Below are 144,179 nucleotides of genomic sequence, written 5' to 3'. Positions count from 1 at the left end.
TTGTTTCCATGTCTCACTGTTGTTTAAATTGGGCATTTCTATGATTATGAGTGAGGCTGAACTCTTCTATACTTGTAAGCCACTTGAGGATCCCATTCTGAATCTGCTACTCTTTGACCATTGCGTTCATATATGTGCCTTTTTCTTGTTGATTTGCAGGAGCATTTTGTATATTCTAGGTACTAATTCCACTCAAAAATTCTCCTATTGTTTCATTACCTAACAGTTTATGTTTCACGTTTAAGTCTCAAATTATCTAAAAGTTCCCCCTTTGTGTATGGTGTGAGGTAGAGATCCCACTTTATTTTTCTCTATAATATTAATCCATTTCCCAATATCACCTTCTTAAGAACCTGTCCTTTCTCCTTTAATTTGTCTTGCCACCTCTTTCATATATCAAGTTCTTAGATATTGGGTTGGCCAAAAAGTTTGTTCAGATTTTTCCATAAAATGTTACGGAAAAACCCAAACGAAAATTTTGGCTAACCCAATATATACACATATGCTTCTAAACTTTCTATTTCACTTCATTGTTGTAGTTGGTTATTCCTGCAACAGTGCTGTTTTTGTTACCATGTCTTGGCAGTATGTCTTCATATCAGCTAAGGAATTCCCCCTTATTGGCTCTTCTTTTTAAAAATTGACTTGGCTACACATGAGCTTTTAATAGTAGCCGCAAATTTGAGAGTCTGTCGACTTTATCAAAAAATAATGCTGAAATTGTCTTAATTGCATTTACTTTGTAAATTAATTTTAGAAGTTTTGACTCCATTACAATTTTAAAGCATGCCACTCGTGAACATAATGGCCCAGTCACATTTTCAGGAGTTTATCTATGTTTTTAAAAAAAGCTTTAAATTACTCTCTGTGGAGTTTTTGTGCATTCTTTGTTAAGCAAACTCTTAGAGATGTTATAGACTTATTACTATTGTGAAAGTTGTGTTATTTTCTGCTATATTTTCTAGCTTTTATCAGTGGTATAGAGGGACATGGAAACTGAATAGCTTCTGCTAACATTACTAACCTCTCTCATTAATTCCAACAGTTGGTGACTCTGTTTGAGTTGTTATGTAGATAGTCTTAGCATCCTCCCCAGGTCATCTGTACAAGAGGAGAGGCTGAAGTCCAGTCTCTAGTTGCCTCCTAGTGAGTTGAAGGAGGAGAGGGGACCATGACTCATGCTGCTGAGCCTCTGGTATTACATGTTGTTCTCAATCTCTTCCACTGGCCTCCTCACCAGGCAACACTGGCCTCTGTATTAATTTCCCAGGGTTGCCTCAACAAAGGACCACAGTGGGGTGGACGAAGCAACAGAAATTTATTGTCTCACAGTTCCAGAGGCTAGAAGTCCATGATCAAGGTATCAGCAGGGTTGGTTCCCTCTGAGACCTATGAGGGAGAATCTGTTCCATGCCTCTCCCTTAGCTTCTGGTGGTTTGCTGGCAATCTTTGATGGTTCTTGGCTTGTAGAAGCCTCACCCTCCTTGCTGCCTTCACCTTCACATGGCATTCTCCCTGTGTGTACCTGTACCCAATTTCTCCTCTTTATAAGGACACCCGCCATATAGGGTTAGGGGCCCACTCTGCTCCATCCATCCTAACTGTTAACTGATCCATCTTAACATTCACCCATCTTAACTAATTGAATCTGCAATGACCCTATTTCCAAATGAGGTCACATCCTGAGGTGCTAAGGGCTAGGACTTCAACATATGAATTTTAAGAGACATACTTCAGCCTTCAAGAACCTTCCTGGACCCCTGCTCTGAGTGCTACAATTTTATAATCTAATCGTCTCCTCCCCGATATGTAGAGGGGAATGAAAAGAAGGTTCGCCCTCACCTGTCATTTGCTTCCCACCCTTACTGCATGTGAGTGACATTCTCTGTGGTCTCCAGCCAGGGCTGAGCTTGTGCTACTGTGTTCCTGGTCCCCACTGGCAGAAAACAGAGAGGAGAGAAATGAACACAAGAGAGTGTCCTCCATCTCCAGTGACCACTCTCTCTATTTCAAGCTGTCGGTTTTCTTCCACATTGTGACCCAGCCACTGTTTTGTCTGTGGGAGTCGATCAGTTTTATTCACATTCTCAGACCCACCACCTTCTCTATTGCTTCATCCATTTCAAAGGATGCTTTCAAGGGAGAGAGACACAGTCTATGTTGATTTGCCATCTAGTCAGAATCATCCTTTGCCTGGAGATGGTCTCTGGTTACCTCAATATACAGCCCAGCCCAGCCATCAGTTCACCAGTTATTTCTGATTTAGGAAAGAAAAAAAAAGGAGCTTTCACAATTCTCACAATGGTAGCACATGGACAGGTAATTAAAGCTAAAACCAAAGTTTTAAAACATATCTTAAAGATTTTTGCTCAAGAAAGACTAAGCAGCTATAGAAAAAGTTAAGACATTGATAAATGATGGTTTTCCAGACACAGTTATTGTTGCAAATAAAAGGATGCTTGCAAGAGGCCACTGATACACTTGTTTTTCTTTTCAGCCTTTATTCAGTTGATACTTCATTGTTCCTCCTCCTCTTCTAATGCACTTTGCACAGCTGCTGTAATGGCAGGGGCCCTGGTGTAGGAGGCAAGATGCTCAGAGCCTTACCTTTGTCACTAACGGGCCACCTTGAGCGGGTCACAGGGCCTCAGTCTTCCTGTCCAGCAGGGGGTTGGATTGTTGAAGTTCTCACCAAATTTAACATGAAATAGTGTTTCCTTGTCATGGAGCGAAGATGAGTGTGCATTGTGTTTTTGTTAGCTTCTCTGGAAACTTAAAGGAGCTAATCTCCAAGAAATTTTGCTCTGATTTTCTCTCACATTTATGTAGCTCACAGAGAGATGAGATTACCTATTTGAAATGATTGAAATCAAGCTGGCTTTATATATCTGATGGAAACATGAGATTTATAAGCACACAATTCGGCCCTAATGTCTACGTTTCTACTTGGATAAAGAATGAACATGTTCTCAAAACATCTGAAAGAATGCAAGGAGAAGCAAGTGCTCTTTTGATTTAAAGAGTTGACTTCAAAAAATGAAGGGGTTACAGACTCACAGATACAGAGAACAAACTAATGGTCACCAGTGGGGAGAGGGAAGGGGGAGGGGCAAAACAGGGGTAGGGGATTAAGGGGTGCAAACTATTAGGTATAAAATTAGCTATAGGGATATATTATACAACCCAGGGAATATAACCAATATTTTATAATAACTATAAAGGGAGTATAAGCTTTAAAAATTGTGAATCACTACATTGTACACCTGTAACTTGTATAATACTGTACATCAACTATACTTCAAAAAAATGAAGGGGTGGTAAAAGGCCTCCAAAAACAGTTTCTATCTATGGCCTGAGAGCTCTGAGAAGCACCATTTTCTCTTCTCATGGAAAAAAGCAAAGCAAAACAAAAAAAAAAAACACGAAAAACAAAAACAAAATAAATAAAAACCATGCCTCAGGAAAGGGACACCAAGAACACTGGTCCTTTCTGAGAGATAGACCAACCGCCTACAATAAGGAAAGGATACATAGAAGGCTATTCAGCTCCCTTTCAATTTAGGAATCATGCTTGCCTGGTTGTTGTTGTGGTTGTTTTTAATAGACTTTAATCTTTAGAGAAATTTTAGTCTCACAGAAAAATCGAGCAGAAAGTACAGAGTTTCCATATGCCCCTTGTCCCTCCCCACAGCCGCCCCTGCTCTCAGCATCCCCCGCAGAGGGGCACATTTGTTACAATCCATGAACCTTCGCGGATACATCATTAACACCCAAAGTCTGTAGTTACATTAGGGTTCACTCTTTTTTTTAAATGTTGGATATTTCCCTATAGATTTTTAATTATTTATTTATTTATGTATTTATTTATGTATTTATTTATTTATTTTGTTGTACCAGGTCTTAGTTGCCACAGGCAGGCTCCTTAGTTGTGGCATGCAAACTCTTAGTTGCGGCATGCATGAGGGATCTAGTTCCCTGACCAGGGATCGAACCTGGGCCTCCTGCTTTGGAAGCACGGAGTCTTATCCACTGCGCCACCAGGGAAGTCCCAGGATTCACTCTTGATGCTGTAAGTTCTGTGGGTTTGGACACATGTATAATGACATGTATCTATCATTATAGTATCATACAGAATAGATTCACTGTCCTAAAATCCTCTGTGCTCTGCCTATTCATCCCTCCCTCCCGTCTAATGCTTGCATTTTTTTTAATCTCAGTGAACCTTTTGATTTTGCAATAATTTTGGATTTTCAGAAAAGTTGCAAAGATATTACAGAGTTCCTGTATACCCTTCAGCCAGTTTCACTCACTGGAAACACCTTACATTTTCATGGTACATTCGTCAAAACCAAGACATTGACGTTGGTACCTTGCTGTTAACTAAACTCCAGACTTTGTTTGATTTCATCATTTTTTCATTAATATCCTTTATTGTTCCCAGATCCAACTCAGGGTGCCATATTGCATTTAGTTGTCACATCTTCCTCGTCTCCTCTGGTCTGTGACAATTTCTCAGCCTTTCCTTGGTGGTCATGACCTTGAGAGTCTTGAAAAATTCAGATATCCTATAGAATATCCCATAACCTGAGGTTGGCTGGTGTTTTTTTCTCATGATTAGCCTGAGGTTATGGGGTTTTTGAACAAACATACAGATATGAATTACTCTTCTCATTACAACAAATAAAGGGGACATTCACATGACATCATATCACGTGACATGTTTTGGTTAAGTGTTTGCCAGGTTTCTCCACTGTAAAGTTGCTGTTATTCCCTTGCCTCGTGCTGTTCTTTACAAAGAGTCACTGAGTGTAGCCCACTCTCAATGGTGGGGGAGGTGGGAGGACAGTGTGTAGCAATTAAACTCTAACTCTGGAAGGGGGACCATCTACACATATTATTTGGAATTCTCCTTTCTTGCTTGCTCTTTTGATGTATATGTTTCATTCTGTTTTGTTTTGTTTTGTTGTTTTGTTTTGTCTTAGCCATATGCCAGTGATAATGAACAGTTGGCTCATACCAGCTTGGGAAAGCCTATTGTTACATTTTCAGGAACTTTGTAAGCTGGTTGACATACATTGACAGCCTACAATCAATATAGTGGGAGTATTTACACCACAGATATTGGCAAACACTACAAATCAAGACCCCGCCCCACCTGAGAGCTGGTTGTTAAACACCAACACACCCCTATTTGGTCTATGTGACAAATAAACATAAAATGCTCCCCCCAAAATGCAAGAGACAATAGTGATTAGATATCATTATGGGCCCTTTATTTCTTTGTTGATTGAAACAGAAAACAAAGTAGGAAGATGTCCTCACTCTGCCATCTCATCCCTACATCAGACACTACACCATTGTGTACAAAACGGCTCAGCTGTATATCTAGGCAACCCATCTGCTGTTTGCCCCCATCAATGAGTGAAATATACCACTCTTCAGAATTCCAGCTGAGAAGTTTTTAATACCTATTTTTCTTTATGTTATCCTGAATGCAAACATGAAGTTTCCGGTCAAGGCAATCATTATTATTTACTTAGAGCAATAACTGCGTCCATTCCCCGTGCCCCCATCCTTCCCCCTTCTGGGGTGATGCAATGAGAGCCTCACCAGCACAAACAAAGGGAGGTGCTCAACCACAGGGGAGGAAGCCTGAAAATATGAATCTGGGAGCGTATATGCATACTGCCCCCTACATTCCAGAGAGAGGGAGAGAAACCTGTCTCCTTAATGTATATGTATTTCCTTTGGGAACAGAAGGGGAAAGCGCCTGGATTTTTACCCTTTAGAATTTAAATAAATGTCTCCAGGGGATAGAGGAGACAAACTGGAGTTTATAAGCAAGGGTTTTATGCCCCTTTGAGATGTAAACACGTGGAGAGATAAGCCTCCTGAGGTCTCTGGTTTTGCAATCATCCTTTAACTTCCCAGGCTGTCTTCAGAGGGCTTCTAGGTATCAACCAAGGACCTAGATTTCTTTGCCCTGAAAGCCCTAGCCATGTAGAAACAAAAACATCTTCTGGTCTGTCCTACACCATCATCTGGAGAAGGAAGAGACAATACAGAGTCAAAAGTTTTATTTAACAAGGACTAAAAGAAGGACAAAATTCCTTGGCTGTTCTCAGTCTCTAGAGTCTTGAATTTTCTTTTGCTACTATCTAAAACACTAAAGTTATGGTTTCATCAAAAGAGGCAGCCCCAACTTATAGGAACCTAAAAATGAGCACATCAAGTTTTTGAGGTTGGCGTTTGGTCTCATGAAGAGACATAACTAACAAATTCTGCCTCTCCAAGAGAATAGTAAACAAACTCATCAGGCAGAGTTGGTGGCAGGTCTCTCACTGGCCACCCCAGGTGAGCTAGAAGCCTTCTGAGGACAGCAATTCTCAAATACAGCCTAACACTGACTGTATCTCCATCACCGGGACCCACGCAGACCTCCTGAATTGGAACCTCTGAGATTCTGGTACCCAGGAAGCCACATCTTTACAATGTTCCAGGTAATCCCAAAAAGCAAATAGATGCGTCCACTGCTCCAAGCTTCCTCTCAACTCAAAATGATACGGTTCTGAAAATGGTGTACAGCTCCACTGACAGCTGATACTCGGTTTTGCAGCAACTCAATATACACCAGTTACCAAAAGTAGCCTCTCCATGGGATGTAAACATGGAAACCTGAAACATCTGCTTTTCTACAATCATTGCCTTCGGTTATTCTGATTAGATTGTCCTCTGAAATCTTTTAGGGACATCTTGGACAGATTCCATAACTTTCTAGACATATTCAGTTATTTAAATTCTAAACCAGTTTCTAACTTCAAACACTATTTAAATCCTATCTCCTCTCTATGCCCTCCTCACCACCATCCAACTCAGGCGTAAGGGATGAGGACAGAAGTTGGGGGAATAGTCCACTCTTTCCTCACACCCCTGGAAGTGGGAGGAGGGATGTCATCAGCCCTAAACACAAGCTGCCTTCCCCTCCTTCTTTTTGGTCTTGCTCTTGCCAGGTGAGTCGAAAGTGAGGAAGAGAGACACTTTTGAAGGGAGTTGTGTCCAGGAGATGCCCAGCCCCCTTTCCGAGTGAGGGGTCCCCTTAGTGACCACTTGGTGAGCCCCTCTGTCCTGCTTCATCCTCTAACTTCTGTTTCCCTCACGTGGAGCCTGAAGAGCTGTGGGTATCACTTCTACAATCTCTGGGTCACCCCTGAAGAAATGCAGGCAGGGGTTCTTCTCCATCTTTTCTTCCCAAGTACTTGTCCTGCTGAAACAAAGGGCTCCAGCAAGGCTCCTGCCTTCAGGAATGTAGAAGCAAACAGCAGTTAACAGGATCTTTGATCATTTGTGCCTCTACACCACTCTCCACTCCACTCGGACAGCAGCACCAGGGTTCTGTTGCCCTCAGCAAGCTACCAGCAGGAGAGCAAGATGGCAATTTGCCCTTACTGAAGACATCTCCGATCCCTACACGAGGCTTTCCAGGAGCATTCCCTGGCTGGGATTCTGGAGAAGGGAAGTATCCCTCTCCTCCCTACAAGACCAACAGCCCTTGACTTAGGTGAAGGGGTGAAGCAAGGCTAATAGTGGTAAGGCCAGTTTTGCCCACCTCTACATAACCCCTGGCAGGAGTCGTCAAACCCCATCAATGGTTGGCAGCTCTCTTTAGAACGAGGTATATACTCTGTACCTCTTTGTCTTCAGCCTTGGGTCCTAGTCACCAACCATAGAGGGTAAAGAAAAACCCCAGTCAGTACTGCTACACAGTTACATCCCTCAAGAGGCTGACTGTAGGAAAGATGTCAAACCCCACTGTCTGTTCACAATTGCATTTCCCATGTTTAACAAGATGGCTGTGACACTGCCTGCCCTCAATAACTCTTGAATGAATCAATCAGTCAACCAATCAATTTAGTTCTATGTTGAGAACCAAATTAGAGACTAGATTCTGTCTTTTCCTTACGTTGGTACTTACAGATTTTGCAAGGAGGCAGTAGTCACCCCTCAACTAGAACTGATAACAATGATAAAAAAACAGGAACCCACCAAATGCTGGGTAGGGATTATGGTTTTAAATCCTTCAACAGACCTCTGAAGTAAGTTCTATTATCCTCATTTTATAAATGAGGAAACTGAGGCTTAGATATTTTAGTAAAATGCCCAAATACTCTCAGGATATACCTGGTTCTTAACCAAGATTTCTATCATTCTGCTTCTTTTCTTGACCAAGAACCTGCAGGTTTTAATTTTTGACTCTTCAAAGTAGGGATGACATCTAGGTGTGATTTCATGGGAGGACATTTAAATGGTAGTGGTTGCCTGAAGCACCGTGTCAAGAACAATACTGGGATCCCAGCACTATCGATTGATTATGTCTGCCATGCATATGCAAGGTGGAAGGCGGTGGGACACACGTACCAACCCCCATCCAGGCAACTGTTGATATTTTTTCCAGCCAAAGTTAGAAACTGGGAAAGTCTGTCTTTGGCATCCCCAGCATCCTTCCCTCTGCCACCTTATTTGCCTTCTCTTTCTTAGACTTGGTGTCCAGTCTTTCCCTCACTCCTGCTTTGATATGGATCACTTTTACTTGTCTGCAGTGACTCTCCCCATGTGCATTTGCATTTAATCTTTAGAACCATTGGCTGCTGTGCTGAGTACAAAGTGCACTGGACCTAGAATCAGATGACCTGAGTTTCCATCCTCTCTCACTGCTTACTACCTGTGTGATCCTGTAAAACTGACTTAATTTTACTCAGATGATCATGACTCCTGCCAGACCTACTTCTAGGGTTGCCTTGAGAATTAAATAAATTTAATTAACTAAAAGGGAATATAACTTCTTACAACTGGGACATGACCAAATTTGTCTGCTGTTGAAGGAGGTTCGGGACCTGGTTAGAAGCTGGAGGAGATAGTCTCCATGACAGGTACAGTTTCTCAGATGCTCTGCCACTATCCCGTGTGGGCAACATCAAGCAATTGAATCACAGTGGCTAAGATGGTGGGTTGGAATTTCAGCTCCACCATGTACAGCTGTCTGACTCTGAGAGGTCTGTGTCTCTTTTCCCTTTTCTAAAAAATGGAATAATGACAGTTTCTGTCAGGATTAAATGAGACACAATATAAAACTCTTAGAATAGTGCCTGATGCTAAGTGCTCTATAAGTGTTAGCTATTATTTTCTACCTAAGCTTCCTCTCTTCTCTAGTCTAACAATCTTCATCTTGGCTTGGAAAACCAGTTACTGACCAGGGAGAACTTCATGAGGGGTAGACACCTTGGAGAGGTGGATGCTCCCATGCCAGGTGCTTCTTGTGTCTAAAACCAGGTGCTGCACCTCCTCTCATGGTCGCTTCATGGAGAAATTCATAAAGGCAACTCCACGGCTATGGAACGAATGGCTATTGGGTTTGTCTTGTCTATTAATTTCCCCATAAGGCATTGCCATGAATTGTTAGGAGAGTCTGACCAGGATCAGTGATTAGGTGAAAGCATACACTTTGGAGGTCAGCAGGAGTTTGAATGGCTGTGTGACATTGCATAAGTTACTCAGCCTCTCTGGTACACTCTGGCAAACCCTCTTCTTTAGACAATCCAGTGTTTATTTTCATCTCCTCTTTTTTCATCTTTCATTGCAAAGGTTGGAAAGCTAAGTGCTCACTTTCCTAACTTTCCTTGCAGCTTGATGTAGCCACCTGAGAATGTTCTGGCATGTAAATAGAAGTCTTCTGGGGCTGGGAGGGTGGGGGCTTCTGGAGAATATTCTACTCCTCCAATTAAAAAAAAAAAAACAATGAACCTACCACCACCTCTTTCTCCTTCCTCTTGCCTTGAATGCAGCTATGGCAGCCATCTTGCACTCATGAGGAAAAGGACAAAAGAACTGCACAGATGCCATCCTGACACTGTTGAACTCTTGAGTCAATACCAAACTTACGAGAGGAAAACAAACCCCTATTAGTTTCATCAACAACAGGCAGTTTTTCAGAATTCTTTAGTTAAAAGCATTTCTACCTGAAACAATCAATTCCGTATCTATAAATGAGATTACTCGATTCATAAGGATATTGAAAGAATTAAACAAGATCCTGTATGTAAATCACTTTGAAGCTAACAGATGTTCAATAAATGTTAGACCCCAAAGACAAATTCTTTGCCTTCCCTCTCACTTCTTCCCCTGCCAATTTAGTGAATTACATCTTAGACAACAATTACATCAGCCACCATGGTTCTCCATTCTTCTTGTTGTTTCCCAGAAATAGTTCCAGCAACAAGAAATGGGATAGCAGAGTAGAGAAGAGTGTACACTTTGAGTCAATGAGATTTGGGTTCAAACCCGAGGTCTGCCACTTATTAGCTATATGACCTTGGGCAAGTTTTTCACCATTTCTGAGCCTTGGTTTCCTCATCTGTCACATGATATCAACATCACAGTATTGTGAGAATTATAAAAAGTAATTTGTTTCACATAGTGCCTGGCACATAGTGCCTGGTAAGAAGTGAGTATAGTTGATGGCTACTGCTGACTCTCACTAATCTGTTAAGTGTCAAGAAAGCTAGGACTGTGGCTGACTTTTTCTCCTTTGAACCTCAGGGCCTGGGAAAGACTAGGCATCCAATGTGAATTGGCCAAATAAATGAATAAATGAGACAAGATGCTGTAGGAAAGTAAGTCCCCTCCATCTTGCTTGTTGTTGTATCCCTATATCTAGGACTGTTCCCAGCAAACTGTGGGAAATGAATAAGTATTTGTTGAATGAATTATTGGCCTTTAATCAAAATGAGTCTCCAATTATATAATGGAGAGCACTGAAAATGAGATTCAACATAAGAAATTTCATTTTATGAACCTTTCAGAGATAACCTAGTTTATTAATCTGGATATACCCAACCTTGATGCCACCTCCATTTGCAAATTATATGTAAATTAAATGTGTGTATATCATTTCTTCCTTGTAATAAAGACATCCTGATGGTAAAAGTCATCTTAATAAGTCAAGCTACGTTTTCTCCCTCTTTTGGCTTAAACAAATATCTCTGTGATACAGCCCAAATTTCTACACCTGTATTCAAATCTTTTCTTTTTACAGTTTAATGACATCATTCTCTGCATTTTGTGAAGTTCACAATCTTATCTAAAAGATTTTTTAGATATACTATTCTTTTCCTTCTGTCTTTTCATTTGTTAATAATATATACATATCCTTCTAATAGCTTTTTTTTTATATCTGAAACATTAGCAGGACATCCTATGAAGGGTGGTATGCCCTATCACTTACATCATTATTCATCAATTGAATTGAATTATTGCCAATGGCTTTTAAAATATACTAAGTTTTTCACAATGTTTAATTTTGTACTATTACTTCTCTTGCTGTAACATAACGGATTTTTCTTTGTCTTTAATTTTCCAGAACCTAGCCTAGAATTTTTCATTGTCTTTCAATTGTTCTGAATTAAAAATATTATTAGTGATTCTCCTTAATATTTTATGACTGTAAAAAGGAATAATTTATTTATAGTCTTAAGTGTTCACATTTTGCCAGACAAAGCAACCATTTTTTATTTAAGGAAGATTGTTGCCATCATTACCTCTCAGTAATAATTCAAGATGCTTATTATGAATGGATATAAAATTAAATTAAACCTCGAACTCACTGCTCATGCCAAGAACTTTACATTAATCAACATCATTATAACCATAACTCATATTTCTATATATTTTTTTCAGTTTACTAAAGCATTTTCATATTCACTATCAAACTTACTCAATATTATAACTCTATGAAGTGGAAATAGTTTTATTAATTTGGAGATAAGAAAACTGAGGCTCAGAGTAGTTATCCAAGCTATAAATAGAAAAGAACTAATTCTGACACCAATTCTAGAACTCACTCCATCATTATTCTGTAGGAATACCATGGAAACCAAAGAATGAAGGGAATTTAGAGACTAGTTGATGGAGGAAAAAACGGCCACTGTAGCAAACAGACCTGGAGTTGAAGTTCATTTATGCATTAAACAAGATTTAGCTGGGTGCCTGCTGGGTTCTATGACACTGGTGCTCATTGTTGGGTTAAAATGGTGAACAAGGCAGATGTGGTCTCTGCCCTTCATGAACTCACTCTCTAGTGAAGAAGAGAAAATAAATAAACAGGGATTGGGTATTAGAAAGGATCTCTGAGGTCTTCTTTTGCAACTCATTCAATTTGCAGGTACAGAAACTGAGGTCTTGAGAGGCAAAATGACTTGTCCAAGATCACAAGACAGATTGTCAGAAATCCAGGACAAGAAGCTAAGATTCCTAACTTCCAGTCTAAAGGAATATATATAAATATCATTCTCAAAATTATTGTTGAATAATAGGCCAAAGAAAACAAAGAGACTTGGAACTGGAATTCTTATTTCATCTTTGACATACATAGGGATTACAGCACATCCATTTATTTACATACTGTCATGGCTGCTGTCACTACACTAGCAGAGTTGAGTAGCTATGGCAGAAACTTAGGAGGGGTTTAGCTGTAAATAGCTGAGGACCAAACTCAACTGCTTTAAGTAAGAAGGAAATATACATGGAGGCCCGTGGACAGGCAAAGAGCCGAGCTATAGTACACTCAGTGGCTCAGTGATGTCATTAAGGACCAGGGATCTTGCCATGTCTCCACTCCACAGATTTCAGCAAATTCTTCTTCCTAATGCTTATTCCCTTTGTGCTTACAAGATGCTGCCATTTTTTTCTTGCAGGAACCACCTCTCCTGACTGAAACACTATATCCAGGAGTGCTTTGTAAACTGTAAAGTGCCATCCACAGATAAGGAGTTAGATTGTTATCGTTATGTTTTTATTTTGTGAGCTCCCTAAAAAACAAATAAGAAACAGCACTGGGGATAATGAATACAAACAATGCCTCGACTTCTGAGTACTTAGGTATTCACTAATTTATTCATTCGTTAAGAAAACCTTTTTTGAGGTTTTACACTCTAAGTCAAACACCACTCTGGGTGCTGGGGCACAAGAAGATTAAGACAAGGAATTTCTACAATGATTCATTAATATGGCCACATTCTGTGACTTTTATTTAAGGAGTTAGCATTACCTGGTCTCAAAGTTCCTCTAAAGATGTTTACACCAGTGTTTGAAATGGGAAAGCCCAAGGATTACGTTTAACCACTATGACCATTTTGTTTGCCCAAACAATATTTTAAATAATTGGAGAATTTTGTACAATAATCCAAATTACTACCTTCCACATGGGACACTTGTCTGGATTTGAGGAGTGATGCTGTCGTTGGATGTAGAGGGGGCATGAGCTCTCCAGGTTCCAAACATCACCATCACTGCCTTTTGCTTCACATTTTGCTGGCTTCACTCATTTACTTTCCTTGCCTGAACCTGAAGGGAGATCACAGGCCCTGGTGTGGATGGATCAAAGTGAAATAGATGACTGCATATTTGCTCAGCAAGTCTGTGACAGTCTATCAGAGGCTTTTACTCTTTTGAGGATCAGAGGTCCATTTATAATCTGATGGTAGCTCTGAAAATGTACATAAGCACAAAAATCTGCATACAATTTTAGGGGGTTATATTAACCCCCAGGAAAAGGTTTTTTTAATGTGATAGTTGTATCACTTAGGAGGGTTTTGGCTGAAAGTAACAGTAGACTCCAACTGGAACTGGCTTGAACAAGAAAGAAATATACCTGGAAGTCTGAGTAGGCCTCTTATTATGGACTGAACTGTGTCCTGCATCTCTGCAACACACACGCACACACACACACATACACACACATGCAAATTCATATGTTGAATCCCTAATCCCCAGTGGGACTCTATTTAATGATAGAGCCTTTAAGGAGATAATAAAACTTAAACAAGATCATAAAGGTGGGACCTTACTCCAATAGGACTGGTTTTCTGTAAGAAGAGGAAGTGACACCAGTGATCTCTCTCTCTCCAAGAAGAAAGGCCATGGGAGGACACAGCAAGACAGTGGCTGTCTGCAAGCCAGGAAGAGAGGCCTCACCAGAAACCAGCCCGACCATCACCCTGATGTTGAACTTCTAGCCTCCAGAACTATGAGAACATAGATTTCTGGATAAGCCACCCAGTCTGTGGAATTTTGTTATGACAGCCTGAGCTGACTAATGCACATTTCCAAGACTGGCAGTGGTCTAAAGTCTTCAAGTGGCCAGAGATGGGTAAAACAAGGATGATATGACTCTGGTGGATTTGGACAAGGCTGTAAAAAGCCCATTCATAATAATATTAAAGATAGCAGCTAATTTGCATTGAGAACATACTATGTCCCAGGTACTACACAGTACGCTTTACATGTGCTATCTCATTTGAATTATTACAAGAGAAAGTATTGCCCCTATCTCCCCCTCAAAAGAAAGGACACTTCTTGATGTGTAGTGGGGGCTGATAATTTGCCTGCTGGACTCATCTTGCAAAAGTGAAACTTTGCAAAACTAGCAACCACCATGCTATTTTCTATCTCTAGGATTTTGACTATTCTAAGTAACTCACATAAGTGGAGTCATACAGTATTTTTCTTTTTGTGACTAAAAATTCATTTAGCATAATGTCCTCAGTGTTCTTTCATATTGCAGCATCTGTCAGAATGACCTACCTTTTTAAGACTGAATAATATTCTATTGCATGTATTTACCATGTTTTACTTATCCATTCACTCATTAATGGACACTTGGGTTGCTTCCACATTTTTGCTATTGTAACAGTGCTATTATAAATACAGGTGTACAAAGGGATTTATTATTTGTGAATGTGGATTTTTCTGGGTATTATGATCTCATTTGATTTTCCTCGTTATTATTACTGCTGTTTCACAGATGAGGAAACTAGTGCTCAAATAGAATGACTTCCATGCAATCATAGCTAAGAATGGACCAGCTCTGCCTGGCTCCTTGCCTGCTTTCTTTCCATTATACCATCTTGCCCCAGATAATGTTTAGGTGATGTATATGCATCCATGAGTGCACACGCATGTCATGTGTGTACATCAATTTAGATTGTTTTGTAGAATTAATCTTTCTAAAAAAATTAAAACTCTAGAGATTAAATAATATTTTAATTGTGCCCAGGACACTTCGGATTCAAAGACATTTTTTTAAATGAATCATTTTGTAAGGTGAAGACTAAGTCCCAGTCTTGTTTTGTTTTGTTACGCAAACTCAGATTTTCCTATACTACATTTAGTTTACTTAGAGCAGATTATACACATACACACACACACACACAGAGACATGGATATACACACATGGACAAATATGTCTCAATTGCCTTGATAGCCTGTGAGATTTGCTTTCAGGCTTCATTTATAATAATGGAGGAGGGAGAAATACGGAGAGGTGAGGATAAGATGGGTAATTTGCACTACTGAATTTTTAAAATTTCCCTAGACCAATCACATTTGCAACTTAAGTTGTTTTTCTGTTGCACGAGTGGTTTAGAAACTAAAACACATTAGAGGGAAGACGGTGGAGCAGACTGAAACATTGATTTTGAACCTCAAATGACCATGAGTTTAGTGGGAGTATATTACTATATTTCCTTAATTCTGCCATCTGGTAAGGTTTTCCATGTGATTAATGAGAGACCATCATACATTACCAGAAGGGAAACAATTCCACTTACCAATATAGCTAAGCCATAATTACTATGCAAATGATTTCAGTAATGTAATAGAATGGAATCTCTGGTCATTACAGGGCAGACAATTCACAATGCTAATTGGGGTTAGTCTGTTTTCAGAAAGTAAATAATATTAACAGTAAAATAAATCCAAACTAATATTAAGTTTGATTTTGCTTATAATCAAGGAGAATGGTATGCTTCTGAAACTACATTTCTGTTCAAAAGATAAACTATACTTGCTGCAGTCTCTAGTAAAAGCGCAATGACTTGGGATTGAAAATACTGGGGAACAAAATCATACTAAGATGAGATTTAGGACTTAAGAAAAATGGTCCTCAGTTGAAGGTTTTCAGGCCAGAAGATAGACGTGGCAATAGATAAGCTTGAATTCTCAGAGTTACCTAAATATACTTGGGGCAGGAGGTGATAGCTCAGAACATGAAGAAAAAAAGAGGACAACGAGGAAGAAAACTGCTGGTAAGTCATCCTCTTAAATCTTTTTTTTTTCTCCCCGGTCTCTCTTTTGCTACCCAAGTTTAAGTCTTACATTACCACCTACTTGTCCTGTTATAATCATTTTCAAATATGTCGCCTTCTCACTTCGTCCTCTGCCCTATTCATACTTACCCTTGCCCATTTCATGCTCTAGGAAAGCAGAAACTCCTTCCTGCCACAGCTGAAGTCCCACACTTTCTACCTCGGGGTGGAAGTACCCAAAGACTCCTTCCATCAAAACCTTTCTCTCCCCATTCTGTACACCCACTGGGAGGGCACAGGACCCAAGCTTGGACAATTCATTCCTTTTCCCAAGACTCATAGCAATGGAGTCCATTATTCCAGCAGCACTGCCCTGCTGCCTGTACTCCACAGCAGACAGGATTTCTGTTTGTGGCTCCCCACCCCCCATCCTGTTTTTAGGCCAGATTCTCCAGCTTCCCTCTCATTCCCTGATCCACACAACATCCCTCTAACAAATTCTCCTTTTATATGATCTTAGCCAAAAAAGAACCCTAACGGATACACTTATCTTAAGACATTTAAGTCAAATCTTCACAGCATCCAATGGAGGGCAGTGGGGAAGAAGATAAAGATTATGCAGTAAATTGGGGCTGTTTCTTAAGATTCCTTGTGGTCAGCTTAAATTTGGAAATATCCTGTGAGTAGATGACATCATCAGAAAAAGTGGAGGTGGTGGTTAATAACCAAGCTCCAAACCCAGACCATGTGGGTGTGAACCTCACTTCCTCCACTGCATGGCTGCCTGAACTTTGGGCAAATTGCTTACGAGGAAAATTCAGAGAGCAGGAATGCGTTCCTCCCAGGATTGCTAGGAGAATGAATGAGTTATATGTGTGGAATGCATAGAGCAGAGCCTGACCCCAGCAAGCATTGTAAGCATGTAAAATGTGATTATTAAGACTTCTGGGGCTTCCCTGGTGGTGCAGTGGTTAAGAATCCACCTGCCAATGCAGGGGACATGGGTTCGAGCCCTGGTCCGGGAAGATCCCACATGCCGCGGAGCAACTAAGCCCGTGTGCCACAACTACTGAAGTCTGCGCACCTAGAGCCCGCAAGCCACAACTACTGAAGCCTGAGCGCCTAGAGCCCGTGCTCCGCAACAAGAGAAGCCACCGCAGTGAGAAGCCCGCACACCGGAACAAAGAGTAACCCCCGCTAGCCGCAACTAGAGAAGCCCACGCGCAGCAACAAAGACCCAACGCAGCCAAAAACAAATAAATAAATTTATATTAAAAAAAAAAAAAAGACTTCTGAAAAAGAGCTTATGTGGGTAGGCAAATCAGATTTTAAAAATTGTGATTCAATACACTGACTTGACATCTGTGTACAAGGAGTTATGTAGCATCCAAAGTAGTCCCCCTGGGGCTACAAATATTCCCACGATATTGCCATTATTCAAGTTGAGGGGTTTTATTCCCAGAATTTCTCCTTTAGAACCAGCCATACGTATTGTAGATAGGTTTGATTGCCTTTGTTCCAGTTAGAAAGGGATTCAGTTACTAAATACCAAAAGATAGTGACTATGAGAGTATGTAAGCTATGTCTGACCATTCCTCCAGGTGGTCACTCACACCCTGACAAAAATTTAAATTACAGAGATGAGGAATTATGAATCTTTGCTCTCACAGGCCCCACTGGCTCAGGGAAGCAAGTCCTGGGAAACAAGCAAGTGCTTGCCTGACAGCAAAGTCCCCAGTCCAGGACCCCAAGTCTCCCCGTGGTCCCTGATGGGCTTCTTAGATGGCTTCCAAGGAACCCTCGGTCCAAGGAGATGTTCTTACCTCTCCCCCTCATCTCACTTCTCCTAGAAGACCTTGATCAGTACCTGCTTCCGCTGCTCTGCCTCCTGGTCCTTCCCCAGGACTAGGATGGGATTACTCCCCAGCCCCGTCTAGAGCGCTTTGTTAGGCTCTCCAGAGGCAGCCAATCGGATGCACGTTAACTTGAACCAGTTCCCAGGAGCTGGAGCCACTAGGCATTTGACAGGCCAACAGTGTCATACTAAGTTTAACCCTCTACACAGTTCTGGATTTGAAAATAGTGGGACAATCCATACTCCGAATGAGATGCTTGACCTCCCAGCTGCCAATAAGAGCAGGAGATCAAAAAGTCTATGGACCTCAGTCCCAGTCTCCATCATACACTGTGCTTTGCCTTCAGAACTTCCTGCTGCCTAGAGATGTCTTGCTTGAGCTGTGGTGGCGGTGGAGATAATCAAGGCACAGGCATATTTCAGGGCATGTCTGAGTCAGAGAAACAATGGTGGGTGAATAGAGGCTGGCCTCGCACAGTCATATTCTGATCCCCATCTGACTGGTGGTCCAGTCACCAAGTCCTGTAGTGAACACAAGTGGTGGTGTCATTCCCCCGCAGTCCCTAATCTTAGGTGGTGGGCTGCTGGCTCACCAGCGATGCAGTCCCCGAAAAGACTCTGGTTAGGCCCTTAGATGAAAGCTCATTAGTTCCCCACAGCCTCAGATATAGGTTTTCTCTGACGCTAGCCTGTGCCATGGAATTTAAGTACAGCGCACTGAGTGAGAAGCGACTTGGGAATAGAGGATGGTGACACCTCTCAGCCAAAGCCAGGGCTGCTCAGAAACAGGGCCACCATTGAGGCTGTGCCATGACAAGCTTCCAGAAGGGAAATCTCTGCTGGGGCAGGAAGTAGTCCCTGAAATTGAGGCGGACATGCACGGATGAAGCCCATTCACAAGGGGCTTCTGGATTAGGGACACTTCCCACCAGCACAAGGCTCTGGAGAGACTTGGCAGCACTTACCAGGCTGTGCCCAGTGAGTTTCAATGGTGACAGGTTGGCGTGGGTCTTCCTCCACAATTTTAGCACTGAACACCTCACACCCTGCTAGCAAAAGGTGCCAGGTAGCCGACATTCTGAAGTCTCAGCGCTGCCATAATGGGATAAGGGGAGGGATAATGACGTCTCCCCTTAAAACACTTACTGAGCAGGATTATTTCTATAGAATGAAATCACCATCACCCTCCCAGCTGATAGGGATGGGGCAGAGGTTAATTTAGGGCTTGCGCAGGAGGAAATTTAGATATTGTAGGGTGCCAACCTGGCCTTCCTTCTTCTGAAGACAGGGACAAGGTCTCCAATTCATCATTTTAGCTCCAGCACCCAGGGCAGTGCCTCCCATTCAATAGGGGCTGGATAAATATTTGTTCAGGAACAGCTCCAAAAAAATGTTGAAGTCTTCAGAGGGAGATTACAGGAGATAGAAGTTTTCTTTCAGTCCTACCACTCTGTCTGCTTCTCAGTAGAAACACAGTGACAACCATGATCCCCTTTCTCCCTTCTTTTTCTCCCATAATTTCTCTTCTAATCTATTCACAGAGATTAAATGTATAGTTAAAAAATGAACCAAAACAGAACATGATTACATGTTTATTGAGCTCCGTGGAAAAGAAACCTTGCCATGTTCAGAGGTAAGCAGGAATATATGGCCATGGTAATCTTTTATCTATTCTCATTGTATCCAACCTAAAAAGGCCCACATCAAACAAAACCCATTCCAAGCTTTTCCCTATGCCTCCTTGTCCCCAAAGTAAAATCTGCCCCTTATCTGAATCACCAAATCCCCATGGTACCGTTTGGTTTGGTTGTTTTGATTTTTTGCTTTCTGCTCTTTGGGTTTGAGTTTTTTAAATAATATAAAAAGCAATGCAGAAATACACAAAAAACTAAAAATTCCCTCAGTCCTCGAGGATGTTTGTATTTCTCTTTTAGGAGTTCTTTACTTTCCTTTTTTATTGTAAAATTTTAAAAATTCGACTTGTCTCTCCCTGCCCTCCAACTATGCAGAAGTTCATGGAAGGAAAATATTGCCTCTTACTCACTTTTAATCTACTTCACATTGGTAAAATTTGAGATTTGAGTTGGACCTTAAAGAATGGGTGGTTTCAATAGATGGAGAGGATGGGGGAAGCTATTTGGAGCCAGAACGGTGCCTGGAACTTAGGAGAAAACGTATGTTTGTTGAATGAATGAATGAATGAATGAACGAATGAATGGGAGATCTATCCTCTATGATAGTGAAACGATGGACAGAGACAAATTCAAGATTAATAACGTTTATGAATAAAAAGCTTCCTAAAAGATGGAAAAGGAGGAGAAGACAAGAAAAAGAACTCCATCTCAGTGATCATGTCTTCAGCAATGTTGCTAAATTTAAACTGGTACAAATTAGCAGTTTTTATTTCCTAGCTTTTTTATACTTTCTCCTTCCTTAACTACCGAATTTGCTCACATGTATACAATGCTGAATTACACGTATTAATGCTTTATTTCAAACTTTAAAAGTATATATTCTTAAAGAAGATCGCTCTATATTTTTATTTCTCCTATTGTCCTTGTTTTGTTTTGAGGGGATACCAGCTTTGTAAAATGAACTTACAAGCTTTCTGTCTTTCTCAATCACCGGAACAACTTGCATAAGCTAGTGAATAGACTTCCTTCACAATCTGACTGACTGAATCTTGAAACTAGTCTGATCCAGGTGTGTGATGGAGGGCGCACGTGTGTGTATATGTGCGTGCATGCACGTGCGCGCGTGTGTGAACATTGATTAAATTTCTTCGAAGTTAAGAGGACTTTTCAGGTTTTCCATGTCCTCTTGAGTCATTTTTGGTACTCTTCACTTTTCTACAAGCTTAATAAACTATTTCCAAGTTTATTGGCATAAAATTGTTCACAATATTCTCTTGAAATATTTGTAATCTCTTCTGTATCTGTAGTTGTGATTTCTTTTTCATTCCTAGTAATAATTATCATTTACCTCGATATTAATATCAATCACCATTGCTGAAAGTTTATCTATTTTGTTAGCCTTTTCAACTAGCTTTAATGTTTGCTGATTATTATTTTCTGCTTCCTATTTAATTTATTTCTGCTCTTATCTTTAGTACCACCTTCTTCTCTTGCTTTGAGTTTACTTTGTCATTCTTTTTCTAATTTCTTGAATTCAATCTTTTTTTTTGTAATTTTACATCTTCTTTTGTCTAATAATGTATTAACTCCATAAATTTAAAATATTGCAGTCACTAAACCCCATTATCTTTATTTGTAGGGTTTTTATTGTTATTCAGTTCTAAATATTTTAGAGTTTTTATTATGCTTTAAGATACGTTTTGTTAATTGATCACTGTGGGGTTTTTTTAATTTTTAAAACTATGGGGATTATTTGTAGTATTGGTGCTAGTTTGAGTACATTTTAGTAGGACAACATTATCTATAGTATATTTGTTTTCAGGTGTTTGCTGAGACATTTCTGTGGCTCTGTATGTATTTATTCTCTAACTGATGGGAACGGGTGATTCTATTATGCCCATTTTGTTGTATTGTTCAAATTTTCTAAATCCTTTTAAAAAATACTCTCTGCCTTACTTAGCAGATTCTGAAAAAGATATGCTTTCTTGCCATTAGTAGAAATATACCCATTTCTCCTTAAAAGGTTTTAAAAAATATTTTGAAAACAATGCTGTTAGACGCAGATGAGTTCAGAACTGTTCAATTTTCCTGGTGGGTTGTTTTTGTTTATGTGGTGATCTTCCTTATCTCTAACATTGATTTTACCGCTATGAAAAAGTTAATACTAATTATTAACATACAGTTAAGCCAATATTAATAATCAATAATTACTAATAATAATTAGGCTAATTAATAATTAATTAGTAACAGTTAATAACTAGTAATAGTATACTAATTATTAATATGCAATTAAGCTAATATCGATGATTAACAATTACTAGTAATAATTAGGTTGATTAATAATGAGCAATCATTAATGACTAGTGATAGTATAATAATATTGTTATAGCAGCTTTTTTTTCCTCTTGGCTTATATAGAAAAAGGTGTTTGGAGAGTCAAGGAGGATTGACTCAACCCCACTGAGTCAAGGTTCAGGCTCAACCCCATTCAAGCCAGCTGTCTGCCCCTGAGGTCAGCACTCCTCCGCTTTGGCCAGCCCCTCTGATGAGGAAGGGTAGACGCACAGCAATCATTTCAGTCTTGTCTCTCCTTGCCCTGCATGACCTGAACAGGCACGGGGTGAGACCCCACAGGCTGGGTGAATAAGAGTTTGCTGATAAACACTTCTTCATTGGCTGCAGACCATCCCACACGCTCCAGAGCTGAGGTTCCCTCTTCTGACTGGGGTCCTCCTGCCCCTGCTATTGAATGGCATCTCCTCTCCATCCCAGCTCAGCCCTATTGAACTCTCTTATCAAGACAAGGAGCACGTCCTAGTGTCTAGGACACTCAGTGGCCATTAAGACACTTCAGCCTCATCTCAGCTCTGCCGTGAAGAAGCTCTGAGCCCAGAGAAAACCACACGGCCCATCTGGGTGGGTGTTTTGTCTATAAAGAGAGGGAGGTACATTTTTTTTTTAAGTCTGAGGTCATTTCTAGCAGAGGGAATGCTATGAATCCATGAATCTTATTGCATATATAGGTGACCCACTTTTCACATATTGGAAATTTCAAATGTTAAGTACTTTGCTGAGAAAGTAAACAGACAAATTCCCAGAACTGGGCACAAAATGGTGCAGTGAAGGGGAATGATGGGAGGGGCAGGGACGTGAGAATTTACTTACTAGGGTGGAGCCTGGTGGAGCAGGAACACTTTTCTTTAAACAAACTCTCAAAACGAACGATGACTTGTTTTCCCAGGAAGTTCCTCTTTTTTTGTGAACTCTACATCTCTAAGAAATGAAACATGACAACTTTCAAAACATAGCAAGTTATACGTAAGGATAAAACACTGTAAACATATAACATGCCTTTGAATTTTATTTTAGACCTCCAAGAATCTGAGTAACTATATCTGTTTAAAAAAAAAAGACTAAGAATGTACACATTATATAGACCCTCTGTTTCCTAGGAAGTCTAACCCATACCAATGTTTTCACTCTAAAGCGTTCTATAATTTGGGAGAATCACAATACTCACCAAAATTCAGATACAAAAAGCACAAAATCTGAAATCACCAGCACAGCCCTTCTGCTATGTCACTAGGTGGCAGCATATAATAATAAATAATGATATTACAAGGTAGTAAATAATAAAACTGTGAAAAGCTACTTTAATAACAAATGGTCAGCCTCACAAAGATTCTAAAACAGAAAGAACTTCAGTGCTTTTTCAGGTTAATTTGAAAGGACAGTGGATCATTTAGAGGCATTATTGTACTCTACACATTCACACATTCCATTTTAGGTAAAAATTCTTGAAACTAAAGTATGATGGAGAGAAGGGTTGGATTCTCTGAGACATCTTTTCTTCATTAACATTTAACCAAAGGAAATAAAAACGCACCTCTAAGCAAAGAGAGCTGTCAATAGATACCAACAGGAAGTAATAATGAAGCTTTTCTCAAAGTCAGATCTTGAATTTTACTTGGCAATTAATGATCTAGAAAAGAAAATCGAAATTTTAACTCTAAGGAAACATACCAGCACAAATGAGAAATTTAAGGCCATAGGTAGCAAACTGGCATTCTACAGATTCAGGGAATGAATATGGTTTTCTTGACCTGAAGTTCATGCATGTGTGTGTGTGGAGTGTGTGTGTGTGTGTGTGTGTGTGTGTGTGTGTGTGTGTGTGAAGAACTGCCCATATTAAAATTCGAGATGTTTCATACAAAAATCCAGATTCCTGGCTTCTCTAGAGCATACAGATCTGCCAACACTGAGTCCCTATTTTCACACGCAACAAGAGGCTGGCATCAAGTGGTGGCCACCCCTTTTAACCAAACTAGAGCCTTCCAGAGTCTCCCATTTGCTCTGACTCTGGTGTCTGCTTCCTAACTATGTTAGTTTTCTATTGCCGCGCAAAAATGAGCACAAACTTAGAAGCTTAAAACAGCACCCGTATGTCAGCTCACAGCTCTGTGGTCAGAAGCCCGGGCACAGCATGACTGCGTTTTCTGCTCACAATCTTACAAAGCTACCGTCCATGTGTCAGCCAGCCTGCTTTCCCATCGTCTTCCAAGCCACGTGGTTGTGCTAGAATTCAGTCCTGTGTGGTTGTAGACCTGTGTTCCCTGTTTGTCTATTGGTTCTGAGCAGGGATACTGTCAATTCCTGTTGGCTGCCTGCATTCCTTACTACGTGGCCCCCTCCATGTCCAAAGCCAGAAGTGGAGCACTTATCATGCACCAAACCCCACTCATGCCCCAGATATCTCTCCAGGAGGAGCCCAGTCCCCTTTAAGGACTCGCCTGATTAGGGATGGCCCACCCAAGCTATTCTCCCATCCTTGAAGCCAAGTCTGCTCTGTGACATAAGCTACTCATGGGGGTGATGTCCCATCACAGTCCCAGGCCCAGGGATTATGCAGGGCATGCACAACATGAGGTGGGAATCTTAGAATCCTGTCTGCCACACTTGGCTAGGTTGGTTTATCATTCATTATCAAACTTGCACTGGTTTTTTTTCAGGATAGAGTTGAAATTGAACTATTTCTATGACACGTTTCTATCAAAAATTGAGACAATGAAAAGTGGAAAGGCCATATAGTTTGAAAACAATAAGAAAAATGTTCCTACATGTTTCCTATCAAAATAAAGTGGACTTTTTTTTAGACTCAGGCCCCATGACTCATCTTTGTTGCCCAACTGGGAGTTTCAGTTTGTGGCCCTGCTTTAAACCATACTGGATATCTGTGTCCACTGAAGACAAATGAAGCGCCTCTCCACTGCCTCTCATGTGACTCCTGGCTCCCCAGTTCTACTTCTCCCTTTCCTCTTGACTTCATGAGCTTCAATCTTTGGGGTTCCCTGAGCTGAGAGACTGTGCTTCCTTTTACCAGTGCTTCTCAAACTATCTGGGATGAAGAAACTTCCTTCCCCAACCCGTCACAGACTGATATATTTTTTAAATACCATAGAAATAAAATGAGTTCACCAATTAAGTTCTCAGATACTGGAGCAATGTAAAATTGCTATACAAGTTTCCAAATTTTACCTTGTTAGAGACTGTTAACAGATTGTTCATGGGCAGCTACCACCTCCCTAACCACACAAAGCTAATAATGACCATTCATCAAGCATGTTTTCAGTGCAAATGACTTATAGCATCAAATTACATATATTGCTAAAGTTATAATAGCTAACTTTTCTTGTGGAATTATTACATGCCACTGCCAAGTATTTTTCTAGCTCTTTATATACATTATCTCCTCTGGTCCTCAAAATCTACTTGTGAAATAGATTCTACTATTATTTTATAGGTATGAAAACCAGACCCAAAGAATGTAAATAAGTTGCCCACATCCACACAGATAGTCCGTGTTCTCCAATACCGCACTCTGTGGTCATTCATGTCACCAACATTCATGGGGCCACAAGGAGTGCTGGAAATTGTACATGATTTGGTGTCAGGGACCAGAGCTCAAACCACAACTCCTCTATCTCCCAGATACATGACATGGGTCAAATTATTTAACCTTTCTGAGATTCATTGTCTTCCTTGAAATGTAGCATTATAATATGTAACTCACTGGGATATAAAGGGGGGAGCGATGGTTATACGATATAACTTGTGTTAGTACTTTATAAATCATAAAATTCTCCTCAGACATTAATTATATACACACATCAATTTTTTACTGAGATATAGCTGCTGTACAATATTATATGTTACAGGTGTACAACATAGTGGTTCACAATTTTTAAAATTTTTTTCAAGTTGTGATTCACAATTTTTAAAGGTTATACTCCATTTATACTTATTATAAAATATTGGCTATACTCCCTGGGTTGTACTATGTATACTTGTAGCTTATTTATTTTATATGTAATAGTTTATACCTCTTAATCCCCTATCCTAATCTTGCCCTTCCACCTTCCCTCTCCTCACTTGTAACTACTAGTTTGTTCTCTATGTCTGTGAGTCTGTTTCCTTATTGTTATATTCATTAGTTTGTTTTATTTTTTAGATTCCACATATAAGTGATATCATACAGTATTTGTCTTTGTCTGTCTGACTTATTTCACTTAGCATAATGCCCTCCAAGTCCATCCTGTTGTTGCAAATGGCAACATTTCATTCACTTTTTATGGCTGAGTAGTATTCCATTGTATATATACACCACATCTTCTTTATTCATTCGTCTGTCGATGGGCAATAAGGTTGATTCCATGTCTTGGCTATTGTAAATAGTGCTGCTATAAACATAGGGGTACATGTATCATTTTGAGTTAGTATTTTCATTTTTTTCAAATTTATGTCCAGGAATGGAATTGCTGGGTCACATGGTAGTTCTATTTTTAGTTTTCTGAGAAACCAGCATACTATTTCCACAGTGGCTGCACCAATTTACATGCCCATCAACAGTGTAGGAGGGTTCCCTTTTCTCTGCATCTTTGCCATCGTTTGTTATTTGTGGTTTTTTTTGATGATAGCCATTCTGACAGGTGTGAGGTGGTATCTCATTGTGGTTTTAATGTGCATTTCTCTTATGAATAATGATACTGAGCATCTTGTTATGTGCCTGTTGGCCATGTCTTCTTTTGAAAAATGTCTGTTCAAGTCTACTTACCATTTTAAATCAGGCTGTCTGTTTTATTGATGTTGAATTGTATGAGCTATTTACATGCTTTGGAAATTAATCCCTTATCAGTCGTATCATTAGCAAATATTTTCTCCCATTCTGTAGGTTGTCTTTTGACTTTGTTATGGTTTCCTCTGCTGTGCAAAAGCTTTTAAGCCTAATTAGGTCACATTTGTTTATTTTTTATTTTATTTATTTTAATTTAAAAGATTCAAAAAATATTGCTACGATTTATGTCAAAAAGTGTTATGCCTATGTTTTCTTTTAGGAGTTTTATGGTTTCTGGTCTTACATTTAGGTCTTTAATGCATTTTGAATTTATTTTTGTGTATGGTGTTAGGGAGTGTTCTAATTTCATTCTTTTACATGTAGCTGTGCAGTTTTCCCAGCACCACTTATTGAAGAGGCTGTCTTTTCCTCATTGTGTATTCTTGCCTCCTTTGTCACAGATTAATTGATCATAAGCATGTGGGTTTAATTCTGGACTCTCTATTCTGTTCCATTGATCTATGACACACATCAATTTTTAAGGTAATACTGGCATAGTCTCTAAACAATGTCTTTCAAAAAGCTTCTTTCAAATATGCTGTATCAGGGAGGGCTCAGAGAGTGCCCAGAGATAATCTGTATCAGTCAGGGCTCTGCCAGAGAAACAGAACCAGCATACTAGATGGATAGATAGATAAAGAGATAATATAACGTATGTTATGTATTATAAGGAATTAGCTCATGTTGCTGTGGAGGTTGGCTAGGCAATTCCAAAATCCATAAGACCAGCTGTCAACAAGCGTAGCCTGGAGACACTTGGGCAGGAGGTGATACTGCAGTCCACAGGACCACAGGCAAAATGTCTTCTTCCTCAGGGAAACCTCACTTCTGTTCTTAAGCCCTTTCTCCTGAAGCACCTTGGATCAGGCCCACTTACATTACTGATAATCACCTTCTCACTTAAAGTCAACTGATTGTAGATGTTAATCACATCTATAAAATACCTTCCCAACAACACCTAGATTAGTGTTTGATGAATAACTGGGTACTATAGCCTGGTTGACGCAGAAGACTGACTATTATATTATTGACAGCAAGAATCCACATCAGCACTTGGGCTGGGGGAACATTGGAATGACATGGTATCCTAGGGTCCAAATGGTGGGGAAGCATGGTGGTAACTGCCTGGTAAGAGCTGGGACCACGGAAGAGGCATTGCAGGTGGTAGAGCTACCACGTTTGGTAGGGGAGCTGAAGAAAAAGGGGAGAAATACCTGGCTATTCTCCCCTTTCCATCTTCCAGTTTCCACCAATGTTTCCCATCGGCCAAAACTTCAAGAAACCAGAGGGCAAGGGAGCCTGGGAAACGTAGCTTCCTGTGTTGCAAAACAGCTTGGAGGAATGAGGGACAATGGGACTGATGACATTTATATACCTAAACAAGAAAAAAAAAAAAAAGATAATGTGCCCCTTCCTAGGGATGCTTAAAATTGAGAAGGCACTCATAAGGTAACTTGAAAGACAGCTTCTTCAGAAAGCAAAGAACAGCTGTGTCATTCCCACCCTTCATTCATTTAGTAAATGTTAAAGCTTTATGCAGTTGGAGATAAGGCTTCAGAAGAGCAACTTGTGTGCAATGCTTAAGAGCCTGGAGTTTTTTTCCTGTGGGTCCATGGGCCTCCAAGTGTGATGCAAGTACCACTTTCATCCTGATGATCTATGCACTGGTAGAAATAAAGATTTCTGAGCCCATCCCAGATCTACTGAGTCAGACTCTATATGAATGGAATGCAGAAGTATGCATGTTTATCAAGCTGCCCAGGTGATCATGAGGCAAACTGAAGATTGAGAACCAGTTTCAGGCAAGATGAAGCCACAGGAAGGATTAGCAGGGAAGTGTCATGATAATATTTAAGTTTCAGAAAATGATAATACAAATAACCTACACTTATGGACCAAAAGATCAAACAGTGCCTTAAGTACTTCACGTGTGGATTTATTTAACTACTCTGATATCTCTGTGGAAGATAGTTGGTTTTTTGGCTCTGGGTACCAAAATGGTAAGTAACAGTTAATTAGTGTTTACTAATTTCAGATATCGAAAATAACCTCTGAAAGGGCTAAATCAGAACTTCATAAAACAAGCGTTATTGGCTCCAGATTTTTTGAAGATATCTGAACACGTACCATTGATTGAGAATTCATGTGGTTTATTCAACCACAAATTTGAGCATACTCAAATGCATCTACAAATAATACCCAGTGAGTTTCTGGCAATGTAGTAGTTTCCTTTAGCCCCATTATTAACCCTTCCCTGCACCCACACTCTTTGCTATGTGACTTTGAAGTGCCCTCCTACAGGAGCAGGGTGCTCTGCTGTACCCCCTTGACCTTGGGCTTAACCACGTAATTTCGCCTGTGGATGTTAGCAGCTGTGACACAAGCAGAGGCTTGAAAAGGGGTTACATACTGGGGTTTGCTCTCTCTTGTGCCTCTGTCATCACCGTGAGAGTGTGCCCAGGCTGGCCTGTTGGAAGATGAGAGACATGTGGAGTAGAGCTACACCCCACCAGCTGCACCAGCCATGGCCAGCTTAGATCAGCCAGTTTGCCCCAGATGCATGGGAAACATACTCTTAGTGTAGATTGAACTAAGGATTTATAATTGCTTATTACATGGCGTAATTGGACCATACATAGCTCTATCAGCACTATATTTCAATCCACCTCATTGCACTGTGGACCAAGAATCACATCTGCCACATCAATAAACAGAGGATGTTGCAGCCATCAAGCCATCTCAGGATGGAAATAGGATGCCTGCCATCAAACCCTCAGCCACTGCAGCCACCCCCAAGGATGCACCCTGAGGAAACTTAGGATGGAAAAAAACAGGATACTGGCCCTAGATAGCTGAGGTGCATATCAAAGGAATGATTTCAATGAGCCCAAACTTTTACATCTTCCCACACACAGAAAAGCACTAAATTCATTAACTTGCTATGTCTGGTTTTCTTTAATTAACAGTCATCTTTTGATGTTCTGACCACCTGGTTTTTGTTGCAAACTCCTCTGTATCCTGGATCCTCCCTTACATCTTTGGGGCAGTCCCTCAGAGCAATCTGAGAGTCCTGTCTCTGGGGATTGAAGTCCACAGAAAATCTGCCGAATAAAACATAACTCACAACTTTTATGCTGTGCATTTTTTTTTCAGTCGGCGGCACATTGGTAAAACTCTTTGTAAACACTGCTTGGTGAACAGTGCTGGTCTCTCTCCAGTGATTATTTTCTTCTTTAATTGTTCCAGCTCTGTATCACCCTATAATCATCTTCCATATTCCATATTTTTAGAGGTTATGATCCTAAGGAATGTGGAATGATCCCCCATTCCAGAAGTGTCTAGGAAGGAAGTTAGGATTCTTGAGGTTAGCGCTAAAGTTGAGTGAGAGTAAGGCATTCCGACCAAGACAACGACAGACTCCAACCTCAGAGGAACTGGTGAAGTCAGAGGCTAAAAGAAAATGAGCCAAGGTCCAGACACAGAGGACAGAGAGAGACCACAGATTCGAAGAAATAGAATAGTAGTCCAGCTCTCAAAGGAAAGCATTCAGGGATATGGAGCTGATTTTAAAGGGAATCATACATAAAGAACTCTAAGGAATCTAAAAAAACATGCCAAAACTGACAGAACTAATTAAATGGAGTTAGCAAGGTTTTAGAAAAGGCCAGTGTACAATCGTATTTCTTTATATTAGCAACAAACACATGGAAACTGAAACTTCCAAAATAAGCCATTTATAATAGCATCAAAAAACACAAACTAGTTAATAACAAATTTAAATACATGTATATATAAGATCTATACCTTGAAAAATACAAAATATTGATGGGAGAAATTAAAGGAGAGCTAAATTAATGGAGAGTCATATTCACAGATTAGAAGACTCAGTATTGTTAAGATGTCAATTCTACCCAATCAGAATTGCAGCAGGCAGATATTTTAAAGACTTACAAGCTGATTCTACAGTTTATTTGTAAATCTAAATGACTTAGAATTGCCAAAACCATTTTGAAACAAAAGAACAAAGCTGGAGAACTGACATTACCTAATTTCAAACTTACTCTAAAGCGTCAGTAACCAAGACAGTGTGATAGTGGTGCAAAGATAGACACAGAAATCAATGGAACAGAACAGAGAGTTAAGAAATAGATGCAAACATATACGGTCCATTGATTTTTGCTGAAAATGCTAAGATAAATCAATAGGAATAGTTTTTTCAATAAATGGTGCTGGACAACTGAATATCCATACACAAAAAATTAACCTCAGGTCTTAGCTCACAGTGTACATAAAAACTAGTTCAAAATAGATGAGATGTAAACATAAAAGCTACAACTATAAAAACTTCTATAAGAAAGCATAAAAGAAAATCTTCGCAACTTTGGGGATAGGCAAAGATCTCTTAGGTAGAACACAGAAGTATGCATTATAATAGAAAAATCGATAAATTTGACTTTAATAAAATTAAAAACTTGTCTTCAAAAGGCACTACTAAGAAAATGTAAAGACAAGCCACAGATTGGGAGAAAATATTTGGAATGAATGTATCTGACAAAGTACTTGAATTCAGAATATATCAAGAATTCTTACAACTGAATAATAAAAGAGGAATAAAATAAAAATGTGTAAAGGTTTAAACAGACACTTCACAAAAGAAAATGATGTATGAATACCCAATAAACGCATGAAAAGACAAGCAACATCATTAATCATTAGGATAATGCAAAAAATTAAAGCCAAAATAAAATACAACTATACATCTATTAGAATGGATAAATTTTAAGACTGGCAAGAAGATATGAAGCAATATTGCCAGTGGAAAACAGTTTGTCAATTTCTTATAAAGTTAAACATATACTTATCTTCTCACTCCTGATTATGTATCCCATCCCAAATATTATTAAAATATATGTCCATACACATGTATGTTCATAGTAGCTTTATTCATAAGAGCCAAACATTGGAAACAACCCAAATGTGTGATTTGATTGGATAAACAAATTTTGGTATATTTATACAATAAAATACCACTAAGGAATAAAAAGGAACAAACTACTGATACGTGTAACAACATAGATGAATCTCAAAAATACTATGTTGAGGAAAAGAAGTCAGACATAAAACAGTAATACTGTATGGCACCATTTATTTAAGCAGTCAAAACTAATATGTGATTCCATACTAGAATATGCAACACTAGTCTATACTAAGTGTCTTAATCAGCTCAGGCTACTATAACAAATATACCATAGAAGGGGTGGCTTAAACAACAAACATTATTTCTCATAGTTTTTGAGCCTGGCAAGTCCAAGATCAAGGCACAGGCAGATCTGCTGTCTGGTGAGAGCCCCCTTGTTGGCTTACAGAAACACATCTTCTTACCAGCCTCACATGGTAGAGAGAGAAGAGAGCTTGCTAATAAGGGCACTAATTCCATCATGTGGGCCTCACCCTCAAGACCTAATTATCTCCCAGATGCCCCACCTATTAGGGTTCCAACATACCCATTTTGGGGAGACACAAACATGTAGTCCATAACACTAAGAGAAACCAGATCAGTGGTTTCCTGGGGTTAGGAGTAGGGGACATTGAATGCAAAGGGACATGAGGAGACTTTTTGGGGTGATGGAATCAAAACTACATCTTGAGTGTGCTAGTGATTATATAACTGTATACATATTTCAAAGCTCCTCAAATTGTGCATTTAAAAGGGGGGTATTATTTTACATAAGTTATACCTTAAGATAAACAAGATAGCGGGCCCAGCTGTGGGGGTAGGGAGATATGGCAAGGAGGAGACCTAGTCATTGTGTCAATGTAGCTATTGTCTGCAACTTGCCTTTAATGCATGATAAGTGCATTCTGGTCACCAGACCCCATGCTTTCTGTACTAGAATGCATTGAAGATTCAGTACTAATAGTACTAATAGCAAAGTATTCTCAGGTTCTCCACCTACAAATGCTTCACACTTTATTGTTCTGTATTTTTATACATCTGCTTTTCTTTCTGTCATCCTCACTCTCGCACTAGTCCAAACATATAAATATAGATAGATAGGGGGAGTTCCCTGGTGTCCTAGTGGTTAGGATTCTGGGCTTTCACTGCTGTTGCCTGGGTTCAATCCGTGGTCAGGGAACTAAGATCCCACAAGCCACGCAGCACAGCCAAAAAATAAAAAGAATTTGTAAGGAATAAAATAGATAAACAACAAGGACCTACTGTATGGCACAGGGAACTATATTCAATATCTTGTAATAACCTATAATGGAAAAGAATCTGAAAAAAATATATATATATATATATATTACATATATATCTGAATCACTTTGCTGTTCACCAGAAACTGACAACATTGTAAATCAACTATACCTCAATAAGAATTGTTTGTTTAAAAAAATATAGATAGATAGATAGGCAGATAGATAATCTCACTCATCTGGTTTACATAAAAATTCTGTCAGCCATAAGCCTAGCATAGCAGACATTGAGACAAAAAAGCCTAACTGCTACAAAATATTAAGTGCAGAGCACCTCACATATTTATTTCTAAAGAATTGTATGTTCACCAAATGAGCAAAGACCTGGAGAAGGTGGAAAGGATAGGGCCAAGCACACAAGCAGGTAAACGGGTCTTGGGAAAAATCCAGGAAACCCATTCAATGAGATATAAATAAAGAAGATCTAAAAATAGGGGTGTTTGAGAAGAATGCTACAGAATTGGTGGCCTTTTGTCTCTGCACTGAGGGAAATAAAGTGGACGGGGGTGAGGGAAAGAAAAGAGAAAATTTTGTGACAGCCACTGGGAAGAATTGGAAGTAAGCTCACCACAGAAGGTCAGGAATGAGTGACCAGTTCTGATCAGAAGTCATCATTTATTAATGGTTCCAATTAGCCTTGAGTCAAAATTCATCTCCTTTGAGAGTCCCGGTTCTGCTCTTTGCCTTTCACATGCAGGCATTTGAGTATTTTGAAAATGCACAAGGTATATAAGATATATATATCTTATCCACACATTGTATATCTCTGGGTTGTGAGAACACCGATGTGTTACTATCTTTGTATTACTATACATATGTCCCTAAGTCTTCTTCTTTCCGGTTTAACATCTCAACCTGCAGCTATTCCTCAGATAGCTGTTGTTTTGCCATCTTGGCAGCTCTCTCTTACAAATAGATAAATAACAACAAAAAAGTTAGTCATTCTTCACAGTACATTATGTGATGGTTAATTTTATGCGTCAACTTAGCTGGGTCACAATTCCCAGATATTTGGTCAAACATTATTTTTGATGTTTCTGCAAAGGTATTTTTTTGGATGACATTAACAGGTAAATTGGTGGCCCTGGGGTAAAGCAAATTGCCCTCCATAATGTGGGTGGGCCTCATCCAATATGTTGAACGTCTTAATAGAAAAAGACTGGTCTCACCCATGAAAGAAGGAGTTCTGCCAGCAGACTGCATTTGGATTGAAACTGCAATGCTTCCCTGGGTCTCCAGCCTGCTGGCCTACCGCATCAGAATTTAGACTTCTCAAGCCTCCACAGCTGCATAAGCCAATTCCTTAAAATAAATCTCTTAGATAGATGATCGATAGATAGATAGATAATAGGTAGATAGATATAAAGTTAGATATAGAGATTGAGATCAAGGCAGAAACATCCTGTTGGTTCTATTTCTCTGGAGAATCCTGGCTAATACACTTTATAAAAAGTGCTTTCACATAAGCTCTCCAGTAGGTGAATTATGGAAGTCATTTGCGCTAATCAGCTTATACAGCCTTTTCAAACGTCTTTCACTTGGAAAGGAACATAAAGATTTGTGGTCCCTCCTCCATATCTCTCACTAACTATATTTTCCAAACTCCAAAACAGAGGCCACAGACTTTTCATGATGTCTAATATATCAATATAGATCTTAAAAGAGTTATACAGGGCTTCCCCGGTAGCACAGTGGTTAAGAACCCGCCTGCCAATACAGGGGACACGGGTTCGAGCCCTGGTCTGGGAAGATCCCACATGCCTCAGAGCAACTAAGCCCATGCGCCACAACTACTGAGCCTGCGCTCTAGAGCCCACCCGGGAGCCGCAACTGCTGAAGCCTGAACGCCTAGAGCCTGTGCTCCACAACAAGAGAAGCCACCGCAGTGAGAAGTCCGCACACTGCCACAAAGAGTAGCCCCCGCTCGCCGCAACTAGAGAAAGCCTGGGCACAGCAACAAAGACCCAATGCAACCAAAAATAAAATTAATTAATTAATTAATTAATTTTTTAAAAAAGAGTTATACAGAGGAACGTTAAGGCTCAATTCCTTAGTAGCACTTTTAAAAAAATAGTGACTTGAAGTTAGTTTATTCCCCAACCTTCCCTCTGATCTTCAAATAAGTCGCCTTTCTTCAAATAATGCAGGGTTTCTAACGTACCAGTTATAAATATCATTACTAAAGTGGATTCGAAATTCAACATCAAATCTATAGAGAGTGATGAGGATTTTGTTGGAATAAAGATGACTAATAATGTATTATCAAGAGCAGCAACAGCTAGGGATGATGCAATTGGCAGCTCACCCACATGTTACCAAAAACAGACTGCCTTTTACAGATCCCTGACAGAACTCTCACACCCTTTTCCTGATGCTGAGTTCTCAGAGTCTTTTCTTTGACCCAGCTCTTTAACAGAACATTACTTACAAGCAAACAAACCCTAGTTTAGGATGGGAAGTGAATGGGAGAACAGTATACATAGGATGTATTCTCTCTCCTTTCAACTCCAGTTCACAAAGGGTGTAGTTTAGGGGGCAGAGCTGCATCAGAATGTAGGCACAAACACAGCCGATTCAGATATTAAATAAGTGAAATTTTTATTGAAATATAGTTGATTGACAATATTATATTAGTTTTAGATGTATAGCATACTGAATCAATATTTTTATAGATTATACTCTCTTTAAAATTATGACAAAATAATGGCTATATTTCCCTATGCTGTACAATATATCCTTGTTGCTCATCTATTCTATACATAGTAATTTGTGCCTCCCCTACTCCTATTTTACCTCTCCTCCTTCCCTCTCCCCACTTGGTATCCAGAGTCTGTTCTCTATATCTGTGAGTGTTTCTCTTTGTCTTATCTTTTGGATTCCACATATAAGTGATAACATGCAGTATTTTTTTTCCTCTGTCCAACTTACTTCACTAAGCATAATACCCTCTAGGTCCATAACAAAATTGTTTTGTACTTGTTAGAAAATGGCTACTACCCTATGCAAACCTCTCCACCCCAGACCCCTCTTCTTTCCCTCTGGTCCCTCCTTGGGGCTCCTCCAAGGCCTTCTCACATTTTCTAGTTAAAGGGATAGTGCCTGGCAGAGTGGGAACCCTTGGAATCCCGCTCTCTGTAGCTACTGCCAGCATCCATTCTGATTGGTCAGCATGCATGCCCTCCTGACTGCTAAATATTCTAAATATCATACCTAGTTGGATGGGGAAGTTTTGAGCATTTTTTTTCATACAAAGGCTTTTAGTTACTCAGTCTATTTTTGTTGAGAAAATAAATAATAAAATAAAAACCAGAAGCATTTTTATAGCAATCTATACTTCACAGCTTTTCCAATACATTAGCCTCTTCAACAACTATTTATTGAGTCTTACCATGTTCCAAGCACTGTGATAGGTATTTACATACACACACACACACACACACACATCATTTACTCCTCATGACAACCCTGTGACTTAGGCGCTACTATAATAATTTCCCCCAAAATCATGTTAATATTACCCAACATTACGCTGTGTGCTAGGTGACCGGCACTGTGTAAGCACTTTACATGGTTTAGCTCATTTAATCTACAACAATATCATAAGATATATGCCTTTTTCATCCCCAATATATAGATGAGTCAACTGAGACTGGAAAAGATTAAGTAACATCCTTAAGGCGAATGAGCTGGCAGGAACAAAGCAAGAACTCTCATCCATGTTTTTCAGTTCCAACTTTTCCACTGCCTTCTCCATTGTTCCTTGTTCCCTTGCATAAGGAGTGGACATTGGCAGAAGTGTTGAATAATAGGGCAGTTGTAATTTCTAAATGGCTCGAAGTATCTTGAGCTCTAACTTTCAGCTTTAGGATTGACAACTTACAGATTTCCTGTTAGAGAAGTGTCACCCTCATACCAACTAATCTAACTGATATCTAGATGAAGTTCTGCTCCAGTTTCTCAGTGGTCATTCTTGTCTTTAAAAGGCGGGCATTTTGCTATCCCTTACAGATTCTTTCTGTGTTTTTCTTTTACATTGTATTTGAGATGAAAAAAACTGAGCGTTCAACTTCCTGGGGACATTATAGAGTTAAGGAGTTACTGGAGACTTGCTCCATTCCTGCCCCTTCCCCACTTTTCCCTGCTCTTGTCTATTGTAGGATGCTACACCATAAGTTTTGGGGGCAGGGACTGTGCCTATGTCATTGTATCCTTGGCCACTAAACGAGTGCTTAGAACATGAGAAAATAATAAATATTGTCTGAACACAGGAATAAGTATAGGTGAGTGGTGGTGCTTTTTCATTGCCTCCAAAAGAGACAGTGGTCCTAATCATGATGACTATGTGCTCCCCCAGCATACCTCCCACTCCCACCAGGTCAGAACTCCACCATATCCAGTATATGGCATCCGAAACATGGTTCTCTCTTTATTCTTTCATACAACAAACGTTTACTGAAATTTTCATTCCTTTACTTAACTGGCGTTTTTTGAGCACCTATTACACATGAAGCGATATGCCAGATTCTGGGAATACAATGATGAAGAAGAAGGTAAGCAAGGTCCCTTCTTCAGGCGGCTTACTTTCTAGTTGTAGGGAGGAGGTGGAAATGAATGCCTCCAAAAAACAACTCAAAAAAAGGATGCACAAAATAATTACCAATTATATGGAGGGCTATGAAAAACTAAACAGGGAAGAGAGATGGAGTAACCAGGAATAACAATGAGTAGATGACCTTTGAGTTGAGCTCTAACGAGGAGGATTATCTACCCACACAAAACGATGGGACAAGAGCATCCTAGGCAGAAAGAAGAGCACGTGCAAATGCCCGGGCTCCTGGGGAACGGAACGGAGGTGGTGCTGCTGAAGTCCAGTGAGAAATGGGGAAAGCATGAGAGCAGGAGCAGCCAGGCCTTGCAGGGCTCCATAGAACAGAGTGTGACTTTTATTCTCAGACAAATGCAAGACCAATGAAGGGAATGAGAATTTTCTGTCTCCTGTGGACTAAGGAGGAAAGAGTAAAGGCAGGAGGTGATAGTGGCTTGGACTAAGAAAGTGGCAGAAGAAATGGAAAGAAGTCAGTGGATTCGAGTTCTACACTCAGTAAGGGAGGGGGATGGAAAGGGTCTGGCTGAAGCAGCTGAGATGGGAAAGAGTGAGATAGGGACAGGTTTCAATCAAGAGTTTTCAATTTGTATATATTATTTTCCATTGTCTATTAAATACCCAAATGGGGCTATCACATAAGCAGTTGGATATACAAGCCTTGAGTTCAGGGGAGAGAGAGAGAGAGATTAGAGCTGGAAATATTAAACTTAGGTATCAAGAACAGACAGATGGTATCAAAACCAAGTAATATATACAAGGATCTGCTTCTTTCAACACCAGTCAGAATCATGTTCATTCTATGATCTTAAGCAAATAACAACTTCTTCATGCCTCCATTTTCTCACCTATAAAATAGGAGTCAAAGTACCACTTCTTAGGGTTGTTGTGAGGATTAATAAAATAATCCATACCCTGGAACTAGATAAGCGCTTCATGAGTGTTAACGTAACTAGCTTATATTTTTCTCACATAATTGCCTTCATAATCACTCTGGGTATGACTGTCTTAAGGCAACTGAATGCCTTCTGTGGGGTTACTCAGACATGCTTCTCTATCACCCTCTTGAAGTCCTGGCCAGTCGTCCCTGCCCTCAGTCTTCAGCTGCCATCTCAGACAGCTCTGGCCAGACTCCCACCCTCAGGACCCCCCAGGCAAGGGGAAGGCCCCAGTCTCATGGGGTAGGATGTCAATATTCCCTCCTCGAAGACTTTCCTCTTTTCTAGATTTGCCTTAAGGACCACTCTAACTTGGCTTAAGGGGACAGCCCTCCTTTCTTACCCCAGATTGAAGATCAAGAAAATGCCATGATGCTCTTACACCTATGAATCCCATCTAAATCATCCTCCAGCTTTTTCTTATACAGTTGAAGGTGGTTGATGGAGTTGATGAAGCTCTGGATAGTTGAAGAATCCATTTCTTCACCTCTCAGTAAGTCCTACAGCAATGTGTCTAGCATTGCTCTTTATAACATAGGGAATTTGTCATACATTTTAACTAGCTTTGAGTTTCAGCCAGAATTCCTGCAGGAAACATCCCATTTCTCATCATACGTATTTTATTTTTAATTTTTTTCTTAGTGTCTGATTTATTAGCCCATTACGACCTCCATGCAAATAAATACTGCCCCATGAACCTGAAGTCTAAAGAGATTTAGGAAGAATAACAGTATAGAATATTGCCTCTTCTTTCTATATGCTTATGATCTTGGGTTACAAATCTGAATAAGATTATAAAATCTGTACTATAGAAGAGTGCATCAAATAGGTCATCTGGATGATGTTTAAGGGAGGATGATAATTAATTGCTCCTTCTCTTCAAAGCCCAGAACCAATTAAGAAATAGAGTCCAATGCACAGAGGCCAAAACATTACATTTATAATTCAGCAAGGCTAGATTGGAGAATGGAGCTCATCCTGTACCAAATGGAGGCTTTCGCCCACTGCCAACTCAGAAAGGCAGGCCACTGCATCCCGCAAGATGAAAACCTGTCTTTGAAGTCTACCATATAGAAGCGGGAGCCACGGATGCATGTTGATGGTTGAAAGGCAGATCCCAGAGAGATAGCCACATGACCCATTTGAAAGGGAGCGGGAATCAGAGAAGCTTGGACAAGTGGACGTTCAACTTTCCCTACCTCACAAATAAGAATGGTGAGAGAAGAGAGAGATACTTAAAGCGTTCCTTGCATCCTTTTCCTTCCTTCCTCCTTTAAGGAAATGTAGTCCAAGAACCCAGGTTGGTAACAGTAACACTACCCACATTTTAAGTGCTCAGCAGCCACGCTTGGCTATACTGGCCACTGAACAGCAAAGATAAAGAATCATTCTGTCATTACAGGAAGATTTATCAGCTCTGTTTCACTCATATAATTACATAACAATGTAAGATAGAATATATTTGTTTCATGTGGGTGTGCCTTGTTTGCTCAGTGAGCTCAAAAGTTTTTCATGGGCAGGACTCTTCTCTTACACTTCTTTTGTATCCCAGAGCAATAAGCCAGTGCTGGGCATGTATGGAAATAGTTTATAAGTATCTGTTGAATTGAATTTTTAGTACTAACTTGGCAATGAGCTATGAAGTAGAGTAGTAGAAAGAGAACTAATTCGGAAATCAGGAAACCAAGTTTCTGGCCCAAGCTCTTCTGCCAGTTAGTGTGTAACTTGGAATATCTCATTTAACCGAAGTAGTTCATAGTTTCCTCAAATGTAAACAGTTATAGATTAGGCTATATCGGAGGATTTTTCCAGGTTTGGAATTTTGTGATACATGTGGAGTGTTCACTTTTAAATAGAAATGCGCTCATGCGCACACACAGACACACACACTCAGAATGGAAAACTAGCCTGTTAAAAAATATTCTAGCTTGTTTAAAATCTCTGGAAATAAGAGTGCTCCCTCAATAGGAAGAACTAAATGCTATTAACATTCAGAGAGTAGAGAAAAATCACCTAGAAGTGGAATAACACTGGGAGGGCAGCATCATGAGGTTCATTTGCTCTGACCCTGCCAGGTGTGAATTTGTCAGGGGAAGGTGTGTAGGAAGAGTTCCTGCCAGAGGGAGACTGTGAGTGAAGAAGAGGGGGAAAGGCAGCTGTCCTCGGGGAGAACTGAGTGGTCTAGATGGACTTGAACATCAGGAGCTTCAATGCGGGAATAGAGGGAGAGGGTGAAAAGGCCACCTGGAGCCAGGTTGGGGAGGATCTCTGTTACAAGCCAAGGAGTTTGTATATTATTTGGTCAGAAGTTGGAAGACAGTCAAAGCTTTTGAGTAGGAGAGGAACATAATTATAACAATGCTTTAAGAAAATTAAGTCGGCAGCAGAGTTTGGAACATATTTTCTGGGGAGATTTTGGAAGCAGGAAGATCAGTTAGAGGTTCAAGTGGAAGTAATGTTAATTAGTGTCATCGCAGGGGAGCTGGAAGGCAAACGACATGTGTGTGGTGCTTTAGAGTTTACAAAGTTCTTTTCCCATCAAGTACTTCAGTTGATACGGCAATTGTGGGAAGTAAGTCGCTCAATGATAGACACAATGCAAGGCGATCAGTTTACATCAATAAATCTTAATTGAATTAACATCAGGAAGACTCTAAAGGACTTGGTGACTATACACGGGAAGGAAGGCAGTGGGAAAGCAAAGATGAATCATAGCCTTCAAACTAGTATAACTCATTCATTTGTCAAACATTTATTGAACTCTTACTATGATGCCAGGAACTGTTCCAGATGCTGGGCTGCAGCAAAGAATTTGACGGACAAACACCTTACCCTCAGGGAGCTTACATACTAGGGTTAAGAGTTCATCAATAGATATATAAAGAAATATAAAATATCATGGGGTAAAGAGAAAAAAATCAGGGTGAGAGGATGGAGGGTCAGGAGGTTCTTTTTTAGCTAGTGTATTCAGAGTCCTCTTTCTGGAAGTGGCCAGTACAGAGGCATCTGGAGGCCAGAGGGATAACAGAAGACCAGATTTAGAAGGGTCTCATAAGCCAGGCTAAGGACCTCTGGTCATTGTGTGGAAGAATCATTCATAGAGGAACAAAAGTGGACATACAGAGACCAGCAAGAGGGTACGACAGGGGTTCAGGCAAGAGATGATGATGCCTTGGACTAATGTGATATTTTTAGAGAATACAAAAACCAGCCAGATTCCCAATATATGATAAGATAAGGCTTACAGGATCTTTTTCTTGGATTTGATGTAGCATGGAAGAAAAAGAGAGAAATCAGGATGCTTCCAAGGTTTTTGCTCTGAGTAATTTGGTAAATAGTTGTGTCCTTCTGAGATGGGGAATAGTGGGCAAAGGTATCAAGAGCTTTGCTTTGAACCTGTTATCTTTGATCAACCTGCTGAACATTCAAGCGGAGATGTTGCAAAGGAAGGATATGATTCTGGAGTTGGGGGAGATGTCAAGGTTAGAGATCTAAATGTCAGATGGCTTTACCATCACCAAAAATAGAGAAACCAGGAGGGAGAAGGTGGTTCTCATACTTATCCAGTATGTATTAAGTACTTAGTATGTGTAAAGGATTTCTCTAGGCCCTGGGGGTGCAGAGGCCAAAGACATAGTCCTTGCCTTCAAAGGGCTCACAGGTTGTCAGGAATACAAGCAAAGAAACCAATCGCACTATAGTATGATAAGTTCTATAGCAGAAGTTTCCAGGGGTGATACAGGAGACTGCAGAGGGGCAGCAGATCCAGAATTCAAGGAAGTCTTCCTTAAGAAGGTGATACTCAAGAGAAGTTTTGAGAATTGAAGAAGTGTTGTCTGGGGGGAAAAAAATTCAGGGCCAGGGAGAAGGGCAATTCAGGTGGAGGGAACATAATTTATAGCATAGAGGCACAGGATAGCATGGCATGGTCATGCATCTGTGGGTATTTCAGTATGACTGGAAAAGAGGGTGCTTGTAGGAGGGCGGCAAGAGATGAGACTAGACAGGTGGGCAGGGATAGATCATGAAGACCCCTCTAGGCCATGCTGGGGAGTCTGCCAGACGGAGAAGAGGACAAGTCTAGTCTTAGAATTGCTGAGTTTGAGATAGACATGGGACATGCCGAGAAGGTAACAAAAAGCAGAAGATCAGCACCCCAGTGAACATTGGGGCCAAATTCCTCTTTTTATTTCTAGCTATATTTATAATATTTCAGCATCTCCCTCACAGAGATCATTGTTGAAGACATAGACGTGAATTAAACATCCAAAAAACAGGAAATGCAGAGAAAAGAGGAGCAGGAAAGGAACAGAGCTGTAGGCAATGCCCACAATTTGAGAACTGGTAGAGGAGCAGAGTCAGGATGGAAATCAGGGCCAGAACAGTCAGAGAAGGTTAAGAACTGGAAGAATACATCGTCACTGTGGCCAAGGACAGAGGAAGATGTGTGAAGGGGACTGTTGGTGGCAATGTCATATACCCAGTGAGGTTAAAGAAGGTAAAATTTGAGGGAATGTCATCCAATGTGGTGACCCAATGGTCCCTTGGTGACCTTTGGGAGAGTAATTTAGGAGCCTGGGGGTGAAACTCAGCAGCCAGCGTTTAGAGTGACTAGGATTGGAGTGAGAACGTGAAGGCAGAGAAGGGGGACTTCCAAGCCTCCAATGCCAAGCCTGTCCTAGTTTCACACCTGGCATCCGCCATTTGTATTCAACCTTCACTTGACCCTTTTTTCCTGGCTTTCTGTCCTGCCTCTCTTATTCCCACTGTCTACTGTCCCAACAGGACAGCATCTCCTGCCAACAACAATACTAGCATTCAGCCAGCCAGCAAGCTATGAATTGAATCATCAAGTAGACTTTATCAGATAACAAAATAGGGCAAGGTTTACCTTGATGAAACATGTGCTGTCATCGATTCTGTAAAATGAATAGAATCTCATTAAGGACATCTTCGACCTGGAAGAATTCACACTAATCTATGAACAGTGGTTACTAACTGGGTCCAGGCAAGTAGGAGGTTGCGGGGACAGGGGATGTTTTTTCATTTCTACCATATGCATCATTTTATTGTTTTAGGTTGTTGTTGTTTTACAACAAAAATCTGTTGGTTTTCTAGTTTTAAACATTTTGTTAGAAAAAAAAAAAAATGACACGCCTCCCCCACCATGCTTCTAAGCTGCAGAAGTACCATTTGGCCAAGACCATCTATATTTCTTCTTTTCTTTTTGTTCTCCTCCCATCAATCTTTGGCAGCTAGAATTAACTCAGTGGAAATGCTGGCAAACTCTCCAGTCAGACATTTGTTCTCTTTAACGTCTGGCCATATCGAGATAATTTTCTTCTATATCCATTGATATCTTGCGTTTAATTAATTGGATCTCTGCATATCCAAAAGCCACTTATGCAAATTAAAACAATGACTCCACTCAAGAAACTGGGAATGATAACCACAGTCATTGTGAAAATGAGTGAAGCTAATCAAATCCCCATTGTCATAATTTTCTTCTTAGAGACCAACAGCTGAAACAAGTGGAATCAGGAAAAGAATAAATGGCCACTTATTCCAATTCCCACCATTTATAATAGTAATAAACAGCACAAATAGCAAACAAATTAAGTACTGCTCCCATTGAGCTAATCAATTAACAACATGACAGCTTTACCTCCCACTGCTTGAATCTTTCCCTTCTGTCTCTGGCTCATTCGGACCCCATTCCACTCCCTGGACCATGACAATAGCCTCCCAGACTCTACCCTTGTTCCTCTTAGGCGTAGCCTCTGCATTGGTCACTGGAATGAACTCTCGAATACAAAATCCAGGCCACTGCCTTGCTTAACACCCTTCAACCTGGAATGCTTAAGCTTTTTATCATAGCATCCAAGATGGCTGGTTTCTTGGCTCCTACCCGTGGATCTTCTGAACTCGTGGGGTATCAGATGAAGATTTCACCTTGATTTGGGACTATTGTGTGGAGCTCAGATCACTGCCAAACTCCACTTTCTCTTGTGGTGAATTTCCCTTTGGGGAACCAGAGTGTCCTCTTCTGTCACTGAACAGTGGTCAGGACCGCCACCATCCACTGTAGCAGGTTTTCCTAATTTTAAGATTTGGTGGAGAGGGTTGGTACCTCACTTTTTCCCTCTCAGAATGCTTTTAGGATCCTTATGCAAATACATCCACCTTCTCCCAAAACCTCTGCAAATTGAGGAGAAGTCTTGGCTAAATCAACAGCATTAAAAAAAAAAAAAAATTAACGGTATGCCATTTTCCAAAGTCGACATACCTCAATTCTTATATTTATATAGAGGATGCAACTCCGATGTGACTTTCTATGTTTGCCTCTAAATAAAAAATTCCACCACACCAGGTGCTCATCATAGGTGTAAGCACAGACGTATATCTTAAATCTTTTTATGTCTGCTTAGAAAATTACTTTTCTGAAAACTTCCTTTAATAATATTATTGATATTTTATAGGTGATCTGATAGATCATTTCCTAGAGTCAATAGCACTAAGATTAGAGCCTTCTTGACTTTAACCAGAACCCAAATGAATGAACCATCTCAATCAACTGTTAATTACTTCTTCTGCTCCAGACTTCTAAAAGAAAGAAGGCAAGAAGCTAATAATTACAGATTTGTCAGAGACCATTTACAGGAGCTGTTGAGACAGCATCAGCCTCTATAGATCTCAATCACACATTCACACAGAAAAATGCAGTATCTACAGTTCTTAGGATCAAGTGGCTCTTGGGAAGGCAAGGTTTTCAAACTTGGCCTGTTAAAGCTCTTTCACCAATGATAACCCTGCCTCATGGAAGAGCTTACTCAGGCATCTAGCAAATAGTGACTGCAGAGGTAGGAATGTCCATTGAAGACCTGATGGGAAAAACTTTAGAAATACAATGCTGGACCTTCTGACATCAGTAAAAATATCAGCAGGACCCACAGACATACAGTCAACTAGCAAGCTGTGGTCTTTTTAAAGATCCTTAAATATATAAAAATACAGAGTTGGCTACGTGGATGTCTTCAAGCCCTCCAGCTTTCTGAGTTCATCCATTCTTACATGTACAAGTTGAAGCAGACAATGAACTTATTTAAGGGCACTAGGCAGTGCTAGAACCTCTGGGAGTCACGTTTGGAGCTGTCTGAGCTACCTGGCCAGGAATAAGGCTATCCAAGTCATGCAAGAGTCCCACCTATTCGGTTTGAGATGGTTGGGGGAGGTAAATAAAGCTTTGTGTCTTTCTTCACATTATAGCTCCTCGTTTTCCCCAAATAATAGACCCTTATAACCCAAAACTTATCCCATTTTTGTCTTAGTTCTCAGAACTCCCTGTAGTAACTCCTCAACTAAAGGTTTTGGCAGCATCCTCTTCCCTTTCAGAGTTGCCTTGTTTATATGGGTTAAACTGTACAACGCCAGGGTAGAAATTCTAAATAAATTAGTTAAAATAAGTAGAAAGAGTAACACATCGCCATAGTCAATTGCTGCTAGACCTAGATACAGACATGGCATAGCTCTGGTCTTTTAAATAGACCATGGATTATCAAAAAATGAATGTCTGTTATTTCACTTTTGCTAAGTCCCTGTATCTTCAGAGGACATCATCTCTTCAATATCCTAATGAAATTGCCTGGGCCCCATACCACGTACCTTGGGAAATCCAGGCACAGACACATGCATGCAGGAGCCATATGCACACACTTAGCCTATCCCGTTTCAGTCTCTCCAAGGCACCCCAAGAGGTTATGTTTCTAGTCATCAGTACGTCCTCTGAGCTACCTCTTTCCACTTCTTTGCTCAAAGATTGTTGGCATAGTGGACTCTGTGGGCGCTCAACCAAAAGGAGCTGCCCCGCCTTCAGAGAAGATAGGAGACAATGACTGACCGACACAAGACTTTGAAAAACCATCCCTTTGCCTCAAGAGGAGACCAGCTGCGTGGTGGAATTCATGCTCCAGAGCTCCCCGAGGGGTCAGATCCAAGTCAGCCCCTGCCAAGGTCACATCCATGAGGGGCTTTCCTCTCCTTCCCTGCTCTTGTCCTCCCACTCCCCTTCTCCAAGCACCGCCTCAAAACATCACTGTCACAACAATCCCTGACCCAGGTTCTGCTTCTGGGGAACCAGACCTAACACAGTTGGATTTATAAGATTTTTTCCAGAAGGGGACTGAGAACTCAACACAGAACAGCAAGGATTCAGATCTGGGTTCCTAGATCTGGGTTCCTGGTGCTACACTGCTAAACCAAGGAGCCCCAGCGTGAACCACTGCAGGGTAGAGAATGCTCTTTTCTCTACAGAACAACAGGACAAAATCATAACTACTTTCATGGTTTCAGAGGCTTTTATTCTGTCCTCTCTTAACTGCCTCCACGGAAGGAGGTGAGCACAAGAACAAGAGGGCAGCAAATCCTTGGTGTAGTTACTTCCCAGAGTTTGACACTTGTATTAAGAAGTTTCTGAGAGCTGTGGAAGCAGACACAAGGCGTGGCAACCAGATTATTTAGCTCTTATAAATCTGCCCTTCCCCAGACTCATTCCTCTCATTTTCTTTTCTTTTGTTTTATACTTCTTGCCATTGCCTGATTATGGTTTTTTTTTTTAACATCTTTATTGGAGTATAATTGCTTTACAATCTTGTTAGTTGTTAGTTTCCATGGTATAACAAAGTGAATCAGCTATATGTATACATGTATCCCCATATCCCCTCCCTCTTGCATCTCCCTCCCACCTTCCCTATCCCACCACACTAGGTGGTCACAAAGCACCGAGCTGATCTCCCTTTGCGATGCAGCTGCTTCTCACTAGATATCTATTTTACATTTGGTAGTGTATATATGTCAATGCTACTCTCTCACTTCATCCCAGCTTACCCTTCCCCCTCCCCGTGTCCTCAAGTCCATTCTCTACATCTGTGTCTTTATTGCTGTCCTGCCACTAAGTTCTTCAGAACCATTTTTTTTTAGATTCCATATATATATGTGTTAGCATACGGTATTTGTTTTTCTCTTTCTGACTCACTTCACTCTGTATGACAGATTCTAGGTCCATCCACCTCACTACAAATAACTCAATTTTGTTTCTTTTTATGGCTGAGTAATATTCCATTGTATATATGTGCCACATCTTCTTTATCCATTCATCTGTCAATGGACACTTAGGTTGCTTCCATGTCCTGGCTATTGTAAATAGAGCTGCAATGAACATTGTGGCACATGATTCTTTTTGAATTATGGTTTTCTCAGGGTATATGCCCAGTAGTGGGATTGCTGGTTCGTATGGTAGTTCTATTTGTAGTATTTTAAGGAACCTCCATACTGTTCTCCATAGTGGCTGTATCAATTTACATTCCCACCAACAGTGCAAGAGGGTTCCCTTTTCTCCACACCCTCTCCAGCATTTATTGTTTGTAGATTTTTTGATGATGGCCATTCTGACTGGTGTGAGGTGATACCTCACTGTAGTTTTGATTTGCATTTCTCTAATGATTAGTGATGTTGAGCACCCTTTCATGCGTTTGTTGGCAATCTGCATATCTTCATTGGAGAAATGTCTATTTAGGTCTTCTGCCCATTTTTGGATTGGGTTGTTTGTTTATCAGTGGAACAGGATAGAAAGCCCAGAGATAAACCCGCGCACATATGGTCACCTTATTTTTGATAAAGGAGGCAAGAATATACAAAGGAGAAAAGACAGCCTCTTCAATAAGTGGCGCTGGGAAAACTGGGCAGCTACATGTAAAAGAATGAAATTAGAACACTCCCTAACACCATACACAAAAATAAACTCAAAATGGATTAAAGACCTAAATATAAGGCCAGACACCATAAAACTCTTAGAAGAAAAGATAGGCAGAACACTCTATGACATAAATCACAGCAAGATCCTTTTTGACCCATCTCCTAGAGAAATGGAAATAAAAACAAAAATAAACAAATGGGACTTAATGAAACTTAAAAGCTTTTGCACAGCAAAGGAAAACATAAACAAGATTAAAAGACAACCCACAGACTGGGAAACAATATTTGCAAATGAAGCAACTGACAAAGGATTAATCTCCAATATTTTTAGTTTTTTAAGGAATCTCCATACTGTTCTCCATAGTGGCTGTATCAATTTACATTCCCACAAACAGTACAAGAGGGTTCCCTTTTCTCCACACCCTCTCCAGCATTTATTGTTTGTAGATTTTTTGATGATGGCCATTCTGACCGGTGTGAGGTGATACCTCATTATAGTTCTGATTTGCATTTCTCTAATGATTAGTGATGTTGAGCATCCTTTCATGCGTTTGTTGGCAATCTGTATATCTTCTTTGGAGAAATGTCTATTTAGGTCTTCTGCCCATTTTTGGATTGGGTTGTTTGATTTTTGATATTGAGCTGCATGTGCTGCTTGTATATTTTGGAGATTAATTCTTTGTCAGTTGCTTCATTTGCAAATATTTTCTCCCATTCTGAGGGTTATTTTTTCATCTTGTTTGTGGTTTCCTCTGCTGTGGAAAAGCTTTTAAGTTTCATTAGGTTCTGTTTGTATATTTTTGTTTTTATTTCCATTTCTCTAGGAGATGGGTCAAAAAGGATCTTGTGATTTATGTCATAGAGTGTTCTGCCTATGTTTTCCTTTAAGAGTTTTATAGTGTCTGGCCTTACATTTAGGTCTTTAATCCATTTTGAGTTTATTTTTGTGTATGGTGTTAGGCAGTGTCCTAATTTCATTCTTTTACATGTAGTTGTCCAGTTTTCCCAGCGCCACTTATTGAAGAGGCTGCCTTTTCTCCATTGTATATTCTTGCCTCCTTTAGCAGAGATAGGGTGACCATATGTGCATGGGTTTATCTCTGGGCTTTCTTTCCTGTTCCATTGATCTATATTTCTGTTTTTGTGCCAGTACCATACAGTCTTGATTACTGAAGCTTTGTAGTATAGTCTGAAGTCAGGGAGCCTGATTCCTCCAGCTCCGTTTTTCTTTCTCAAGATTGCGTTGGCTATTTGGGGTCTTTTGTGTTTCCATACAAATTGTGAAATTTTATGTTCTAGTTCTGTGAAAAATGCCATTGGTAGTTTGATAAGGATTGCACTGAATCTGTAGATTGCTTTGGGTAGTATAGCCATTTTCACAATGTTGATTCTTCCAGTCCAAGAACATGGCATATCTCTCCATCTGTTTGTATCATCTTTAATTTCTTTCATCAGTGTCTTATAGTTTTCTGCATACAGGTCTTTTGTCTCCTTAGGTAGGCTTATTCCTAGGTATTTTATTCTTTTTGTTGCAATGGTAAATGGGAGTGTTTCCTTAATTTCTCTTTCAGATTTTTCATCATTAATGTATACGAATGCAAGAGATTTCTGTGCATTACTTTTGTATCCTGTTACTTTACCAAACTCATTGATTAGCTCTGGTAGTTTTCGGGTTGCATCTTTAGGATACTCTATGTATAGTATCATGTCATCTACAAACAGTGACAGCTTTACTTCTTCTTTTCTGATTTGGATTCCTTTTATTTATTTTTCTTCTCTGATTTCTGTGGCTAAGACTTCCATAACTATGTTAAATAATAGTGGTGAGAGTGAACAACCTTGTCTTGTTCCTGGTCTTAGAGGAAATGGTTTCAGTTTTTCACCACTGAGAATGATGTTGGCTGTGGGTTTGTCATAAATGGCCATTATTATATTGAGGTAAGTTCCCTCTGTGCCTACTTTCTGGAGGGTTTTCATCATAAATGGATGTTGAATTTTGTTGAAAGCTTTTTCTGTGTCTACTGAGACGATCATATGGTTTTTCTCCTTCAATCTGTTAATATGGTTTATCACATTGATTGATTTGCGTATATTGAATTCTTGCATTCCTGGGATAAACCTCACTTGATCATGGTGTATGATCCGTTTAATGTGCTGTTGGATTCTGTTTGCTAGTATTTTGTTCAGGATTTTTGCATCTATGTTCATCAGTGATATTGGCCTGTAGTTTTCTTTCTTTGAGACAACTTTGTCTGGCTTTGGTATCAGGGTGATGGTGGCCTCATAGAATGAGTTGGGGAGTGTTCCTCCCTCTGCTATATTTTGGAAGAGTTTGAGAAGGATAGGTGTTAGCTCTTCTCTAAGTGTTTGATTGAATTTGCCTGTGAAGCCATCTGGTCCTGGGCTTTTGTTTGTTGGAAGATTTTTAATCACAGTCTCAATTTCAGTGGTTGTGATTGGTCTGTTTATATTTTCTATTTCTTCCTGGTTCAGTCTTGGAAGGTTGTGCTTTTCTAAGAATTTGTCCATTTCTTCCAGGTTGTCCATTTTATTGGCATATAGTTGCTTGTAGTAATCTCTCATGATCCTTTGTATTTCTGCAGTGTCAGTTGTTACTTCTCCTTTTTCACTTCTAATTCTGTTGATTTGAGTCTTCTCCCTTATTTTCTTGATGAGTCTGGCTAATGGTTTATCAATTTTTTTTATCTTCTCAAAAAACGAGCTTTTAGTTTTATTGATCTTTGCTGTTGTTTTCTTCATTTCTTTTCCATTTATTTCTCATCTGATCTTTATGATTCCTTTCCTTGTGCTAACTTTGGGTTTTCTTCGTTCTTCTTTCTATAATTGCTTTAGGTGTAAGGTTAGGTTGTTTATTTGAGATTTTTCTTGTTTCCTTTGGTAGGATTGTATTGCTATAAACTTCTCTCTTAGAACTGCTTTTGCTGCATCCCATCAGTTTGGGGTCGTCGTGTTTTCATTGTCATTTGTTTCTAGGTATTTTTTGATTTCCTCTTTGATTTCTTCAGTGATCTCTTGGTTATTTAGTAGTGTATTGTTTAGCCTCCATGTGTTTGTATTTTTTTACAGATTTTTTCCTGTAATTGATATCTAGTCTCATAGCGTTGTGGTCGGAAAAGATACTTGATATGATTTCAATTTTCTTAAATCTACCAAGGCTTGATTTGTGACCCAAGATATGATCTATCCTGGAGAATGTTCCATAAGCACTTGAGAAGAAAGTGTATTCTGTTGTTTTTGGATGAAATGCCCTGTAAATATCAATTAAGTCCATCTTGCTTAATGTATCATTTAAAGCTTGTGTTTCCGTATTTATTTTCATTTCAGATTATCTGTCCATTGGTGAAAGTGGGGTGTTAAAGTCCCCTACTATGATTGTGTTACTGTTGATTTCCCATTTTATGGCTGTTAGCATTTGCCTTATGCATTGAGGTGCTCCTATGTTAGGTGCATAAATATTTACAATTGTTATATCTTCTTCATGGATTGATCCCTTGATCATTATGTAGTGTCCTTCTTTGTCTCTAGTAATAGTCTTTATTTTATAGCCTATTTTATCTGATAATAGTATTGCTACTCCAGCTGTATTTTGATATCCATTTGCATGGAATATCTTTTTCCATCCCCTCACTATCAGTCTGTATGTGTCCCTAGGTCTGAAGTGGATCTCTTGTAGACAGCATATATACGGGTCTTATTTTTGTGTCCATTCAGCCAGTCTATGTCTTTTGGTGGGAGCATTTATTCCATTTACATTTAAGATAATTATCAATATGTATTTTCCTATTACCATTTTCTTAATTGTTTTGGGTTTGTTATTGTAGGTCTTTTCCTTCTCTTGTGTTTCCTGCTTGGAGAAGTTCCTTTCATATTTGTTGTAAAGCTGATTTGGTGGTACTGAATTGTCTCAACTTTTGCTTGTCTGTAAAGGTTTTAATTTCTCCATTGAATCTGAATGAGATCCTTGCTGGTTAGAGAAATCTTGGTTGTAGGTTTTTCCCTTTCATCACTTTAAATATGTCCTGCCACTCCCTTCTGGCTTGCAGAGTTTCTGCTGAAGGATCAGCTGTTAACCTTATGGGGATTTCCTTGTATGTTATTTGTTGATTTTCCCTTGCTGCTTTTAATATTTTTTATTTGTATTTAATTTTTCATAGTTTGATTATTATGTGTCTTAGTGTGTTTCTCCTTGGATCTATCCTGCATGGGACTCTCTGAGCTTCCTGGACTTGATTGACTATTTCCTTTCCCATGTTAGGGAAGTTTTCAACTATAATCTCTTCAAATATTTTCTCCGACCCTTTCTTTTTCTCTTCTTCTTCTGGGACCCCTATAATTCGAAGGTTGGTGTGTTTAATGTTGTCCCAGTGGTTTTTGAGACTGTCTTCAATTCTTTTCATGCTTTTTTTCTTTATTCTGCTCTGTGGCAGTTATTTCCACTATTTTATCTTCCAGGTCACTTATCCATTCTTCTGCCTCAGTTATTCTGCTATTGATGCCTTCTAGAGAATTTTTAATTTCATTTTTTGTGTTGTTCATCATTGTTTGCTCTTTAGTTCTTCTAGGTCCTTGTTAAACATTTCTTGTATTTTCTCCATTCTATTTCCATGATTTTGGATCATCTTTACTATAATTACTCTGAATTCTTTTTCAGGTGGACTCCCTATTTCCTCTTCATTTGTTTGGTCTGGTGGGTTTTTACTTTGCTCCTTCATCTGCTGGGTATTTCTCTGTCTTCTCATTTTGCTTAACTTACCATGTTGGGGGTTTCCTTTTCACAGGCTTCAGGTTCATAGTTCCCGTTGTTTTTGGTGTCTGCCCCCAGTGGGTGAGGTTGGTTCAGTGGGTTGTGTAGGCTCCCTGGTGGAGAGGACTGGTACTTGTGTTCTGGTGAGTGGTGCTGGATCTTGTCTTTCTGGTGGGCAGGGTCGCATTCGGTGATGTGTTTTGGGATGTCTGTGAACTTAGTATGATCTTAGGCAGCTTCTCTGCTAATGGGTGGGGTTGTGTTCCTGTCTTGCTAGTTGTTTTGCATGAGGTGATGAGCACTGGAGCTTGCTGGCCATTGGGTGGAGCTGGGTCTTAGCGTTGAGACGGAGATCTCTGGGAGAGCTCTCGCCGAATGATATTACATGGGGCCGGGAGGTCTCTGGTGGTCCAATGTCCTGAATTCGGCTCTCCCACCTCAGAAGCTCAGGCCTGACACCTGGCCGGAGCACCAAGACCCTGTCAGCCACACGGTTCTGAAGAAAAGGGAGAAAAAAAGAATGAAAAAAGATTTTAAAAAAATAATAAGAAAAATTATTAAAATAATAAAATAATAATAATAAAAGAAGAGAGCAACCAAACCAATAAACAAATCCACCAATGATTCAAGCACTAAAAATGAAACTAAGATAAACATAAAAATCAGAAACAAATCAGTCTCAGACAGCAAACCCCAAGTCTACAGCTGCTCCCAAAGTCCACTGCCTCAATTTTGGGATGATTCGTTGTCTATTCAGGTATTCCACAGATGCAGGGTACATCAAGTTGATTGTGGAGATTTAATCCACTGCTTCTGAGGCTGCTGGGAGAGATTTTCCTTTCTCTTCTTTGTTCGCACAGCTCTGGAGCTCGTTTAAGCGGTGGTCTTAATCCCCTCTCAGAGGCAAGAAAAAGTCTCTTGCCTCTTCGGCAGCTGCAGACTTTTTCCCGGACTCCCTCCCGGCTAGCTGTGGCGCACTAGCCCCCTTCAGGCTGTGTTCACGCAGCCAACCCCAGTCCTCTCCCTGCGATCCGACCGAAGCCCGAGCCTCAGCTCCCAGCCCCCCGCCCGCCCCAGCGGCTGAGCAGACAAGCCTCTCGGGCTGGTGAGTGCTGCTTGGCACCGCTCCTCTGTGCGGGAATCTCTCCGCTTTGCCCTCCGCACCCCTGTGGCTGCGCTCTCCTCCGTGGCTCCGAAGCTTTCCCCCTCCGCCTCCCGCAGTCTCCGCCCGCGAAGGGGCCTCCTAGTGTGTGGAAAGTTTTCCTCCTTCACAGCTCCCTCCCACTGGTGCAGGTCCCGTCCCTATTCTTTTGTCTCTGTTTTTTCTTTTTTCTTTTGCCCTACCCAGGTACATGGGGAGTTTCTTGCCTTTTGGGAGGTCTGAGGTCTTCTGCCAGCGTTCAGTAGGTGTTCTGTAGGAGTTGTTCCACATGTAGATGTATTTCTGATGTATTTGTGGGTAGGAAGGTGATCTCCACGTCTTACTCCTCCACCATCTTGAAGATCCCTCATTCCTCTCATTTTCTTTCTCAACCACTTTTATGCCCAAAAGAAAGCACACTTCCCTCCATTCCTTTAGGGAGTGTGGCAAGTGCTGCAATGAGGGATGTGTGATGGTTTGAGGAAAGGTAGAAGGTTATCTGGGCACAAGGAAATCCTGTGGGAACCGAGATGTGCAGGAAGGGCGTGGCTTCCCCTCCATAGAGCAAGGGTAACATGGGGTGCATATGCATTCTCCCTGCTGCGGCAGGTGGGCTAAGTTGGAGGGATAGACAGATTGCCAGGGGACTGCAGAAAAGAAAGCAGTCAACATGACTTGGTTATGAGGAGGTGAAGGTCAGCAAAGTTTTCACTGAGCTTAGGACATCTGATCTATGCCTGGAAGGATAAGAAGTGGATTACCAAGGAGAAAAGGAGAAAGGAGGAAATCCCAGTTGAGAGCCCCGAGGTGCAGAGATGTGAACCCAGAGAATCCCGCAGTGGTAGGACCAGGGAATCCTGCAGGGCTGTGGCAGGAGATGAGACTGGGATGATAGCTTGGAATCAGCTTGAGAAGGTCCAGAGGATCATGGAAGTGATTTCAGTGGGAACCACTTAGTTCATATGGATGATAAAGACCAGTATGCCCACCCAGTGGGGAATAGACTAAAGAGAAATAGAGAGAGGTGAGAAGGCAGTGAAACCAGTTAGGAGGCTTTTGAAATGATCTCTAGTGCTTACTGCATACTTATGACATGCCAGGCACTGTTCCAAGCATTTTCCACATTTTATTTCACTAAATCCTCACAAGGGCTGAATGGGACAAATACTATCCTGCATCTCAAATGGCAGGAGGAAACTGAGACGCAGGAGGCTAAGTAAGTGGTCCAGGGGGTCAAAGCTAGTAAGCACAGAGCAGTGATTTAAACCTGGGAGTCTGGCTTCAGAGTCGGCAGGCTGTTCTCCTCCCCTATTCTGTAATCCTCCAGGGCAGAAATGTTGAAGGTCTGTCCGAGGGCAATAATAGCTGGAATAGAGAAGAGGGAACAAGACGAATGACATTTGCAGGGTGAGTAGGTGAGACAAAGAGATCAGTACAAATAACTGAGGTTTCTAGTTTCAGTGAACGAAGGCATGGGGGTTCGCATTAATAAGATGGGGAATAGCAGCTCCAGGGGTGAAATACCATCTCTGTGTGAGATGCGAAGTTTGCAGGGATTAGGAGATATCCTGGTAAAACGTTCAAAAATGTGTCTTACTCCTCCCCTCCCCTTCCTCCCTCTCCCATCTTCCCCAACTCGCATCATCACATTTGCACTGTCCTTTGCTCTATCAAAATGTCTTCTCAAGAAAGTGCCTGGGACAGATGCCATTGACACACTAAGGCCAGTAAGTTCTCTCTTCCTGGGCAACTCTAATCATAAATGAGAGGCTTATTCCTATCAAAGGAGTCAGTAAAAATCAAGAGAATATGCTGGAGAGGAGGCTTCCTGGCACCATGGAGAACTTGACCTCCTTAAGAAGATGACAGTAAGTCCCACCCACCACGACCAATCCAAACTTCCAAATAGATCAGGGTCTCCCATTAATTCAATGGCTGTGGACAGACTGGGGTAGTTCTCGGGGTTCTCTCACAGGACACAAAAGCCGTTGGGAAGAGAGAACACTTCGGAATCTCAGCTAATTCTCAAGAGCATACAGTCCTTCTTTCAAAAATGTTCTTGTCCAAAGGACCATATTTTTAAAAAATCAAGCATCTCTCTCTACTTCTTCATCTCTTCCTCCCTCCCTCTCTCTCCTGCCCTCCTGTCCTCCCTCCTAGTTGTTTTTACTTAAAGAAAGTCGTTGACAAATGCAAAAGGCTATTCATTGTGTCATAATTTATAATAGCAGAGGATTGGACACAATCCAAATGCCTATCCATACGGGACTTAGAAACTATGATATGTTCCCATAATTCTGTATATTCAGCCTTGAGGAAAAATGAGGAAGATTCCATACGTATCAATATGGATACTGAGATAAATTATGTGCAAAAAGCAAGGTGCAAACTGGCAAGTCATATGCCACCTTTCCTATATATATTTTTATATTTGCATAAAGAAATATTAGAAGACAATTTTGAGAAACAACATCAGTTACCTGCAGACAGCAGAGGCAAACAGGGTGGAGGGCACAGGATGAAAGCAACAGGGCCCTGGGTATAACCATCTAATGTTGACTTTGGAATCATACAAATCTTATGTTCAAAAAGTAAAATTAAATGTAAAAAAACAAGGAAAATAGCTCATGCAGAAATTAAAAGGAGATACTTTACAGAAGTAATCCACAGGGAGAAGTCAAACCGTGGTGTATGGCCCTCTGGACAAGCCCTCAAAGTAGGGGGACCTACTAGGCCCTGGCCGGTCCTCTCTAAACGGCTTTCGGTGGATGCGTATAGGATGAGAGCAGGACAATGGCGGGGAAAGACGGGGATGGATGGAGAAAGGGGACAATATGGCTCAGGAGGAGAGTGGTCCAGAGGCAGTGACAGGAGAACAGGAAGGGAGCAGCAGCCTGATCAAGACATCACTTCCCCAAAGGGCCTCCTCCCCCAGCCTGCAGAAACTTCTCCCTCAATCTTGCCACAGATCTTCGTCATTCGCCAAAACTTTTTTTTTTTTTTCCAGGTACTTTTTAAATTTATTTATTTATTTATTTATTTATTTATTTATTTTTGGCTGTGTTGAATCTTCGTTTCTGTGCGAGGGCTTTCTCTAGTTGCGGCAAGCGGGGGCCACTCTTCATCGCGGTGCGCGGGTCTCTCACTATCGCGGCCTCCCTTGTTGCGGAGCACAGGCTCCAGACACGCAGGCTCAGTAGTTGTGGCTCACGGGCCTAGTTGCTCCACGGCATGTGGGATCTGCCCAGACCAGGGCTCGAACGCGTGTCCCCTGCATTGGCAGGCAGATTCTCAACCACTGTGCCACCAGGGAAGCCCTCGCCAAAACTTTTTAAAGTTAGAAATATTTTTTCTAAATATTTAGGGGAGACCATCTTCCCTATTAGCATTTTTTTGTTTGTGGGGCAGGATACTAATTTAAAATACTAAACTGTGTCTTTTTTTCTCCGGGCCTGACCCTTCTTTTCTCTCTGCTCTCCTGTCCCCCATCGGAGCAGGGAGGTGCCTGCATGTGTACTGCCTGGGGAGCAGATGTGGAGGGTAGAACACAAAGGCCTGTCTGTCCAACATTCACTGCCCCACCCACCAGGAAAGAGGGAAGAAGAACGAGAGAATGATGTCTGGCGTCCTGAGAATGAGTGAGGAGAATATCCACCTAATATTCCGGGCAGAGACAGGAAGACTCATGGCCGTGTGGCCGGGACCCTCCAGGCAGAGCCCGGCCCGAGACCTGTGCTCCAGGCAAGGCAGGGAGACAGAGTGAGACCCACATGGTGTGAAGGGACTATGCAGAGACAAACCTATAAAGATGGACAGAGAACAAAGCCCAGGTCCAACCCCACCCATTCTCTGGCCGGGGACAACATCCGGAACCGTGACACAGGTCAGGAAGAGAGCCAGCCCCGGGACAGGGTGAGGATTTCCTCTGCTTTCCTTTTTCCAACAGCCTACTATGACGTGAGTCTAAAGTGAGTATTAAATTGGTCTACAGATCACTTTCATGCAGTGTTTATTGCACACTTCAATTTGGGGGATGAAATATATGCCCAATATCTTTGATTCTTTCTCAACCTAATTAGACACACTTATACTCCAAGGGGAATTGTGGTTTGGTGCAGGGAAACAGAAGCAGGGCATCTCTGATTTTCCCTGGACTCCCCCAGCCCCGTGCTGTCCCACTGCAGTGTCCCGCCTACACAGGGTGCCAGTGCTGGAGGCCAGAGGCAATGACGTGTCCGTGGGATAGGGAAACAGCAACGCAAAGCAAAGACAGAAGCTTGGGGAACTTGTCAGGGAGGAATCATGACTGCTCAGTCCACCTTTATTTAATTCATATGCCCAGAACTAAATTCCACAGAGGTCAAACAAATACGCTAGACTCAAGAACAGCCAACAGAAGTGTCCTGCACTTTGTCCTGAAGGCAGGACAAAAAAAACAAAACGAAAAAATGGTCAGAACAGGGACAGGGTGGAAGGGGATGCTAGCTACAAATATAAAGGATTCAAAGAGAATGCAGTTTGTTTAATGTCCTGGAGGTTCAGTAGCTGATGTCAGTTGCTACGGAAGGAGAAAAGTTTTCTTGAAGGTAATCGCAGTCCTGAAACCTGTCCCACTTCCTAAAACAAAGTTAACCTTTGGAGCTGTGTGCACTGGCAGACTGGCAGGTGAAATGATTACATTAGGATAAGAAGGGTGCATTTCATATGTTCTATTGCCCTCCTAAGATTGTTATAGATTCTACTAAAAAAAAAAACAAAACCCAAAAAAACAATAATAATTAAGGCCATCTACCAGTCCCTACTTACCTAGACTAACTGGTTCTTTTTTTTTTTCTAATAAATTTATTTATTTTATTTATTTATTTATTTTTGACTGTGTTGGGTCTTCGTTGCTGCGCGCAGGCTTTCTCTAGTTGCGGGAGCGGGGGCTACTCTTCATTGCAGTGCATGGGCTTCTCATTGCAGTGGCTTCTCTTGTTGCGGAGCATGGGCTCTAGGCGCGTGGGCTTCAGTAGCTGTGGCACATGGGCTCAGTAGTTGCAGCTCACGGGCTCTAGGGCGCAGGCTCAGTAGTTGTGGCACACGGGCTTAGTTGCTCCGCGGCATGTGGGATCTTCCTGAACCAGGGCTCCAACCCGTGTCCCCTGCATTGGCAGCCAGATTCTTAACCACTGTGCCACCTGGAACGCCCTGTCTCCAAGTCTTTACTTCCTTCTCACTCCTCCGGTTTGTCTCCCCAGCTGAGTGTTTCTCTCCCACTCATGAGGTGGCTGGCACTGAGGACAGTGATGGTGTCACTGCTGCTAACCCTAAAGGACATGTTTCATGTGTCTCCTACACGCCCTCTGCTGCAGCCATCATCATTGGACACTGCTCTTCCTTGACCTGACTTCCGTGATAATACCTTCTGGTGGGCTTCTTCCTGCCTCTTGCCTCTCTTTCATGGACTCCTCCTCCTCAGGCTATGTCCTTCTGGAATGTTGGTGCTCCTCCTACTTTTCCTGGGTGCTCTTCTCTCATGCTATATACCCTCCAGGTAGATGTCACCCATCCCCTTGTCCTCAACACCCAGATGCAAATGACACCCATATCTGTATTTGACCCTGATTTCTCTCCAAATCACTATATCTGCATACATATCCTATTTCCTGGACACCTCCCCTTGGCTATCAGTGGGCTGAAATATGTCATTTTGATTCTCTCATTGGGAGGCAGTTTGATCTTAAGCAATGGTTCCCAACCTTTTGGGCACCAGGGACCCGTTTCGTGGAAGACAATTTTTCCACGGACCGGGGTGGGGGTGAGGGATGGTTCAGGCGGTAATGTGAGCACTGGGGAACAGCAGATGAAGCTTCGCTCGCTCGCCCGCCACTCACCTCCTGCTGTGCGGCCCGGTTCCTAACAGGCCGCAGACCCGTATCAGTCCATGGCCCAGGGATTGGGGACCCCTGATATTAAGGACCGAAATGAAACTGACAGGTGCCAAAATGAGACATAGTAAAATTTGTTACAGATGAAAGGCTGACTTGAGGATCATATATCATTGCTAAATTTAAAAACTGCAAAAATTATTTCAGAAAATATTGGGCTAGGTTAAAAAAGCAAAGTAAACTACAGTGGACAATAGCCAAAACAGCAAATGGTAAAAAACTTTTATTGCTCACAGATTAATGAAAAATCAAAAAGATTTGGTAAAAGTTTACATGTATAAAATTTGACATGGTAAAAATAGTGGACCTAAGAGGAAACTTGCCATAGTAAAAGCTATAATCTATAAAAATTTGACAAAGATGAAGAAAAAGAAGTTGAACAATCAAGCCTTCCTTGTAAAAGGTACATGAGAAAGATTTTATCCTGATGGAAATAATGTTGGTAAAAAAAAATGAAAGTCAAAACAATTGGAAACAGTTTCATAGCATATTTTCTATATGCTATATAGAAAATGGATCAGGGAATTAAATTGCCTCAATGGAGTTCACTCTGGAATAAACCTTTGCCACAGAATTCATCTGTGTTGATATAAACCTAGCAGAAATGTTTACATTCCAGAACAAAAACCAGCAGGGCCAAAATATACAAGTGCTCAAAATGATGACGTCAAAATGTCCCACACTCCCCACGGGTACTTCAAACCCTACAATTTCCAAACCAGACTCACTTTTCCTTCCCTACCTACATCCCAAACCACTTCTCTGTTTCCTCTCCCTGACTCCTCTCCCCTCCTTACCACCTTTTCCCCACCATCACATCTGATCCCATCCTGCCTTTTCTGGCTCCTAAATATCTCTCAATATGTTCTCATCACCCTGTTCCCACTGTGGTTCCTGCTATGGAGGCCACCATGACCTCTGGGCAACAGCTTCTTAACTGGTGGTGCTGGTTCCCTTGAATATCGCAAACTACCCACACACTGCCAAGGAGGGAGATCTTTCTGAATCTCAAATCTGATCATACATTCTTCACAGTTTCCCTCTGCCTCATGCCTGACATGCAAGGCCTCTCATGGTATTTACATCTCCAGCCTCAACCCCGCGGCCACTGCTAGACAATGTCTCTCTCTGCGTCCTGACTTGCTGTCTTCTCTCTGGCTCAAGAGCATCCTATCCCACGTGCTTCCCCTGCCACCCCAAATCCTGCTGCCTTCATCCAACCCCAAGAATCCCTGTGCTATTCCTTCAAGAATTATATTGCAATTGTCTGTTTTCTTATCTGTCTCTCCCAAGAAATTATAGAGTTCTCAGGGAAGGATCATGCCTTATTCACCATTATATTCTTAGTACCAAGCACAGTGGCTGACATGAAATAGGACCTCTCTATGTATTTGTTAAACAGATGGATGGGTCGTATTTAATCTTCACAACAATCCTGCACAGCAGGCATTACTACCCTCACTGAAAGAAGCACAAAGAAGTTAGGTAACTTGTGCAAGTTCCCATAGAAAGTAAGTAGCAGTTAAGATTAACCCTATAACAGTTTAACTATAAGGCACATGTTCTTTTTATTCCACCAGGCAGTGTCTTTTAATTAGATGCAACCCAAATACAGATATGGAGACACAATTCTTACAAATATGGCATTGAGAGTCAACAGGGAGAATAATGCATTAAAAAATAACAACATAGTGTGGTCATGCAGTTGTAGGTGCATGGACAATGGGTATATACAGAAAAGAGACTAGCCATAGGGGAAAGGGAGGTTAGGGAAGACTGGGAAGGGGGATACTTCAACTAGGGTTTAAAGGATGAGTAAGAGCTTGACTGGCAAAGTTGGGAAGTGAATCCTGGACAGATGTAGAAAATGAGTTTAGTTTTCTCATATACCAGTTGCTGCATTAGAATAAGCTTAAGAAATTAATATTCTCTCTGAGTGTAGTTTAGATGACAAAGCAGCTAATGCCAATATTTTGACATTTCAAAACACTAAAGTGATTAAATATATGAGTGTAAGTGCCAGTGAAGAAGATTTCTCAGAAGCATTGGGCATTATGCTGGAAGCATCTTTCCTGGATGCTGCCAGAGTCCTCAGGCAGGCCATGATGAACACATTTCTTCGTGTCTGGTACCTCGTCAACCTATTCTTCTGTGTTCCAAGTGCTAATTAAAATTGTATGCTGCCTGCCAAAGGAAAAGTGCTTATATTAAAACAATAAGTGTCTAAATTAAATGGCTCAAAACAGCCTGATTCCAAGCTGACGTACAGTTCTTACCCCACGCTATAATTGTTGGGGGAGAGGGCTGAAACTCAGACATAAAATTTAACAGTGTATTCCTTCTGATATTTATAATTAATCAAAATAATCTAGAACTTTAAAGTTTCCAAAAAGCAGCTTCCAAGCCATCATCCCATTTTACCCTTTCAATAGACTGAAATGATTTGATTTGGGATTTTGAGGTGAAATATGATATTCTATACGTGAAGAATACATTGCTTACGGTTAAATTGCATCTGTGATTCCTTGTCAAAAGCCTAACCCTTTGTCTTATAGCCAAACAAAACAAATTTTTTAAAAATGTTTCTTTTACAAATTTTATACAGAGATAAACTTTCAGATAAAAAGATGTTGGTAAAAGTACTTAGGGACTTGGGCATTGAGAATAAGACTTAATACACAGTAAATGCCCCATAAACACAGACCGACTTTCTAATTGTTCTACTTAACAACTATGGGTAGAAGTGCAAGCAAATCTCACTATATATGAGGCTCAAAAAAACTATGAATTATTCTTGTCAAGAAGACCCAGAGGTAGTGTTAGCAACCTTTTAATCCCCTAGTTCCTCATTCTACTTTCAGACCATTTTTGCCCATTCTTCTGTCTAGTCAATGCCCTGCCTCTCCCACCATTTTTTCCCTGGGTTTAGCCCTGGAAACAAACCCAGTCCTGAAGCTCTACTCAAACACTCTGCATCTTCCTCCCTGCTCCCTCGGCACACGCTGCTGCATCTGCCTGTAAGGCCTTTTAGCTACCTGCCTCTGCCCCATCATCTGCCTGACAGACACATCTTCCAAGACCTGTTCAAATGCCACTTCCTTCTAAGCTGTCCCGGCTCCCCCTGAACAGAATTACTCGGTCTCCCCTTTGAACTACCATGGCACTTCCTTCATTCCTCTACTGTAATACTTATCACACTGCAATGTAATTTCTTGCGGACAGGAACTACATGTCATTTTTCGTTGTTACTCTAGGGCTTTGTGTAGTAACTGACATAAAAAACATTCAACTAATGTTTGCTGAATAAGAAATACTAAAGTCTGTTAAGGAAAGGTAAGCAATTTAAGGTAAACATTATAATTTAGAACAGGGAACTTGAGTTCATCAGAAGAAAAATAATATTACAAGCTTATGCCAAGTCAACATTTAACTTCAGCCTAAATACCCCAAGAGGTACCTAAAATCTCTTAAGTCTAGAACTTAAAGGAAACTTCAAGACAATATAGCCAATCCTCTGCTGTATGGATCAGCGAACTAAGGCCCAGAGCTCATCCTAAGTATCATGACTAGTAAGTGGCAGCACAGAATCCTAACCCAGGCCTCCTGACTCCGAGTTTATAGCTTTCCCCATTTAACCTGCTGTCTCTCTATCTGAAGACCTTTTCTAGTCTACTGCCATCACGTGATATTAGATTGTAGAGTCTAGTCCCAAACAAATATGCCACACACTTTGGCAAAGAAGCAAAAGAATCAGACTGTTTTGAGAAAACCATCCGTTAGCTAGAAATAAATGCTTGCATGGGTGAATCCACCTGTGTGTTTATATAGGTCCCTTAAGAATTAACAGACACTGCCTCTCTGAAAATTTAGTTAAAAAATTACAAACTCAGAAGAAAAAAATCCTTGCTGATATGTTGTTTTTAAAAACACATCCTTACAATCCTTACAAATACAAAGACAATTATTTTCTTTCAAGGGAGAAGCCAATTACACTACTCTCCGTAAAACAGAACACTGGGAACTTCCCTGGTGGTGCAGTGGTTAAGAATCCACCTGCCAATGCAGGGGACACTGGTTCGAGCCCTGATCCGGGAAGATCCCACATGCTGCAGAGCAACTAAGCCCGTGCACCACAACTACTGAGCCTGCGCTCTAGAGCCCACAAGCCACAACTACTGAGCCCACGTGCCACAACTACAGAAGCCCGTGCACCTAGAGCCTGTGGTCCGCAACAAGAGAAGCCACCACAATGAGAAGCCCACGCACTGCAACGAAGAGTAGCCCCCGCTCACCGCAAATAGAGAAAGCTCACGTGCAGCAACAAAGACCCAATGCAGCCAAAAATAAATAAATTTATTTATTTAAAAAAAAAATAAATAAATTTATTTATTTAAAAAATAGATAAATAAACAACATTTTTTTCTCCTCAAAGAGAGAAATCTGGACTGGAAAGCTTGCTAAGCCATCACCTTGGTCTCTCTCTCATCAGTATTTTGGAATTTTCCAGAAATTTAACATTTAATATGAAACAAACCTTATACCTGATTTTGAATAAAGGGTCTCATTAGCCAATAAAGCATGGATTTACGTTCATACACTTTTATTACATAAACAGAACCTACTTTTAGGTCTTCAGAACAGACTATCTTTTATAAAATATCTCTTGTAACAAAATACAGTTTTCAATAGGTCCTGTTTAAATTGTTTTCAGTCCTATATTCTTGTGCCAGAGAAATGCTTTTAGAAAAAGGATTTTGCTCATGACCGTTTTAGTTAAGTTGTAACAGGTACATTAAAATCAAAGGCACGTTATTCAATTTGTGCTAGATCTTCCAGAAACAAACTGAGTTGATGTCCTTTAGAAATCCATGGAATAAAGCCCAGACAGGATAAAACATAATAAGTATCAGTCCAAAAATGACTGCCGAAGATAGAAAGTATTATTACTGAAGCTCAGAGATTCAATAAACTCACATAAATTTACTGCAAAGCCTTGCTCTGGGGCCCACAGTATATTTTATTTCTTTAGAACATCAGTTGCAATGCTGTTCGGATTTTCTGAAAACATCAATTCATACTTTTCTCTTGGAAAGACAAGGGTGAATGAATTAAATTCAGTACTACATTTTGTGAATTAGATGTGTGGTATTTATGGTTTAGAGAATAGAAGTCATGTACTGCTAAAATAAATTTTCAATTGGGAAATACAGAATTATTTTAAACTGTATTCTATTCAGTGGTTGAATCTATACCACCAAAATGAGTGGTACAACAGTAATCATCTCAAATACCTCTTCAGTTGCTGTTAAATGCTACCTTCAAGTGGTGTTCTTAGAGTTGTGCACGTGTCCAGTACGGAAAACTTGTAAAAAGCACAGAAACCCTGAGTCTTGGGGTGAGGAGTGGAAAGGTCAGCGGGAACCACCAGTTCTCCTCACAGAAAGGGATGAAGAGCTAATGCTTAGCTCATAAAGTAGGGACATTAAAGATGACACACCTTGGATGTGTTATCAATAAAGTTACTGCATTTGAATTCCCTGCATTCAAATTTTAGACCCAATTACAGAGTCACTCTATAATTAAGGATTTCATACTTTTCTACGAATCTTCAGAGTATAGGCAAATATCTAGCTCTTTATAACCCAGGGGTCCAAGAATCTGAAAAGAGTTTGGAAGGGTTTTATCAGAAAATTTTAGAAGAGGCCATCAGGGTAATCTGGTGTAATACTCTACAGTGGAGAAAATGAAGCATAGAGAGGTCACATGTGTCACCTTAGATCAAAAGACTCTTTGGAGAGCCAGAGGGTCCAGGCCTTCTCTTGATTCAGGGCCCCTTCAAGTCATCAAAGTGCCTGATGTTCCCGTTACTCAGGAAAAGTATATGAAACTAATTCCAAACATATTTTAGGGGAAATATACCAGAAATGTTATCAAGAGATAAATTGCTTTGTAGTTGAAAAGTAAAACCTACTCAGTCTAAACAAAAGGAAGCATTCGAAGTTAGCACTGAGGAGGAAGAAAAAGGGAAATCTTATTTTTTTCAGCTCCTACTGTAGTACAGGTATTGCCCCATTTACCAACGAAAGATACTGAGAACCAGAGTTTATAGGCTTCATAAGATAATTTTCTGGAGCTTGAATCCATGGTTCATACACAATGTGTTCAATGTATTTTGTTTAGTCACAAAATCACAATCATTAAATCTTTACTAAAATAGGCGATTTATTGTTTTAATTGTGTACTCTACTCACCCAATTTTCATTCTTTTTAAAAACAACATTTTGCGTTTTGCTATTTTCAAAATACAATAGCTACATGGTAGATATTACCACCATTAGGTAAAGAATACAGTTAATTGGGATTGACATATATACACTAATATGTATAAAATGGATAACTAATAAGAACCTGCTGTATAAAAAAATAAATAAAATTAAATTAAAAAATTTAAAAATGAATACAATTAAGAATATGTGTAGCAATTTTACAAACTCAATTGAATTTATATAATCATAGTTATTATGCATATATATTAAAATATAATTTGAATATATAAATCCCTTATTATTTAAGAAGTTTCTTCACTCATTGCATTTTTTTCCTTCAGTACTGTTTACATGTAAGACTCTTCTCCGCTTCTCATTCTTGCTCATCACTTTCCTCTACGGAAACTATTACCCACCAATGAATTATTTCTTTCACTAGCAACTAATATAGTGACATGTTAACAGCACACCATCCTACTGTTTGCTGAATTAATGTTTTAAGTTCAATTCCTGTAGCTCATTGTCATCCAAATCCTGCTTTTAACTTATAATTTAACTCAGAATGTTATTTGATGTCTCTTTAATGGCGAGGGTTATCATGTTTTTGAACTACTCCTGTTAATTCCTAACGGTGGCATTATAAATCTAAGCTTATATCTTTTGTTCTACAACTGATATAAAGAACATTATGATATTTTAAGTTCTATTTATTGTTCTCAGAGAACTGTTGGTTTTCTATACTTTGTAACTATTTCTTAAGATTATGTGTAACTTAAGTTTTGATGATTTAGAATACATATTTGATAATACCCTTTTCCTGGATTCTGAAAATTTGCCAATGGGTTGAATTAAGTCAGAGAAAAATTTTCATATACAGTAAGATATTTGATTATCTAATTATCAATACCTAGACAAGGAAAGAATAGTGTTAATTGAAAAATTATTTATATTAATGTTCATTTCAAAAATGCTTTTTAGTATATTCGACTTCATTATGTGTTTGAAATTGTGCAGTTTCACAAAACGTCAGATAAAATAATGCAGCTCCAGTGAAAAGACTCAATTGATGAAAAGCTACAAGAACTTCAGCTTTCCCATTTCTGCTTTGCTCCTCTGCTATAACACCTTCAGACCTGGCCTGGACACATTGCTCCCTCCCTCTCTTTGCTGACTATTTTAAAGGACAGAGACAGCCTTTGGAACACCATGTTCTTCCTCAGGCTATTACAGAAAATGAGAGAAATCCATTCCTACAACTGGCTGCCTTAGGAAACAGAATTTTAGATTCCTTCCCTTCCAGCTCCTGTTGAGTTAAAAGCAGGGGCCATAAGCCAATAAATGTGGTGAGACTGCCCTTGGGAACTGACATAAACAAGCAATAAAAGCCTACTTCCTTCTTCACAATCAGTAAATAATAGAATGGGATGGTTTTACACTATAAAAGATCAGAGAATAATAGAATTTGAGCTGTAGAGGAATCTTAGAGGCCATACAATTTTCAGGACCTTTTGATTTTCAAAATGATTCTGAAGATTTGACCAGAGCACTTGTTTTTGATTGATTCATTAAGACTCAGTTTTGACCAAACATAACCAAAACAGAGCATTTCATGGTCACAGGAATGTTTAGAAATGTCATCCTCTGAACTGTTCCGTTTTATGAAGGGGAATAAGGATGTTCCAAACGCATCAGTTCCTCCTTTCTCTCTCTGGCGGCCGAGGGTCAGTTCCCAGCTACGGGGCCTTTTTGGTCCATCTTGGTCCCTCGCCCCAGTCTCTTACCCTGCTGTTAGACTGTTAGGCGGCTGCCCTCAGCACGGTGCCCAAAACAGCCCACTCTGAGTTTGCAACCGGGTAGGTACTCACTAGTGACAACAGAACACTCAAGGTCTTTGATGAATCAACACGAGGTCGACTTTGCTCTATTCACACGCGTTTATATCTGGCTCTCAAGTTTAGGTCTAGGGTAATTTCCAGACAGCTTAATGCTAAGGGAAGAATTACAGTTTTCCGTTTTCTAATCAAAAGGGTACCAGAGGTACAGGTGAAGTTGGCAGAAGAGAAATCGACCTGCCACGGTTCCCCTAAATGCAGTGCCCGGCCCCTTCCCCGAGCCCCGGGCATCTTCACTTCCAGGAGCCCTGCGGCGGCGGTGGTCTCGGCACCGCCCTCGGTGCGGAGTCACACGCCTGAGCTGCAAAGGACAGTCATCCCAAGTAAAGAGGTCGCCCAGGTGATGGAGCAAGGGCACCACGGCGGCCAAGAGCTGTATTCGAACCCTAATGCCGAAAGACAATCTAGTTTGTCCGCGGGCGCGGAAAACGTATAAAGCACCCTGCTCCTCGGGCTGAGTCCCTGAGACCATCGCTTCTCCTCCGCGCCCCCACCTGTTGGGTAGCATCTCCGGGCTCCTCCTTGCCCAAGTGCTTTGGAAATTGTCAACAAAAACCTAGAGGCCAGGGAATGTGACAGGTGATCATAACTATGCAGAGGAGATGGAGCCCAAATAGCGGACCTATGGGGCCGGGCCTCGCGGGGGTCGGGGATCTGGAGCCGGCCCCTCAGCGCCGCGGCCACGCGAGCTGTGCCAAGACCGGGCGGGCGGCGCCGGCGCACTCCGGGCACCGAGCCTGCAAAACGGGCCCCGGGCAAGCGGCCGGCCACCTCGCAGACGGCGGGCAGCAGGAGCAGCGGCCGCCGCCCCGGGGCGCCTCGGCCGACCCTCCGGCCTCCGCTCTCGCCCCGCTCCCGCCGGGGCCCCGACCCGAGCCCCGGAGGCGCTCGCTCTCCCCGGCCGCGCGACCCGGCGGTATGGAGCCCGTCGCGGGGTCCAGGACAGCCGAGCCCGGCACGGCGCGGGAAGCCAGCGCGCGCTACGGCGACGGCAGGAAGAAGATGGCGGCGGCCGTGATGGCGGCGGCTTCTCACGCGCAGCTGACGCTAATGGCGCGCGCCGGCCGGCGGGCCGCGGATGGTGGTGGCGGCGGCGGCCCGGGCTCCACCGAGGGGCGGGGCGAGGCGGGAAGGGGGCCGGCCGGAGGCGGAGGCCGGGCGGGAGGCTGGAGGGAGGCGGTGGGGAAGGTTTGTTGTGCTCGGAACATGGCGGGCGTCGGCGACGCGACCGCCCAGAGAGAAGGCGGCGGTGGCGGCGCCGACATCCCGGAGAGGGAAGGCCGCGGAGAGGCGGAGCAGGCGGGCGGCGGCGGTCACGGGCCCCCGCCGGCGCCTCAGCACACGGAGACACTGGGCTTCTACGAGAGCGACCGCCGGCGGGAGCGGCGCCGCAGCCGCGCAGGTGAGAAGGGCGGGCGGGCGGCGCTAGGCCGCGGCGAGGGAGCGGAGGGCGGCGGGGGGCGCCGTGGGACTGCCGGCTGCGAGCTCCGCGGCCGCCGCTGCCTCCGGGGCCGCCGGGGTGTGGGTGCGCGGAGCCGCCGCAGCTCCCGAGGCTCCGCGGCCACTGACAGCTCCTTGGGCGGGTCCGCGCGCAGCGCCGAGGCCCCGGCGGCAAACGCCCGGCCAGGTGCGTCCGAGAGAGAGGGCTGCGGCCCGGGGAGTTCGTCCCCGCTCACTTTCCTGCTTTTGAAAGGTCTTTAAAAACAAAACAGAACGCCTGGTATATCCTCCCGCCTCGATAACGTTGGCGAGCATCTCCCCACGTTTCAGGGAGCCCAAAACTGAGAAACGCAAGACTGATTTCATTATCTGTGTGCCAAGGTGACTTTTGTTCTGTGTTTTAAGCGAACTTGAGTCATCGAAACCTGTTAACTTGCCCTCTGAATTTGTGTTCTGCTGCAGATAAAAGGTGGTAATAATGACCGTAAAGTTCAGTCGTTTTGCCCAGGACATAAATATTTAGCACTCCTGCAAATGTTACCTGTGAACTTTTCCTAAAGCGAAACTTAAGCCACTTTGAACAAAAAGAAAAAGGCTGCGTAAGATGCACTTGTGGATCCTACTTTCAATGACCGGTTTTAAGCATATTGTTACAATGTTGTTTCTTTAAGCGATAGGACTTTATTCTTGTTTTTAAAAGTTGCATTTGTATTCATATTGCAGTCATGTATTAAGCTTAAAAAAGGGGAAGACTGAGATGTATGTTTCATTGAATATAGGGTGATAACAGCATTTTAATTCTTAAATAATTCTAAGTTTTGAGCAGGAACAGACCCATAACTACATTAATTTCTTCCAACTAAAAAATTGCTTCTGGTACGCCATAGGAGCTGCATTAGCCGTTATTTCCTGCAGTTCATGCAAATAAGTGTTTAAGTACTAAGGCTTACTGCATCATTGATTGCACTGGGGTATTGAAGATGTGGGAGTACTTAAATGCTAACTTAAGGCTGATCAGGTAAGATCCTGATTGATTTGCTAATTATCAGAAGTAGACGTAGGTTAGACTTTGAAGAGGTCTTTATCTTTGAAAAATTAAGTACAGACTGTGCCTTGTTTTGCCTTTTTCAATGAACCACTCAGAAATTCTCAACTCTAAGTTGTCAGTTAAACACTTGCTTGGGAGAGTATTTACTTTATAAATTGGTCAGATCTAAGTAAGACAAAGTATTAAATCTCTCAGCTGTCTGTTTACTTACTTGGACTTGAAAATTAAAAGCACTCTGGTGCAAACAGAAAAAAACGTAGCCAGGTTTCACTCTAATTTCTTTGAAATATTTATGAGTTTTAGGAAAGCCAACATTATAAAAGCCTTTGTTATTGTTTGCATGCACAAAAAATGAACTTGTCAGGTGCCTTTTGATGATCACAGATGTTGGGCTCCTGGAGTAACCCTTAACACCCCTTCCGTGGCCCTGCTGGTCATGGGTCTGGATACCTGGTACTGTGGACTTCCATAGACTTAACGCCGCCTGTGCATTCTTCATCATCATGGGTTACAGAGCGTGGTTTACTTAACGTGTTTGAAGCTGGGCTTTTAACCCAGAGTTGCAGGAAGTCGTTATCAGTGACACACTTCCGGCTTTAGTCTTTGGGGTAGTCATTGTTTCCCCAATTCTGTCCGTTATGTTGAGGAGAGATGACCGTGGCAGCTCTTGGGGATGAGGACTTAGGTGAGAATCCCAGGAGTATTTCAGCTGGAGTCACCAGCCAGCGTTGTTGTGTCTGGGCCTGCACATGGGCCCTTTGTCCTTTCCCCCGGGTGTCTGTCTCTTCTCTGCTAGTTACACAGCTCTTGCCGTTGCCGTTGCCAGTGCCCACTCTCCAACTCTGATGCCGCACTAGTCAGGGCATCCTCACTGGTGATTAGAATTCTTTCAGTCATTCTGAAATGCCCTGGGCTGCTAAGTGGCTTCTGCGTTCACCCTAACCCTGCAGCATTGCTCCCTTCCACTGCTCAGCATCCTTTCCTTCCTCTCCTGTCTGGAATTTAGAAAACTCTTACCTAGGGGCTGCCCTGGGCCAGAGGGCCTTGGAGTGGCACCACCTAGTGTCATGTGAGAAGTATTTCTTCCTGAATCAAATCTCTTCCAAGCCTAGGTGCTTGCTCTTAAGGTGTTACATGTCCATTTTTTATATTCTGGTGCTGCCTCTGATACTATAGTCTTCCCCCTGTCCCCTGCCAATTTAGGGCAACCTTTGTCTTTCCTTTTGAAAGTCATAATTTTAGTGTCTTGGTGGCGTGAACCAGTTAGTTCCAAAGTCCCCTTCATCATTTCTCCCAAGGAATTTAGGACTCTTATAAATTAGATGTTTGTTGGCCTGCCCTAACCATCTAGGGTCCCGTAAATGAATATACAGATTAGGTGATTATCCAAACCCTCTGAATCCAAGTAAAATAATTCAAAATGTAATGTTTGAGGTTCCTGTTTTTATTTTATACCTGTCTGCGTTCATTTATATGTTTGTAGAATATTTATGTATATTAGTTTGTATATATACAGCTACGTCAAGGGTAAGCTTTCTTTTTGTTTCTCTTTTCAAACTCTTCTAATCACTTTGTTCACTGAACTCCCTCTGACTTATATGTAGCCTGGCAGTGGGCTGAGACTTTTCTCAGGTTCTAGTACTTAAACCTTAACATAGATAGGAATGGATATCCCACTCATCATTCCTGGTTTCATTCTGTCACTCATAATGGTCACTGTGTATTCCACCGTTGCCTTATGTGGTCACCTGTCTTGAACTCTGGGTATAGTAGTCATCAAGAACCGCAGATTCATCTCTTCTGTCTTCTTTTTTTCCTCTTCTTAAAAATATGACCAATTTCTATTGTCCTTTTTGATATAAGACCAGATAAGTACATATTACTGGGACTTCCCTGGTGGTCCAGTGGTTAGGACTCCATGCTTTTGCTTTCTCTGCACAGGTTCGATCCCTGGTCAGGGAACTAAGATCCTGCAAGCTGCATGGCACGGCCAAAAAAAAAAAAAAAAAAGTACATATTACTATGTTTCCATGCTTGTGCCCCACTTCACAGGTCTGTAGAAGTTCTAAGTGGGAGAGTTTCTGTATAGCCATATTCCCATTTAGGAATCTAGGTCTAGCAAGTCAACTTTGGACTAAGAATTAGGCAATCTGTTCTTGGCTTAGTTCAGTTGTTCAATTGCTTTGTAGACTCTATGCTTGCCTAATCCATTTGGCTCTGTTTCATAACTCCACTACTAAATAGTTTAGTATCTGAAGTATCTAAGTTGGCTCTAGTGACTGGAGACTTAACAGTAGAAGACTTGGTGTAAAATAAATGCAACACCTACTGGTGAGGATGAAACAATACCTATATAATGCAGGTATTGGAGTATGCATAGGGATAGGTATCGCTTGTAAAACAAAAGAACTTGACGTAAGGTATGGGTGAACAGTATGGTTTTTGACTGTAGCAGTGCCATGGGCCCATTTTGTTCCTTTTTAGGTGGTGACTCATCACTCTGGAGCTTAAACTTGTTATCCATCCCTTGTGCTTCTCTTTTCTTTCTTTACATTTTAAACCTCTTGCTTTACCTCCGTAAGAGGATGAACAGAGGCAGGAAGAAAGACTAAGACTCAGAAAAGCCAACTGATCTCCTTTTTAGCAGCTCCCACAAAAGATTTTGAGTGGGACAAAGGTTTTAACTGTTCATATTCACTATGTCCCATTGTGTATTTGAAAATTTAACATTTTGAATATTAAAATACATTCTCATTTAACCAGTCCTGATCCTCTGTAATATGTTACATAGTTATCCTTATGGCCCCAAACTTATCCTGATGGATGATTAAAGGCTGTGATTCTGAAAATTATGCTCTAGAGTAAATCAGTTTCTCATTTACAAAGGAAAATAAGAATAATTGTAAAACTGCCTGAGAAATTACTTGGAGTGAACACAACCCAGATACAGATAAAGTAAAATTAGCTTCTCTTCTGACAGACGATTGCTCTCCTTTTAAAAGTCTCACTTGCTTTACTTAACAAGTACTTGTAAACTAAACAAGCAATGAAAAGTTATTTATTTTGATCTTTGACTGGTTCAGTATCTTGACCTTTTTAAGGTGTTTACCTTCCACCTAGTTTACCCTCCAAAATTCAGTCCTAGCAGCTCATTTGCAGCCCACTTTGGGGAATGCTTGCATAAAAGAGGTCTTTGGAAAGACTGTATCATTGACTGTCAGGTTAGTGATAGTTTGTTCCCATTTTTAGTCCTTACTTTGTAACCTTATAACCTTGGAAAAAGTCACTACTCTTTTTGTATCTGTTTTCCATCTATAAATTTATGAATATTCTACCTATTCTTTACTTCCCTAAACGAGATTATTTATAAACAGTTTGAGGACCTTAAAAGTTCGACTGGTACCTTTACTGTATTTGACTTAGGAAAGCAGAATTGCTGTCATTGATTCCTAGTTGGCCGTGTACAAGGGTGTGCCTTTGTATTTGTGTAATAAACTTGTAACTAATAGTTTAGTGTAACTTTAGTAAAGCCTATTAAATTTTTGCATTACTTAAGACTGGAGATTTGCATGTTTCATAGTATTTTCCTAGCAGTTAACCAATATTACTTTACAGTTTTTTTGATGGTCAGTGCTATTTTAAGAAAGATATATTTAGACATATTACTGAACATGTAAGTATATTTATGATTACTCATTACTTCAAATTAATACTTTTTTATACTGGGTTTTTATTTCTAAAACAAGCTCTCTCAGAAGATAATTAAACATAATATTTCTTCGTTTAGGGATGAGGAAGAAAGCATTTATACTGTACTTTTTCTCAATTTAAGATACTGGATCACAAGGCAATTCTGTGGTAGATGAATATTGATTAAAAATAATCTGGAAGAATTGATCCAGATTTATGATTGATATTATTTTCCTAGTGTTAAATATTCATAATTGGCAAGACTAACTTGTTTAAATGTAGAAGCTCATTTCTATTATAATTGTTGATAAATAGTAAAATACTTCTATTTTTAAAAGACTTTTACTGAATATTTCTTCTTGGTGAGATCTGGATAAATGAACTAAAGTTGGTTGACATCTGAAGAGTTCAAACAGTATTCAGAAAATAAACAATTGGATTATTTTATTTTGGAAAATAATTTGCACTTAAACTATAAAGACAGATGTTTGGCATAACAAATGAAAGTGACTCTTGCTAAGAAGGAATGAAATATCACTACGGTATGGAAAAAGTTAAGGTTCACTTGGCTAGCAGAATTCTTGAAGAGTGGCGCCCACAGGTCAAAGAGCAGTAGTAGCCTTCCTAAATAATTAGCCAGGCACTCTACCCAATATCACGGGACAGGTGAGTTCAGGTAAGTCTGTAGAATGCTAGAGAACAGTGTTTAAAACAACGGCAGCAACGAACAAAAACACTGAAACACAGCTATACTTGGAACAGAAGATTGAGTAGCATCCTGCAGAATATATCCATGGCCAGGACAAGATTGGAGGTGGGGAGACCAGACAGAGCGGCAAGACTACCCTATACCTTAGGAGCTCAGGCCACCGGGCAACAGAATCTTGTTCTTCAGTGTGAATCAGACGGCTCCTCTGACAGGTTGAAGCCAGATCAGGGCTAGGTCATCTTCTCTAGTACGATTGTCAGATAGATGGGTGATAATTATGGTCCAGGGGAGAGAGCACGCTGGACTTGGAGTTCAGAGATCCAGGTTCTATTCCCAACTTGCCCCTTAGCTTTTCAGTGACTTTGGACAAGTCTCCTAACCTCTGTGAGCCTCAGATTCTTCATTTGCAAAATGTGAATGCTGTTAACTGTTCCTTTAGCTCTCAGAATTGTGAGAATTTCATGAAGTAGTGTGAGCAGGACCTTTGTAAACTACCTCAGGCCATCTAGCGGGAGGATCCTAATCCCTTAAGTAGGGCCAGTTCTCCAGGAGTAGGGGAGGAGGAGGTGGTAAGAAAGCTTTCAAAATATTTCACCCCATGAAGCTTGGTTTTTTTTGTTAGTATTGCTTTAATGTTTCTTTTAAAACCGTTCCCCAGCCCATTAGTATGGTGTTAATTGTAGGCAAACACTACCCTTACACTCAGAACTCACTGCGGGCTGGACATGAAGAAGATCTGGATACATGGTGCTTGCTTTCAGAAAGCTCATGGGCTGGTAAGGGAGCTGATTAGTAAACAGTGTACCTTCATAGAAGTAAACCCAGGATGCTACAGGAGCACAGAGATGGGGGGTGGGGGGAGACCCAGTTTTGCAGAACACAATGGCCTGTTTACAAAAGCACTTGAGACAGTGATAGAATAATCTAGTGCCAAAAAGCACACACTTTAGGATAGACTGCTTGATTTGAATGCTGGCTCTACCATTTGGCTTGCTCTGTGACCTTGGAGACCTCCTTAACTTCTCTGTGCCTTGGTTTCATCATCTATAAATTGGGCATAATTATAAAACCTGTCTCACAGTTATGAGAGGTGTCTACTCAAAACATGTTTAATCATTTGATTTTTCAGTGTTTACTTTTAAATTTTCTATGGGAAATCAAAATTGGTGTTTATAACTAAAATTCTTGCATTTCTAGAGGTAAAATCCTGACACGACACTTTTTCATATTTACAATATAGTTAAAACACTTTCATAGGTTTATATTTTATAACTTAAGGAAAATTAGTTACTTAAGTTATATAGTTTGTTAAATATGCTTATTTGATGTGTTACCTTTTATCCATGGAAACAGGATTGCAGAAATAGCAATAAACATTAGGTAACCACCAAACTAGAATTGGTTAATACTATAGATCGTGTGAAATTACTAGTCAGTAGTTCAAGCATTGTGTCATGCTTTGCAGTTTTCATATCCTTTCATTCAAATCCTCTCTCAGTCCCTCGAACATCCTTTGTGGGTGGCAAGCAGGTAACAGGTGTTGTAAAACTGCTCCAAGCCTTGGTTTCCTCTTCTGTGAAATTGAGATCTATGAGTCGAGCGGGGCCACAGCACTAATGAGTGACAGAGCTGGTGCCAGAACTTCCTTCTTCTAATTGCTAATCCTGTGCTCTCTTTGTGCATCATAACAAAACCCTTATTATGGTGGAAGCTCGGTCATCTTGTGGGCACCAGGGAAGGCACCATTATAGAGGATAATTTTCTAAGTAAACAAGGGTACAGTGTTGGGCTGCACCCTGCAGGCCTACAAACCCTGTGCTTGCCCAGCTTCAAGACTGAAGAAAGAGCCTGGACTCAGCAACAGAGACATCAGTAGTTTAATGGATGGGGGATCTTACACATGTGAAGCAAGGTCCTGGAGCGACACCCCACCATGTGTGGCTGACAGCAGGCAGGACATGGTGGCAGTCTTCTCTCCCAGGGAGAATGGGAGATTACCAGTTATAGGGGAATTGACCTCAGGTAGGCTCATTAGTTACCAGGGAAACCAGCAGAGGGGCACACCCCTCACTACCCCTTTCATAAGAACAGTCACTAGCTGGGGCCTGAGGCAAGTATATAGGAAGATCACTCATGTGCCTAAGATGTAGGTGAAGCAGGCACTGGCTGGGCAGGGGAAGTACAGAGAGCAAGAGAACAGCCACCTTGAGTGGCCTCACCATACATACAGCTGTCTCAACCTTTTAATTTAATTTGCTTTTTTAAAAAATATTTATTTATTTATTTATTTATTTATGGCTGCGTTGGGCCTTCGTTGCTGCATGAGGGCTTCCTCTAGTTGCGGCGAGCGGGGGCTACTCTTCGTTGCGGTGCGGTGGCTTCTCTTGTTGCAGAGCACGGGCTCTAGGCGCGTGGGCTTCAGTAGTTGCGGCACGTGAGCTCAGTAGTTGTGGCGCACGGGCTTAGTTGCTCCACAGCATGTGGTATCTTCCCAGACCAGGGCTCAAACCTGTGTCCCCTGCATTGGCAGGCGGATTCTTAACCACTGCGCCACCAGGGAAGTCCCTATACTAAGGCCTTTTAGTCTGAACATCTATTAATATATACCGTGAAGTTTACATCATGTGTACATGGCTTCAACCATAAATGTACTGAGAGTACCGTGCTCGTGGTGCACTGGATGATTTGGCCTGCCCCTGCGCTGGGCTGCAGTAGGTGGAAGTTGGGTTTTCTCTCCATCTGTTTCAGTCTCCTGTTTCAGACAGCTTTCATGGTATCACTGACTCCAAATGGATTATGAATCTTGTATTTTGAAAAAATGTGTGTAGTTTTTTGGGGGAAGCTATAACTTCTATACATAAGCAAGCCACTTCACATGACGCTCAAAGAACTAGTGATCTGTCCCAGTGTTGGAGGAAGTAAACTGTTTTTAGGCCCACTGGGAGATAATAAGTCCACTTCTGAGTCTTCCTAAGGGCTTTTCAAGGGTATTTTGGACTATACACTGTTCCCCATCCCTGCAACCTTTAAATCCTAGCATCACATAAGACGTAACTATGAGGGTCGATAACTCGTAAATGAAATCAACCTCCCCTCTTTGTCATTTGTTGGAGGGAACACCAATACTGTATTTGGTAAAAGGACCACGAGGCCAGCTCAGAGCAAAGAGGACAATTTGAAACCTTTGGTATGCTGAGTTCTGGAAGAGAGGACGGCCTCCTAGAGAGTAGAAGTAGGGATGTCTGTGAAGTTGGGGACTGAGAGGTCACCGAGGTGGTGGGCTGTCAGAGAAGTGTCACACAGTGGAAAAATTGGGATCAGGCATTAACAGCCTTACTTCTCATCTCAAGTCCTCCAGGTACAGCCAAGTGGAAAGTATTCCACCTCCTTTGGCCTTTCTTTCCTCAGCTGAGATGAGATGACTGTGGGTGAATTTGCCTCAGAGGAACCGAGGAAACAGGTGGACAAATCCAAGGAAAGGGAGGTCTTTCAGATCGGATTGAGGTTCTGTTTTGTATGACTTATTATAATTACCATCATGTTGGGAAGCCTTCATCTGGGGAAATGGCATTATTTAGATACTTGCAGGATCTCTGAGGCTGAAGAAGGAAGAATTTGCACTGGTGTCTGTGTACCTCACCCAGGATAGTTCTTGGGCTGAAGCAATGCCTGTTAGGTGACTTGGCTCCCTTTTGATTGTGTGTGTGTGTGTGTGTGTGTGTGTGTGTGTGTGTGTGTCTCCATTTTGTATATACTTGGTATCTACTCTTTTTACCTGCCTTCATCTCTCCATCAGTCCAGGTCCTATATCACCTGAAACACCCAGGTCTAGACTCTCACAAAACACTTTTCTAGCTATTCTGGCTCATAGTAATCGTCCCTTTTGTATTCCTGTGACTTTTTCAGTTTATATCACACAGAACAGCAATTTTCTCAACAGTCTTTGCTGGTGGTTTATGTGCAGTTCAGTTCTGGGCACAGAAATGTAGATTACTTTGTTTTATTCTCTTTTTGTTTTACATATACATTACCTGTAGCACCAGCTAGCATGGAAGTTCCTTGATAAATACTGTTCTTTTTGTTTTGTCATTTTTTTTTTTTCCTGTAGAGCTTTCATTGTTGAGGTTCCTCAGTGCTGAACTAACCAGAGGGTACTTCCTTGAACATAATGAGGCCAAGTATACAGAAAGAAGAGAAAGAGTATACACTTGTATGCGAATACCAAGAGAATTGGAAAAGGTACTTTTTTTTTTTTAACTCGTCGTTTTGAAAATTATGTCAATATGTTAATTCTATTAAAAATTTGTGAACAGCTTGAGTTGCGTTTTTAAAATATTGGAAATAACGTGATCATAAATAATTAAATATGTTGGGGGAGTAGGAATTCCCATTCAGGAAGAGTCTTAAAAAGTGTATTTTTAGTGTAAGATCCAATGATTTGTAACTTTGCTACTTATTAAACTTACCGTATTCCCATTTGTGGCCCACCCAAATAACTTTTTCAAGGAAATGCTCTCTACTTATTCCTTTAGTTCTCTTCAGTTTTGTTTTACTAGAAGCAGTTTTTTTCCTATTCAGCATAATATAAATTATTTAATTGCACCCTTTTTTTTAAGGTTTCAGTTTCTCAGAAAGCCCTCATTTTTAAAAACAGTTTCTTCAAAGAAAAAAGACAATTTGTTTCACCTTCATCACAGAAAACATCTCAGCATAGGATAAGCATAGTAATAGCAGCATTAAACCTTTGCACATCGCGTGCTCCGTTGATTGTGTCCCAGGCCATCAAGACCAGTCAGATACGAAATCAAGTCCGCTCTTTCTGTCTGCATTGATAGAGTTGACGACTCTGAGCAGGAAGGAAAGAATTAAGAAATAATTCAGCTTTAGCTATACTGAAGCACGTTTTCATACTTTTATAGTAACGTAAAACTTGTAATGTTCCAGTCACTTCTCTAGAATCATACTTTACTATTAGAGTTGGTATCAGAAGAGTTTAGTTGGTTTGCTTTCTCAGTGTATTATAATAACAAGAGGTGTGGTACAGTGAAAAGGAAGGATGCCCGGTTTGAGAGATGTTGCTTTCGGTAGGTTCTTAGTGGCCCATCATCGTGTGCTGAAGCTTTGGAAAGTTCTGTATTAGGGTGAGATTTAGAGAGCTAGGGAGCCAGCAGACATTTGAGACAATGAAACAGCTTGTTGCCTTTGGTCAGGATCATTAAACATGCGTAGCTATTATTGTGTTGCTGCTTTTCTGGGGAGTTCTAGGGTTCTGTGGAGGAGCCAAGGGCTGGAGGTGAGGAGGGAGGTGGAGGCATGGGGGGGGGGGGCACCCTCGGCAGCACTCCTCCCCAGGTGCAGCATCACCCTTATTTTGTGTATTGGAGTCGCTTTAAGATTTTGTCCTGGAGGGACCTAGGGGGTGATGTTTCTTTTGCTTGAGAAAAAAAAAATTTTTTTAAGGTAAGTCTTGTGTCTTTCTTAAAACACTTCAGCCTGCTTTTCAAAGCTCACCTTTTTCTACCAATGATAAGCCATGGCTGGAAACGTGAGGACACTGCTGGAGGTGTGGACCTCTGCAGCCTGGACTCTTGTCTGGGACAGTGCCGGCCTCATCCGCCCACCTGTCTGAGCTGCCCTGGACTCCCATTTTGCTCTGGGAGAGCACAGAGGGATTTGCCTGCAGTCCCAGGCAGACTTTATGGACATGCCCGGGAAGCTGGTTCGACACGGAGAGGTGTCCATCTGACCCCTTTTATCATCCCACCTGTGGCAGAAATAGTGCGTGGTGGCAGCATCCTCTCGTAATTCTGTCACCTCCTCAGAGGCAGGTTCAATACTCCCATCCTTCTCTCTTTATTAGCAACATTGACATCACAAACAGGTTTCTGGGTAGATTTCTCACAGAAACTTGTAAGCGTTTCATGTTCGTTATTATATTAAATTGTCTTCTGGGGGAAATCCCTGCAGGTCTTTGTGGGACTGCAGTATAAACCATTGTTTTTCAAACTGTGGTCCGTTACAGGACCACTGATAGGTGGAGTCACCCATACAGTTACTAATCAATTAGGATTTATTTTTTTAAATTAAAGAATAGCAAAAGTATCAGATTGCATTCATTGCCTGTGCTAAGGGTAAGTATTTTTTCTTAAAACTTAGGTTTCACTTCTATGTGTGTAAAACGTATTAATGTCAGAAAAGTTGAATGGGCACTGCTCATGCACAGTTGTAACTATTCTAATCCTGTTTCCCATGAGAGAGGCTTTTAGCTTTAGGCCTGTTTAGGAAATTTTCATTTAGTCTCTTAGAATAACACTTTAGCAATTTTACTGCTTAAAATGTACGAAAGAATGTCTTCTTTTTCAGTTTAGAGCAATTTCTTCTAAGACTAAGTGAAGCACAGAGGAAAGCAGCGTTAGATTTCAGTTTAATTCCAGGCTTAAATGTCTCTCATAACAGCATGAATTCACTCTGCTCTCTCTAAGGCCTTTATTTGATATGTGGGGATCCCACTTCAGACTATTATTGTGAAAGGTGAGAGGCTCTCTAGATATTCACGCTAATCTAATTTTTTTTTTATTGGTTTCCTTTGTGTTTGTCTATTCTAATGTGTAATACCTTACTCATTTTTTTATTGTTCTTGTTTTTTTGGGTAAGTGCTAATATATTTCCACCTAACCTTTGCAGGAAGAGAGAGTTGATAATTAAACAGCACTTTGCGTCTACAGGGATTGCAAACACTATAAAGCGTGTCATTACTGCTTATACTTTAGAGTCAGGAGAAAGGTCAGCTTAGCATCTCTTACCGAACCTGTTTAGTGATTGTAAAAAAAAAAAAAATCCCAGGTTTTTTATGTCAGTGGATAAACACATTATACTTGACATTTAATAAAGGTGAATTGCTTATATATTTAAAATAGTATTTCCAATTATTAGCACTTTTTTACATTTGAACTTTTCAATCTTATGTAAGCGTATGAAATTTTGGAGCATTTTGTTGGCTTTGGGGCAACATTTCCTCTTTTCCTCCACAGTCCCTTTTCCCCTGTGCCCACACACACCCCTTGGGTTCTTGTCCTAGATCTGCTGCTAACTGCTTACATGGTCCACTTTGGGGGCTGTGTTTTTCTCTTGCATACAAGGAGGAGGCTGAACTGTGCATCCTGAACTGAGAGCCAGGATAGCAAAGTGGGTTAAGGGCATGAACTCTAAAGCCAGTCTGCCTGGACTTGAATCTTGGCTCCACAGTTTATTAACTGTGAGGCCTGGACTAATTTACTTCTGTGGTAAGCCTTCTATAAGTGTTTTAAAATCTTTACAAGCCTCTCTTCAGCAAATTGGGAACGCCTTGCCCTGGGAGAACAAGAAAAATTTTGTAAGTTTTCTCGTCCCCAGGTTGCATTCCAGTGGAAGTCTCATTTGCAATAGGGGTAGCTGTCATCTTGGGCTGAGTACAGCAGGAAGTGATTGGGAAAGGACTGATTGTCAAGGTTCTCCTGTGTCCCTCTTTCATCTCCTGCTATACTTTCATCTTCCTTCTTCGCTAGCTAATAAACAACTTTTCTAACCCTGCAAGCGCCATGATTTTCTGACTCTCAGCCCTCTTGGATTGCTGACCTCCTGCGGAAAGAGCCTTTAGGGAAAACTGTTTTCTTCCCTCTTTTTAGCCAGACTGTCTTAGGGTAAAGCTTATCTCTTTCATGAGGATTTAGCTAATGGCCATAGAGATAACATACCTTACACCCTGACATTTTCTGCTGAGCCCTCAAGTCTGACCTCAGCAGGCACGTGGCTGGAGCTGACAGTTAGGATAGACAATGGTTGCTTTAATCAGGTGCTGGTGGAACCAGGGCAAGGGATCACCAGTTTCCCAGAGAGGAAATTCCTGGTGAGTGATTTTCACTGCTCCATACCCCACTTGGCTTGGCCAGTTACATCCCATCTCTGGCATCCGTTTCTGTGTTACTAATAAAACGAATAGCATTTATCAAATAAGGATTAGATGCTTAGCACTGTCCTGAGCACCTGAAACAAATTAGCATTAAATCCCATCAACAGCCTCCTGAGGTAGAAATACCATGAAAGTTCCATGTCCTCTTCCTGCCACACTCTGCCGTCCCACATAGACGCCCAGACAGATCTCACCTTCAACCCATGTTTTGGTTGAAACGTGCTAGTGTGTGTTCTGCATTTTGACCCCATAGGAACAATTTACCCCACACCATGTACAAAATCATCCCTTGTCCAAGGGCTAGTTTTGTCATCTGAGTGAATCCAAAACTGCAGGAAGTAGTAAAGAAATGCTCACCATGGTATTGGGTTGGCCAAAAAGTTCATTCGGGTTTTTCCATAAGATGTTACGTTTCCTTAACACCTTACAGAAAAACCGGAACGAACTTTTTGGCCAACCCAATATTTTCTAAAATCCCCTAATGTATTTAAATACTAATTTAGAGAGATACAGCTCACTCATGCATTTATTTATTAATTTCCTCAGTCTTTGTTTTGAGTGCTCACTATGTTCCAGGCACTTCTACAGTGTGGGAGTAGAGAGATAAACTAAGACTCGTGAAGGTAATGGCAAGGTGATGAGGAAAAAGAGGTCACTTCTGTACATTTTACGGCGTATGTGGCGGGGACAGGGGTGGTTGTACTAGGGAGATCCAGAGGTGGGAAATTGTTAGGAACACACAAGAAAGGACAGGTACACTGGAAGGTTGGGCTGGATCCAGGTTACTTTGAATGGTTAGGCTAAGGAGTTTAGACTGGCTTTGGGAGGAAATTAAAATTTATTTCTCAAGAATACTTTTAGCTGTATAGGTAACAGAATACCTAATGGTGACTTAAACAAAAAGGTTTTTGAAAAAATTTTTAACAAGTGAAGAGGAAGGAGATCTTAATTGTTCCAGCGGATTAATGAGGCCAGCATGGACTCAAGTCCTTTTTATCTTTCTATTTCACCATCGCTGGCAAATTGGCTCTCAGTCCTCTTGTTTCTGCCTTTTAATAGAAAGATGACAGCTGCAACCTTGGGCATTACATCTGCATTATAATCAGAAAAAGAGGAGATGGACAGTGCCTCCTTTTCCACTGTCCCTTTTATAAAGAATTAAAAGCTTTCCCAGAGGTGCCCCAGCATGCTTCCTTCCGCTATGTCTTATTGGCCAAACTGAGTCACACAGCCATCCCTGATGCACAGGAGACTAGGCCAGTGAATATCACGCTTTTCCAACAAAGGGAGAAACAGATTGAGAATGATAATCGGGTTATCCACCCCTCAGAGCTCTGCCTCTGAAACATAGCAATGTTCAACATGGATTAGAAATAAGAGAAGCAGGGAGAGCTCAAGATCCCTCCATATGTACGCTCTTTCTTCAGATTAAAATCAATTGATTAATATTACCTCTTAAGAAATTTATTCCTCGTGTTAAATACATGTCATATGTAGGTTGTGATTATTATGAAGTCTTTTATCAAAATTACTTTTCTGTAGTTACATATGTTTATGTAACCTTGCCTATATCATAAGAGGTAGAACTAAAATGAAAATATATTTTTGACTTTACCTTATAATTCTATGCTTTTTGACAATCTTTTATTTCATCATAACCATGCTTTGTATGTTATAGTTATTTAATATATTTTTTTAGAAAATTGAATTCAACTGCTTAGTCTTAAATAGAACTACTTAAATTCATCAGGTTGAAGATATAAGTATGACAGTAGGTATAGAATATTGTGTTTGGGGCATAGACTTTGTTATTATTGGAAGGGAGAGGTTACTGTCACAGAGGGGAGTCTTGGGGTCGAGGTGAACAACCTTAGTTTCTCTCAGGTCCGGAGGGAAGAGCCCAGTAGCCCGATCATGGTGTTCCTTTTGCTTTGCCTTTCTTCGTCTAAGATTAGGCAGTTGGACTAGGTCATCTCAGAAGGGTGGGTAGTCCATGACCATGTGAATAAGTTTGCTGACGAGGGGCAGAGGAAATGGGAGTAATGGAAACATTCACAGAAGGGAAATTTTACATCTCTAGTGGAGGAACTTAATTCTGCTTTTTTGAGAGTTGGAAGGGGTAATAACATTTAGGAAAAAATAATTCCAAAAGTTCCTTTCAAAATAATGAACTTAATGAAAATATATAAAGCCTTTTTGTTGTTTCACAGTGTAAGTGTATATTAAGAAAATGTAGTTATAGCCAATGTTTCACCTTTATTTCAATAAAACAGTCCTGAGATTTTGTTGTGAAACTAATAGAGAGTACTTAGATCTGTTTATGGCAGTGATTTCTTGGGCATCCTGCTCGGTTTCTAATTTACATGAAAACGTGTGGGGAATCATCCCCCTAAATTGTTCTCATGATGCAGCTCTTGTTTGTGACACACCCTGACTCAAGATGTCCCACCACATGACTACTAAGACACCAGAAAGCCTAGGGTATCTGCTCATCTCAGCATCTCAGCAGCCTTGGCTGGTGTTCCTCCTGGCCTCTCTGAGGCTTGTCGCCCCTGGCTTGCAGCAGTGGTGACAGCAGCTTCCACGTGTCTTGTGTGACTGTCTTACCTTTCCTAACGCTTCTTGGCGTGGGGTGGGGGGGGGTGCAGATCCATTTTGGCGGGGGCACCAATAGCCCACTTCAGAGGTGGGGCTTGGAGGTGATGGGGGATGGCCCAGGCATCCAGGGCTTCCTTGGCCTGCTGTCGGCCCTGTACCTCTTAGGCACATAGGACCCATCACATGGTTCTAGGGCAACCAGCCAAAGACTTCAGGCCTCCATCCCATTCACTGATGTGTTTAAAAGACAATTTGTGATCTTGGCACTGTGGGGCTATGTTTATCTTTTTGGATCAGTAACTTATTTCTGTCACGTTAGCTTTGGAGACAGTCTAAACTCTTTCTCTTCCTCTCTCTTTCCACTGTGCTGTATCAGGCCCCTGTGATGTCTCCCTCAGACTAGTATTCTCCTTCTTAACTGTTCCTGCTGCAGTGCTGCTGGTCACTCCCTAAAAAAAGCAGATTGGAGCCTAGACGGTGTGTGACTGTAGCCTGCAGCAGCTGCTAAGACCTCGCAAATGTGCCATAGGGTCCTGAGGGCACACCCAGCCTTGTACATCACAGCCCTGTTTGTCCTTGCAAAATACCAGGTAATGGCCCCTGCCTCAAGGGTTGTTGTAAGGACTAAGTAAGTTAATATAGGTCAAGTGCTTAGAATATTACAATATTCAACAATGATTAAAAATAAGAGAAGTAGGAAAATCTCAAGATCTTTCCACGTGCAGTCTTTCTACAGATTAAAATCTTCAATATATTTATTTACCTCCGAAGAAATTTATTCCTTGTGTTAAATAGGTCAGGTATAAGTTGATTGTTATGAAGTCTTTTATCAAAATTACTTTGTTTTCCGTACGCACGTGCGTTTATGTGACTTTGCCTGTCATAAAAGTACTTGGCTCCTTGTAATCCCTTTGTTTACCATCTCCTAGAGTGTAGACTTCCCAGGGGTATGAATTTTTGAATTCAGATGAATAAAAATTATTTTATTATAGGGATGACCTTGAAGCAGTAATTGCTTTCAAAGTCAGTCATTTGTAAACTTCCTTATTGATAACCCATTCTCCTTGACATCCTTTTAATTGATCCCCGCATGTGAGTTTGTTGAGAACTTCCAGAACACAGGATAAAGATTTGTGCCCCTTAGTGGTTAACTGAGCTGATTCCTGACCCTCTCATCTGATGATTACATTCTGGCCACACAGCCTCCCTCTCACGTTGCACCTGAGCACGCTCTTGTCTTTGCTTGAAATGCTGTTCCTCCTTTCTGTGCCTGGTGGCAGCTAGTGCCCATCTTGTCTCCTGGTGGGAGATCTTTGCTAACTCCGTTCCTCCCTCCCCCAGGTGCCCATCCCAAGTTCACCCCCCCGCCCCCAGCTCGCTGCTCAGACCTGATCTCAGCGCATCCAGAGCACATCCTTCATCCGGCCCTTACTGTGCAGTCTGTGTCCCGCTCACTAGATTTGAATTCCTTGGGGAAGATGTCCTTCCTAAATGACCTTTTAACCCCCGCGTAGAATTAAGCAGGACGCGGGTTCTGCTCTTACAGGAGTAGACCCAGAGCTTTATAAACTTGAGACCAGGGGAAGGAAAGAAAACACCCTTCCTGCTTTACTACTGCTTCCCAACTCCCACCCAGAGTAGCCGCCCTCAGCTCTGGACACTACTTGGTGGTCATGGTGGAGGAGGTGGATTCAGAATTGCCGGAAGATGGTTTGTGCAACTCAAAGAGGCATATTCCAGAATCACTGTGCTTTAATTTTAGCCATAACATTTTATTTTTTGAAATTTCAAATGGCATTAAAAGGAAGGCAGGAGATTTTTGTCAAGAAAGGAAACATTTTTAAAAGGTTAAGAAACCTTGCTCCACTCTCCACAGAGAGAGGCTGGCATTTTATTTGTTTATTTCTTTTGAGGCTAGTGTTTTTCATATGATTAAGAGCAATAGTATTAGGTTCAAAACGAGTGTGGTAAGAGCTGGTTGTGGAAATTTTCACTAGCGTGTGATGTTTTGTTGACCAGAAGTGTTACAGAATTGTTGTAGTTTTAACATTGATGTTTAGTTATTAAAAACTTCTGTTAAATCTTTTTTTTTTTTTTTTTTTTAAACATATAAGGCCAAATCCAGTGGCGAGGTTGAGGCTGAGTGACAGGTGTCTTCAGTAGAAATAGTGCTTCAGTTTCAAAGCCATGTCTTCTGCAGACCTACTGGCCTTGCCTCTACTGCTCAGGAACTGGGCAAGCTCCCGAGTTTCACTGCAGAGTCGGGGCAGGGGCGGCGTGCTCGGGTTGGAGGTGAGGATGGACGGAGGCCCTCAGGCCCTGTGCACAGCACCTAGCCAGTGCCTGGCCATATTGCCCAGTACCCGTAAAAGGCTTCTGAAGCCCTTCCACGCAAGATCTCCCGCCAGACAGAAAGACCAGGGAACATTAGAGCACGCAATACATGTTTCGTTAAGAGAGAGAAGGAGGAACAAATCAAAGACGGAGCTAGCTCTGGAAAGTTTTCACACAAAACCTTCTGTAGCAGTTTGTCTTCCATCCCCGGGAAAATGACATGGAATGGAAAAGAGGTACAAGCCAAAAACTCCAGTGTGGGGTTTCTTCTTGAAGTTTCTTCATTATGCTTCGGTTTTCTGCATTCTGTTATTCATGTAATGGCCAGTTCCAAGAGATGACGTATTTATAAGGCCTCCCCCACCCCGCCCCCCGTAAAGGTGAGATGCAGCTAAAGTAAGATACCGCCTTCTTCAAGATGGATAAAGTGAGGCGGGGCTGGAGCAGCAGTAGCAGAGGAGGAGAGAAATGGGGAAATGGGGTGAGAGAGCAACAAGGGTCCAGTGCGCAAGGCACGACTATCAACTGATAGGACGGATGTTCACCCGTGATTTAAAGAGGCGTGTTCCAGAAGCATGGTGCTTCTTTGATTTTAGCCACAACATTGTGTTTATTTTGAAATTTCAAGTGGCATTTAAAGGAGATTTTTGTGTTTCTCAAAAGGGAAACAGAGGGTGGCATATGACACCAATTTCATTGCTTTATAGTCACACCTATTATATTTCAGGGCAGATTTCATTAGCTGTTTCTTAAGACTGCTTGAATGCTTTGTGGTTATTTGGTCCAAATGAAGAGGAAATAGTACTTGCCTATTTTATCAAGATGCCATACAAATTAACTGAAGGTGTGAAAGTACACATTATTCTTGTTAATAATATATACTCAAACCTTTTAATTTTATTAAGATAACATTTTCAAAGCTAGCAGTAAATCTATATATGTGAAATGTTTATGCCTTTTGTAAATTTGATTCGTTAAATGCCTTTTATTTCTGCATTTTTTTCTGACACTAGGCAAATTGGCAAAAGACAAGTTAGCACAAAGAAAATTACGTTAACTCCTGTGCCTAGCAAAAATAGGGAGTAAGATCTTTTTGCTGTGCTTAAACTGCTTCAAAGAGAACATGTAGGGCCTTGAGGCAGACAGACCTAGGCGTGAAGGCCAGTTCCTTCACTCTGACCCACAGCCTTGGGCAGGTGTTCAGCCGCCAGAGCTGTGGTTTCCTCGTGTGCTGAGCAGGGATGAAAATCACTAGCTCAAGAGCTGATGGGGGATTAAGTAGTCAGCACTCAGCACTCGCCTGGAGGACGGAGGACACAGGGGTCCCTCTTGGCACATCTCCTTCAGACTCCTGGATCACCAGGTAAATTAAATGAGATGCCCTCCAGCGCCCAGTAGGGCGCCAGGCTCACACTCAGCCCAGCAGGGGTTTCTTTACCTCCCTCAAGGATGAATGTTTTCAGGATTACATCTTGTTTACTTTTTTAGGAAGTTTTCTCATTTTCATTTGTAAAGAATTTAAGAGAATGCTGTGCTTTGTGAAAAAAGTTAACACCTGAACAGTAGATAGAGGAGTTGGGTCACTTTTCCATGTTTCTAAACCCTGAAAGGCATCTCTATTGCTTCACTTGTATATTGCATGTTCTCACATAGATGGATGCCTTCTTTCCGCCCAGTTGAAGTTTCTTTAGATCACAGCCACTTGCTTTCCTTCCATTTTATTTTTTATTTTTTAAATTTTATTTATTTATTTATTTTTGGCTGCGTTGGGTCTTCGTTGCTGTGCGCGGGCTTCCTCTAGTTGCAGCAAGCGGGGGCTACTCCTCTTTGCGGTGCGCGGGCTTCTCATTGCGGTGGCTTCTCTTGTTGGGGAGCATGGGCTCTAGGCGCACGGGCTTCAGTAGTTGTGACACGCAGGCTCAGTAGTTGTGGCTCACGGGCTCTAGAGCGCAGGCTCAGTAGTTGTGGCGCACGGGCTTAGTTGCTCTGCGGCATGTGGGATCTTCCCAGACCAGGGCTCGAACTCGTGTCCCCTGCATTGGCAGGCGGATTCTTAACCACTGCGCCGCCGGGGAAGTCCCTCCTTCCATTTTAATATTGAGATCTGTCGTGTCGACAGCTCCAGGTGGTCTTTATGTGGTCAGCATACAGTGGGGGAAGATTTTTTTTTTGCCCACTGAGTTTACTGGGCTGGTTTAAAATGTGAAGGGGAGGATAAACAACAAGGTCCTATTGTATAGCACAGGGAACTATAGTCAGTATCCTGTGATAAACCATAATGGAAAAGAATATGAAAAAAGAGGGCTTCCATGGTGGTGCAGTGGTTAAGAATCCGCCTGCCAATACAGGGGACACGGGTTTGAGCCCTGGTCCGGGAAGATCCCACATACCACGGAGCAACTAAGCCCGTGCGCCACAACTACTGAGCCCGCATGACGCAACTACTGAAGCCCATGCGCCTAGAGCCCGTGCTCTGCAACAAGAGAAGCCACCACAATGAGAAGCCCATGTGCTGCAACGAAGAGTAGCCCCCGCTCACCGCAACTAGAGAAAGCTGCACACAGGAACGAAGAACCAAAAGCAGCCAAAAATAAATTAATTAATTAACCAAAAAAAAAAGAATATGAAAAAAGAATGTCTGTATGTGTATAACTGAGTCACTTTGCTGCACAGCAGAGATTGGCACAACATTGTACATCAACTCTACTTCAATAAAAAGAAAAATTGAAAAAAAAAGTGAAGGGGAAGGCCCGTTAGACTTTTGTTACTGTTGTTTACCATGATACTAATACAGATTCCTCTAAGCCTAAGAAAGGTGACTGTTCTTTAAAAGAAAGTTTGATTCTTTAAGAGGCAGTTTTCGTCATGATTACTTTTCTCATCGGTGTTCTTGCTCATGCTTCTTCCTCCCCTGGAAAGCTTCCTTCCCCTGTTCCACCCCTCCACCCCCGCCCAGTCTACCCTCTCCAGGTGTCAGTAGCCCTCATCTCAGATGTCATTAAGAGTCTCCTCTTCTATGGAGCTTTTTCTAAATCTCCCAAAGTTGGGTTGGCCATTCTTTCTCAGGGCTCCCCTGTTCCTTGTATACTTAGTGCTGTCATAGCAACCGTTACCTCTGCATTGACTTCCTTTATCTGCATGCTGGTGTCTCTATCTGTGAAAATGCGAATAAGCTTGCTGAGGGCAGGAACCCCGTCATGAGGTCCTGCCTGGCTCTGTGCCCGCCAGGCAGAGCGTCTTACTTGGCCCGTATTAACGGCTTAGTAGATGCTGATGCATGAGTGATGTGTTAATCCCCAGTGTAAGGTCACGAGAAAGACAGCCACTTACGCGGACACAGCAAAATACCTTCTGGGAATGTCAGGTTTCTGTCATTTTCTGCCTTTGGAGTGTAAACAACAGATCACCAGCAAACAGGGAAAGGATTCTTGGTGACAGGAGAGTAATAAGTAAGGACCACTAGCTTTAGGTGGACCTTGCTGAGTCTTTTATAGCACTCCTTTGTGTGTAAAACAAGGGGACAGTCACAGAACTGTGACTGTGCTGACGACAGGGTGACTGACTCAGACCAACTACTAAGAAACCTGGCACATATATGTATACATACACATACATGTATGTGTATATATATATATTTTTTTTCTTTGAGACATTCTTGCAAAAAATTAATAAAATGTGTCCTTTCTTATAAAGGTGTGTTAGTTTGCTAGGGTTGCAGTAACAAAGTACCATAAACTGGGTGTCTTAAACAACAGAAGTTTGTTCTCTCACAGTTCTGGATGCTAAAAGTCCGGGATCAAAGTGTCAGCAGGGTTGGTTTCTTCTGAGGCCTCTCTCCTTGGCTTGTAGGTGGCTGTCTTCTCCCTGTGTCTTTGTATTGTCTTCCCTCTGTGTCATGTCTGTGTCCAAATTTCCTCTTCTTATAAGCATACCAGTCATATTGGATTAGGGCCCACCCTAATGACCTCATTTTAACTTAATTAACTCTCATCTCCAAATACAGTCACATTCTGAGGTACCAGGGGTTAGGCCTTCAACATCTGAATTTGGTGGGGAGGGATGCGATTCTGCCAGTAACAGTGTGGATTTTAACTGCTTAATATATATATGTAGGACAGTTTATTGACTAAGAATACATCAAGTGCTGTGTGTGAGGGTGTATATATCATACCATGTTTGTGTGTCAGACATACAGAAAGTCACCACTCTTAAAATCGTGGAGTTTAGCAGCCTGGGTATGGCTACTTCTCTAAGCCATCAAAAGATTCTGTCCTCCTTGTGTGGCAAGTATACAAGAAAGGGGGAAACATTACAGATATTAGCAGCTATTCCTCCAATTAAGAATAATGCCTTCTTTGTACAGCAAGTTAAAGTATACATGAAATTTTGTTAAAATTAGTAATCTCTTTACATAAGAGTAAGGATAGACTTTACAAGTTTTATCTGAAAGGTTTTCTATAATATCTTTAAAGTTTGAGGAAGTACCCAGAAAGCTACATCAGATGCTGTGGTCAAGGGCAACTTGTGTTTTGAGTAATTGACTTGTGTAGGTGGTAAACCAAAGGCTCTGGAAGAAGAACTACAAACTTGCATTTTGCAAAGGGATTTTTCATTAGAATATGGCTTGTATACACAAGGAGAAGTACTAATTTGTTATTCCCATAGATAAGTTATAAGAAATGAATTTCCTACAAAGTTCAGAAATTCCTTGATTGTTTGAAATTTTCATCTGTAATGTTTTAAAGAATATTTATTTTACATTTTGTTTTTTATGTTCTTCTCTGCTTTTAAAATCCAGCTCATGGTTTTTGGAATCTTTCTGTGCCTGGATGCATTTCTGTATGTGTTCACCCTGCTTCCTTTAAGAGTTTTCCTGGCGCTGTTCAGGCTCTTCACACTGCCTTGCTATGGCTTAAGGTAAGTTTAAGATTATGAACTATTTTAAACATTTAAGTTATTTTTACTACTTGTAGTTGAGCTAAATAATCACTTGCATAGATTTTTTAGAATAGGGATAATCATTAAGTTTCTTTCACACTTTGGCCCTTAATGCATAAACTAATGCTGTTTATCTTTTTAATGAGTATTATGTAATATACTTATATAATATTTGTACTTTTTATATGTACATTTTTTTTTCCAAATGGTTTTGGACCAGAACTTTGCTTTGGCCAGTAAACAAATGTTAATAATGCAGGAGGCTGTGTAGAAGAATAGAAAAGGCCTAGCACTGAGAGTCAAGGACCAACCACATTGCCACTGTGCTAGCTCAGCCTGTACTTTTATTTTCTTCAAGTCCCTTGGCCTCCTGGGCATCATCTGTAAAGTGAGGACCAGGTGCTAGGCTGGGAGGTGGGCGGCGGCTGGCATCAGACTCTCCTAGGGAGCGCTTAATACAGGGTTCCTCCTCCATCTCATTTGAGAGTCTCTGTCTTCATGGCCTAGCTAGCCTTAGTTACTGCTTACAGGTGAGACCCCCCCCCCACCCCTGATTTGTGAGAGGGGAAAGCTTTTGAAGACCATTGTCCTGGTGGGAAGGATCAGACGGTCTGGCCCAGCATTGAGTAACTGATGAGTCATGAGCAACTACTAACTTCTCTAAGCTTGTGTCCCCATCGGTAAAAAGGGGATGTTTAGAGCCAGCATCTTTTACCACAAAGACTGAGAGATGTGAAAAGAATACCTAGTGTAGTGCCTGGTTCGTAGTAGACAGGAATAAATACTAGTTTCCTTCCTTCCTTCTCTTCCAAAACTAGGAACAGGAAGATGAAAATGTAAAGCTTATGTGAATCTTAATGCTTTTTTGGTCTTGAGGTTAGAAATTTGGATTTTACAGTTTTTTTCTCTGTGGTTACATCAACATGCCTCTGCTCTGCGTGGTCACTCTCTGTAACATTATTACAGTGTTCTTAGCATAGTTGCCCAATTTACATTTCTCACATGCCTCATTTTTCTAAATACGTTTCATTCCGAAAAAGTTACAAAATACTGAAATGGACAATAATATGTGAAACTTTATTTAACTATAAAGTAGGTGACTCTTCCATTGTATATTAAATATATGAATAATAACATTATCATCAGTAACCATGGAAACTGAGTTATAAAATTATTGATCAACATACAGAATTATATGTTGATTTTTTTTAAGACTAAAGTCATGGAAGAGTCTCTTTTAAAGTAATAAACGAGCATATACTTGATATCTAGTACGTACTGAATAACACATACAGTCCTTTTAAAGATGGCCTTAATCAGTCTTAATAAGGAAGAAATCCCTCCAGTGTAAATTGGAAGAATTTATCGATCATGATGATCATATTGTGATAAGAGTAAAAGCTCTTCTTTGCAAGATGGCATGGGGTAGATTATAAGAATTAAGATCACATCATTGTTATATGTGATACTTTATATTCTATAATCTTCCTCTCCTTCCAGAATGAAAGAATTATGTTACATATTTTATTAATTTCTTGTTAATCAAATGGGAGGATCTTTTTTAGGAATTTACTGTCAACTTTAAGATATTCAAGTACGTGCTTTATGCCTTTGGGAGAATTTTTAAGAAGACTTTATTCATATCAGCAAACCTTTTTTTTCAGACATTTGTAGCATGGTACTCCAATATTCAGAAAGCCTAACCTTGTATACTGTCACTATTCCTTTATCACTATTGGGAGCTCAGTAGAATCATGGTTATTTCAGTTACCTTTTCAGAAGACCAAGAAAAAAATCTAAGACATTACTAAATGGAAGTCTTCATGTGTGATTGCATAACAAGAATAGACGCATGGAAAGTTGGATAAAGCCCAGGTGAGGCTACCTGACATAAAATAACTCATGTCTACACTATGAGCTAGATTACTTTTTAGTTATTCTTTGATCAGCAACGTGAGGCAAGTTCATGCTCTAGCTGTCTTTAAGCGAATGGCTTTTAAAGACAGAGCATGTTCTCCGTGGCTGTTGGCACGATGAGATATAGCATTAAAAGGATATGTAACCTAAAGTCAACAAGAGCCATCTTGTTGTTGCACAGGCATCTAAACTGTGTCCCTTGTCACTTGGGGAGCAAGGCACCAAAGTAACATTAGAGAAGTCTTTCAGTGTTTGTTCTGAAAACTGGGAGAGGTGTTGCAGAGAGCTGGGAAGCCTTCATCCCTCTACTCCTTGTTGGCTTTAGTGTGAGTTGTCGATGGTCCCTGGAGCCAACCTTTTCTAGGTTTTTTTTTTGGCATAAAAAGTAAAGATGATAACTTTCGTATATTACTTTAAAATACTTTTCAATCTAAATTAATTTGAATAACATTTTAAAACAGAATTCAAGTCCATTCTATTTTCAAGTTTTTATGGCCAAACCGACACTAGAGGTCAGCCCATCACACTACAGTGAAGACTCCGCTAAGTTTTCCTGGGCAAACAGTTCTTGCTATTTCTGCAGTTTGGATCAACTGAAAAATTACATTTTATGCCATCACTAATAAATATGTGTATATATAACGTGAAGTGCAGTTAAAATGATATAACAGAACTTCAACACTTTAAATACTCTGTGAGTGTAGGCAGATTATACAGAATATGAAGATACTGCCTTCCTGTCTTAGTGCCTTAAGTATACGTTATCAGAATTAGCAAAACTATTGTTAATATTAAGTCTAAGACCTTTCAAATATTTTAGGAATATAAAAATACATTTTATTTTTACAAAATTATTAATCAGCCAAGTTTTGTCCTCTTATAGCTTTTCTTCTAACATTCTCTACTTCCATTCAAGATTATTTGATTTGTCTTACCTGTAGCTGTATCATGTCCCATCTTTTTAAGCAAACAAAAAGTGCTCTTTCCTTCAGTCTGACTTTATTTTTTCAAAGAGATAAGAAGAAATTAAAGAGACCAGCAAAGAGGTTGATTGTATTCTTTTTTCTGTTTTCTTTTTCTCACTCTCCTGTATTTTAGTTTTCTTTCTGTTAAAAAGAAAAGAAAGTTACTATTGCTATCTTCCTAGTCTCTTAGTTGTTTGAAATTATTCCCAAAAAGCAGGGCGGGTGGGAAGGGATATTTGTCAAAGTAATCAAGATGCTGACATGAAAACAGCAACAGTTTGCAGGCTCTAGTGCTGTGGTTTCAGTGTCACATCACAGCAGAGTACTATTATTGCCCTCTTTTCAGAAATGGGATTGGTGTTCTCACCTCCTCTACGTGCAGAGTTGTATCTGGTACAGCATTTGTGAGAGGCTTCTGAAAGCTGACAGCCTCCCGGGTTTTCTGCTTTAGAATTGATTTTTTGAACCTATTTCTAAATCTTCTGCAAACTTGCCATGGGTTTTGGTTTGGGGATATTTGTCAGTACTGACAACTGAATAGACTTTCTGCCTTTCATTAAGCTTGAGGGCCAGGGTGAATCTGCAGCTCTTAAGAAACCAGTCTTTATCGTGATTGCTCCCCTGGTGGACATTTTGCCAGCTTTTGACCCGGTTAAAATATTTTTCATTTTGAGATGTTGGCAGGGTAATTTTCTTGACTCGGTAGTTGTGTGTGTGTTATCTGCAAAGGGTGCACTGCTTGCATAAAAAGTTTACACCTGTCCTTAGTAATTTCAAGAATATTTAGGTGAAAACTATTGCTAATGAATTGACAGTCTTGAAAAATCTTTGACCTTAACTATTTTGTTGTAGACTAAAATAAAGAAATACATCCAGATTCTTTAAAAGGCAACTGATTTATGTCTGTCTTCCCTCTTTCTCAGGATAGTATAATTTTTTAAAAACATTTGAGAAACTTCTTGAATTAAGATAGTTTTTTTAATGATGAGGACATGAAAATCAGAATTAAGATTTGATTCATTATATGAAGTATCTTTATTTCTTGGAAGAATGAAAGTATTTTGTTTTTTAGAAAAGTAGACTGCTCTATATTATGCTAAAGAGGTATCCAACATTATTTTTTCCAAATTTACTTATAGAATAAATAAATAATAACCAGTTGTATGTGTGTTTTTAATTTACCTGGCATTTTTTCTGAATTCTTTTTCCTCCTCCAACCTGTGGCTTCATTTTGTGTTGTAGAAGCCTCAGTCACATTTGAGTTAAAAGTTGAGGGAGATTGTAGAGAAAAGCAATACTATCTGGTGCCAGGAACTGATAGTTTTGAAAACTTTGCTAAAATATCTTAGACAGTAATAAGTGTAGAGTAGGTTTAAGTAATAAATGCTAGAGTATTTTTCTTTTACTATTGGGGCAAATAAAATATGTGCAAGTAAATTTTACTGATTTCTCACCTTGGTTTTAGGCATAACTCTTACTTGAGGCTTTATGTACTTCTTTGTTTTTAAGAGGCAATGGTGTCTTTTTCTTTTGAGAATTTACCCCACAGAAAGCTCTCATCTCCCGAAGAATTATGAATTTCAAATGCTTGAGAGTTTCTTAACCCATTGGGTTTCCTCCGTATGCCTTACCTCCTCCAAGGTAGTTCTACCTAAAATTAACTGCACACATATGAACACACACACATATACATAATAGATTTTTCTCTTTTTAGATGTAAGCCTTATTTTTGGCCTGAGTGATTCATGCCACCCCTGTCGCGCAGGTAGGGAGAGCTCTTGGTAACTTTCTCTGGGGAAACAAGTACGTCTGTCATTTCCTCTTACCAGGGCTGGTCTACGTGGCTGATTTGTAGAGAGCAATATATTTGTTAGAGAGTCTTCCTAACCTCAGGTTTTATTGTCCCCTGTTTCCTCACCATGACGCTCTAAGTAGCGTAGCAACATTACAACCTTCTCTCTTTCTTTCTCTCTCGTAAATCAGACCGAAGGGAGGAGCACTTTCACTTCCTTTATAGAATGGAATGTGGTGTCACAGGGACTCCTCGTGGTGAGTAAACCCTGATTTTTCCTTCTATACTCTCGGCCAAATTGACATCAGTACAAACGAATACTGATTATAATGAAAAAATACAGACATAACCATTTGGAGATGGACACATACTGAAGAAAATGTGGTTCCCTGTCCTTACTTGGTCATAAAGCTTTGTCCACATTTGTGCAGGATTTCACCATGATCTCATCTAACATAAGAAAATCACTTGATAAAATGATCTTTAATTATACATGTCGGACTAGACCTGACATCAAGTACTTCATTCCCAATGCCACATCAGTCAGCTGAGCCCTTCAATGTGAGCAGTTTTTATTTTGCATCCTCCGAGCACCAAACATAGCTTATAAAACCAGTGGTTTTTTCCTAGTATAGTTTGAAATTATTTTCAAAGCCCAAGGAACGCTTTAGTCATTCAGTTTAAGCTTTTATAATTATTTTTCTACTGTCTGTCGCAAAAACTTAAGATTTAAAATTTTCAGTCTCCTAATTAAGGAAAACATCTTAATCTTAATACTTTATTCCAATTTACTCTAAAATTATAAAACGACTTCTCTTTCAAAAATGGAGACCATTTTCAATATTTCACGTTTTTTTCAATAGTGCTTGTATATCTTCATTCTTTCAGTTATACCACAAATAGCTAAAAATGTTAAAAGAGGAAGAGAGAAAAAAAGAAAGATCCAGTCTGCGTATTTTGTAATGAAGTAGCTCATGCTGACACCTTGGCATGTTTCAACACCAGTTTGAAAATTAACTAGGCAGGGCTTATCCCAGTTCTCTTAGTCATTTGTGTTGCCTCCTCTTCTTTCCTGATCTTTTTCTGTTCACTATCAGTTTTTACTTTAATCTTAGTCGGCATAGTACCTTCTGCTGAACAGGGTGCAGAAAAAGCCTACACCTGATCATCTGGGTTTACTACATCATTCTGTTCCCCAAAAGTGCCCTTGAAACAGCTGGGTCACTTTATTCGGTAATTGTGCAAATCCAGGGAAAGTATTTGAAAGACCAAAAGATAAAATTGAGAAATGTAGACAATTTAATTTCTGTAAGAGTGGCTTAACTTGAAAATTAAAAAAATTTTTAAGTTCTGTTGACTATCTTGTTTAATATTACTTGTCTTGTGATAACTGACAGCCAGCTGTAAATTAGATTTAGTGGGTTTTTCACTTTGTCCAACAGCTTCCTCCACTTGTTTATGTGTTAGTGTGGGATTTTCAGTGCTTGCAGAACGAATTGCCAGTAACCACTGTTTAACAGGCATTTATAAGGAAGAGCTTCAGCCTGAAAGTATTGTTCATAAACCAATTCAGAGTTGATTGGCAGGGCTGTAGATAAGCTTCTTATGGAGTTGGAAATACTTATCATATATCATACCCAAAAATGTCCTGGCAGAAAAGGAAACAAATGTTGGAACTGGTTCAAGTTCTTTTAACCAGCTGAACTTATTTTGAGGTGAGATCTTTTCTTACTCAGAGAAGCTGTGATGCCCCCTTAGAAACGATTTTTTTTTTTTTTTTTGCAACTTTCCTTTTTCATTTACAGGGAAATTTATATGAAAACAAGACCCTTGTTTCTTAAGAGTTCTGCTTTTATTTTTTTATTTGAATAAATCCCCTTAATTTTGAAATTAAGGAGAAAATCAGAGTCATCTCTGTAGCACCCAGTTATGATGTAAGCAATGGAAAATTTTCACCAAAGCAGAGAGTGCACAGAAAGCAGTGCACAGATCCAGTGGAAATAGTCCTTTTTCCCTCTTTTTAGAAATGAAAAATTATAGCTATTTTTGGTTTTTAGCACAATAATTTTTCCATATGAGATGACAGTACAGTGATAAATTATACAGTATTAAATTATGCTGAAAGATAAAAGATACTGAGTTTCTGATTCCTGTAAGTTTAAAAGTTCTTTTAAAGAAAAGTCTGGGACGGTAGATGGGAGTGAGAACATGCCTTCTGGAGCCAGATGCAGAGGGTCAGATCCCTGGTCCCCCACATCTAATTCCTGACCATGCAGCTGCAGGCACGTTCTTGATACTCTTTGCGTCATCTGTGAAATTGGGATGGTGATGTACCTTCCTCATAGGATCTCATAGGATTGTCGTGGAAACTAGAACAGATACGTGCCAAGTGCCTAGACTGGTGCCTGCCTCATAGGACCTGTGGATTGTAGCATAAGGTGTTTCTTCAACTCTTCCGCTATTTTTACAGCCTGGTTTAATCCTAAGCAAAAGAAAGCTAAATTAAAGTTGTTTACTTAAAATTTAAAATTTTTAATTTATTATCATCTTGGTTTAAAATGTGTGGTATTACGTTATTTGGGGAGACAGCTTTCCAATGTTTGGTAGCTAATTTCTAACAATGACTTGTATCAAATATAATATTCCTCCTTAGATACACTAACACACTGTTCCTTTGTTGCAAATGTTTATAAAGAAACAAAGTTGGACAGATATGTATTAAAAATCCTTTTATCTCTTAAAGTGCTTTGACTGAGATCACTTAACTAAGTAGATGCCAATCTAGTACCAAAAGCTCTAAGTATAGATTTCTACTTTAATTAGTTATCTAAATCTTTTTGGTAATTAATGCAGGTTCATTAATACCACCCTACTTTTCGTTCATATCGTTTTCTTTAGTTCATAAAACATGACCTCTAGTTCTTAAACACAAAGGACCCTGACTGTGGGTGATTTGTGCTTTTCAGCATATGCTCAGCTGTGCCAGCACTTCTGAGGGGGAGGTGGGTGTGTACTCCTGGCTGATGCTTCGGGTTGACCCTGGCCATCCCAGAGGAGACAGGCACAGGGGCCAGGAGCCCAAGAGTGTTCAGAATGTCTCCTCTTCTCATTGTTTGAATTAAAAATATGTTTACCTCCGACTCTTGACAAATACAATACCGCTTCCATTTTTTATCTTGGGGTCCAGCAGCGAATTACCTCGATATTTGAACAGCCCTTGGCAGAGTTCTGTGTTCTGGGCTAGGTGTTTGGAGATGGGAGATGCAGCTCACTCTGGATTTCATGAGGAGAAAAGGGCCAGAGTCTGCAGGGAGAGAGAGGAACAGCACTGGAGACAGAAAGGGACAGAAAAATGATGATAGAGATTGATCAACTTTGTCCTTGAGGCAGTTTTTCCCAAGATTTCAACTTCAACTACTAAGAATAACTTCCCTCGGCTTATTGTGCCGTGGTGGTATGACTTGGACACGTGGTGTGACTTGGACTATTCTGACCCGTCTCTCCATCTAGCTCATTGGTTCAGCCCAGTGTCTTCTCATCCTCTGCTAGCCCTTCCTGGACCCAGTCTTCACAGAATTTGTCTCTTTTCAGGATTTTTGCAGATTTCCATATTCTCTCTGTGAAGAGGTCAAATTCACACCTGACTGAAAACCTCTGCATACTACAATGTAGTACGCAATGCAGTATGTATTGTAGAAAACAAGTGTGAGGTTCTGTAACACATCTGGCAGAATTGGCATTGCATGCCTCACTGTTATCTTACAGAGCAGTGTTCTGGGTAGCAGTTATGGGTTCCTTGTTGAACCCTACAAGGATCTTTGGAAGAAAAGAGCCCCCGATCTGAATGTGGACAAGGGCTAGGAAGGAGCTCCAGAGAGAATAGGTAGCCAGGAAATACCAAGTAAGTAGAGAGCTCAGGACGCCAATAGCCCACTGGAAAGGGAGCTCACCCCTTAGGTAGGTCCTAAAGTGTTGTCACAACGGACAGAAATGAAGAGACTCTGCGGCTCCTAATGCCAGTATTCAGGCTTTTTATTGATTGTACGATACATACGTAAAAGCTGCCAAAGCAGGAGACTGAGCATTTTCTATCTTGAGGAATCAGCCTGCAGTCAACTTAGAGAAAACACCTTTCCCATTCTTGTCACAGGAATTTTACATTCAGTGAAAGAAGTCTTAAATTTCTTCTTTTCTAATGTATTTTTTTGCTGTGTCTTAGGAAGACGTTTCCATTCACAATTTAGGTTTAGCTCCTTATACTCTGACCTCAAAAGTAAGGAATGATTCTGCTTGTATTAATTAGGAAAAAACCACAGTTGACACTTGAGCAACTGGGGGTTAGGGCACCGACCCTATGCTCAATAGCCAGCCCTCCGTATACACGATCCCTCCGTGTCCGAGATTCCTCTGTATCCATGGTTCCTCATCCATGGACTCAACCAATCGCAGAGCACGTAGTACTGAAGTACATATTTATTGAAAAAAATCCACGTATAAGTGGACCTGTGCAGTTGAAACCCATGTTGTTTAAGGAGCAACTGTATTTTCGACTCATGTCATAGACGGCTAACTTTTGTAATATAAAAGCTGTCCTACAAACCAGTAAGAGAAAGATGTGAGGAGAGAATTCACAGACAGTATAAATAACTTAAATATATAAAGAAGATGTCAGTCTCCTAATGAGAGAAATTAACATTGAAACTACTAGATTCAATTTTTCACCAGTGGCATTGGCAGAGATCCCAAAGTTGATCAAATGCTAATTGATGCACGTGGGCTTACAGGTGTCTAGTGCAAGTGTAAATTGGTACAACCCCTGCAGAGGGCAGCGCAGCTGCTATTATCAAAATGTCAGGTGAACATAACCCTGAGATTCCAGTTTTAGGACTTTATCCTATAGATGCACTTTCACTGACACGGCATGACATGTACATTGCATCATGGTTTATAGTTGCAGAAGGCTGGAAATCTGTCAACGATATGTTAAGTAAATTATGATACACCCACACAGTGGAGCACTGCACTGTCATGTAAATATGAGTTCCTTATGAACTGATATGGAAAGATCTGTTATGCTGTTAAATAGAAAGTGCAAAGTGCAGAACACCACGCGTAGAATGCTAGCACTGCGTAAGAAGGGCTGAGCCAGTGGGCTCCAGGGCTTCCCGATGAGGTGGGAGGCTTGCGTCTTCTTCGTGGAAATCCATTGCTTCCGAGCACTCTATCAGCAGCCGCCTGCCTTCGGTGTTCACTTGTTTAGGTTCCCCACTTCCAGCAGTAATTCTGGTTTAATATTTTATATTCTCTACTTGGGCAGAAAATTTCATACTGTTGAGTAGTCAGCATAACTTTCCTTGTTAGTTTGAAATTTTTAAAAGGTCAACCTAAGTCCCATTGCCTTTGTTTGCCACTGTATGTCCAGTGAAGATTATTTATTCAAGAACACAGAAGGTAAAACTCATATTTTTATTTCTTCTCATATATTTCAGGGACAGACGTTTGCTTCAGCCTGCCCAGGTGTGTGACATCTTGAAGGGTGTCATTTTGGTCATCTGCTATTTCATGATGCACTATGTGGACTACTCCATGATGTATCACCTGATTAGGGGCCAGTCCGTCATCAAGCTCTACATCATCTACAATATGCTCGAGGTGCGTCCGGGCCCTCATTTCCCTGCCAGGCAGTCCAGCGCCCCAGCCCGCACAGGCCTGGCCGGTGGCACACTGCTCCAAGCCTTCCAGAACAGAACACTTTCCTGCAGGCTCTGGTAATGGTGCTTCTGGCCCCGCGTGTTCATCCGGTCACTGGCGACCTTGTTAAAATGCACATTCTGATGTAGTAGGTCTGGGCGTCTTTCTAACAAGATGGTGCTTGTGCTGCCGGGCCTGGGACACACTGAGGGTAGCAGGTCCTCAGGGCACAGTGTGTCCTCAAGTAGGGAAGAGGGGCATCTGCTGCCTAGACATTTCGGAGTCAGTGCTCCCTTGAGAATGTAAACTGTCAAATGGTAGAGAAATTTATTTTGCAAATTCATTGGAAACCCATGTATACTTTTTGCTAGAATTTTTAAATTTATGAAGATACTTTTAGGGTTATGTGTATGTTGGCTATAGTAGATTTATATTTTAAGTTGCTTTTGAATTTTCACACCAAGCAAGTAAACAATTTCCCAGTTTCTCTAAGTACTTAACATTTTGAATACAATATGTCTTCCAAGTACGCTATGCTTTAAAGCAGTCATCATATGAAAATCTGCATTTATGTAAATTAACAGTTACACAAAGCAAAGAAAAACATGCTTTGCTTTATAGGCAGAAACTTAGTAAGTCTTTTAGATAGTAAGCCAACCTGGGTTATATAATTAACCTCTGAGACTCAATTTGTACTTTCCTATACTACTTTTTGGGGATACAAGTAAGGTCTACCTGTCTTTTGAATTAGTCACAGACGGGCTTGTCCTGGCGAGTAGACACGTGGGGTGGGGTGGAGGCTGCTGGCCTTTCTGCCCTGAAGCTGCGCTGGCCGGGCAGCTGGGGGCTTTCCATCTCTTCGTAGAAGCCGCAGAACTCTAGCCGTCCCGGTTAGTCCTTAATTCATTGACTGGGATGATTTAAAACCACACCCCAGCTTCCTGGTTGTAGGCCATGCACTTGCTTTGCGCCGTCAAGTGTGGGTGTGGTTTGTGAAGCAGAGTAGCCATCCTGCTCTCCCCTCCCTCCCACAGAAGGAAAAGCCCAGGCCTCCTGTCCTCCCCGGCCGCGTGGGTGGCTCTCCGTGCCAGCACCCCACTAATCTCCATGCCTTCCCTCCCGGGGGATTGCAGGTGACCGGGCTTCTCCCTACTCCCAAACTTAAGGCAGACGCCTCCTGATTTACACAGCCCTCTCACAAGGTGGTGGTATTACCGTTACTAGGAAACAGGGCAAGCAGAAGGATCCATGAATTGCTGATCAAAGTGGCTTAAATACTTATTCACTTTGTAGACTGGAGTTGATGAGTGGTTTCAGCATAGTGTAGAAGAGTCCAGGCTCTAGTATAGAGATAACTACCTCCAATCCTGGTTATCCTGCACATGGCCGCCGGTTGCTGAATGATTCTAACCTTCAGCTTCTCATCTGTGAAATGGAGATACTAGGGGAATTACCAGGATTACATGAGACGAACCAGGCATGTGGTAGGAGCTCCCTAAATGGTAGCGATTTATCCCTTCATTCGGCAAATATTCAGCCAACACTCCCTACATGCCAAGATCCCGAAGATCCAGAGAAGAACAAAGCCTAATCCCCTGGAGCTTGTATTCTACAGGTGGGAGAGAGGCAGTAAACAAGGAGGTATTTGGAAATAATAAATAACCGTGATGAAGAAGAACACGGTAATACGTTAGAGACCACGGGAGCCACAAAAGACTGGATGGTCTGGGAAGGTCCTCTCTTAGAATGTGACTGAATCCTGAATGATAAGCCCTCCTTTTTTCTTTTTTTATGTGCTTCTCTTTATTTATCATACTGTATTCATAGAGATCAGAACTTGAAAATGTCTTTAGGAAGCAAATCTGCTTATTATATTCTTATATGATAAACCTCAAACAAATTACAGCTATTGTTATTTACCGATATTAGGTGTGAGTAGAGTGGGTCAAATGATACATTTGTCCTAAAGGATTTAAGTTTGAATCCTGAATTTGAATTCAAAGAGTTTTAAAACCAGAGGAACTGTGATTTTGATGTATCCTCTCCCTTTTATTTTTGCTACTAAAACTTTCCTTGTTACAAACAGAGTTTACTAGACAAAGTCTAATTCAGATAATACAAAACTTGAGCACTCATTGTGTGTCAGAGAATAAGGAAGTGTAAGTGAAGAAGTAAATAAAGATCCTGCTCTCTTTTGGAGCCTACCTTCTAGTAGGATTTAAAAAGTGAGATTTCCAGTATTTGAGTTCACCTCTGAATTTTAGTAACATATTCAAATGGAATATTGAGAGACACCTTAACAAAATTTTTCTCTTTAGGTAGCAGATCGTCTGTTTTCATCATTTGGACAAGATATATTAGATGCTCTCTATTGGACAGCAACAGAGCCCAAAGAAAGAAAAAGAGCACACATCGGGGTGATTCCTCACTTTTTCATGGCCGTTCTCTATGTCTGTATCCTTTTAGACTTCTCGGAAATTCCAACTATCAATGCATATTTTACATTATTCTATTTGGTTAGCTGTTTCTCAGATTTAAAGATGTGTGTGTGTGTGTCTGTATCCTGAAGACTAATGTGAACCCTCTGCTATCTTTTGAGAAATTGCTTATAATAGTACAATTGACCCTTGAACAACACAGGGGCTAATTCAAGTATAACTTATAATTAGCCCTGTGTATCCAAGGATTCAAGCAACCACGGACCATTTAATACTGTAGTATTTACTATTGAAAAATATATGCATATAAGTGGACTCATGCGGTTCAAACCCATGTTGTTCAAGGGTCAGCTGTAATTGTAAATTAATTTAAAGAGTCTCATGTGTACATGACCCTTTGAACTGCTAGAAAATAGTTCTGTTCTCAGTGTAACTGATTATAAGGAAGGATTTTAGAATAAAGGGATAGTATGTTTATACATATTTTAGATTTATATAGATCTATATAACTTTTTCATACATATATTAGAATTTTTTTGAAGTTATCTTTAAACCTATGAATTCTTTGTTTTAACCTTCAGCTTAAAATGTATACAATTCATCTAGAAATAAAATTTGAAATTGGTTAGGGAGGAATTTTTGAGCTTTTATTTCTCCCTCCTTCCTCTCCTGAAAGCTTTTCTTTTGGAGAGTAAATGCTTTACTATATAGCACGGTGTGCACGTGTGTGTATGTATATTTACACACACATGCATACCTACACTTAAGGTCCATATGGGATCAGGACTCGTTCAAAGGAATGTGTCGTGTGATTTTTTTTTCTGTACTGTCTCTGAAAGAGCAATGCTTGAAAGAATTGGATTAATATTTGGGAAGTTAAAGGACTATGTGGGAAAAACTTCTGTGGAGAGTAAAAGCTTGTTCCAAGTATAATGAAGTAAAAAGTTACTGTTCTAATTTAAATAAACTATTCCATATGTAATATGAGTATAATTCTGCAGCTTGTGGATGTCTTCAAAAATGACATCTGAAGAAGAATCTTAATTATCAGACATTTCTTATTATATTCCCCGCCCCCTGCAGAACCAGAGAGGAAAATCAGTTCCAGACTAACTTTTACTTTGTGTTCTCTTCTATTTTAGAATGCAAATTATCTTAATTCACAACGTATATATCTAGGTCTCTTCTTTCAGTATTTACCGTAATTTATTCCATTTATTTAATAAACTTTTCTGAGATCCTATTTCCCAAGCATTGTACCAAATGCCAAAGATCCAGAAAGAACAAGACAACTGTTTTCCAGGACTCACAGTCTTAATGACTGGATTCATTTCTGCTTTTGTTTTGTTTCATATGAGTTGCATACATCTTATCCCATCAAATTTATATCAACTATAGCTAATAGGGAAATTACAGAGATAATAAAATACTTACGTAAGACTTGATTTAGAAAGCACAGTCATCTTTTTTCCCCATTATAAACTTGCAAGATTTTATAGCATTATCTATTAATATAAACTGAAAACAGACAAGTTTTTTCCTTGACATCACTTACTGCTAGTTTTGCATGCAATCCTTATAATGGTTCAGGCAACAACTCTCAACGTGGCTTTTAACTCACACAACAAGTCCCTGCTTACTATTATGATGTCTAATAATGTAAGTATGAGATTTTATTTTACATTTTTGAGGTTATATGGTACTTTAACAGCAGTATTCTGAATGGGAAAAAATTATTTTTTCTAAATGTTATTCTCTAAGAAGTTTTATATGTAGCATGTCCATTTTTAAAACTGCGTTAATGATGAAGATGATATTTGTGTTTACTATTTCAGTTTGTTGAAATTAAAGGAAGTGTTTTCAAGAAGTTTGAAAAGAACAATCTTTTTCAAATGTCAAATAGCGGTATGTACAATCAGATTCTACTTGCAGCTTTATGCAGTGTTATTTTGTAACTCATTCTGAAACTCTAATGTCACGTTTCCTACGGGCCACTGTTTTCTTTGACTTAAGCAGTGCTTTCTTTTATTCTCTCAACATCTTTACTAAGTTTTTTTATTATTATTATTTTGGTTATTGTAATCTCAGGATGTTTAAGATAGTAAAAAATTACAGGTATTTGTATCGCACCTTACCATACTTTCAGAAGCTTCTCACTGATCCAGAAATTTCTTAGGAGCAGCTGATATTATTCCATTTTACAGATGTGAAAGTTGAAACAGAGAGTAATTTGACTTCCCTAAGGTCACTCACTTAGCTACTGAGAGAATTCTGATGATAAACCTCAGATTGGCTCTTCGTTCTCGGCTTTTTCAGTTGTGCCTTACTGCCTCCTTTCTAATTCTAAGATGTGTGAGGGCACAGAATTTATCCCCAGAAACCTTATCTTACATAGTTAGGATAATCATAGCAGCACAGTGTCTTGGTTCTCAAGGTGTGGCCCATGGAACCCTGGAGGGGAGTCTGCAAAGTCAAAACTGTTTTCATAAGAATATGAAGACATTACTTATCTCTTTCACCATGTTGCCATTTGCACTATGGTGGAGAACAGGGGTGAAAAAGCCAGTGAGAGGTCACCACGTGCCCACTGGAATGGCTGGTCCTGTGGCTGCCAGTGTGTGTCAGTGACGCTGGGGAGTGCCCCGCACTGATGGTGGATGTGAAATGCTGCAGCTGCTCTGGGAAACCTTTTGGTGGTTTCTTACACAGTTACACATTCACCTACCCTATCACTCACCAGCGGGAACACAGTTTCACGAAAGGACTTGTATTTGTAAAGAATTGTTATGGCAGCTTTATTCATAGCCCAAAACTGGGAACAACCCAAATCCTCCCATTAAGAAGAAAGCAGATAAATAAATTTTGGTATATCTACACTGTGGGACACTATTCAGCAGTTAGAGAGAACTGCGTATATTCAGCTACATGGATGAATCTCAAAAGCCTTATGCTGAGTGAAAAGAGGCCAGACACAAATAAGTACGTACTGTGTGATTTCATACTTATGAGGTTTATGATCAGATAAAATTAATTTATGATGATAGAAATAAAAGAGTGATTACTTACTGGGGGTGGGGTTGACTGGGAGGGATGCAAGGAAACTTACGGTCGTGATGGAACTGTTCATATTTTAGTTATGGGAATGGTGGCATAGCTTATGCATTCATCAAAACTCAATCAAATTGTACACTTAAAAGTAAAATTTCACGGTACATAAATTTTGCTGTACATATATTAGACAAGGAAAATAATGGCATATGAATATATTAAAGCAAAGGAGTGTTTAGAATTATAGGAGATTTGATAACTAGGCAAGGAACAGAAAGAACTAATGAAAAACTTTAGACAATTCTGTGGAGCAGTGATAGACCTTAGATCTCAGAGCTCTGAAGGGCAATTGGCACGGTGTCGTTCTGTGCAGTAATATTCTTTCAAACGTGTGCTGCCAAGCTCTTTACATTTGAAATGAAAGAGGAGGGGAGGGATAGGAGGGAAGGGGCATGCTCTTCTCAGCTTCAGGAGTTAACTCTAGAATATATTGCTTCAACTATAAGAATTTCACTTGTAGCAGAAATCATATTATTTCTATTTGAATTAATAACCTGGTTTGAGTAGGCACTCTTTGTAGAGCTTTAAACTAGACATGCAGATCTTTAAGTTGTAAGGGTTTTCAGTCTTTATGTATCGTGAGGAGGAGATTGTGAACGATTTTCAACCTTATCGCCAGTATGTTGATATAATTAATATCCCTTTTTCCTTTCTTTTATAAACAAGTCCCCCAAATTTTAATCTCTTAGCTTAGAAAGATAAGGAATTCAATATTTCAGTTCTAAGAAAACTCTGAAAACAGTAGCATATTAATCAAGCAATGCATGTGAGTCTATAAGAAATTCAGAAGTATATTTTGGCTTAAAATGGTTAGTAATCAGCATGAAAAGTTTTGCTTTTTGTTAGAGGTAAAATAATTCACGTTACAATGCAGGGTGATCTGCATTGTACCCCCTTCTGTCTCCCTTCAAGTTTTATAAGAAACTAATTTTACCTAAGGTAGCTTTTAAAACCTGTTCCCAAGTAAGAAAAAGAAAAATCTGTCGTAGACAGTCTCGCTGATGTTGCAGGTGGTGCTCAGATATTAAAGGGATAGGAAAGGAGTCACTACCGCCTGCCTTTCACGTGGTGACTGAGTTTATTGCCTCCTCCACGTGCATTAGCAGCTGTGAAATGAGAGCCAGGCCACAGGATGCTGCCGGTCACACACCAGCTATTTCTTTCCCTGTGAATTTCCCTGGAAAACTGAGCTGCTGTGTACATGGGATCAAATTTAGTACCTCATGCTAGTTTAATGTTGAAAACTTGGTTTGGAAATTTTAGAGTGACTTTATCTCTTTCAGTTTCTTGCCTGACTGTACATTGTCTTTAGGGGAATTACCTGAGGACACACGATATAGAGTTTAGTTAATAAAACCCAACTTTTAACATTTTGTCCTTTCTTCCACATCATGTCATTGTAAGCCCCAGCTGAGTATGGAACCTAGACCTTTCTGACCTGGGTTCTTAAAATGAAATTTTTTACATAGCTGTTAACCCACTGACAATGTGAACTGTACCTTCAGAAAGATCCTGCAGGAGTTACGTTGGTCTGAAGTAAGGTTCCAGCTCAGGGCGATTCTGTTTAACTCTCTTAACATAAGCCTGTGTACCTGCATTAATTTGAATGACTGTTGGAAATAAAAGAGTCACTCATTGTACATTTAAATTGTGACTGTAAATATGTTAAAATATATCCCTGTTAGTGGTGACTTAGAAGAGGAAAAAGGAGCTTAATCATTTGAATATCAGAAATATTTTTAAAACATTAATCACCAGTGTTTTTAAGCTCATTAATAAAGATTAAGAGAAAACATTCCCATTTTGGTAGGAGTTTCACTTTTTAATTAATGCGAGTTCAATCCAAGTCAAAACTGTTCTGAAGATGAGCTATGATGTAAATACGTTGTGGATTGCATTATTAATATTGTAAATAGATAACTCATTCAATCAACAACATATTTACATCTTATCATTATTAGAATCTATTATTCTAAAAAATCTTACTTCTTTATGTAAGATTTTATTTTATTGCGGAGGAACTGTGTCAGAATTTCGGTATACTTTAGTGATGCTCAAATTTTAAAAGTCAAATCTCTGTAAATTATTTAAATGTACAAAAAATAAAATTGTGAAAGTACAAGAATGAAACATAGTGGGATTTTTTAATAGCCACATAGCAGCCTCATTTTCATAGTTAGATTGATAAATGAGTGCTTTCTTTATTGTGTTTTTAATCTTCACACTTACCACCTTTCACGTCCCTCATAGTGTAAAATTGCATTTATCTACCAGAATTTATCAATTTTTATTAATCTCTACAGTATTTTGAAATAGTCTGCTTTTCTAAAATCTATTTGACCTTAAATATCCCCCTAATAAAATGGAGTTTTTCCCCTTTTATCAGTATTCTTAGAATTGAAATGATTATAGGTTTCCTCTATGCCGGCAGCTACCATGTGTCCAAGAATCAGATATGATTAATTTAAACACTGCTCTTGTTTTTGTTTTATTATATAAGACTTCATAAAAATTATGTTGGCTTTTCTCAAATACTATTTTAAATTTCACAAAGCAGTTTCTTTCCAGATAATTCTGCAGTGAACCAAGTCAGTATCATGGAAAGTGGAAAGGTCAGAAATAAGTACATTTCTTCGCTAAATTTGTTGATGGACATTAGAAATCCAAAGGGCTTAGCACACATATAGATGCAGCTCTGTGAATAACTGTACAGAATTCCAACTGAAAGTACATGGACAAATTTAATTAGTCCCATGAATTAAGTCCCACAGTTAACTATACATAAGTAGCAGGGAATACATTTTATTTAGATTATGATGGAAATTATTCTAGGACAGGCTTTTCTCAGCTTCTTTTAACCTATACACCCTTTTGAAATCACAGAATAAGTTGAAAATGTGATCTAGAACTAGTCACAACATGTGTGCTTTACACTCCACAGTGTGCTTCCTTGCAAGTCTGCAGTGCCCTTCGAGGGGGCACGCCTATGCTCTTCCCCTGGAGACTCACCGTGCTGTGAGCTTATACCCCAGAACATGGCATTTCGTAAGAAATAACGCTATGGATTCATAATAGAACAGCAAATTGTGCCCCCTGGCCTTTGAAGAAGTAAAGGTACAGCTCAGACTCCTCACAAGTAGGGGCTAGGAGCCGAGCTACCCTAGAAAAGAGGTACTGCTACTAACTAGAGAGAGTTCAGGAATTTAGGGAAGAAGACACATGGAAAACGCCAGCTCACTTACAGAGGCCGAGGTTTAGCTGTAGAATAAAAGTCCAAATCATTTGCTCTAGAGTGACAGGGAAAGGTGGAAATCAGAAAGGAAGAACAAAGCAGTCCCAGGAAGGACTTCAGAGTGAAACTGAAATGCAGAGGGCTACAGGGGGTCCCACAGTTGAATTCCTGAGATATTAGATTATTAGGGAAATGACAGGTGTATACAGGCTTTTGAGATGGGCACTATATGCGTGATGGCTTCTAGCCACAGCCCTACCATTGCATAGACCCAACACATGGATGTACCAGACTTACCACAGACATAGATTTATTTCATTCCATTTTTTGGTTACATAGTATCTTAGGCTCTGATGAAGATAACAGCTTCAAAAGTGAAATGTGTAAACTAGCCTTTAGCAGGAATTTGCTTTTATTGAATTCATTCAGACTAAGCTCAGAATACTTAGAAACTTACGGCAAATATCATGAAACCTAATTTTTTGCTTGTTTTATTCCCCTAAGTTCCACATATATTCTTAGTAATGCTATTGTAGTACTAGCACTTTCTTAGCTGAAGGATTCATCAGGTCGGTACTTGTATACTTACTATTTACCAGATCGGAAATAGTCTGGGAAGCAGGGGTTTTATGTTACCCAAAGTCTTATATTTTACACTCTTCTATTATTTCTTCTTCTATAAAATGAAAACAGTTTTCTTACATTCCCAAAGACCACAGGAGCAGTCTGACTCACTATGAGCAGATTGATGGCTTGAATATTTTTTGAAGTCTGTAGAAAACTGGAATTTCCATACTAGAATTATGTTGGTGAAAGAAGTAGATGGCTTACCAACGTAGCACCACCCTATATATAATTTTACAGACATTTTATATATATTTTATAATATATTAATTTTACACACATTTACATATATAATTTCATCATGCTCTGACTAAAAGTTATTTTAGATACATACTCTATAATTGTTATTTATATACAATTTGTTATATATCTACTATTTGTATGTTAAATTCCTTTTCAGATATTAAAGAACGATTCACAAATTATGTGCTTTTGCTAATAGTGTGTCTAAGAAACATGGAACAATTTTCTTGGAATCCAGGTAAGTAACTCTTAACAAATACGGTGCCTTCCAATTTTACTCTTGAACCAAAAATCATTCTCTTCCATGGAATAAAATGAATATTGCAGAAAACTTCAAAATTTTTAGCTGTTCAACTCTTTGGGTGTTGGAAATAACCGTTCCAGTAGGACAGATGGAGTGTGCTCTCTGTGGTATGGTGGGAGCCAGACCACGTGCCGTAGTGTTTGGCCCGTCATTTCCTGTGAGCCACACAGCATCTCTAGAGCTGTGTACCCAGTGGGTGAGTAGACCCTGTCGAGCACTGCAGCTTCCAAGCCTCTTTGCTGATTTTTCTAACTGTAGTGTGCTGTGGTTATCTAAATACAGTCAGATCTTTTTCATTTTACGGGTTCACCAGAAGAACTTTTACTCTTTCCTAAAATTTATCTTTTACTCATTCACTGCCTATGAATTAGCATTTTGAATAAAGATAAATTAAAGAAATATAATGTAAAGCAGTAAACTTTGTTACTTACACTCTCTGAATCAAGGCTGGCAAGGAAGTTGTTGAGATTCCATGAATTTTCATCAGTCATTCAGCTAGCAGACATTCACTAAGTATATGTTATGTGCTGGGCACTGGCACAGGTAAGAAGGACTCAGATGTGCGTAGGAATCACAAGCTAATAGAGGAAATAGATAGGTAATTATAACGCAGTCTGGTGGTGCTGAAGTCAGCTTGGTGGGAAATGATCAGGTATCTCAAGTAATTTAGAATTTTTTACGTCTGACATTTCTGTATAACCTTGTTCTTAAGCATCGAGGTCATGTTTTGCAGTTTAATACCCCCAATGCCGTGCATGTTATAGGTATTTAATAACTTGTTAGTTTTCAGGTGTGTGTGAAACATCAGAAACAGATGTAGAATGAGATATATGATCTTGGAAATATATTTCCAGGAGTTATTTTCTTGTAGAAAGCATAAAATCAAATGGTATATCTTAACAGTGGCTTGACGTCTCATCTGAATAGATCCAAAGGCTACTTGACCTGTGGTAGCAAAGCCACACACACACACACACACACACACACGCGCGCGCACACACATACACACACACACACACACACACACACACACACACACACCCCAGATTCTCTGCATAGCTGGATTCTTGCTTTATAACTAAGTCAGGATGTCCATGAGAGGCAGTAACGGGCGAGTGTGGCTGGTCCCAGCAGAGCCCGCGTGGGATCAGCAGTCCCGAAACAGCGGTATTGTTGCGCCCCAGGACAGTAATCCCTAAACCTGCTGACAACTGGACGTTTAAAGTCGTGTTCTCATTTGTACTTGACTTCCAACAAGTTATCTTAGTTTTCTTTGCGAGTATGATAAGAGGAACACTTCTTTGTTGGTAAATTCATCATTCTTTCACTCTTTGTTTTTGTTTTTGTTTTTTTTAGGTTTTTAAAAAAATTTTTTTAAACCAAATACCACTTACAGAAGCTTACCCTAAATTCCCAAGATGATGAACAACATAAAAATAGTACAAGCTTTTCTGTATGCTGGGCCCATTGCTATGCACTTTACATCATTGTCTCATTTAATTCTCATAATGGTGAAGTGTAGATACTTTTATCTTGTAGATGAGGAAACTGGAACTTAGGTAATTGCCAGCATCATCTAACCAGTCAGTGGCAGAGTTTATTGTTGAAAGAGGTTCCCTGATTCCCCAAACCTCAACAGGATGTGAAACTCCCTAAGACTGCCTTGTCTTGTCAGCAGGCAGAGCCCCAGCTGTGCTCTCTCCGCCCCACCTTCCAGCTGCCCAGGTGCTGGATTGCTACAGGTCCCTGCCAACAATTCTGATCCTTTTCTTGCTCTGTCCCACTCTTATATCCTTCTTCAAGGTCTAAGGAGGTTATCTGTTGGCATTTTTTGGTCAGGTACTTGGTACTGAATTAACATTTTAATAAATATGGTAAAGGTGAGCAAATCTGACAAATTACATCTGTATGACAGTGAAATAAATGATTGATCAGTATCTTTAAGTCTTAGTAATCAAGGAGGGAAAAGAATTTGTTCAGTTGACTTCAGCACATGTTCCTAGTAGTTATTTACCGTCACATTAAGGCAGCCAGAGAGTTTTACAAGGAGCCTGCTTAGTTAGCCATCCCACCAGTCCTCCCGTGCTGGTCCGGGAAGGAAGCCAGGGGCTCTGCTCACCACTGTGCCCGCTTCAATAGGGGTTGGCACAGAGGAAGCACAGAATAAATACTTGTTGAATGACTTATCCTTTATCTGAATAAAATATGGCTCTTCTGATAATTAATTGAATGCTGGTTCTCTCTCTCTTATCAGTTATTGAAAACATTATAGTTTTGCCCTGTGGAGATTGCAGGTTTCTGTGGTAGCCTGTGATAGGATATTATGGATTCTGTTCATATTAAGATATTTAATTGTCTCTCTTCTCCCCTACTTTATAGATCATCTCTGGGTGTTGTTTCCAGATGTCTGTATGGTGGTTACATCAGAAATTGCTGTGGATATTGTAAAACATGCCTTTATCACAAAGTTCAATGACATTACTGCAGATGTATGTATTTTAATAAGCAGTTCAGTGTTTGGTGTTGACTTCTGGTTAATATTATAAAGTTGTAGAAGAGCAAGTTTACGTTTACTGCATTTATGAAGAAAATAGAAAAGTACTACTACTTTAAAGTTAGAATTATAATTTTAAATTTCTAAAAATAATTGTACTACTGAAAGTACATTATTTCAATATTAAACAGTTCTGGTTCCGTACATTTGGGTAGAGGTATAGATTGACCAGTAGTTGAGATCAGGGTGTCACTAACTCAAAACCATTATAAACGGTTAATAACCATCATAATCTGTCTACTTAAACTGTTTAAAAATCACATTGTTTCTATTTAAAACATGAGATATCAAAACTTCTCTCTCTGCCTAGATTGTTTAATATTTTATATTTAAAAATTGATTCTTTTTCTGTGATTATGAATAGGTTTCTGAGAAGTCCTAGAAGACAAGAGCCTTATATTTTTCTAGTGAAAGCATTTGCTGGAACTTTGAGAGATTTGTTTTATACTATAACCAGGTATTCTATAGAATTTCCAGAAATAGAAATGGGGCTGTAGGCTTGTAGATAAAACGTAGGCAAGTTTTCTAGTGCGGTCCTCATTCCTACCTCCGGACCAAAATGAATAGTAATTTCACCAGTTTTCTAGGTTTGGTTTGGTTGTGCTTTGTCTTACTCTGATGCTTGTTGTTTTATTTCAAAAGGCAAAGACTTAAAATGTAATGCAGTTGCAGCTGCTATAATGTGATGATTGGATTATTGGGTTTCTGAATGTTTTAATATACTTGAGTAAAATATAATTTTGCACTTTTTTGCAAAACGCTGATAAAGTAATTTTACCCTTCACTCTCTTGGCTTCCTCAAAGCAAGAATTCCTTTTCGTGGGATCATTTTCTCAGCAACATAAGTCAAAACTAATAGGATTGATTCGAATACTTAGTGCAGTTTTTAGTGGAAATGACAATTTACAAGTGCCTTCATAACTGTGTTCTCGAATTCAGCTTTATATCATGTTTACCATTCATTTTTCTAAGAAGGCATCATTATCATTAGATATACAGTAATAATATTTTTTAAAGTGTTCATTTAATTTAAATTTTCAGAATTATTTTCTGTGCCTTACACTACTTAAAATAGCCACTCCTCCCCAAATTCTAAACTCTCAGGATCATAATCGTTGAATATTTATCCCTCTTTAAGAGAAACCTTTACAAAGCCTGTGAACTTACCAGTTGGGGGAATTGAGGCTATGTTTTACCCATATTGTAGGAAAACGAATAAGAGGAAAACTACCCAGATGTCGCTTAGTTATTAGCGTCTTCTTCCTGGCTAGTTATTGAACATCTTATCTACAAGGTAAATCTTTCCACATTGTATGTTTGCACTATATTACTGAATATTTCATTCTTACTTGTCTTTAGGTCTACAGTGAATATAGAGCCAGCCTTGCTTTTGACCTTGTTAGCAGTCGACAGAAAAATGTGAGTATTATATTAAAGACATAGTCTGAAGTTAACTGAACAGTGGTTTAATTTAGCATGGGATATTAATTAAGGGAAAGCTAGGTAAACTTCCTACTTATCTCTGTTCTCGACACTAAATGTTTACAAAATAATAAAAATAATACTAATATGTAACATTACATAGGGTATGATTTCTGCAGTGTTGTAACAGTTATGCAGCTTTGTATTTTAAACTTCTTAAGAACATTTAGATTGCCACATCATTTTACTAAATTACGTTATAGGTGCTAGGTTCTCTTCTTGCTCACAGCCTCACCTGTTTATAACATTTGCTAGTGATGAGTGAATTGTACTTTTTAAATGCTGTTTAATCCCATAAATCCTTTTCTCCTTTCTCTGTCTAGGCATATACTGATTACAGTGATTCCGTGGCACGGAGGATGGGGTTTATTCCTCTCCCACTAGCTGTTTTAGTAAGTCCATACTTTTCCCTTTTTTATGACGAGATGACTGTCATTACAGAATATTAATAAATGGATTATCAGTAAGTTTGTTTTAAAAGGACTTGATATAAAAATTAAAGGTACATGACTTAGAAGGAAATTTTGTTTTATAGTATTTTCCTTTTGGATTTTGAGCCATCCAATAGGTAAATGATATTAAGGCTCTATTTTATGTAATGGCTTTCCTGACAAGGAGAATATTCATTTTTGCTTATTCATTTGGCAACGATTTTTCTGTTAGAGTGGAAATACCTAGTGGTAGGCATTGATGTGGCCACTGTAACACATATTGGTGGAAGTATAAGTTGATCCAACATTTCTAAAGGGCACTGTGACAGTATTATGCTTTGATGAAGCAATTCCAGTTCTAGGAATTTATCCTAAGAAAATAGTTATAAAAGGCACATGATGATTTATAGGCAAGGTTATGCATTGCAGTGGCATTTATAGTAGTAAAAATTTGGCAACAGATGAAATAGATTAAATAAATATGGTATGCACAAATGAAGAAATATTCTGTGTTCATTGTAAGCGCTACTTCTTAAGTTTTTTCCGAAGTTTTTACAAGGAGATTTTCTACTGTTATACACAGGAAATATCATATATATTTTTAAATAATAGCACTGAAATTTACTAGATCAACCAAAAAAATTAATCATCAACTTCTGATATTTTAATGAATTGCTCAGAACAGCCTTGCATATAGTTACTATAATATTTAATTAAGGCTGTAATAATGTTAATTAAGAAGATTTGCTGGCTGCACTTATATATGATTATATTCTTTTTTGGGTTTCTTTTTTTTTTTTTTGGCTGTGTTGGGTCTTTGTTGCTGCACGCGGGCTTTCCCTAGTTGCGGCAAGCGGGGGCTCTACTCTTAGTTGGAGTGCATGGGCTTCTCACTGTGGTGGCTTCTCTTGTTGCAGAGCATGGGCTCTAGGTGCGTGGGCTTCGGTAGTTGTGGCACGCGGGCTTCAGTAGTTGTGGCTCGTGGGCTGTAGAGCGCAGGCTCAGTAGTTGTGGCGCACAGGCTTAGATGCTCTGCGGCATGTGGGATCTTCCCGGACCAGGGCTGGAACCTGTGTCCCCTGCACTGGCAGGCGGATTCTTAACCACTGCGCCACCAGGGAAGTCCCTATATTCCTTTTTGGCTACCTATTCTCATATCAAAACAAATGCAACCATCTTTTTGTCAAAGGACATCTGAAGTTCTCTTATAATGCAGAGTCCCACAGAAATTAACTAAGAGATGTATAAAGAAGTTGTAGATTATACTAACTGTAGTTTTGACCAGCTTGCCTAACTTTTTTTTAGAGGATGGATGATGAATAGATTTAATGTTATTTAAACTTCAGCAGGACTCTTCTAATAACCACATCCTAAATGTTTTCAGTTGTATTAGGAGCTTGTTTTTATTATATACTAACTAATTTGGCTTTCTTTTGCTTGGGAAAAGGAGCTCCTAGAATTTTGGAAAAACAGAAAATTTTTCAAGAGTAAAATTATTTGTTAAAGGTTTAAGAGATTGATGAAATAGAATTTAAAATTTTTCTACATTTGTTTTCTGCAACTGGAAAAAGTATACAACAGTGTGAGAATAAACCTAGTTTGCCTGACTTTATTTTTTTTTTTAAAGGATTGGTTAAGTGGTTGGATTTAAGTGTGTCCCAGCTTTGCCAAATAATAATTATTTATCTAGTAACTTATTTGCCAGAAAACTCGATTCATAATTAGTATGAATTTTTTAAACTAGTAGATTTTTTAGATTTTTCTTCAGTCTTTGTTTTACTCTTTAAATAAGTTTTTATGGTTGTTATACGAAAAGATTTAAGTTTAATTAATAATTGATTAGCAGAACACTTCTGGGAAACCTCCTGTCGTTTCAAAGGGGATTATGTAGTTATGCGAGGATCCAGCAGGTTTTCTTTTGCAGCGCTTTTCTCACAGGGCGCCAGAGCGACACCCTAGCTTTGGTAGAAATCTAGGGGCCCTGAAGAATAAGCTGAGGCCTCAGTAACTAAGATAATTCTTTAATTAAGGCCAAGAGTGGCAGTGTTTCCTTGTAAATGTTACCTTTGGTCCTAGAATGAATTCATATCCAAGAAAAGTAAAATAAATCATGTTAAGGTCTCAAGGAAATTGGACTTGGGACACATGTATCTTAAAGTTACCTAATAATATACTGGGTAAAAATGAAGTCATTTAAGCCTTGAATGTGATCATTGGTTTGCCTTTCATATTAATGAATAAAATTCTAGAACCATGTTACTTTCCGTCACAAATGTTTGTACGACAGGTCATTTCCCCATTAGAGACTGTGACAGAGATGAGGACTTCCATATCTTTCCTCATCGTGAAATTTTATTGAATATATGGCAGTCCATTCTGTCTGTCTTCTCCCAATTGCTCTTTTATTAAAAGCATTTTTAAAATGTCATTTAAAATGTATCTTATGATATTTATTTAGAGACCCTTCCATTTGATGATAACATTACTAGATAAGGTCAGTTATTTTCCCTGATTTTCTATTTTCACATAGCAGTCCCCCTATACCCTAATATGTGGGCTCATTATCAAGCTGAACCTATAATGTGTAAACATTTTCCAGCGACAGATCCCACCAGATTTATTCAGCAAACTTCCAAGGATAATGCTGTTACTCCTATGTTTCTGTGAGATAAGTAAGAAAATAGGTGTTTAATCATAACTATCCAAAAGAGGCAGAACGTTTCTGGCCTTTAAGTAACTAATTTTGTAATAGTATTTAGTTTTTTTAAACAGTACAAACCCCCTAAGTTTCCCTTTTCTCTCTCCCCCTGCAAGTCATTGGGGGTTCTTAGAGAGTCAAAGAAAAAAGGACAGAAAAAGCAGGAGGGAGGGAAATGCCCACTAAATGCTTCTAGCTCTGGTAGGGACACATGCAGCAAGATGAATTCATTTGTATCTTCCAGAATAATTTTCATTTTAAAAGTCAGCTGATTTGCATCTCTGTTAATAAGTACAGGTAAACATGTCATTCATGAACTAGGTACAGTGTCTGACTTTAGAGTCAGCAGTTGAACGTGGCATTAGCCACAGACATCCTGGATTTGTCTAAAGAATCCAAATCTACCACAGAAGCTGTCACAAGCAGCCAGATTCTGATATGAATCAACAAAACTAGAACTGCTTTCTTGAGTTTAGACAAAGGCCACAGGTATGTGCCCAAAGTGTTAAAATCTGCATGGAGAAATCTTTATTTAAATATTAACTAATAACTCTGTGTTTGTATGTTTTGTTTATGTGTTTTGTTGTTTTGGTTTGTTTCTGGCTAGCTCATCAGAGTTGTAACAAGCTCAATTAAAGTGCAAGGAATCCTGTCTTATGCCTGTGTCATACTCTTCTATTTTGGGTAAGATTAACCATTCTTGAATATGTTTTTGGTTATACAGTAAAGTATAAATGCAAGATGTGATGGAAGCTAATAGCAGCTAAATCATAACAATATGCCCATCCCAACTGTCTTGGAGGTCTCCCTTGACAACATGTATCTCCAAATGTATTTGTGACTCAGTTATATTCTAGTTAAATTAAATATGCTGTTTGGTAGTAGTATTAATAGCACTTTAGATTTAATTTTAATCTTTTAGTGAAATCACTTAAAGCCCTTTCTGCCTAGGACTTAAGTTTCACCCATGTTTTATGATAAAATCTGCCATTGTAATCAGATATTGTTCTATGTTTTAAAAAAATCTTTGTTTCTACTATGTTTGTCATACTGATTATTTAGCATGCTCTAGGCCTATGTCATATAAACCCAAAGGAGTTGCAGAAATGTATCATTTCTCTGCCTGTGACTGGTTAAACTTTTATCTGCAGATTTGTTGGTCTCATGCGGCTTATATCTTGTTGGGAAAGACAAAGGGTAACAAATTAACAACTAAAATACTTTAAGATAGTAATAAGCGGTATGAAGAAAATAATATAAAGAAGGCATTTTGGCCACAGCTAGTTTTTTCACGACGTGAACTTATGATAAAGTAGCCCCGCCTAGCTTTAGGTTTACTTACTTTAGCAGAAAGGGACCCCATCCCTGGTCCCTGTGCTCACATGCAGTGGCGCATCGGGTGGCGCATCAGGAGCCGTGCTCTGGGCGGCAGTCAGAACTGAGTATCTCGAGAGGAGAAAGTGAGGAGAGGATGAGCGTAGCGGTAGTGACCTCAGCCAGAGAGTCACCCAGAATCTGCCTCTGGGACGAGGTCCGCTTTCCAGAGACATCTGGGTATTTCCGGTTCCACGTTTTGAGTGTGTTTTCTACACTGCTGTCTGCCTGCCAACTGACTCGGCAGGTGCTCCAGAGGTGTCTGACGCCGGAGCCCAGGAGCAGTCAGTGTTCACCGTCTCCACCAAGTATGTGAGTTACAAATAAGCTTTCCGCACCCTCAGTGCCGCCTTCAGGCTACGCGGCCAATGTCAGTGATGCCCAAAGCAAGATGTGGTTCTGATCAGATTGCATACCATTTACTGTTTGAATGAACATAGAAACGCTTTACTGTATTAAGGTAACTTTCATCAGTTACTGCCATTAAAAAACGTGAGATCCTCCTTCCCTGGCACAAATGCTCACACTGCCCTCCGAAGTTCTTAGTATCATTCCTTGTTTACCTCCACCCTGCCAGGCAAAGAGCGTGGGCAAGGATGGCCGGCGGTCCGGCAGAGCCTGGGAAGGGCCTGGGCTTCAGCTCTGAGGGAGGGGAACCACTGGAGTCTTGCGAGCACAAGAGGGCTAGATCCATCTGGCTTTTTGCAAGGGCCACTCTGGCTGTTGTGCAGAGAATGGATTGGAGTGTAGCAAGGAGAGAAGCACAAGTCAGGCCAGGTCAGGAAGCTGTTCCAGTCGTTCCCAGGAAAGGTGACCACAGCTGGAATTGAATGGTGGCAGTGAGTGCTAAGAATCTGTCAACTAGGGATACATTGAAGCTGGAGATGTACAGGACTTGCTGATGCATTGACTGAATGTGAGGCGAGAGGGAACACGAAGCATCAAGTGTGATCACAGAGTGTGGGGCTCAGGCAGTTAGGGTGATGGGCTGGCCATCCACTGTGATGGGGAAGCCGGTGAAGACAGGCACGTGGGGCTGGTTCGCCTTGGTTTTTTTGGAGGGTTGGGGCTGGAATCTAGAGTCCTGTTTGGGTTTTGTAAGCTTGAGATCCTACTAGACATCCCCTAGTGGTGTGAAGGAAGCAGTGGAAGGGCTGAGTAAGGAGGGCGGGGGAAGTCGGGGCTGGCGGTAAACCTGGAAGAGTGGCGCACGCACGCGGAAGGTCCTTGCAGCCTTGGGTCCATGTGAGGCCCTCGGTGCTCCGGAGTGGGGAGTGGGGAGGCCGGGGAGAGTGAAGGAAGCCTGTTTGCTTCTTGTTTGACCTCCTTCCACGCCCCTCCTCGGACTTCCCCTCACTGACGCGTAGTTCCGTGTCACTGCCAGGATTGGATTTCGTATCAGGCCTAAGGAATAGCCACCCACATCTTCACTCGCTGTAGAACTGGCCGTGAGGTCCTTGGTGTTGTGCCATTTAAGGGCCCCTATTTGTGTGACGATACCAGTGTGAAGAGTTTTTTTCAGAATTTTTGCCAGATTTGTTTCAAATGCCTAAAAAGGTTATGTACCTTTTGGCCCAGAAATCCCACTTCTGTAATTATGTATTTTGGAATTTATCTTAAGGAAACACAGATTTAACGTAAGTTTTCCTAACCAGAAACTTTTTAATAGAAGCAAAATATTAGAAATAGCCTAAGTAACCAGAAATTAAGGGCTTTGAGGGGCTTTGTTATATGATAACCAATATAGTGCAGCATTGTGAGACCATTAAGATAATGTCATTGAGGAACACCAGCGGTTCTGGAGAATATTCATGATGTATTGTCATGTCAACGACAACGATGGTAATAAAATGACAAAAGTTGTTGGCATTTCTATGTGCTCAGCACTGTTCTGAGCACCTTACTGAAATCACCTCCTTTATGGATTAACCTGTTAAGAAATTCACTCAGATCCACACAGGTCCTGAGCAGTGGAGTCAGGATTCGAACTCAAGCACTTGGCCCCTGGAGTCCCTGCACTCGCTCTGAACTCCAGTCCCCTACTGCCTTCTGAAGAGACCCCATTTCTGGACAGTGAGAAGTATGAATAGACGTACATTCAGAGCAAAAATGACTGAAGGATAATATGCCAAATGTCACAGTGATTTGCACTGGAGTCTGGCATTATAAGTTTTTGTTGTTGTTTTTCATCTGCATTTGCTAAATGTATTTGTTTTGTAATAAAAGAATAAATGTCAAACAATTTAGAACCAGGTGAGACTTCTAAGTATAATTTCTTCTTATAATGAGAACTAAGGAGTTTTTCAAACATGGTCCCCCGTGGTAAAGAAGCCTCCAGAAACTCGGGTTTTGCATAAGGAACTGGGCCCTGCGGCGCCTGGGTGATCCTCTCTCCCCCTCCCCTCTGCCTGCCCAGTGACTGAGAGGGACTCCAGCGGTGGTTGGTTGTTTCTTTCCGGTTTTAGGTTGATATCTCTGAAAGTACTGAACAGCATTGTCCTGTTGGGAAAATCATGCCAGTACGTGAAGGAAGCCAAAATGGAAGAAAAGTTGTTTAACCCTCCCCCAACCAGCACTCCCAGCAAACCATCCAATAAATCACAAAATAAATGTAAACCCTCTCAAGGTAGGTTTGGTTCTTTTTATCACTTCTATGAATCATTCTATAATGAATTAATTGTCTGAACTCTACTTAATAAAAAGATCACTGTTCAGTCGACGTTTAGCAATGCTTTCAAGATTGGATTTCACTTTGCTTAGCTGTTGATTTTTAATGTTTATGCTGTGGATCTCATCACAGGTGCCCCTAACGCAGTGCTCCGAGCTTTTTCACTCCTTCGTTGGTTGTTCGGTAGATGATTATTGGGCACCTGTTACCTGACAGGTCCAGGGATGCAGCAGTGGGGCAGGCAGAGCTGGATCATCGGGGAGAGAGAGGGAGTGGGTGTGCACTATGGCAGGTGGCTGTCAGTGCTGTGGAGAAAACTAAAGCAGACTCAGGAGAGGGACTGTGACGGGGGTTGGGGGCACTCCCCAGCGGTGAGCAGCCGGCATCCGGGCAGAGACCGAGCCTTCCAGGGAGGAGCCTCCCAGGCACAGGCCATGCGTCCAGAGGCCCCAGGCAGGAACGTGCTTGGCGTGTCAAGGGACAGCCTCTCCCCCGGGATCGGGAGGGACTGGAAGGGGGTCCAAGAGGCTGCCCAGGGCTCCGGGTCACCCAGGGCCCTGTGGGCTCTCGTGAGGATCTCAGCTTTTCCTGTGTGAAGGGGTTGTTGCAGGGCTTGGAGCGGAGGAGTGACACGATCCAGCAGACATTTTAAAAGGACTGTTTTCAGTCTTTGTGGAAATTAACCTCAAGAAGGGTGAGCCCAGAGCTTCCCTGGTGGCGCAGTGGTTAAGAATCTGCCTGCTAATGCAGGGGACACGGGTTCGAGCCCTGGTCTGGGAAGATCCCACGTGCCGCGGAGCAACTAAGCCCGTGTGCCACAACTACTGAGCCTGTGCTCTAGGGCCCGTGCTCCGCAACAAGAGAGGCCACTGCAGTGAGAAGCCCACTCACCGCAAGGAAGAGTAGCCCTCACTCCGCAACTAGAGAAAGCCCCCGCACAGCAATAAAGACCCAACGCAGTCAAAAATAAAATAAATAAAATAAATTTATTAAAAAAACAAAAAAAGAAGGGTGAGCCCAGAGGTGGAGGCCACTGGGGAGCATGCGAGCGGGCAAGCTGACCAGATTCTGGTGGATTAGGAGGAGCCCAGGGCTTGCCAGTGAGGTTGTGCCGTGGGAGAGGAGTTGAGGATGAGTCCAGGGTTTCTGGCCTGGAAGATTTGGAGGAAGAACTGGGGCAATGTGTGTGACAGGTAGTATATGAGATGCTGGAGATACAAAGGTAAATAAATCATGCTTTAGGGCCTCACAGACTGACAGGGGAGACAACAAAAGTGGATAATCCAAATTGGTGAGTGAGGTTATAGACAGGGGCGTGGAGGGGACAGGAGAGGGGCCCTTCCTGGAGGTGGTGACGCCTGAACTAAATCCTGAAGGGTGAGAAGAAATAGGCCCAGGTGAAGATCGGGGCACGTCAGGAAAGGGACCAGCATGGGCTGAATCGTGGAGGCCTGAAAAAGAAGAGAACTAGTGGGTCAGTATTCCAAGCATCGAGTTTGTTCTGGAAGGAATAAGAGATGAGACTAGAGCTGGGCCAGAGGCCAGTCTGAAGAGAGAGCCATGCTCGTCATGTATGCTTTATTTTAAAGTAGAACAGAAACTTGTGATTAACTTGAAAATAATTTTTAATTTTAAAGAACATATAAATACCATTGGTAATATGGGATTGCATTTGTTTCAGCTACTTGGATAGTTCATAATGGGTCCATGTGTGTTCTGTTAGGCTAGGCTCCTTCAACACATTAAGAAACTAATAACCATCGGTCTTGCTTTCAAGAAGCCTCCAGTTGAAGAGGGGATAAAACCTGTAGCACTCACTGCAGTTCAAGTTCACTGGATCCAGAGCCCTGTAATAAGAAGTGCATTTTGGGCGAGTGCCTTTGTGTCTGGTTAGGATGTTTTGGAGGTCGGGAGACCACTGGCCAGAGACCATTCAGGAAGATATTGCAAGTCGGGCAGCTCAGGCCCAATTTGCATATGAAAAGAGCGGCTGGCTGTCAAGACAGCATGGAGTCCATCATGTTCTAAAAGAAGCAAAGGACAGCAGGAGGGAGGGACAACCAAGAGAGATGAATGTATTCATTGTCTCAACCGTGGCAGTGGTTTCAACAGGTGTATATATGTGTCAACACTCATCAGATTATCCATTTTAAATATGTACCACTTGTGGTATGTCATCCTTACCTTGACGAAGCTGCTCTTATAAGGACTGAATGTATGATTCAGAGATTGGTGGGTCCAGGCCCCCAGACCACTGCTCCTCAGGCCAGGCTCAGGATCCCCATGGCCCAAAATAAACAGAGGTTTTGTCCATTGATTTGTTTTTATTTCTGATTTGGACTTCCTGGACATGAAATGCTGACTATGTCTAATGTGACTACACATAAGAGGTGGAATGGATTAGAGTCTACTTAGCCCTGATGTCCTAAGTTTAGGAATCAATGTTAATTTTTCAGCTCTGGCAACAATCTTATTATTGGTTTTATAGGAGGAGGGTTGTTACGTAGGAGTTCTGATCTTTCCAAAATCAGGTAACTGTTATTTGTGTGACATGATCCACATAATAGCTTTTATATAAAATTTTGGACGAGGAAACAGAAATAGTGTAGCCTCTAAGTTTCATTATAAGCTCTGGGGCTTATACAACTTGCTATTTGGCTGTTATTCACTTTATCCAAAAGCATGGATAATCAACACTTTTTTTCAGTACCACTATATTGGTAAGCTTGTGGTTATTATAAGCTGGGGGGAAACCCTTTTCTAATTAAATGAATCTGTTTTTCCACAGAAGAAAACCTGTCTGCTTCGGTCACCAGCCAGCCTCTTCATCAAAAGGAAAATGTCATACCACTACTTGTGACAAGCAATTCTGATCAGTTTCTGACAACTCCAGATGGTGACGAGAAGGACATAACGCAAGAAAACTCTGAACTAAAACACAGATCCTCAAAGAAAGATTTGTTAGAGATAGACAGGTTCACAATTTGTGGAAACCGAATTGACTGATTTCTGTAGCTGCGTGTGCCAAAGATGCAGAGTCCCGGGGCAGCAGATGCTGTGCTACCAGGACAAACAGATGCTGAAAATGGCACTTAAATATTTATTTAAGAACTTAAATTATTAATGGAAAGCAAATCTTAGTGTCCTTCTTCCAGTGATGTGCTCTGGCTGAAGGTCAGGTCACGTGAGTCAGCCAACAGTGACCTCCAGCCTTGACTCCTTGGAAAACTTGACGGATTAGGAAAAGTTCCTCCTGCTTGGCAAAGCAGCAGAGTCTCTCTGGGCCCGACAGGAGCAGCACGGACATCACTTTTGCTTTGTCAATCTGTGCTTCCAGAAGATCGGATTTTGACGTGAGTCCTCTTCAGTATAAGGATATACCTGGAAAACTGTGAAGCTCTTAGCACGATGCTCCCTTTCCAGCCTCACTCTGTTTCCACAGTTTTCAAACGTCACTTCATCTGCCAAACCATTAAAAATAATAATAGTAATTAAACTTAAGTCAAGATAAGTGTTCTTACCACCAGAATAATCTTTGAAGATGTACCTGAATTAATCAGAATAAAAAGCTACCTTAAATAAGACATGATGAATAGTAGCATTTTATAGAGAAAAAAAGACCCTAAGCCAGTTTATTTAAAAAATATTAATTAATGAAGGTTATGCATCACTGAGAAAATGTTTCATAATTTTTCAGTTTACTCTACAGCAAAACGTGAGCTGTGTATTGTTTCATTGCAGTGGATAAAATAGGAATTCCCTTACAGAAAGGCACTTTTTATACTGAGAAAGCGGAGCAGTGTTAACTTTAATGTATAGTTAACTGGTTTCACTTTAAAACTAATCAATTGCTTCCTAAACTGTTACAGTTAAAAGGATTTGGTGTTGAACAGGCTGAAGAACTGTCAATATACAAAATTCAAAGGTGTCGACTTCAAGTGGGTTTTCCAAGCAACAGTTTTGAAGTCCATCTTCTAGCGGATGGGGCAGCATCTTGCTCCGGCTTCTGGAGTGCGTGGGTGGGTCTGTCTGTGTGCCTGCGCCGGTCTGTCTGTGTGCCTGCGCCTGGGCGGGCCCGTGTTGTGCGGGGAGGTGTGGCCGTCACGTGCGCCTGCGCCGGGCTGGGCAGGCTGCGTGGGGAAAGGGAATGGGGTGTTCGGGGCGTTCAGGTGGCTGCCTGGGTGTGGACAGGTGTTTGTGCGGGAATGTTGGGAACAGCAGCCAAAAGGTGCTTTTTGGTTTTGTTTGACATCAGTATTCCATTTCTGCTTAATTACCAGTTTGTGGCCCACGTCCTAGGACAGGTTATTTTCCACCACATTTTACCTTGAGGAACCTTTCTGCACTTTTATAAACATTTTACAGTGTCTAATTTCAGAATGTCCAGGTGTTAACCGTTAACTGTTAACTTCCTTTGATGTTTTCATTTTAAAGTTCAGCTCTTGTGCCGATATTTCCAGCATGTGATGTGCAGAAGGTAAATTTTAGCTGATTTGTCTGTTTCCTGGGTGAAATGTGAAAAAGCAAGCTTTAATGCTTTGGCTTGTTCCTCTGAAAAACAAAAGTGGATTTTAATGTTTTGCATTAAAGCTAAAGAAATCGAAATTAATGTTCACATAGGGTAAAAAAGAAAATTGTACAGAAACGCTTTTGTGAAACCAGGAATTATTTTAACTTAAAAATGAAAGACTTTAAATTGTTTTGTGTATGTTTCAATGAAGGCCTGTTTTAGGATTGTTATTCTTTTTTCCATCTTCTCTTCACCAACGTAAGGAACAGTGTCCGCGAGGAATGGGAATAGTTTGGGGATAACTTTGCCAAACATAGCCCTGATCAGAGCAAAAATATGATTTGGGTATATCTTTCAGTTCAGCTTGAATTACTCTGTTACTGTGCTGTTATTTTTGAAAGATCTTTTTTTGGCAGAATATATTGGGAGTTTGGAATGATGTTCATTTCTTCTGTTAAAATGGCATTCAGTACTAATTTTATAAGTGCATCCTGTGTGAAACTCAATAAATTCAATTTTATAATCTTTTTTAAAAAGGTCACTGAATTTATTTTAATAATATTTACTACTATATTCAGTGGAGTGAATTTCCCACTCTATAATAAGAATTTCCTTCCAGTTCACAAGTGACAGGACTGTCTAATTTGAATTATTCTTTTGGTTTTAATGGGAGAAAAATGTTTGATTTTTGTCTTTGGAGAGAAAAAATAGGCTGGGTCTTGATCATAGACCATTTAATATCTCTCAGCAAATTAAGGTACTTCATTTTGCAGCTATTTGAATGTCACACCATGTGCTTTTCACATCTGGGAGACAAGTTTAAGACAGTACTTCGGTTAAAAAAAAAAATCTGAGGCACAGCGTAAGTCAGACTCATAGCTTTCTCTTTGGGATAGAAGTATAAACACCAAGAGTCATTCAGAGCTTGTCCAAATTTTCTTTGTACTTTTGTACTTTGGCTAGCAGTTAGACTTTATACTCTTTAGACGTATACATGGAAGAAACTTGTTAGAACCTCAGAAATTTTCCTCCCATCCCTGGTAACTCAGCAGAGATGGATATAAAGTCACAAAATAATTTAAAATCACTACATTTTGGATTGTTTCAGTTCCATCTATTTATTCTTTTAACAAAGATTTATTAACACTTTCTATGTGTCCAGAACTGCTCTAGCTGCTGGGATCAGCAATGAACAAAGTCCCTGCCCTCCTGGGGAGGACTGATAGTAAACAAGTCAGTGAAATAACAGCTGCTGGGGGCAAGTTGTCTAATAACCAATTGATCTCTCAGGTCTATTTCAGTTTTAAAATAAATATAGTTCTTTAACTTAAATCTGATTTTTTTCCCTGTTGGATTTGCTTAAAATAAAATAATTGTATAGCAGTTTCACAGTGCTTCCATAAAATAGAAAAAAATAAGAGGGACTTCCCTGGTGGCGCAGTGGTTAAGAATCCGCCTGCCAATGCAGGGGGCGCGGGTTCGAGCCCTGGTCTGGGAAGATCCCACATGCCGCGGAGCAACTAAGCCTGCGAGCCGCAACTACTGAGCCCGCGTGCTGCAAGTGCTGAAGCCCGCGCGCCTAGAGCCCATGCTCCGCAACAAGAGAAGCCAGTGCAATGAGAACCCTGCGCACCGCAACGAAGAGTAGCCCCCTCTCGCCACAACTAGAGAAAGCCCGCGCGTGGCAAAGAAGACCCAATGCAGCCAAAAATAAATTAATAAAAAAAAAAGGAAAGAAAATATTTTTTTTTACTAAATACTGCTAGTTGTCCACCAGCATCTTCTGTGGCATAAGCATAGAGCTGTGGCTGGGCACCTACCTGCCTCGCTGGGGACTACATTCCCAAGCCCCTCTTGCTGTTACATGTGGCCAAGTGACTAATTCTCACCAAGAGATGGAAACCAAAGGGTATATACCATCACGGGTCCCCTACACCTCTCCGTTTCCCACCAGTTGGAACCCAGAGAAGGTGTGGCCCCACCCCAGCCATGCAGGTAAATGCACAGGGCTCACTGGATGGCAGAGTCTCAACAGGGAAGGAACCCAGTTCCCTGAATGCCTCTGCGGAGTGGAGTTGCCCATCAACCTGGACACTCAGCTTAGACTATACATGAGAGAGATGTAAGTGGCTTTGGTTCTAAGCCACTGAATCTGGAGGATCTGGATTACAGCCCACATTCATAACACTTGGAAATCTGAAAGGGCCTATTTAGAGATCTTTACTTAAAAGGAGTGGGTGTTAGACCTAACTCCCTAAGACGTGTGCTTCTAAAAATACTCTTTGGATATTTACTATTTGTTGTTTGTAGAGGAAAAGATAAAACGACTATGCCCCACTTATTCAGCAGTCAGACTCCAACACCCTGGGTCATCACGACATTAAGTGTGTTTATAAGTGGCAAAGTCCTATTTGTTCATATACGCTACAGAACAGATGTGCCTTGCCCCTTGTCTCTCAGGAAATTGTACAGGAAGTATAGATTATGAGTACAGCCTAACAGCACAGAGAATTGGAAAGAAAAGGAGTTAATATGTCAAAAGAGCAGCAAAATCATGATCATCTGGGACCAGTTTGAAGCAAATGGTACCATGTACGTGATGGCTGAAAATATCCCTGTGTTAGGGAGCAGTGTGATATGCAGCATTCATATATGCCTGAGACACCTCGGATGGTTTAGATTATGTTTAATCTGATTAAGGAAGAATGTGTACAGTTGAGAGGGGAAGTTGTTAAAAAAGAAATTGGCGTTCCAAGGGAGTTTCTGTTATCTGAGGCGTTTCCTTAGTAACAGGCGATGCTCAGCAAGTGCAGGCTTGGCCTTGCTGTTGTAAATTTCAGTAAGAAAAGAAAAGCAACACACACTGGCAAGTTAATGAAAGGCACGTTTTGGCACAGCACAGTGAAGTTGTATTTGGAGTCGTTGGATATTTAAAGTGATGAAAAAGAAGGGAACGTATCTGCGCGATGTATTTTGCTTTTCACTTACAACTTTCTTTTTGGCAGGTGAGGAAATGAAGTGAGGGTTTTGAGAGTACAGTTGGCACCTTTTTGAGGGAATTAGATCAGGGATTACAGAGTGTTTAAGCTCTTGAAGGGTGAATCACCTGCAAAGTGGGTACTTTCTAAACTGCAATTATCTTCAACAAGCTTATTTTCATTTCATTTTAGATATGTCTACATAAAAATGTAAATACTCGGGAAAGAGACAGCTATCATGTCAGGGTTAACCAGATAAGTGAAATACAGCAAAAATGCATAAATAGCTTGTCGGACTTGATGTAAAATATTCATGGCACAGTCAGTCGCTGTGCACAGCACAGAACTAAATAAGCTGTGCTCTCTGTTCACAGAGTTTATCTGCAGCCTGACGGGGGACCACTAACTGAGGTAAGTGCTACCTTAAACATACGTGCTGGTTGCAACAGGACATCTAATTCAGATGGGTTTCACCATGTTCACTGTAGCCCTGGCATTTTGTACAGTTCCTGGCACATGGATGCAGCCAATAAATGTTTATTGGATGAATAAACCTGGGAGTCATTGTGGAGGATGTGCACTTAGGCTGCTTTGAAGAAAGAGTAGGAATTAAACGGATAAAAAAAAAAAGGAAGGACAAGTCAGAAATGAATGAATGAAGGGAAACCCCTTAAGGAGGTGACTGTGGTCATTCATGCCAGAGTAACAGGACTTAAGGGGTGTAGGGCATGGTGACCTTGTGGACGTTGGATGTCTAGAGTGTTTACCCCTCTAGGAAGTCCGGGGAGGGCTGGCTGGCTGTGTGGTGTTGAGTCAGAGACTTCCTCTGTGTGACACTGCAAACCTCAGTCTGCTCGTTTGTAAACTCGGCTTGTAAATGATAAAGCACTGTACGAATCTAAGTTGTGCTGACCATCCTTACCTGATGCCTCACAGCTTAGATTAGTGGTCCTCAAAGCGCTGTCCCGGCGCAGCAGCATCCCATCACCTGGGAAGATGTTACAACTGCAGATTCTTGGCCCCTGCCCAGCCACGTTGAATCCGAAGCTCTGGAAGTGGTGCCCGACGATCGAGGTGATTCACGTGCACGTTCAAGTTTCAGAACCCCTGGCCTAGAGCTCTCGCTGTCTAGGATCTGGACCTCAGATTATGGGGCCAGAAACAACTCCAGCTGCCCTTCCCAAGGTAAAGACCGAAGAGACTAAAATAGAATTGGGGAGCCAAAGTTCTCTAGCATATGCCTACATTTTATTTAAAATCCACACTCCACTGATGTTGCTTGCTCAAGACAGGGCAGTTAGATGAGGCAGAGCAGGGCTGAACCGGTGTCTTCCAGATGTTCAAGCCTCAACGCTCTGCCTCCTGCACCCTCAAGGCTCCACCCCCAACCTCTGGCAGTAGAACTTTTCAGATAAGTCATGCAGAAATCATAGAGCACTGGGTCAAGATATCACATGACACTCCAAAGTTTTAATCACCAAAGTCGAGGAAGAGAGAAAGGACACACAGTCCACTAAGTTGTGCAATTGGGCACCAAAACCCTTTGTGGGAGATTCATCCCCTCTGGGAGCAGCCTGCTGTTCTGGGAACTAGTGACACAGCAGATGAGGTAGCAGGGTCCTTCACTTGGAAGCTTACTTTCCAGTGCAGAAACCAGACCATAACCTTGGGAACAGCTGAGTAGTGCGGAGGGTGATGGGTGCCATAGAGAAAACAAGATAATGTGATAGGGATGGTCAGGGAAGCCCTCTGAAAGGTGACATGTAAGATGTGGCCTGAGGTAGAAGGACCTTCTTTCAGGCAGAGACCAGCAAGTTCAAGGTTGCTGAGATGAGAGTGAGAAGGGTGTATTCTACCCACAGAAGGAAGTCAGGGCTGAAGGGATGTGGGGTTAAGGACAGGATGCAGCTTGAAATGCAGTAAGAGGTGGGCTATGGCAGGGCGTCCAGCCCAGGGACCAGGAGGAGCCAGGATATTCCTGGTTTGGGGACCAGATAAGGAGTTAGGATGTTGCTTTTTCCTGCTGTGTGAAGAATGGGTTGTAGGGCAGCTAGCATGGAATCAGGGACACCAGTGAGGGGGGCTGATTTTATGGAATTAACCAGGCGAGGGAGGCCTGGAGTCGGGGCAGGACCAGGAGCCTCCCAGGCTGACTTGGTTCTGTCTCCACCTCGGAAGGAAAAAGCAGCACCTCTGCAGGAACCTTTAAACCTCCACTGGCCATACAGACACATAACAGAGGTTTCGATTTAGACTTCATCCTTGTGTTTTTTCAATACTGACACTGCACGTAGGCAAAATCAATCTCTGTCTGATTTTCTGTTTCTCGCTGGATGATGTAGTGATGAGCAGGCTGCAGGTCTGTTACCCCTGAAATGATTGCCCAGACAGGCTGGGACCCGGTCACCGGCTGAGGATGGAAATCACATTTGCATAACAGGCAACGGAAGGAAGCACCCTGAGAGCCCCAGGCTGAATAGCAGGAAACTGGGCTCAGCTCCCTCATTGTCCGGACTGGACTGAGAACTGGAAACAAAGAAGCAGGTGGCGGGGTGACATAAAGCCATGCAGTTTCAGATCCTACCCATCTTTAATTAGAAAACACCGCAGGAAAGAATATGACTTTCCCTTGCAAATGTAATGGATGTTCATTTCTCCTTCAAAGAGAACATGTTTAAAGATGATGTAGGTCCTAGAAAGATGGAATTTTAGCCTTGAAGGGGCTCTAACAGGCACCCAACCCCCGTCCCAGGGCAAGCTACTTTTCTCCTGTACCCCAGTGTCATCTAGCTTTGGCTTGAAGCAAGAGCTGTAGTAGTAATAAGAATAATGATTTTTAGAGCAGTACTTATTAGACATCTACTGCAAACCATCATACAAGGCCCTTTTAATTCATACTTCATCTAATCTGTACAATATGCCTGCAGAGTCCCCATTTTATGGATGTGGAAACTGAGGCTAGGAGGCTTTTCTCAACAGTCATCCGGCTAGAGAAGAATAGGACCAAGATTTAAAGGCTGGTTCATCTAATGGCAGAGCACTGGTCCTTCACAACTGTGCAGTGCTCAGACTCCAGGACAGCCCTGCACCAGAGCTCTTACCAATACGCACCAGACTTTTTTCTTAAATCAAGTGGTTTTCCAACAAAAGCGTGAGCATTTAACAAATTTTCCATTCCTCCTGACCTCTTTTCAGTTCACATTTTCCAGACTCTCATATGATTCCAATTCTCCATAGGTTGGCTTTGCTGAGTGCTATTTTTAGAATTTGGACTATGAATGGATTGTTCTGGTTCTACTGCTTATTGTTGAATCACCTTTTTTTCCTCCCTAAGGAACCTAGACGGTGTGAGGCATGACAACATGGATTTATGTGATGCTTAGCACTTGGTTTCTCATTTACTCCTGTGTGGTGGGTCCTGATGTCCATGTACCAACAGGGAGACCAAGACCTTGGTTTTCCAAGAATTTGGGTGTGGTGCCAGGACCTCGGAGCAGGGCTCCCGACCATGGGTGGGGCACATGCTTGCTAAACACGTGGGCATAACATGCCCCCCATCGCTGATCACGTGCTAAGAAAGGAGGGTGGGGACCGCCTTCCTGGCTTGAGCAATGGTAAATACCGCAATAATTTAAAAGCTTTTGTCAATCCTCAGGTAATAGACATTTGTTATAGAAAAATCAGAAGAGGGCTTCCCTGGTGGCGCAGTGGTTGAGAGTCTGCCTGCCAATGCAGGGGACACGGGTTCGAGCCCTGGTCTGGGAGGATCCCACGTGCCGCGGAGCAGCTGGGCCCGTGAGCCACAATTGCTGGGCCTGCGCGTCTGGAGCCTGTGCTCCGCAGCAAGAGAGGCCCGCGCACCGCGATGAAGAGTGGCCCCCGCTTGCCACAGCTGGAGAGAGCCCTCGCACAGAAACAAAGACCCAACACAGCCATAAATAAATAAATAAATACTTTAAAAAAAAAAAAAGGAAAAGTCAGAAGACTATTAAGAAAAAGGTAGAGATGTGGAGAGGAATATCTATAATTTTACCATCTAATTTGTTGCACTTTCTTTCAAACTGTTTCTGATAATATATACACAGGTATAGGTTCCTACATGTAAATATATTTCCATGAGACTCTACATACTGGTTTATAACATGCTTCCTTTCCTTTACACGTGGTGGACATTTTTCCAAGTCAATGATTTAAAATATTTTTAATGGCTGCCTAGAATTCCATTTACGGCCGTATCATAATTTGTTTAATCAATCCCTTTTTGTTGGGCATTTGATTTTCTCCTTAGCATAAATTCCTAGGGCTGGAATTCCTTGGACGAAGTCTCCAAACGACTTTTGTTGTAGTTATGAAATTACCTTCTAGATGCACATATGAGCATACCTGGAACCCCGCACTTCCACTAGTCCTGATCTAATCCTTGCCAACCTTACAGATGTTTAAAAAGGGTACCTAGTTTTAAGAGTGTGATTAAATATTTTAAAAATATTTATTAGTTATTTTTCATCTTAGTGGCATGTGTATTTATATCTTTAATTTTTCTTTTTGGTGTTAGCTGCAAGTGGGGCTGGGAGATGGGGACTTGAGAGCCTCCTGATTGGCCTAGACCAGTGATTTTGGAAATTTCTGATGGAGACCCATAATAGGTAATAAAGCTGACCCTTAAACAACAGGAGGGTTAGGGGTGCCGACCTCCTTGCAGTCGAAAATCCAAAATCCGTGTATAACTTTACAGTGGGCCCTCCCAATCCGTGCTTCCGCATCCTCGGATTCAGCCGACCGTGGATTGTGTAGTACTGTAGTAGTATTTATTGAAAAAAATCCACGTATAGTTGGACTCAGTTCAAACCCGTGTTGTTCAAGGGTCAACTATACATGGCACATTGAAACCACTGTACACACACATATATAACTGAAAAGTAAACTTTCACCAAACAATACTTACCTTCACTCTTCAGTTTATAATTTTTAAATGCTGGTCACACTATACTAAATTGATTTCATAATCTTGTGATGGATTGTGTCCATAGTTTGAAAAACACCGGCTTACACCAAGCATAATCAACTACCTGGAACATACTGGCTCCGAACAAAATCAGGGTTTCATTAGCACAGATAAAAGGGAGGGAGACATCAGGTAGACATGTAACAGAGCCGACATCAGACCTTGAAGGATGGGCCGGTGTGAACACGTGAACCCTGGCAGAGCGGCAGTGTGAGTGAACAAGCACGCGTCCAGCACCGGGCGGGCTGGGCTCTGGGACGGATGGAAGGAGATTGTCTGGGAAAGTTGTTTGAGCCCCGCCTGACCCCGAGGGCCTTGACTGCCAGGCTGCAGGAGAGCCCCTTCAGGGAGTGTCTTAGCCAGTCACGCTGCTGTAACAAATTACCAAAGACGGGGGCGGCTTAAACAACAAACCTTTCTCAGTTCTGGAGGCTGGAAGTCCAAGGCCAGGGTGCTGGCAGATCTGGTCTGATGAGGAGCCTCTTCCTGGCTTGCAGGCGGCTGTCTTCTCTTTGTAGCTTCACCTGGCGGAAAGCAGAGAGAGAAAGCTCTCTCCTGTTTCTCCTGTCTCCTGTCTCTTCTTATAAGGGCGCCATGATGGTTAATTTTATGTATCAAGTTGACTAAAGGATGCCCAGATAGCTGGTAAAAGATTATTTCTTGGTGTGTCTGTGAGGGTGTTTCCAGAAAAGGCTAGTGTTTGATTCAGAAGAAGAATAAAGAGATCCGCCCTCACCAATATGGGCAGCGCCATCTGATCTGTTGAGGGCCGGAATGGAACAAAAAGGTGAAAGGAGGGTGAATTCTCTCTCTCCTCCAGCTGGGATGTCCATCTTCTCCTGCCCTCGGACATCAGAGCTCCTTGTTCTCAGGCCGTTGGCCTGAGGGGCTTAAAACCAGCAGCCTCCCCAGTTCTCAGGCCTTCAGCCTTGGACTGATTTATACCCTCAGCTTTCCTGGTTCTCCAGCTTGTAGACAGCAGACTGGAACTTCTTGGCCTCCATAACCTTGTGAACCAATTCCCAGAATAAATCTCCTCTTGTATATAACTATATATATCCTATCGGTTCTGTTTCTGTGGAGAACCCTGACTAAGAAGGCACTAATCCCATCCCGAGGGCTCCAGCTTCATGACCTAATCACCTCCTAAAGACCCCACTTCCTAATGCCATCACATTGGGGGTTAGGGTTTCGACATATGAATTTTGGGGGGACACAAACATTCAGTCCATAATGGAGAGAGTTATCCCTGGGCAGGAGTTCTCAGATCCCCAGTGGCCTTTCTTCAAGGTTCATTTTAGGATAGCAGGCTCGCCCGCCTCCGGGCTATTCACCAAGCCCAGTGCTGTTTCTTCAGGTGTGTTCAGATTGCAACTACTTCTCTGCACTCTTTTCCTCGTGTAGGATAAGTTTTCCTAGTGTCTTTTCAAGCACGCATCATAACAAATGCTCCCCCAAAGTTCTATTTAAACTCTTCATTGGACGTTTCTCCAATGGCTAAGGACAACTGTGCAATGCAGATCAGGAGTTACATTCGATGGGGCCCACATCACCTTGAGTCACAATGTATAGAGCATCTAATGAACTGGGCCCTGTCTCTGGGACACAGCACTCAGCATCCTCTCATTCCCCTCCATCATTGTTGCCCCAAAAGACTGGGGACACGGCAATTGATCCCCATTCTGTCTAGGCCAGGCACAAAATTCCCCCCAAAAGGAGGGTTTTGCTCAGTTCCTTAGTGTGCAGAAATAAAGCATCTGTGTTTTTACCAGTGGATCATTTCAATGCCGTTGGAGGAGTGCTTCACCAAATCTTTGATCACACCATATCCTGCACCCTGACTCCTGTCAGTTTGGAGTGTCAGCCTCTTTGTCATAAAGTTGATGGTCAGTGATGATGGAGAGAAAATCGATCCTCTGTGACTAGATTATGCTTGTAAGGGAGAGATTATCTAACAGGTTATCGTGAGATTGCAAAAGTATGTACTCCCTGTACATGTACAAAGGAATCTTACTTAAAGGGATAATCTCAATTCATTATCTTCCATTCACTCATTCATTCACTCAACAAACCAAGTGAGAAGAAGAATCCCAAAGAATCACTTTTACTGTACTGCGTTGCTTATAAGAAATAGCCTTCTGGAACTCACTGTGGTATTTACTGGAATGCTACTGGACTCTGTATGTTTCTACATGCTACTTGGAATCCTTGTTGTTAAATGATGGTCAGTAAAGAATTAATGAACAAAGAAACAAAAATCTCCATTCTCTGATGAACTTGGGCCCCTGGGCTGAGAGATGAGAGAAAGGATCTGATATGATGATGAAACCTTGCATTTGTGTAGGACCTAATACTTTCTGGACTGTGTTCTCATTAATTATCTTTAATAAAGGAAATAGGTTTGACTATACTCATTTTTCAGAGTAGGAACGCAAGACCTGGGAAGGTTAGATAACCTGCCCTATAGGTGACACATCTGGCTAGTGATGGAGGTATGACTCATCCAGATGCAGCCCTGTGACTCACAGCTCCGGGTTTACCCCACCCCACCCCCTGAGCAGGGCACCCTACTGCCACTGCAAATTAAATTCCTACGATTTCCTAATTAAAATGGTATTAGTTAGCTCTGCCATTTTAACACAGATGACTGATATGGATGCCGTCTTTCCTCTACTTAGCAAAAGTCCTTTTACTTACAACTACGTAGTTAAGCCACAAGATAACCCCCCTAGCAAGCTGCTGACCGGGTTTGAAAAGCCGAAGCTATAACTCAGTGCAGACATAGTATCCTACCCAGGAATTAGAATCTCTCTGTGTGTTCCTGAACTTGGTCTAGACTCCCAAGGGCAGCCTCCCAACCCCTGGGTTTCATCCTAGAGTGGGCCATTTTCCCTTTTTGCTGTTTTGATCAAATGACAAAAAGCTTTTATTTTCTAAAAGCCATTTACAACTCACCAAGAGCCCACATACCATGATTTCATTGGATGTTCAGGGCAGTCCCATGAGGTTAAAACACATAACACTAGTGTGTGTTGATGCGGTGCTCCTTCCCACGTCTGGACTCTCTGCTCACGTACGGTGGGTGCTTTAGGTCATTCATTCTGCATGTACTTTTTCTGAGCTGGGTACTCTCACAATCTACTCCTTTTTAGAGATAAGACTCTGACTTAAGATAGAAGCTGCAAGTTCAAAGGAACACAGGAAGTGGCGGAGGCAGGATTCAAACCCAAGGTGTCTGGTTCAGACCCTACTGAACCACTGTGCTGTTGACTCCACCTGCAGCCTTTCTGCAGCCCTGGGGCCATGTTTGCCGCTTTGATCATGGTCCTGTTCAGAGAGCAGGTGGGACTGGCAGACAGCAGAGCATCATAGAATCGTCTCTCCTTTCGGCCCCTCCAGAAGGCATGGACACCAGCTGACTCAACCCAGGAAGCCAAGAGACACAAAGAAAGAAACTCACTTCTGTTGCTGGCCTGCTTGATGCCAGCAAGAGGGCTGGGTCCTCTCCACACACTGTTTGAGTCCTCACTGCAAGGAGAGAGTCTTTTTTTTTTTTTTTTTAATGCTTTTATTTATTTTTTTAAATTGAAGAATACTTGATTTACAATGTTGTCTTAATTTCTGCTGTACAGCAAAGTGATTCACTTATATATTTTTTTATATTCTTTCCCACTGTGGTTTAATCACAGGATGTTGAATATAGTTCCCCGTGCTATACAGTAGGACCTTGTTGTTTATCCATTCTATATGTAATAGTATGCATCTGCTAACCCTAACCTCCCACTCCAGCCCTCCCCCTCTCCCTTGGCAACCACCAGTCTGTTCTCTATGTCTGTGAGTCTGTTTCTGTTTCACAGATAGGTTCATTTGTGTCATATTTTAGATTCCACATATAAGTGATTTCATATGGCATTTGTCTTTCTCTGACTTACTTCACTTAGTATGATCATCTCTGGTTCAGTCCGTGTTGCTGCAAATGGCATTATTTCATTCTTTTTTATGGCTAGTATTCCATAAGGAGGACAGTCTTATCTCAGGTTTGTAACTGAGGAGCCTGAGGTCCAGGAAGGCCAAGTGAACCCCCTAAGAACACACAACAGTTGGTGGAGATGAGCATTGAACCCAGTTTGCTGACACCCAACACCACGCCCTTGGGGCCGACGGTAAAGGGAAGTTATCATCCCCATCCAGGATCAGAGAAACAATCCCAGGGGCGCTGGTGCCAATCATGAAAGACAAGACGGCAGGGAGCCTGTTGCGTGCTGACTTGATTCTCAGTAAAAACCAGGCTCAAGCAGGACTCAGAAGCCCCTCACCAAAAACCTCAGTAACTTTCGTATCTCAAGGATCAGGAGCCAAGACACATCACAGCCCGAATATGCTTTCTTTACGGGAGACCAGATGTGGTGGATTCCAAGAAAAACCAGCGCTCCTGCGGAGAGACTGGACCCACTCAGGACCCATCTATGAGACCTGGGCATCCAGCAAAGCTAGACTACAAAACACACGAAGGAGGGTGGCATTACAGAAGGGAGACTGGGGAAAGCTGGGGGCCCAGGGGAGACCCTTCCTCCAGACGCAGTCCCGCGGGGTTGAGGAAACAAAGGCGGCAGATTCGAGCCCCACCGCCGCCCTCAGCCAGCCCCGCCCTGGACTCGCGACCCGTCTGCGTTCAGAGGAGGAACCCCCTGTGAGGCTGGCCCTCGGGAAGGGGTGGCCGCCGCCGCCCCCAGTGCCTGCGGGGATGGATGGAGGAGAGACCCCGCGAGCCCCGCCCACCCAGCGGAGAACCGAGCCCCCCAGGGCGCCGGGGATGGGGCGGGGAGGGCAGGGCTCCGCGGGCTCAGAGAATGGACCCCCAAGGATCAAGTCTGGGCAGCCCTGGCGTGGGCTACACTCTTCATCCTGTAGCAGGAAGTTTTAAACTCCTCTGCGGAGCTCAGGGTTCCCCGAGCTACTTTAAGGGCTGCTGCGGGAGGGGCCGAAGGTGCAGGGGTGCAGGGGGCCCAGGAACAGCGGAGTCCAGGTACCAGGACCCGGGGGGCGCAGGGGGGGGGAGGTCCGGAGCACGGAGGGGGGAGGGGACCGAACGGGGGAGGGGAGAAGCAAGGGATGAGGGGGAGCAGGGGAGGGGCAGTGGGGTCCGCAGCACAGGAGTGTGGGCGCAGGGTGTGGGATCGGAGGGAGTCCGGATTGCACAGGGTCTGGGGCACCGCGGGGGTCAGCGCACACGTTCTCCTTCCCCACCCCCCCCTTGAAAGGAAGCTCCGCTTTCATCCTTTCTTCTCTGCGGGCTGCTCCGGGAGGGCCCCTCTCCTGGACACCCTTCCGTCTCCCCACAATCCGGCCATTCAAAGGGCAACACCTGGCACAGCTAAAGTTGTTTCTGTTCTGATGGGCCGGTGCTAGGCCTTTGGGTTGTGAAATATTTTCCATATCACCCTTGCTTCTGAATAAAATGCTATCTGACAAAAATTTTCTACTACTTTAAAACAATTGAAAACCGTTCCATTCCGCCAAGCCACCTCTCTCTGTGTCCAAGGTTCCTAACGGGGGCCCGCAGTTGATTTTGACTCACAAGTGTTTTCATTTGGGGCCATCAAAAGGTGTTTTAAAAATCAGGCAATTTTGCATAAAAATATAATTTCTGTTTTTTAACTTGCTCTAGTCCCATCCCTCATTTTCCAGCTCAGCAGTAGCCTTGAAAAATAACCGTCTGCATTCCCCGTACTGGATGGAGCAGAACAAAGCTGGAATTCTTTCAAAACGTCATTCACAAAGAATGATCATCATTTGACCTGTCTAGTAGTTCCCTGGAAGACCCACACTCAGAAAGCTTGTCTTTATTTTAACAGACTCAAAGTTCACCCAGTGTAAAAGTCTCTCCCACTAGGATGGCCATAATAAAAATAAATACATTTTAAAATAACAAGGGTTGGCAGGGATGTGGAGAAATTGGAACCCTCACACATTGCTGGTGGGAATGAAAAATAGTGTAGACTCTATGGAAAAGTTTAGCAGTTTTCCAAAATGTTAAACATTGTTACCATATGATACAGGCATTCTCCTGGATATATACCCAAGGGAAATGAAAACTTACCTCCACATGAAAATTTGTAGCAATGAATTTTTATAGCAGCATTATTCATAATAGCCAAAAAGTGGAAACAACCAAATGTCCGTCAACACCAAACAGAGGAACAAAATTCCATACAATGGAATATTATTTGGCCACAAAAAGAAAAGCACTGACTCAAACTACGGCATGGATGAAACTTAAAAACATGCTGGGGCTTCCCTGGTGGCGCAGTGGTTAAGAATCCGCCTGCCAATGCAGGGGACACGGGTTCGAGCCCTGGTCCGGGAAGATCCCACATGCCGTGGACCAACTAAGCCCGTGTGCCACAACTACTGAAGCCTGCACCCCTAGAGCCCGTGCTCAGCAATGAGAGAAGCCACCACAATGAGAAGCCCGCGCACCACAGCAAAGAGTAGCCCCCGCTCACAACTAGAGAAAGCCCGCGCACAGCAATGAAGACCAAACGCAGACAAAAGAAAAAAAAAAATCATTAAAAAAAAAAACAAAACATGCAAAGTGAAAGAAACTAGACAGAGACTACATGTTGTAGGGTTCCATTTATAGGAAATGGGCAAATCCATAGAGACAGAAAGTATATTATTGGATCCCAGGGCTGGCGGGAGGGGAAATGGGGATTGACTGCTTAATGGGTATGGAGTGTCATTTTGGGGGGTGATGAAAACATTCTGAAATTAAGTAGTAGTGATTGTTGTACAACCTTGTGAATATAATAGAAGCCATTAAATTTTATACTTTTAAGTGATGAATTTCATGGTATGTGAATTATATCTTAAAATTTTTCATCAATTAGCTAACGTAGGGAGGAATTTGCTGTAATTTTTGCTGTCTTATGGACCAAATGTCAGCTCTAAATTGCTCTTTTGATACCGGCCTTCTACATCTGATGTGTATTCTGACTTTTCCAGGTAGAAAGCAAAGAATATGGATATTTATTCTGGATTTGATTGGAGAGAAAATAAGAGCAGAGACTGGTTTTAAACCATTTCAGGAGCTGGCTCCCTGACTAGCTGTTGTCAGCTTG

General features: G+C 41.1%; 1 protein-coding gene across 1 annotated transcript; it reads left to right on the top strand.

Annotated features, from left to right (window-relative positions):
• The first annotated feature begins 68,963 nt into the window (after positions 1-68,963).
• On the top strand, positions 68,964-128,149 carry TAPT1 (transmembrane anterior posterior transformation 1). Its single transcript, XM_061192118.1, has 14 exons — positions 68,964-69,741; positions 79,335-79,465; positions 92,905-93,023; positions 103,208-103,370; positions 105,728-105,863; positions 107,409-107,506; positions 107,683-107,752; positions 113,212-113,292; positions 115,738-115,847; positions 117,272-117,331; positions 117,718-117,786; positions 121,131-121,207; positions 124,363-124,523; positions 127,354-128,149. The coding sequence occupies exons 1-14, from the start codon at positions 68,964-68,966 to the stop codon at positions 127,569-127,571; spliced, it is 2,271 nt and encodes a 756-aa protein (XP_061048101.1). The 3' UTR covers positions 127,572-128,149.
• Positions 128,150-144,179: the final 16,030 nt, after the last annotated feature.

This window comes from Eubalaena glacialis, chromosome 5, assembly GCF_028564815.1.
Source record: "Eubalaena glacialis isolate mEubGla1 chromosome 5, mEubGla1.1.hap2.+ XY, whole genome shotgun sequence".
Classification (NCBI taxonomy): domain Eukaryota; kingdom Metazoa; phylum Chordata; class Mammalia; order Artiodactyla; family Balaenidae; genus Eubalaena; species Eubalaena glacialis.
Note: the sequence above shows the minus strand (reverse complement) of the source record. Positions and strands in the feature narration are given on the sequence as shown.

Excerpts from the sequence above, each read along its gene's own strand:
- TAPT1 (XM_061192118.1), top strand. The coding sequence starts at position 68,964 with ATGGGGCCGGGCCTCGCGGGGGTCGGGGATCTGGAGCCGGCCCCTCAG. Across the intron at positions 115,848-117,271 it reads TCAATGACATTACTGCAGAT|GTCTACAGTGAATATAGAGC; the intron begins GTATGTATTTTA and ends ACTTGTCTTTAG. Across the intron at positions 124,524-127,353 it reads TAAATGTAAACCCTCTCAAG|AAGAAAACCTGTCTGCTTCG; the intron begins GTAGGTTTGGTT and ends GTTTTTCCACAG.